The 144,179-nt window shown below is 42.8% G+C and overlaps 1 protein-coding gene, 1 long non-coding RNA gene and 1 pseudogene across 5 annotated transcripts; 1 reads left to right on the top strand and 2 right to left on the bottom strand.

Moving 5' to 3' along the window:
- Positions 1-37,650: 37,650 nt before the first annotated feature.
- Positions 37,651-136,266, top strand: UNC13B (unc-13 homolog B; the record flags this gene model as incomplete). 3 transcript variants are annotated; one of them, XM_080940369.1, is made up of 32 exons in its annotated part: positions 37,651-37,780; positions 58,849-59,160; positions 60,671-60,761; positions 103,932-103,978; positions 107,453-107,531; positions 109,533-109,607; positions 110,020-110,239; positions 111,239-111,466; positions 112,041-112,182; positions 113,632-113,801; positions 114,174-114,289; positions 114,492-114,655; positions 115,221-115,371; positions 118,996-119,064; positions 120,338-120,427; positions 121,066-121,194; positions 124,639-124,763; positions 125,399-125,484; positions 128,869-128,995; positions 129,188-129,284; positions 129,498-129,641; positions 130,122-130,199; positions 130,596-130,673; positions 131,123-131,211; positions 131,424-131,576; positions 131,687-131,810; positions 131,896-131,952; positions 132,114-132,194; positions 132,740-132,887; positions 134,942-135,034; positions 135,315-135,474; positions 135,638-136,266. In XM_080940369.1, 32 exons carry the CDS (start codon positions 37,737-37,739, stop codon positions 135,921-135,923), a joined length of 4,053 nt encoding a protein of 1,350 aa, XP_080796495.1. In that variant the 3' UTR covers positions 135,924-136,266. The 3 variants fall into 3 exon arrangements, with proteins under 3 accessions (XP_080796495.1, XP_080796494.1, XP_080796493.1); XM_080940368.1 differs by lacking the exons at positions 37,651-37,780; positions 58,849-59,160; positions 60,671-60,761 and adding exons at positions 91,653-93,888; positions 134,257-134,313 and having other exon boundaries at positions 103,909-103,978; positions 124,642-124,763; XM_080940367.1 differs by lacking the exons at positions 37,651-37,780; positions 58,849-59,160; positions 60,671-60,761 and adding exons at positions 91,653-93,888; positions 134,257-134,313 and having other exon boundaries at positions 103,909-103,978.
- On the bottom strand, positions 39,454-45,207 carry LOC308438858. The gene is made up of 2 exons (XR_013975604.1): positions 45,029-45,207; positions 39,454-40,625 (listed from the first exon to the last, which is right to left on the bottom strand). It is a non-coding gene; the product is annotated as an uncharacterized lncRNA (long non-coding RNA).
- Positions 136,267-137,398: 1,132 nt separating the features above from the next.
- Positions 137,399-139,924, bottom strand: LOC308438842 (peptidyl-prolyl cis-trans isomerase FKBP1A-like; annotated as a pseudogene). The gene is made up of 2 exons: positions 139,631-139,924; positions 137,399-137,413 (listed from the first exon to the last, which is right to left on the bottom strand). The product of its transcript is annotated as a peptidyl-prolyl cis-trans isomerase FKBP1A-like (transcript).
- Between the last annotated feature and the right edge of the window lie 4,255 nt (positions 139,925-144,179).

Raw genomic sequence — 144,179 nt, 5'->3', positions numbered from 1 at the left:
TCACTTTGGGGTGAGGTTCAGCCTTGGATTGCTGAACAGTTTTGTGGTTATCAGCTTTGCTAGTGCAGTCCTACTATGTACATTGTACCTGGCTTTTGATGTCTCCCATTGGAAGTATCAAAATAAGTATTCTTATATTTATATTATGGCCTGTGAAGTAGTTATATAAAAATTGTTTTGGATACAACTACTTGAAATATCCTTTGCCACTGACATTCTTACTTATGTACACCAAATTTTGTCTGGCTTGTTTTTGTAGATAACCCCATCCTCATTCCGTACAGTTCATCTGCAGAACAGTTGGCACAGTCTGTTTTTAATGTATGTGGACCACTTGCATGCCTGGTGCTCAGGGAGGCAAGAAGACATTCAGTCTTCTAGAACTGGAAGGTCCTAAGGTGGCATATGGGTTCTAGGAAACAAACCTGGGTCCTTTGAAAGGGCAGCTAGTGCTCTTAATCACCAAGCCATTTTCTGTTGCTGTGACCAAGGCAGTTTAGAGAAGAAAAAGTTTTATTTGAGCTTACTGTTTTAGAGGGGTCAGAGCCTATCATGCCTGCTGACAGGAATAGCTGAAACTCAGAATCTCAAACACAAGCAGAAAGGAGAGAAGAGAGAGGGAGGAAGAGAGGGGTAAAGGGAGGGAGGGAGAGAGCAGGAGAGTGGGAGAGAGAAAGGGAGGAGGAGGGGGAGAGAGAGACAGAGAGATGGTAATAACTGGGAATGATTAAATGGCTTTTGACACCCCAAAGCCTACCCCCTATGACATAGTTCTTCCGACAAGGCCACACCTCTCATTCGTATCCAAATAGTTCCACCAACTGGGCACCATGTATTCAAATGTCGGAGACTATGGGAGACAGCTCATTCAACCACCACAGCAATCAAATCCTATTCCTCCAGGCTTAAAGCTGTATGGCTCCCAATACACTAGTACAAGCTTCTGACTCCTTTCAATGACATAAACTCTATTTTCCTAACAAGCCTTTGTACATTGTGGGTGATAAGTCGGTATTTATTGGATGAATGATTCATTGGCAGTTTAACTCTGGCTCACCCAGAACCCCATAGCTTATTAATGAGTGTGTAAAATTAGTGTGTAAAGTTCAGATACCTTTGTATATTGCCCGTGGTGGTCTCTCACTCTTTATGTAGCTGAGAATTACCTTGAGTTCGTTCTAAGCATGTACCTGCCTAGCCCAGACTTACATTTGTTGGTTCAAGTTATAACTTTCCAGTTCTTCCCTGGCTCAAACCCAACTATTTTTCTGAACTACTTACATGTTACACTTTTTTGACTCCTGCCCACTCTCAAAACTTCTCCTTAATTCTGTTCTCTCTTACAGATTATTTTCTTATAGCTTTAGTACACTTGTTTTTGTTGTGGTGGTGGTGGTTGGCCCAGGAGAGACTAGTCAGGAAGGAACTACCAGATAGATCTGAAAGTCCAGCCGCCTGCTCTTAGATACGCAGTTTCTATATCCGTAGCATTTGCAAGGGTTACTCAAAGGTAAGCACACAACCTGACAGAGGTCTTCAGGTTTGTGGTTTGTGAAATCTCGATGTTGCCATGGGCATACTCAGAACCCAGGCCTGCTTGGTCAGATGGTCTTCTGCTGTCCCCGCTTTAAGCCACAGCATAACTGAAGATTTGCCCTAAGTCAGGATCCCACAGGGAGGATAGGAATGAGAAAAATTGACCGGAGTCACACACTGAATATTTTAGTAGGTAGCTGTGGTTCCCCCTCTTCTGTACTTGGAACTCTTACTATGTATTTTTTTTCTTTTCCTTTCTGCTGCTAGTATTTCAGTCAAGAAGAAAGCCAGAAGAAGCCACTGCCCGCTGCTGCCGCCCAGTGTTGTAAGTGAGAAATTTGTCTCTGAACTGGTCTTAACTGCAGCAGCCTGTCCTGCTTCCACAGATGCTCGTTTTCAGTTGAAGAGGGTGGAGCTGTGTAACGGGAAGTTGTTCCAGAGGTTCTGTCTGGACCTGTATGGCTGTGTGCTCTGAGTTTCAGAAGGGCTCCTTTGTCTTCATGGGTTGTGTATTTGCCCTGCAGAGGCTCAGTCCTGGGTGTATGATTTTTACACCATCAGCCCTTGTTTACCAGCTAGTACTTTTTATGGCTCAGTTTGGAAATCACTACCTCTGTGGAAGATGCCTGCTGTTTCCTGTTTCACGGTGAACTTCATATATTTCTCCTTTATGTTTCCGTGTACCATGTATGTTCAGTAAGCATATAACATGTCAGACATTAGTGACGGTGTCTACTTTATTGATACAATGAGGAGCTTAGAATGGATCTTAGTGTTAGAGTGTTTGCCTAGTAGGCACGAGACCCTGGTTTGATCCTCAGTACCGATGAATAAATAAACAAATAATAAATAAACAAACAAACAAATAAATAGTTGGGGAAGGGAAGGAAGGAGGGAGAGAGGGAAGGAAGGAAAAACAATGGTTATTAGAAACCCTACAAAGTTTTAAAAGACAACACTCCACTTTGTATTCTGATGTCTAGCTTAACTTTTAGTGCATAGTAAACTTAATAATGTTACATAAATAATTAAGGAAGAGAACAGGTTATTTCTTCTGAGACTAATTTGTTCAGGCCACAGAGTCTTTCTGGGAATGAATCATGAATTGTCGACTGCTGGTAACTTTCAGGTTCTTACAGAACTTGCTGAGAGATACGAATGATCACCTGGGGTTAGTTTTTCACCCTCTGATTGTGTGTCTGTCTGTTGTAATCTGCTTTACTCTCATTTTCCTAAATCAGACGCCAAATTGCATCACCTGTAGAGGAGACTTGGCTGTTGTAGCAGTTGTCACAGTAAGGACTAGTAATAGTAAGAACCGGAGGGACACAGGCGTCAGTGTCAACCAGCCGTCAAACAATAGCAGCAAAATGCATAATTAATATATGTAGTTACAATGTGCAGCTGTTCTGTTAAACTTACCTACTTTTCACAATAACCCTAAGACATAGATTCTGCTGAGGAAACTGATGCCTGAAGAGGGAGTAATTTGCTGTGACCTCTTAGAGTATAAGCGGTGAAGAATGAGACTCAAACTGAGACCGTCCTAGTCCATGGTGCCTCCTTCTTACAATCAGAGAGAAACCTCCATTTATGGACTGTCTATGCCAGGATACTGTCTTGATAAAACTAACACAAGTACAGTTTAAGATCAAATATTTAGGGCTCTAGAAGGAAAGACGGATCTGAATAGAACGATCAGGCTATAAGTTAAAAACTAGAAATCTTTTCGAAAAGTCATTGCAGTGAGTTAATTTTGACCTTTCTTTGTCTTAAACCCTTCCCCAGGATAGCTTGTCAGAACCAAATGGAACACACACACTGTTCCTGAACTCATTTGATGAAGTGCATTTGAAGTGGAGAGTAATGCACGTGGGTGGAAGGAAATAAAAAATGATAAATTATCACGTTTTTCATTATGACGATAGTTTTAGTCTCTCTTCGAAGCCCTGCTTTTGTATCCTGCATACTTCTTTATATATCTTTTCTTGAAAAAAAATGTAATCTTACAGAATGTTGCTTAAACAGTATAAGGAACAGTCTTTATTATTTTGAAATTTAATTATATAAAAGCTGAAGACCCCTGTAATAAGATGGCCTTTAAGCAGAGCCCAGTGCGTGCTCCAGTCAGAAGGCACCACAAGTTCAAAGACCTGATGAGATCCAGTGTCTGTCTAGAACGTGAATGCATCTCACCTGGATATCTTTAATTAACTGTATTCACGGTTTCAGACCTCTGGGCTTCAGGGGCTCCTCGTAATCTACATCTCTTCTGCCAAGGGTTGACCTAGAACCGTAGCAGAGGTGTGTGTGCGTACATCTCAGAGAAGCCTAGTTTGGTTACTATCTTCCACTAACCAACTGCACTGTGACCGTGCGCAGGCTGTTCTCTGAGCTCATGGTGTTCCTCTAAAGTATATTCTAGGTCCTTTTGCCCTTTTGGGGTACATCTCCTGTCATTATTTGATCACTTTTGCTAACTGCACACACGAATATTCTAGGATCATCTTCCTTTCCAGGCCTTAGGCCTTAGTCTTTCTCCAACAAAGCCTGCTTTTTTTTTTTTTTTTTTTTTTAAGGAATAGTATTTAGATTCTAGAACTAGTTCTGGGCCATTGACATGAGTGCTATTGCTTTTTGTCTCTTTGAATGGATAGAGCTAGGAAACACCACCACCACCACCATACACACACACACACACACACACACACACACACACACACACACACGTTCACCTGGTATCATCAGTTAACATCCTTGCTTAAGGGGTCTTCTGATCTTCGTTCATGTATATATCTTCTCTCTCAGTGAGAAAGAAGCCCTGTTCCTAAGAACATAAAACCATTCATTTTCTGTGTTCCGTGATGTATACAGATTTCAGGATGTGCTGCCATTAATAATAAGCTTACTCAGTAAAGTTTAAGATTATTTTTTTGGTTCTTAGGAAAGAACCCAAAAATAGGATTACAAAGTCACTGTTACACCCAGTATTTTAGAAAGTTGTTATAGTGGTATCTATCCTGTTTCAATTGCCCCATTTTCCTAAATTTTTGCCCCCTTTGTCTCACTGTATTACTGCACCAGGATGCATGGATTTCATGTTTGTTTTATTCTGTGCTGGAGATCAAGCCTGGGTCCCATGCCTGTGAGGCAAGTACGTCACCAGTGAGTCTCAGCTAGCCTAAGAGAAAGTTTAAGATGATCTTTGTGTGTGTGAGGCGATTTCTTCATTAAATTGCCTTTGTATTTTTGGTAAAAACTATTTTGGGGGCTGGAGAGATGGCTCATTAGTTAAGGGTGCTTGTTGGTCTTCTAGAGCTAGTACTAGAGTTCGGGTTCCAGCAGCCATGTTGGACAGATCACAGGCTAACTGTAGCTCCAGAGGATTCATTCAGTCCTTTAATATCTGTGGGCACCTGTGTGTGTGTGTGTGGGGGGGGGAGAACAATTAAATTCTTCTTTTATTTCTAAGCCACTTAAAAAACTTTTTATTGATTTCTGACTTTTATTGCGTAACTCAGTTCTTCCCCTACTCCTTCACTGGGGTCCCCAGGCTCAGTCCGATGGTTGTCTGTGAGTATCTGCATCTGTAGATCCTCACCAGGACTACTTTCAGATAGCCTGTTGTTGCTCTGTGTGATGCAGAGCCTGTAGCTTTGGTTCTGCAGAACCAGCGCTTATACGTGCTCCAGCAGTTCATAGATGGGTAGATGTTGGGGTGGGCTCACTCAAAGGCCTGGATCTAGGCCTGGGTGGTAGGTAGCTCAGTTGGTCAGCCCACCAGCTTTCTTGCTCTCCAGTACTGCCCTGGCTAGCTTTCCCACTCTCACGCCCTCAGGGCTGACTCAGCTGCACTCTTGCCATCAGACTCGGCTCTGCTGTGTGGCCCAGGTGAGGTGCAGAGCCTGCTCTCTCAAGTGCTGTACCCAGTGAGGGTCGGGGTCAGCTCTCCTGCTCTCACGACCTTACTGCTGTAGATGGCAAGGGGCGAGGGGTCAGATCCACTACTATGTCCTGCCCTGGTGATGTGCAGGGTCTGCTCTCCCGAGCACTGAAGCTGGTGAAAGGAAGGGACAGCTCTCCAATTAATAAATAAATACAAATTTAAGAATATATTTGGAGTCACTACTACAGTATCACACCACTTTCTTTCCTGGGCTGCTATGAGGTCAGTTTTTATATGTTTATATTAGATATTCAATATACTGTTTAAAGACATGGTTCCCATATGTGGCATCAGTTTTGAGCTGGCCGTATGCTGTTCTCTGTATACTTTAACCTCAGAACGTTGTGCTGATTTATAGAGTTTATCCACACATTAGCCTTTGCATACTAGAGTCTCTTTCGTTTCTCAAGTGGGAGATACTGAAATGGTACAGTTTGATCTGCTAATTTTGCACAAATCTGTTTGGTAACAAACAGTAAAACCGAGTACTGTAGCCACCGGGCTAAACATCAGAAGTTTATGTAGAATGGTTTCTCTTATAAATGTGCCTAAACTCCTTCCCAGTATTCAGCCTTGACTCTGGTAAAGATATTTCTGTGTATGCCTTGTCCAAGCACGCAGTAGCACACCACAGTGCCATACTTGAGAAAGCTCAGCAGTCTGCTCTATTCAGTTTTCATACATTCCTGCTTTGCCCACCCGCGTATCAGTGGCAGTATTGCCAGCTGTAATTTAGAAATGAACCAGCAGTGACCCACCATCTGGAAGGGTTTGACAAGATGAGACCTCATATGTCCTGGTACAGTGTGCCTAATCTGTAGTGAGTGTTCAAGGAAAATAGATGTGCAAGGGAAGAATGTGTAGCTTTTAAGTCAGTTTTTTTCTTTTTTTGAGATACAGATATGTTTAACTAAAAAAAAAAAGTAGGATTCTAAGTGTATTAATATGATTCTAGTTATTTAGGAAAAAATGTAAAACAACAAAAAATGAAAAATTCAATGCGGTCAAAAGTAGCTCTCACTGGGGGCTGGAGAGATGGCTCAGTGGTTAAGAGCACTGACTGCTCTTCCAGAGGTCCTGAGTTCAAATCCCAGCAACCACATGGTGGCTCACAGCCATCTGTAATGGGCTCTGATGCCCACTTCTGGTGTGTTTGCGTACAGCTACCATGTACTCATAAAATAAATATAAATATAAATAAATAAATAAATAAATAAATAAATAAATAAAAGTAGCTCTCAGTGGTAAATTGTAGTATTGTTTTATTTTTAAATATTTAAAGTACTGTACAGTACTGACTTATTTCAAATAATTTGTATTTCTAGGCTGGGCCTGTAACTCACAACGGCTTGCCTAGTATGGCCAAACCTAGGTTCCATCTCCAATACTGCAAAAATGGACAAAACCCAACTGAATAGTTTTAAAAGACCTGACAATATGAAGGCAGATTCCTGTAAACTCACTCCTTTAGTTTGGACCAGAGTTGATTAAGCTTGACAGAAGTATTTCTTCAACAATACCAGTGACTCCCTGAGGAGCTCTGATGTTGCTGTTCCTTTACTGATAATGCTCCTAAGGCTTCCCTAACTAGTTTCTTTTTAATTCTGTGTAGTTCTAGTGACAATGTGATCCCAACTATAGGTGAACATGAAAATTCTTCAAATTAAAAAAATGTTGAATATATGTAGGTGTGTGCCTGCCGTGGTGTACATGTGGAGGCCAGACGACAAGTTTTACGGGATTCTTCCTAAACTTAGGTCTTCAACCTTGGTGGCAGCCACCTTTACCTGTGGTCTTAGTTACTTTTCTGTTGGTGAGATAAAACACTATAACCATGGCAACTCATGGAAGAGTTTAACAGGGCTCATATTGCAGTGGTGGAGCAAGGACATGGAGGTAGACAGCTGGAGTAGCAGCTCAGAGCTCATATCTTGGTCTCCTAGAAGGAGGCAGACACTTTGGATGGCAAGAATCTCAAGCCTGTTCCAAGTGCCACATCTCCTCCAACAAGGCCACACTTCCTAATCCTGCCTAACAGTCCCACCGACGGGACCAAATACTCAAACATGTGAGCCCATGGGAGCCTTTCTTAGTCAAACCACCACCCCCGAAGCCATCTTCCTGACCCAGGGCGAACTTCTGTTTAAGATACAGTCTATTGTTTGTGCTCCATAGAGACCTTTCTGGTTATGTACAAAGTATTTGTTTCATTGTTTAAAAGACATTGATAGATGATATTTAAAAGATGATATATTCATATATGCATGTGTGTGTGCATATATTTATAAGTCTAAAATGTCCTAAGATTGGATCATTTTTTAAATAGGAAAAGAGGATATAATTTCACATATTAGTTTGAAGTGTTTCTTGAAGAATGGACCTGTTCAGAACGGAGAGTGTGAATTGCATCACGAATACAGCAGTCATACATTCAGAAGCACTGTGAGTCACGTACTGTGATCTGCCAAGTTGTAACACTTTAATTGCTGTCTCAGTTAGGGTTTTACTGCTGTGGACAGACACCGTGACCAACTCTTATAAGGACAACATATATTTGGGGCTGGCTTACAGGTTCAGAGTCCATTATCATCATGGAGGGAACGTGGCAGCATCCAGGCAGGCATGGTGCAGGAGGAGCTGAGAGTTCTACATCTTCATCCGAAGGCTGCTAGCAGAATACTGACCTCCAGGCAGCTAGGATGAGGGCATTAAAGCCCACACCCACAGTGACACACCTACTCCAACAAGGCCACCCCTCCTAATAATGCCACTACCTGGGCCAAGCATATACAAACCATCATAATTACCTTGTAGAAGGCTTTGTTTTATACTATTGTATCTGAAAGAGACATGTTCATGTAAAGTACTTTATACTTCTTTATTTCAGGGTGATGGATCCTGCTGGGATCTGTTCGTTCTTAGGAAGCAGGAGTTAGTTAATGCTTTCTACTGTTCAGTCTAATGTGCTGCATCTCTAGTCTGCACCACATTCAAACGTTCCTCTTAAAAACCTTCTGTTACTTATGGTTTCTGTGTAAATCTGTTCACTGCTGCTACATGGCCTGTCTAATTTCTAGTGATCACCCTAGGAGGAGAAAGAGAAACGGCCCATTCTGTATCTGTATATGTAACCAGATGCGCATTACCATGTGGATGAACAGGATACTGTCTGTTCTAGTGGATAATGGTTTAACCAAAACACAAATTTCAGTTCTTTATTGGCAGTGCTGATCTTAGTCTGTTTCTCTGCTTAACACAGGCAAGATTAGCTTTAAGCTTATGAAATATGCTGGGTAGTTCTCAGAGGGTTTTGCTTCCCCAGTGGGATGGCAGACTCCAGTAGAACAGATAAGGTTGTTCATCACTTTTTGGTCCAGAATGCTTTTCTATTCTGGACCCACCCTATTTTAGAAGGAGTGGACCCGACTTATCATTTCTGATCAAGGTTTGAATTTACAGATATGTAATTGTTATGTCAGCATTTTATGCCACAGCGCCACCTGATCAGGGTTCATCTCTGGGAGACCTTGTAATCTCACTCTCTCAAATGGTACTGGGATTTTCCCAAAAGCAAATAGGACGAGAATCCATGATTGTAACATTGTCTCTTACTGTCAGACCAGAGCTCTTGATCATAACTTTAGAAACTAAAAGTCAGTTCTCCATAACCTTTAGTGCCATGTTGATGTTCCCCAGCCCACCTCTCTCCTGTCCTCCTTCCCATATCTCCTTCCCTCTCTTTCCTTTTTCTCCTGACAGGATTTCTGATAGATTTCATTAACTATGTCCTGGATTAAGATTTGGGAGATAAATGCCATCTAAGATGTAATTACAAGTTCATGTGTCCTGCTCTAAGGGGTATAGCTAATGATAATAGAGAAGGGTCCTCGGTGTCCTCCACTGTGTACGTTAGTTCCCGAGCACAGTGATATCTACACAAATGGACACAGAAAAAGGAGAGCAAGCTAAGCATTAGCGTCTGGTTCTCTCATTTCTTGATAGACTAAGATGTGAGCAAGAGAAAAGAAAAAAAAAAACAAAAAAAAAAAAAAAACAAGTTCCTGTGTCTGTAGTTGGACTCCTAATGGCAGTCTACACTTTCAGCTGCCTCATAAAAGAAACGTCCTATTTTATAATTTCCATAAATATTTTTGGTCATGCTTTGGTTTTGTGTGTGTGTGTGTGTGTGTGTGTGTGTACATGCACGAGCCCACACCCTTGAGCTCATGCACACGGGTGTGAGCCAGGGGGCATGTATGGTGATCAGTGAACAACCTGTGGGAATTGATTTTTTTCCTTACACTTTGTGGGTCCCAGGGATTAAACTTAGGTTGCCAGGCTTGGTGGCAACAAACATCTTTACCTGCTAAAACATTCATCTTGCCCGTTAACTCATTTTGCAATTTATTTTATTTATTTATTTATTTATTTATTTTGGTATTCGGTCAGTGCAGGTATCTGGACAGGCAGGGCCCCTGTGTGTGCCTTTGTGGAAACTAGAGGTTGACATCAGATGTTTTCCTCAGACCCTCTCCATCTTACTTTTAGAGACAGAATCTCTCACTGAACTTAGAGCCCAGCACTAGGACTGCAGGAGTGTAGCCTGCCACACCCGGCTCTTTACATGGGTGACGGGGGCTGAGCTCTTGAACTCTGGTGTAGCAGATGTCATAACCTTTTAACCTTTAGGTTAAAATTATGCTTTTTGAGTTCAGGTCGCCTGGCTCAAGGTTACAGAATGTATTTGGGTCTTGTCAGTTGTGAGTTCTTGGTGGCTCCTCTGTGTGGTATTATGAAGGGCCTGTGCCTCTCCGCTTCCTCCCCCAGGCTCCCAACCATCTTCTTTATCACTTATTTCTAAGAAGTTACTGAAGTAGGATCAAAACCTCTGTTTGAACAAGGGCCCATGTTCTTTCCAGTGAACCTCCTAATATTGGTAGACATTGGGTAATATATCTATCATTTGTGCAAAACATGCTCTTCTTACTGAGCTAGAACTCAGGAAAGTTGGTAGGCTCAGCAGCAGTAGTCTCAACAGCTGCTGCCCCTTTCTCTGTTTCAAAAACACTATATTGAAAAGTATGTGCATTTAGTACAAGTTTTCCAACACTACAAGGAACCATAGTAAGAGGTCTCCCTTCTGTGTTTTTACTCCTCAGCCCCTGTGCGTCCTTGCTCCAGGCAATCATCACTGCAGCGCTTCAGGACTTTTCACACTTGTCTAAATACATGTGCAAGCATTGTTTTCCCTTATCTTTTGAATTGGGTTTAGAATACTATTTACAGTAGTGGAATGTCCGAGGCATCTTATTCTTGATACTAGACTACTTCTGATTAGCGTCTGTCCTGGCTGGTTTTGTGTCAACTTGACACAAGCTGGAGTTATCCCAGGGAAAGAAGCCTCAGGTGAGGAAATGCCTCCATGAGATCCAGCTGTAAGGCATTTTCTCAACTAGTGATCAGGGGGGAGGGCCCAGTTCATTGTGGGTGGAGCCACCCTGGCCCCGCCCATTGTGGGTGGTGCCATCCCTGGGCTGGTAGACCTGGGTTCTATAATAAAGCAGGCTGAACAAGCCAGGGGAACAAGCTAGTAAGTGACATTCCTCCATGGCCTCTGCATCAACTCCTGCTTCCTGACCTGCTTGAGTTCTAGTCCTTACTTCCTTTGGTGTTAAACAGCAATATGGAAGTGTAAGCTGAATAAACCCTTTCCTTCCCCAACTTGCTTCTTGGTCATGATGTTTGTGCAGGAATAGAAATCCTGACTAAGACAGTGTCATAGTTAGCTTCAGCTGTCAGCTTGACACAGACCTACAGTTACCTGGGAAGAGGGACCCCTCCATTGAAGAATTGCTACTATCATATTATCTCATGAGTACATTGTCTATGGGGTGTTTTCTTGACTGTTGACATGGAAGGGACTAGTCCACTGTTGGTGGTACCTTGCCTAGGCCTGGACTATATAAGAACAGTAGCCATCCACTGCCCTCCTCTGGGTCTATCAGGCAAATCCGTTTGGAATGTATTAACAGGTCACTAGCTTCCACAAACCCAAAAGCTCAAGTGATCAAACACTATCTGAAACCTGTACAGGGACTTCCCTGCTTTGCTATGATCCACCCTTTCCTCTACATTCTTTTGCTCATAATAGTTTGTCATACATAGCAGCAGTAAAGCAAACCATTAGTGCCCCTAATTCTTAGCTTATTTTAAAGAGCTTATTAAAGCCCCAGGAAATAGATTGTTTATTTGTAGTTGTCTTTCACAATTGAGATCTGTTTCTGGACTTCTGGCTCTGAAAACAGTGGCATGCTTTCCCTGTGTTCCTAGAGTGACTCTGACATATTATGAGTTGAGAATTTCTGGCAGTTTATATCCCTAGAATGTGCTAGGTCCTTCACTAGTTCTGAATGCTTGGCGGTCACTTTGCTTGGAGTTGTTTTCCCTCTCCTCAAGCATACTAATCCCTGTTTGTTTGTTTGTTTAAAATTTCCACTGGTTCTTTGTGAATTCCACTCCACGAACCCCAATCCCACCCTTCTCCCCCTACTCTGCACTGCCCTCCACCCTTGCAACCCCCCCCCCCCACACACACACAGAGAAAAAAAAAACCATGCTATGGAAGCTGCGGTGTGCCACAGTGCCTCCAGCATACTCCTTAGTCCATACCTCTCCACCTGCAGATGCCCATTGCTGTAACTTACTGGTCTAGTAGAATGTCTCTAGCTTCTGCCACTCCATGGATACTGGTACCTCACAGGAACTCCTCCTAAATACCCTGATGCTGTCCTGTGTCATGGAGATCCCACAGCTCTGGGTCTGCAGGATCAGGCCCCCTCATGCACTCTAGCAGTTCATGAAGGATGATGCTGAGGTGGGCCTGAGGGGCATCCAGTGGCCAGCCAGCCTGCCCTTCTTCCTTCATGGTGCCAGCTCATCAACCCCACCCTGCCAGGGCTCTACCTTGTTGCCCAGGTTAGGTACAGGACCTGTCGTCCCAAGTGCTTCAGTGAGCAGAGACACGGCCAGCTCTTTTACTTTCATGATCCTGAGGTCAACTCCCCTGCCTGCCATACGTGGTGAGGGATGCGGGAGGAGAGGAGTCACCAAGGCTTGTGTTTTGTTTTGTTTTGTTTTTTCCAGGGAGTGTTTTGTTGGTCAGAACACTGAACATAGACATAACCTTTTTCCTCTCTGCCACCTACTGAAGCACATGTGACAGCAGCCACACTTACAATGCTTCTATTGTCAGGGGTACCTGCTTTTTAGTCTCCCTGTCTCTTTCTGTCTCTCCCTCTCTCTATTTCAGAAGATAGCTTGCTGGAGACCGTTCTCCTCACTACATATTGAATTTCTGTCATTAGACTAAGTGGCAAGTGGCTTTACTATCTTACTAATCCAAGTTGTTGTTTTTGAAGATAATTTTTAAAAATAAAACGTGTTGAGTATAAAATCTTTAAATTACCCAGCAATATATTAATAGAGAGGAAAGAATTATCTGTAAATATCCACTCTCTACTCTCAAGATGGCAACTCTTTATGGTTTGGTATGTATTCTCCCAACTTATGTTTCACCCTTTCCCTTTGTCTTTCTGCTGGGAATATAACAGTGCTTTGTACATATCATACAAGCATTCTATCACTGTCCTAAAGAAAAGAGTACAAGTAAGATTCAGGTTACCCCAGTTAGCATTCCAACATGCATATATTTTCATGAAGCTTTAAAATTTTATGAATTTAGGTTTCGTGTGTGCCAAGTTGCACTTTGGAGACCAGAAGACAGCTTGTGGGAATCATTCTAATATGTGGGTCTTAGCCAGGTCTTCAGGTTTAACAAAAAGTGCCTTTACCAACTGAGCCATCTCTTTAGCCACCATGAAATTTTCTACTTGCAGAACAAAAGCAAGTTACAGTCATTTCAAATACATACGTTGGTGGAAATAGGAGGGTGGATCATTTGTAAAGCAGGAAAGTCTCTGTTATTTTAGTTTTGAGTTTATGAAAGCCAGTGGGCTGTTAATGCATTCCAAAAAGGATTAGCCCGAGAGTCCTGAGTATGTTAGAGGTAGGAAGCAAATGGCTACTCAGGGACTTGGCCTAGTTTCATACTGTTGCTCTGATAAAACATTAACTGAAAGCCACTTGGGGAAGGAAAAGGTTTCTCTTACCTTACACATGGAAGGAAGTAAGGACAGGAACTCAGTACTGAACCAGTAAAAGAATTCTGACTTGTGCCCGGCCAGCTTTCTTATGTATGCCAGAACTTCCTGCCTAGGGAAGTACGCCAGTTCCTCCTGTTTCAATCTGATGCCCCACAGACATGACATGCCTCAGGCCAATCTGAAGGCACCTCTTCCACTGAGGTGACTCTAGGTAGTGTCCAGTGGACTCTAAGAATTAACTAGGACAGGCCCAAGCCCAGGATTAAGTGGCCATGGATCTGTTACCTGGTAGTCTTACACAACATCAGTGTGTACATAAAGAGCCCGTTGTAGGAGGCAAGAAGGAGTTAAAGAATGCGATGGACTCCAAAGGCAAGCGTGCTAATAGATGCGAAAGGCAAGAGCGCTCAGACACAGCTGCTTGACTGGCTGTTTGTGGTGCTCCTGAGCAGCACATTAAAAACAACTCCTCTTTCTCCTTCCCACCTTCCCATTTCATGTAATGCCTTGTTTTGTTCGGAGTACTGAGGATAGACCCTGGCGCTTTGTACATGTAGAGCAAATACTGAGCTACACCCCCAGCTTAAAATGCTTTTTTTTTTTTTTAAAAGAGGATTTATGTTACCCAGACTTGCCTTTAATTCACTGCGTAGTCAAAGATGAACTTGAATTTCTGATCCTTGTGCTTCCTTCTCCCAGTGCTGGGATTATAGGAACGAAGCATCAGGCCTGGCTAGAAATGACTTGGAAGTAGAATATCTTAAATCGCTTTTGACAGTGTCCTACATATAAGGAGTTTATCTTGATCACATTCACAACCAGGTTTTTCTTTGTTTTGAACATTTGGTGTTTTGACTATTATGTGTCGGGAGGAGTTTCTTTTCTGGTCCACTCTATTTGGAGTTCTTATATGTCCATGGTCATCTCGTTCTTAAGGGTAGGGAAGTTTTCTTCTATGATTTTGTTGAAGATATTTACTTTGCCATTTAGTTGGGGTCTTCACCATCCCCAGATAGCTGGTTGGGGGTGTAGCAGGCTCCTGTGGGCCCCAGACAGCTGATTGGGGATGTAGCAGGCTCCTGTGGGCCCTGGATAGCTGGTTGGGGGTGTAGCAGGCTCCTGTGGGCTCAGGTGGGGAAAGCGCTTGTGAGGCTGTTCTGGGAGCTTAGCCATTTGTGTGCAGGTCCTGAGTCATGATGGCGGTCACCTGACACTCTCTCTGGGCTGGAAAAAGAGGATATCGATGCTTAAACTCCTGATTTTCAGATTATATATTTAATTACCTTACAAAGTCGGGGTTTCTCATATCGTGATTGTTCTGATAAACTCTACTCTTATGCCTTTTCCTTGCCCTGTGCCCCAATTCCTGCTTAAATCTTTATGTCACCGTTCTCCCCTCTGTCTTCACATAACATGTACAAATGATGTTTGAAAGAACTAATTGAAATGTGTCGATTGAAAGGAAAGGTTTTTTTTTTTTGTTTGTTTTGTTTTTTTTGTTTTTTCTAGTAAGGTGACAAGAAAAGTGTGAGAAAGAGTCAAACTCTTTCAAGACACACTGATGGAGGGGTAAGTGGTGTGGTTGTGCCTTGACTTGGCAGCACTAAGAAATTCATGGGTACCCTAGTTTGGCAGAGTCACCCTTTTGGGAGACTGTTTATCCATTATCAAGACACATAGTATTGGGTTAGAAAGATGGCTCGGCGGTTAAGAGCACTCACTGGCTGCTCTTCCAGAGGTCCCAAGTTCAAACCCCAGCAACCACATGGTGTCTCACAAGCATCTGTAATGAGATCTGATGCCCTCTTCTGGTGAGTCTGAAGGCAGACACCGTGTACTCACATACATAAAGTAAATAAATATTAAACACTTATAAAAATACTTTTAAAAGACACATAGTATCAGGCTTGGAATGTAGCTCACTTGATAGAGACCTTGCGTAGCACACAAAGCTCTGGGTGTGACTCCCCAGCAGCTGCACAAATGGTGTAATGGTGTCCACTTGAAGCAGGAGAATTGGTAGTTCAAGGTTGTCCTCAGACACACAGACTAATGCGAGACCTTGTCTAGAAGAGACCCCCCTCAAAAAGAACCCACTTGATGCCCTTTTCAGTATTACTTTTAAATCTGTTGTAGGATTCAAAGTTTTTGCCCCTTAAAGTTTTGGTGGCTAGATTATGGCTGTTGTGATGTGAGTGTTGCAGGCTGAAGAGTTAGCCTGTGTCTCTAAGATTTAACTGCCTTGGACCACACATCATTCTAGGGAACAGAATTTAGATGGCCAACTGGAGCTTGAAGATTCTCCTAACTCATCAGTTGCTCCTTCATTTTAAAACATTTTTTATACTTTTTTAACAACACGTACCTTATGTATTTTGGTTCCCTTCCCCAGCCTCTCCTTCCTACCTCTGTTAGGCATCCCTCCTCCAGTCTTCCCCCCAATTACTAGTTTAGGTTGGTTTAGTGTCCCTCCTGTCTGTGTGATGGGCGTGGTGGGCTCACCTCTGCTGTACACACCTGAACCCTGAGCCTCTCCTGCCATTTTGTACTTTTACCTGGGCCTCCTGTTTTGATTCTTTCATGAGAGCATCGGTCATCCTCGTGTTGTGTAGGCACTGGATTCTTGCTTACCAAGCACTCTGCGCCCTCCTGTTTTCTTTTCTCTCTCAGCTCTGACTGGTCTGTCAGTTGATATGTGGACCTGGTTGGCTTTAAACCCAAGGAGATCCACTCAAATCTGCCTCTGAGTGCTAGGATTAAAAGGCATCCACCACTATGCCTGGCCTCATAAAACATTTTCTTCTAAGTACTTTTTAGTATTTACACTAAGAGACAGTTATATCATTTTCCCCCTTCTCTTTCTTCTACAACACCCTTCCCAGCACCTACTCCATACTCCTTAATTCGAAGCTTCTTTTTCTTTGATTGTTCTTGAGTACATACATGTATAAACATAATCTGAGTCTGTTTAGTGATGCTTGGATGTGTATGATTTCAGGGCTGACCACTTGGAATTGAATAACTGATTAGGAGACTCATCCCTGGGGAGGACCAGTCACGTCTCTCAGCAGTCCTAGTGTCTAGTTCTTTGTTTAGAAGTGGGGTCTCCTCTGAGATAGTATGTCTGTTGGTGTTATCAGTGCTCACGTCCTGTTTAGGCAGCCATATTGTTGCGGTACTGTGGGTACGCCCTCCCTATCATTTTTAGGAGAAACGTTCTCATAGTAGATTGGCTGAGCTCTTGGCTCTTACAATCTTTTCATCAACTTTTCCGTAGTGATCCTGGAACCTTAGGAATTGTGTTGTAAATGTGTGTGATCCCATTGGGTGTGGACACGTCACAATCAGTTGTTCTCTGCATTGTGAACAGTTGTGAATTTCTGTGATGGTCTCTGTCTGCTGCAAAGAGAAGCTTCTTTGATGAGGAGTGAGAGCTACCCTGGCCTGTGAGAACAAGGATTCCACAGTTAGACACAGTTGGGACTAGTGCCGGCTTAGTAAACTATGGGAGAAAGCACTCCTTGAGGATCCGTGACCACGAGCTCTGGGAACTCGGGCAGCTTTCCAACACTCAGTAGCTTCTTCTGTCTTTAGTCCAGGATTAGGACTCCCGGAAGTGGAAGATGGAGTAGTTATGGGCTCTTTAGAAGGCACATGTGACATTGTTTTAGTGGCAGTTCAGTGCAGTCTGTCCGGAGACTTGTGTCAGTAAGAGTGGGTGACAAGTTTCACACTGTACTCATGGTAGCAGTGGGAGATTGATGCTGATTATAGTGCTGGCAAACAAGGAAAAGGGAGAAACGGTAACAATATGGTTTGGTGATAAAAATAATGTTAATTGTAGTCTTCTGACTCATTTATTTATTTCTATCCTGTCTTCTTCCAGAAAGAAATTTGAGGTGGATAATTGCAGTCATTACGTTAACTTATTATGTTCTATTACAATGCCATACAGTTATGCTTGTTAAAAATGTCAGCTTAATGTATCAGTCTGATTTAATGACAATGGGTCAGTGTCTTTTCCCGGGCTCAGTGTGTATTGTAGATACAGTAAGTGTAATTATTCTCATAAATGTTATTTGATGGGTTTATTGATTATTTTTGGTATAGAGTGATAAGTGAATTTGATAAAATGCAATTAACAGAGTAATTGTAAATATAAGCAATTAGCAGAATTGCTCGTTACAGAAGCAGTGGTTGGGTATTTCTCCTTCTGCCAAGAAGTATGGGAAGGAAGCTTAAGTATGGAGAGGGAGGAAGGTGCAAGCAGCAGTCCCATGTGATGGAGTGGTCGAGGAAAACTGCTGATCTCCAGTGAGGCCAGAGCAAGAGAATCAGTATAGTTGGGTAACGCTATCAAAGAAAGTAGTGTCTCACTTGACGTCTGCGGCTCACGGTTCGCTCTTGGTGGTATATGCTCTGTGCGTTTGATCTGTGTATAATGGCACATATTATGAATGTAGTACTATACACATGGTTTACATGTTTTAATCTGTGAAATTTTGAGTGGCTTGAGAGGAATAAGAATGGAAGAGGGTCGGCGAGGAGGCCAGGGATAAACAGAGTTTGTATTGGGAAGGCTTTGAATGCAAGGTTCATCTTTTATCTTGGAGACATCAAGGAGCCTTCAAGGACTTTGTGCAGAGAAATGAAACAATCAGATGTCACTAGTGACAGTAATATATAATCCAGAGTGCTAGGATTAAAGGAGTGCACCACAGCTGGCTAGAAAAACGTCTTCTTAATCATAGAACGTGGCACACATATGTAGATAGTGTCACAAAGCAAATGTCTCATTTAGTGAAGTCCTAGAAGGTAGAAAACAAGTGAATTTTTGTCAGCCATCCCAGAGAGCTCGCCAGTGCTCCTCCCAGAATCTCAGGCCTGTCCATGGTAATAATCACTGCCACTGTGGCTTTTATGACGACTTCCCTGTGTTCGTGATTACCCAAGTGCACAGATCTAAACATTTAGCATTTACTTCAGCCTCTTTGTTACTTTTTTCTAGTTCATTATATAATCATTAAAACATTTTTGAAGCAGAGATTTGCTACTTAGACTAGACTTAGCCTAGATTTGAGATCCTCTGCCGCTGGGGTTACAGTTGCGTGCTATTATTCTCAGCCTTTTATAATTCTTTCCCAATCTATAAGTTCTTCTTTTCACCTTTAATTTTTGGTTAAAGTTGGCTTGTTGAGACCGTCAGGCTCTTTAATGACATGATTTTGTTTGACAGAGAGAGTTTCCTCATTCTTTGCTCATTATGCTCCTGCATACTCTGTTGTCCTCTGAGTTTCTTTTAATTGGTTGTTTGTCTTAGGGTTTCGTTGCCCTGAAGGGACAACATGACCATATTTTACATTTTTTAAGACATAATTTCTCGTTTACCTTGGAGCTCAGTAATTTGGCTGGAAAAGTTTAGGGATCCTCCTATCTCTGATCTCTGACTCTCTAGTGCTTACATTACAGGCGTACCCCTACTAACCCAACTTTAAAAATGGTTCTTAAATAAAACAATTTTTGGTGTGTCTGATACGTGCATGTTTGTATGTGTGAGTACAGGCTTGTGTAAGTCACAGGACACAAGTAGAGGTCAGATGGCAACCTTGGGTGCTGGTCCTTGCCCTCCATGTAGTTTTGAGAAGTAATCTATGTTACTAGTGCATATGGCAGGCTAGCTGGCCAGCGCATTGCCTAGAATTCTTTCTGTGTATGAGTTGGGGGAGCGTGCATTGCAGATGTATGTGCAGTAGAGGGCCTGGCTTTATGTTGGTTTGATGACATGCAAACAAATACTTTGGTGTATTGAGAGCAGCCATGCTCAGTAAATACTCACTGAATGAGTGCCTTGTTAGACACAGGCTTACATTTTGTTAGGTACTGTCAGTTACATTTGTCAAACTTATTTCTGTCTCTGTTGTTTTTTCATACCTGGCCATTCATCCCCACTGGCTCCTCTACCTGACCGAACCCCTTCTTCTCAATTCTTTCCTTCTGTCTGTGTTTGTTTTGTATTACTGTGTTTTTATTTTATCTTTTGTTTTTTAGGATTGAATTTAGGCCCTAAAGATGCTAGACAGGCTTTACTGCTGAGCCACACGCCAGTTCTTTTCTCCATTTTTAAGCATTTGAGACAGTGTCTCACTCTGTTGGTCCTCCTGTCTCAGCCTCAGCAGTGCTGGGTTACAGGTGTGAGCCACCATGCCTTGTTTATGCACATTTTTTTAAGCTTACAATTTAAATTTATTGGTCAGAGGCCATCTAAACAGAAAAGTTAATCCATCCTCCCCAGCATTTTGAAAATGAGGTCAACAGAGGTAAAATTACTTGCCCCAAGATGACATACACTTGAGAATTTATTCTTATTTTTGACAGTTTCATATCTGGCCTGTTAGCCTTGAACTGTTGATTCTTCTTGCCTTTGCCTTAGCAGGAGGGCCAGGATCATAAGCATGTGTCTCCACACTCGGTTAGTTTTAGATCTACTCCAGTTCACCATGTGATGGTGTGCAAAATAGTTTTACCAAGCTTGTGGGAAGCAGGACCAGCATTCACCTGCCCTTCCTGCCCGATTCTCGAAAGTATCTGTTTTAAAATACATATGCTTGTTTGAAGCTAAGTCCTTTACTTATTATCTCTACTTTTTGTTTCTACTTTAAGCATTGCTGCAACCACTGGGTTTTTTTTTTTATCCCCTTCCTTTCCTTGTATAATTTTACAATAGGTCTTAGATCAGTAAATGGTGTTTATTTGTCAGAGACAGTATTCATAGTTGTGCTGTGACGTTTATGCATGTTTTGAGGCACATTCTAGTTCTGTCCCAGTGCTTGGGATGTATCAGGGAGCAAAGAAACACAAACTTCCTGAGTCACAGTATAGACAATGACCACAGTGATCAACAGAGTCATACAACATGTAGATAGCAACAGGCAGATAAAGGATAGGGAAAAGCGTAGTTGCTAATGTTAGGATTGGGCATGAATGGTGCCATTTAGTAATGATCAGAATATAGGTCACATTGAACAGATGACATTTGAACAGAGACTTTAAAGAAGTAAGAGAATTAGCATTGTTCTCAAGGGAAAGCACCATCCAGGAAACAGCTGGTCGAAGGTTGGTATTGATAGCACAGGGTAAGTAGAAGGAGCTCTGCTAAGTTCTGTGAATGTTCATTCTTGACTTGTGTGTTGATATATGGGTGTGCTCACAGTTTTCTCCAATTGTAAAGTTGTGATCATGGACTTTTCATGTCTTATATTTCAGTAGAATTTTTATATTTAAATTAAGAATTTGTCTTAGTTTGCTTTCTATTGCTATGGTAAAGACTACAGCCGAAATCGGCTTGGGAAAATAAAGATTTATTTTAGCTTACCCTGTAGTCCCCCAAAGGGAATTCAGGGCAGGAATGTAAAGGCAGGACCTGAAGCAGAAGTTCTGGAGAAACTGAACTGCACAGTCTGCTTTGTTTTGTACCACCAGGGTTAGCACTGCCCTCGGTGAACTTGGACCTCCTACATCAACCATTAACCAAGAAAAAGTCCTATAGACTTGCCTATAGACCATCTGATGGAGGCATTTTGTTACCTAAAGTTTCTCTTTCTAGATAACTCTAGTTTGTGTCAAGTTGTTTAAAAAAAGAAATCCAAGATAGAAGTGATATTGGATATTTCATAATGCTTTAGTACTAGCTCAGTTTTTCATCAGAATTTTCTCTGGATTTACTAGTATGATGAATACATTAATTAATTTCTATTAAAATCAATATTGCCTTCATGAAATATACCCTGCCTTTTAAGATATTTAATGCTAGAATTGATTTGCTTGTATTTCATTTTTAAGTTCTTCATATCTATATTCACAAGTAATGTTGGTCAATATTTTGGCTTTTTAAAATGTTTTTTAAAGTTTTATTTATTTTATACTCAAGATTTTATTCCCCTCCTGGTCCACCCTCCTACTGTTCCACATCTCATACCTCCCCCCACCTGTCTCGGGGAAGATATCCCCAGCCTACCAACCCTGCCGGACCTCTGAACTCCCTGGAGCTTCCAGTCTCTTGAGGTTAGGTGCATCTTCTCTGACTGAACCCAGACCTTTAGTTATTCTTTTATGCTAGATTTGAAGCACTTTTTAAAATTACAGGCTCTTTTCTATTGTTTTTCATATTGTTTCTTCCACAGAAAGAAGTTCTGTGGTACTTGTTTAATCTACTGTCTGGTAAAAGGGAAAGGAATAATTTCTACTGCTTGATTTTATGCCCTTCCTGAGCTTTCTGGTAATTACTACAATTTAGTAATTGATAGGTGAGTCCTGTCATTGCATGGCAGTGGCTTTTCACTTAGGAGTCTGGGTCTCAAATGTTCTGTGTTGCAGAGTCACAGAGCAAAGCAGCTAGCACCGGTTGCCTGGGGATGTTTTGTTAGGTAATTATAGACCTTATTTTTTAATGTGACTACTTCTGATTTTTACATTGCCACTAGAAACAAGGTAAGAAATACAGAGTCAGTGAGATGACTCAGTCCATAAAGGCATGTGCCTCCAAGCTGCCAACATGGGTTCCATCCCTGGGATCAACATGGTGGAAGGAGAGAAATGAGTTGTTCTCTGACTTCTACATGGACACTGGTGAGAGTGTGCCCACACACGTGTACATGCACCCAAAATAGATAAATTAAAATGTGATAAAAATTTAAAAGATACAGTACGCAGAATTAGAGGAATGCATGTTGTATCCCAGTTAGTCAGCTTGGGATAAATGCCAAAGGCTTACCTTTTAAAAACAAGAATCTGTGGTGAATTGGGTTCAAGAGTGGCTAGAATTTCTTATGTGACTTTGAGGGGAGGTGCAGAGAGAGGGACACACACACACACACACACACACACACACACACACACACACACACACGGGGGGGGGGGGTGGTAAGAGAAGTGTGTGTCTAGGCCCGTTCCCCCTTTAGTGCAGACACTATGCTTTGATGTGAGAGACTCTGGAGTTGTTTTTTTCATGGAAGAAATTCTGTTGCTTATTTTTCCACATGTAATTAAAAATTATTAGCATAAAAATCATCAGTGTCCATTAAAGAGAAGTACATAGCAACAACAAAATACAGATTCCTAACCCTTTTCCAGCCTTTTGCCTCAGAATCTTTGAAAGCAGGATCTAGGAATCTCCTTTTTAAAATATTTATTTTTCTCAGCCAGGCAGTGGTGGTATATAACCTGAATTCCAGCACTCAGGGAGCAGAGCAGGCAGAATTCTGAGTACAAGGCCAGAGTTCAAGAATTCTTGAGTTCTAGGTTCTACAGAGTGAGTTTCAAGACAGCCAGGACTATACAGAGAAACCGTCTCAGAATAGAATAAAATAAAATACACTTAGTTTTACTTTTGTGTTTGCATGTGTGTCTGTGTGAAAGCTTGTACATGTGTGAATGACAGCCTGTGTCCAGAATAAGGATGTCAGATGCCTTGTTTTCAGTAATCACAGTTTACAACTGTGAACCGTCCCACGTTTGTGCTGGAAGCTGGTCTTGGGACCTCTATAAAAGCAACAATGCTTAGTTGCTGAGCCATCTCTCCAGCCCCCAAATCTGTATTTTAAACAAGAACCTTGACTAATTCTTACTAAAACAAATGTTCTTGAGTTAAGGATCTACTTTATCTGTTTGATTTGTCCTTTAGTGTAGGATTTCTATGCCTTCGGGAGAAGCCCAAAGACCAAGTTATGCTTGGTTAAGCATGCCTGTCATCCCAGCACTTGGGAGACTGAGTCAGGACGATCAGGGTTAAGGTCATCCTCCAGTACACAATGAGTTTGAAGCAAGTCTGCATTGCCCAAGACTCCAGGTTAAAACATACAGGCAGACATGCAGACAAATACTTTGGTGTTCTGGGAGTTTGCAGCCTGTAGAGCAGACAGGATGGATCAGATGAAGGTCAGCAATAAGGTTTTAAGGCACACACTAAAAATAAAACTAAGTATACTGAGGTAGAGCTTACAAGACAACAGATGAACTTGTTTTAATAATGTAGTTTGATTAATTTAAGGGCATGCAGCTTAGTTGAGCACTTGCTTGGTGGGACACATGCATGATGCCTCAAATGCAGGGCAAAACATTTAACTTGTTGCTAAATTGTCTTGTTAAAAAGCTACAGTAATAAATATTCCTATTGAAAGCTACAAGAAAGCTCAGCAGTACCTGATCCTTTCCTGCATCCCCATGTCACTGTCAGTAAGGCCAGTGTCTTTAATTTGTGTTAGAATAATAATGATATCCTATTGTGGAAAAATCACAAATTGATTAGTTGACACACCACAGTGAAAATACAAAAACTTTCCATCCGCTTCTTCAGACTCTTGCCATCTGACAACATTATGGGCTTCCTGTCCCTGGAGTTTTGGGTTCCTAAATTATTTGTTGTTTTAAACTTTTTTTGAAAATAGATTCTTTGGGGGCTAGAGAGGTGGCTCAGTGGTTAAGAGCACTGACTACTCTTCCAGAAGTCCAGAGTTCAAATCCCAGCAACCACATGGTGGCTCACAACCATCTGTAATGAGATCTGATGCCCTCTTCTGGTGTGTCTGAAGACAGCCACTTATATATAATAAATAAATAAATCTTTAAAAAAATATTCTTTTTCATACCATACATCCCCACCAGTTTCTTCCTAGCTGTCCTCACCCCCAGCAACTTCTGTCCCCCTAAATACAATCCTCCTTTATTTCTCTTCAGAAAAGAGCAGGTCTCCAAGACACAACAGACAGACAGGCCAAAACAAGATATAATAAGGCAAGGCTAAAGCTCTTATATTGAGGCTGGACAAAGTAAACCAATAGGTAGGAAAAGTCCCTTTTTATTGGATATTTTATTTATTTACATTTCTTTCTTTTTTATGAGCATACAGTCTTTATTAGAGGACCTGGTAGACAGTATATTGAATAAATGCAAGTCAGAAAATCAGTGAAGTTAAATAAATTTAATGAGATGAAGCAGGGGAAAAATAACACATAAAGTACAAATCAAGCATTCTCACATATGTGAAACACACACAGTGTAGGTCATGCATTCTCACATATGTGATGTTTAATTAAAATTTGATGTTGAGTTGCCCAGGAGTCAGATTAAGCGGAGAACTTTGGTCAGCTATATACATAGTAAGCCACCTGACCTGGCCCTAGAGAAGGATATCTACTTGTAGAGTACCAGTGTAAGGACACAGGACCCCAGAGGATGAGGCAACATTACTATGGGTGTTCTTAGGAGTGTAGAAAAAGTGACAAAGACCTAAACCAAGCTGAAGAAATGAGGTTAGGAATGGCAGATAATATGTTACATGGCAGCATCATACGAGACCAGAAGTTGGCGTTCCAAGGAAGACCCAAACATTACACTATTCACCAAAACCATTGTGTCACACTGCCAAAGAGGGGACTAGCATCACCAAGAAGTTAGGTGGCGGTGGCAGCTTCTTTCCTATTCAGACTACAGCTCCAAGCAGGAGTGTGATCCCAGATCTAGGCTCTAAAGGATGAAGGGGCTTATCATGAGGACTGTTTTCAGAGGTACGACCACAGTTTCAGAGCTTACAAGTACCCAATAATAAGCAGAAATACGAGGGAAGCAACCAAGGGGGGTGTGGTCAACAGGAAATACGGAATGGTTAATAGAGCGCCATGTCTGTAGGAGCAATATGCAGCCAACAGAGGTGCTACCCAAAGGACCGGATATATGACTCAGTGATAGAATGCTCACCCTGTATCTGGCTCTGTGGGTAAAGTGGTTGCCGCACAAGCCAGAAGACCCAAGTTCAGTTCTCCAGGGCCCAAACAGTAGTCTTCCTCTGTAATCCCAGCACACCTGTAACAATATGGGAAATGGAGACAAATTCCTAGCCGCTTGGAGGCTCTGTCACTTGGGCTGGAGGGGATGGAGCATCTATAATGGTCAGTACAAGAACTCAGAATCAATGGCTATGCATTTGAAATACAATACTTTGTAGAGTAATTGGCTCTGCAGAATGCTGGCTTTTTTTCCTTTTCTCTCTATTTTCTGGTCTGGGCTTGTATACATGTATACACGTGTGGGTGTGAGTACATCTGTAGCAGCAGAAGAGGATGTTGGGTGTGCTGCCCTAACACCCTCTCCCACAACTGGTTCTCACCTTCCATTTTCTTCAAAACAGGGTCTCCTGTTTTCTGCTGGCTACATCAGGCTAGCTGGCCCCCAAGCTGCTGGGATTTCTCATCTTTGCATCCTTTCTCGCTACAGTAGCTCTGGGGTGACAGATACATAATACTGTATGGGTTCTGGGTACTGAATTCCAGTCCTCTGGTTTGTGTGGCAGTCACTTTACTTGGTCCCTAGTCTCTGTGTATTTTTTCCCCTTTAAATGGATATTTTCTTTATTTACATTTCAAATTTTATCCCCTTTTCTGGTTTCCCCTCCTGAAACTCCCTGTCCCATCCTCTCCTCCTGCTTCTATGAGGGTGCTCCCTCCCCACTCCTGCCTCCCCACTCTGGAACACTCCTACACTGGGGCATCAAGCCTTCTGAGGACCAAGGGCCTCTCCTCCCATTGATGTCTGATAAGACCGTCCTCTGCTACATATGCAGCTGGAGCCATGGGCCCATCCATGTATACTATTTGGATGATGGTTTAGTCCCTGGGAGCTCTGGTTGATTGATATTATTGTTCTTCCTATGGGGTTGCAAACTCCTTCATCTCCTTCAGTTTTTTCTCTTAACTCCTCCATTGGGGATCCTGTTCTCAGTTCAGTGGTGGCTGTGAGCATCCGCTTTTGTATTTGTCAGGCTCTGGCAGAGTCTCTCAGGAGACAGGCTCCTGTCAGCAAGCACTTCTTGGCATCTGCAGTAGTGTCTGGGTTTGTCTGTATATGGGATGGATCCCCAGTGGGGCAGTCTCTGGATGGCTGTTTCTTCAGTCTCTGCTACAGACTTTGTCTCTGTATTTCCTCCTTTGAGTATTTTGTTCCTCCTTCTAAGAAGGACTGAAGCATCCACACTTTGGTCTTCCTTCTTCTTAAGCTTCATGTGGTCTGTGGATTGTATCTTGGGTATAAGGAGCTTTGGGGCCAATACCCACTTATCAGTGAATGCATACCATTTGTGTTCTTTTATGTCCAGGTTACCTCACACAGGATGGTACTTTCTAGTTCCATCCATTTGCCTAAGAATTTCATGAAGTTATTATTTTTAATAGCTGAGTAATGTATAAATGTACCACATTTTCTGTATCTATTCCTCGTTGAAGGACATCTGGGTTTTTTCTAGCTTCTGGCTGTTATAAATAAGGCTGCTATGAACAAGGTGGAACATGTGTCCTTGTTAGATGTTGGAGCATCTTTTGGGTATATGCCCAGAAGTGGTATAGCTAGGTCCTCAGGTAGAACTATGTCCAATTTTCTGAGGAACTACCAGACTGGTTTCCAGAGTGGTTGTATTAGCTTGCAGTCCCACTAACAATGGAGAAGTGTTCCTCTTTCTCCACCTCCTTGCTAGTACCTACTATCATGTGAGTTTTTGATCTTAGCCATTTTGAATGATATGAGGTGGAATCTCAGAGTTGTTTTGATTTGCATTTCCCTGATGGCTAAGGATGTTGAACATTTCTTGAGGTGCTTCTCAGCTATTCAGTATTCCTCAGTTGAGAATTCTTTGTTTAGCTCTGTACCCCATTTTATAATAGGGTTATTTGGTTCTCTGTAGTTTTAACTTTTTGAGCTCTCTCTCTCTCTCTCTCTCTCTCTCTCTCTCTCTCTCTCTATATATATATATATATATATATATATATATATATATATATCATATATATATGATAATATCCCTCTATCGGTAAATATCTTTTCCCAATATGTTGGTTGCTGTTTTGTCCTATTGACAGTGTCCTTTGCCCTATTGGAAAAAGTCTTAGGAAAAGGCAGGAGAGTCAGAACACCAGGCTAATAGCCATAACATGAAGAGGCCTTGGTGCAGACCCACGCCGGCTCACTGCTTGCTGCTTCAGTCTCTGTGAGCCCATGTGGTGGGCCATGTTCTCTTGTCCTCCACTCCCTCGGACTTCCGCAGTCTTTCTGCCTTCTTTGGCGATTCCCTATTGCAATCTTCAGTGTGTGGCTGTGGCTCTCTGGCCCCACTCCTATCGGCCACTGGAGGAAGTCTTTCTGAAGGTGACTGGACAAGGCACTGACCTGTGAAGACAGCAGAATGTCTTTAGGAGTCATTTCACTGATTGTTTATTTTAGTTAAATTTTTATTAAAGATTTATTTTTATTTTGCATGGTGTTTATGTAATGTGTGTGCTGCACCCACAGAGGCCAGCAGGGGTATTGGATCTTCTGGAACTGGAGCTACAGGCAGTTGTAAGATACTTTTTGTGAGTTCTGTAACAACAACCAGTGCTCTTATAAATGCTGAATCATCTCTTTAGTCCTAAAATTTTTTTGAGGCAAGTTTTTCACTGTTAGTCTAGGGTGTCATCTGACTCATAGCCTTCCTACTTTAGCTGGCATTAGAAGCGTGTGCCACCACACCTGGCTACTCTAAAGTTTTATGTAAGTATAACCACACAGTGTGCATTCTTTCTGTGTCCAGCTCTCAGTGAATGTAAGGAGACAAGCTTCTCTGTGTCGCCTTGGTTGTCCTCACATTTGCTCTGTAGACCAGGCTGGCCTCAAACTCACAAAGATCCTCCTGCCTCTGCATCCCAAGTGCTCAGATTAAAGGCATGTGCCATCACTTCCCAGTGAGATCCACCCTCTCTAGTGTGGTAGTAATGTGCCTTTTCATTGCTTAGTAGTTCTCTGGTTGCACCACGCCTTTGCTTATCCATCCACCTATACATATTCAGTGTGTCCAGTTATTCATGATACTACCATCTTCACAGTCCCGCGTTAGCATTCTTTTGGTTAAAAGCCTAGAAGCAGAATGGCTGTGTCACATGTGTGGTAAATATAGATGGATGTGTGACCTGTAAAGGAATGGTCCGTTTTTAGTTTGTTAATAGAGACTTTGTACTGGAGTTACTGAGCGGTATGTGAGAATTAAATGAGTTTGAAGGTAACAATTGTTGAAGGAGTATCGGGAATGCCTGTCATTTCCATGGTAGATACATACGTGATATTGCAATATTTAGTGGCCACGAGAAGTAATATTAAGCATCACATTTAATGACTGAGAAAACACGTAGAGAGACCGTGCCAGTCTAAGGCGTCGTAGGTAGTAAGTGACTGCACTGAACCATGTTTGTCTGACTGCAAACACTTTGCTTTACGCAACCGCAGAAGTGTGCTTCAGCTTCAGAAGAGGAAGGCAGGCGATTGCCGGCCCCACCTCCAAGTACGGCAAGCGTGAGGACTGAGACAGCACCCGTCTCTGAGGAACTGAAACGTGGGAGACGAAAGTTTTGGGACACTGAATTCCGCTGGGATTTCATGTTTATTTGATTTGAAAGCAATGGAGAGAAATACTGAATAGCCTGTTATAAATTATTAACAGGGCAATATGTGGCTAGAAGTGAGACTAATTTTTCTAAATCTAGTTGTATGCTAAATAGATTGAGTGGTACAGTAATTAGAAGCCTGTAGGTCTACAAAATATCTGTAATAAATCAGGTACAAAGTTAGTTATATGGGGGACATACAAAATGGAAGGCTAATGGAAAGGATACTGTATTCAAATTTTTCAAGCTCATTGACAGATTAGGCATCACAAGAGGAGGTATAAGGGAGTTTTCAGAAGGCATCTGTGGTTTCTGGTTTTGCATTGTTGGGATTTAAGTGGCTTTAGATTTTAAAGGCACACTTGCTAATGATTTTATATCAGAGAACTTTAAATATTATAAACACAATATCATTATCAGTGAGGACTTGTAGTGTTGTGATTTATAACAAGAAAAAAATATGTATTTTTTTGTTTCTGGTTCTTGACAAAGGGTTCTTAGTCTCTCAGGATGTCCTGGTAATCAGGATTATTTTATTCTAAGGAGGTACCTTCTGTGGCTCCTGAATGGTGGATTGGTCATCAAAAAGACTAAAATATGTCAAGGAGCTAAGAAACTTTTGCCCCAGCATACTTTAGGGAACTGGAGATTGAACTTGCTGGTTATATTTTTATGGTAGAGCCTTTATAAAAAAAAATCCTCAAACTGTGTATAGATTTGGAGAAATTCACCACTGGTACAAGCATCCATATGTTGGGAGTGTGATCCAGTACTGAGGACCCCTTGAGACCTTGTCTTAAATATTACTTCATCATTTATATACCTTATAATATTATTTATTAAAACAGGTGTAATAAGTAATATCTACCTGTTGCAGTAAATAATAAAATGATGGCTTATTATTAGTAGTATTATCAGCCCCTGAAGTCTCACTCTGTGGACGCCGATCTAGTGTGGAGCCATTTCTCCATTGCCCGGCACAAACATGACTCCACAGCCTGGTAGCCTTTCAAGCAGGTTTATCTATTAAATTTTCAAACCACAAACTCTCTACACAATAAGCTTACATCCAAATGACAAAGATACAAACTACCCTTCTAAATGAGATAAAAAGATATAGAATTCGTAAAAATATTCGTATCTACCTTTCGCCAATTAAGTCCACCTGAATCTAGATCCTTTTCTCCAGCTCCATCTTGATTCCTCCCCAAATCTCCTTTCTGCCTCCTGCCTCTACTTCTGCTCCTTGACTTTTCCCTTCCTATCTCTCTACTGTCCAATCATGTATCGCCTTAACATAAATCTAAATCTGCCCTGTTTTCTGAGTCATCCTAGCAAATAATCAAAGCTAAGCCAGGAATCATGACAGTCCCAGTTTGTAGCTGATGTGTCAAAGGCACGTGCCACTGACTTGTGATTTATGTCTGAGGTAGGGCAGAAGTTTAGTGAATTGGCTTTACCTAGGGAATATGATGTGTCCAACTGGATTGTATCAAAATTGAATCAAATTCTAGGACACCAGTTGGTATCTGCTAGAGATTTGCTTGGCATATGACAAAAATACTCTTCATCTTGGCTAGAGAAATGTTAAATGTTATAACTATGCTTTCAGTTCAAGAAATGTTCAGTGTTGTAGTAAATGTGAAAGTAGCAAAAATAGTGTGATTTTTTTTTTCCCTCCCTTAGAGGGCTAGCTAGTCTACAGGACTCTTTGTACAGGGAGGGACTGACTCTGTTAAACCTGTGAGCTGAAAAGATGTTAGGCTCTCCAGGAGTGATAATGTTACCATATTAATTAAAATAGCCATTTTCATACTCACTTAGCATGTGTGAACATCCAGTTAAGAGAATGTTACGGATCCTGTTCTGCAGCACGTTTGGCTACTGTCTTTCATTGCTTGTTTTCTCTTTGGCAACAATACTTCTCAGCTCACATTAGGCATTTCACTGGATAAATTGTGGAAACTTTTCTTATTTTCTCTTTGGCATCCTGTGATAGGTAATACCTTTTCTGCTTTGCTCACATTTGGCATTTGCTGGATAAAATGTGGAAACTTTTAATGTCTCATCCTTCCATTGCATTGACGTTACTACTTACTGTTTATTTCTGCTGGCCACCGGTGTCCTGTCTATATGATTTCTTCGCAGAGTCTGGTAAACTCTCCTACTTGTTTCAAAAGACTTTGGGAGAGGGGCTTGAGACCGGGTTTCACTGTGCAGCCCTGGCTGTCCTGGGACTTGCTTTGTAGAGCAAGCTGGCCTTAAACTCAGAGATCCACTTGCTTCTGCCTTTTGAGTGCCGGGATTAAAGGTGTGCACTGCCACTCCCAGTACAAAAGGCTTGTTTGTTAATGTGTAATTTGTATACAGTAAACTTTGCCTTTTGGTATATGTTGTTAAATTTTTAGCTTGCCATAGTTTGTATTCATCATAGTAGAGATATACAGCAGTTTCCTGATCTCTCCAAATTCCTCCTACTCTGCCATGAGCCTCTTCCACACTTAGCCCATAGCAACTACTAATCTCTACATCTACAGCGTTGCTTCTTTCAGAATGGCATATAATGGAATCACATGGCACTTAGCCTTTTGAGTCTGTCATCTTTAACTTACGGTGTGCTTGAGATACACCTGTGTGGCAGTGGTGCATCCCTTGTTACTCCTGACTAATATGCTACTATGTGAGTGTGCCATTTGTTTGCCCATTTGTCAGTGGAAGGACATTGCAGCTGCAAACATTCCCGTATAGGTTTTTGTGTGAGCGTGTTTTTGTTTCTTTTGGATAAAAATCAAGTAAGGATCTGACTGGACTGTACGATGTGTGTATAACCTTACAAGAAATACCGAAAGGATTCTCTAGAATGTTCTGCCCTTTTGCATTCTTTTTAGAAATGTGTAAGAGCTTCATTGTCTCCAGGATCTCTCCCTTCTCTTCCTTGTTTAAAAGGTGATTGTTACCCTTCTTCTCTGTAGCCCCTGCCCCATGCCATCTCTGGTTTCTTGACAACAGTCTTGCTTCATATCCCAGGCTTGCCTTGAATTTGTGACCCTCCTGCTTCAGCCTTTTTAGGCAGAGATTACGGTGTACTAGCATGACTGGCAGTCCCGTTTGTTCACTCAGTCTTTCTGTCTGAAGGTTAATCACATGCAAATCAAGGTCTTCGCTTCTGAGACAACAGCCACAGCTGTCTTTTTAGTCCTAATCTGCCCCAGTGTTTCTATATAGATTTTTTTATTCATCCATTTATAAGTAATTTGTTTGAGTTTCTGCTTTTAAAAATAGTAACTATTATTAAATATTTATTATCCAATAAAATTTAATTTTATTATTTAATGAATTTAATTAAATTTAAATAAATATTAGATATTAAATAATACTAATAGCTATTATTGTGGGTGCATGTAGCTGTCAGAGGATAGCTTTTCGGGAGTTAATTATCTCCTTCGGTCTTTTTTAAGGCAGGGGATTTCCTCTGCTGTACATCCCAGCTTTGAGCAGCCGGCACATCTGACTTGTGTGAGTTCAGGGTCAACCTCAAGTCATCAGGCTAGTACGCAAGTGCTCAGGCCCTTCTCACCCGAGCTTCTGCTTTTCATTGAGTATTATTTAGACACACCATAACAGAAGAACACAATATAAAAAGCCATTTCTTGTTTGGAATTTATATCCTAAAAGCATCAACATCTCTTCTCCCCTTCTCTTTCCTGAGTGCTCTTTTCAGATACCTAACCATGTATCAAACAAAATTCAATTAATGTGTCCAATAGATAAACCAGAGTTAATATGCGTATTTTTCACTTGATCATATCCCTCATCCTGACCTTGTGTTTATGCACCTCTTCTCGGTGATTAATATTACAGTCATCTATTAGCTCAAGCTAAAAAGCTTGCTATTGAGTTACTCATTAAGCCTGATTGATTTTACCTTCAAAATGTCTCATGGATGTTTATGGACTAGAACATTGATCTCTTACAAGACACAGTAGCTCTTTTTTAAAGATAATTCCACATTCCTAACATTACTTGATTTCTAAATACTACTGAAGATGTCCTGTGATTGGATGCTTTCATAGAAAAACTATTCTTAATTCTTGCCCTATTAAGTAGTGAGCTGAATTTTTGGGGTGGGGAAGGAGACTTCCTTGACATTGCTGTTGGGCTGAGGTAGTGAGAGCAGAGGCTGGATTGTTGAGGCTCCTCAGAAGTGGGCATGCTCCATCCCCTCAGGCTTAGGATGGTGCTGATAGCTGGGATCATTACACATTCAGTTTCTTTATGTAATAGGTACATAATTTATTAGAAGAAACTGTGCTCTGTTTTGGAGTGCTCAAGAAGGAAGCTATGTCAGCAGAGAGAGCTGCCTTTGGGCTCAGTTAGTGAGAAACAGCCTTATCACTTGCCTGGAGCAATATATGATTTTTTTTCCCGATTTTCTTTTAAAAAGATAGCAGTTGCCATGGCAATGGTACTATAGCCTGGGAAAATTTTCTTTTTATCCCCTACCCATGACTAACCAATAAACTCAATTACAAAAAAAATTAAATGGCACACCAAGCCAGTGTACCATCATCTCTGAGGAGTAAACAGAGGAGACAAACATGGAAGGAAGAAGGTAGGTGGCAGGGAAGAGAGGCGCTATCAGTGATCAGCTAAATAGTCATGTTTGCTCAGCGTGGGCGTGCAGGTGAATGCAACCAGCTGAGCCAGCAGCTGATGCACCCAGAATTTTGGGTCTTGCTATAAGTTTTCAGGATAGCCACATGCTCAAAAATCTGAGTCTTCTGGACATTGGATATTCCTTGTGGACCTTACCACTGCCAGAGAGCACAGGTCAAGGAGTTGTTTCCTTTCTGCCATCCAAGTTGCTGACCAAGTTTCAGGGACCAATCACCTAATTTAGATGACTGACACAAAGGGACGCATGTTTTATTCTCAAATGAGGAAGTACCCGTGATGATGTTTCCAAGACCATATTGTTCGTAGATAATAGAGCCAGGAGAATTGAGCTTTAGCTTAAAGCTCATTTTCCTAATCAGGAAGCTAAATTATTTTTCCTGGATTAACTTCTGATCTTTATTTAGTTTTTCCTTCCAAATTCAGTTTGGGTATAGGGAAGGATTTGAATTTAACTAATATTTTGCTTTTTTACTTTTAAAGTGGATAGGAAATAACTTTTTTTCCCTGTTCTTCAAAATTTGTATTTTGATCATCTTAATTAAAATGTTATATATAATTCATAAAATGCGATTTCCCCTGAAAATCCAATATGTTAGGGAATTTTTAATATATATTAGAAAATTAGAGAATACATTTTTAAGAGATAGACATTTTTCCTCCACACGTTCAAACTCTCTTTAGAGAGTATCAGGAGTGGATCTCGGATGGATGATCGCCCTTTGACGTGTTAAGATGGCTGAGCTTCTTATGGCTGTACTGTGGCAGGCCCAAGCTTAGAGAACATGGGCACAAGGAATTGCTTTGAGGCAGGAGATCAGATCTGATTTTAACCAAGCAAAGACATATGAGCCCCTAAATGATATTCTGAGAGACCAGAAAGAGGTTTGGACAGCACCAAATCAGCAATTTTGCCCATTAGCAAACAGCAAAAATATTGTGTAGATTTGCCTCAAGTGTTTTAGAACGTAGGTAATCTGTAAAGCTTGTGGCCCACAATAGAGTAGGCAGGAGTGTGATAAGGCATATAAGGGTTGGTGGGAGGGAGAAATGATCTTTTATTTTTAATTCCTACTAAAATTATATCTGTCAAACTTCTTCTGCTTCTTCTTTGTGGTTTTCTTAGGTCACTGGACCTATTTGGGCTGGGGAGAGCATCAGAGTACGTAAGCATTTCAATTTCTTATCATTTCCTAGACCCTTGTGTGTGTGTGTGTGTGTGTGTGTGTGTGTGTGTGTGTGTACTTGCCAGACTGGGTATAGTATGCAAACATTGCGGGAGTGTGAAGGTCAGAGGAGTTGTAGGAATTGGTTCTTTCCTTCTATAGATCTCAAGGATTGAGCTCAGGTCATCAGGTGCCTGGACCCACTGAGTCATCTTGCCAGCCCAATGTTTTTTATTTTTTTCCCCTTTAATATTTCCTCTCTCAGCTATGAAGCTAGATATTCATGCTTATCAGTACATGTAATTCAGCTCTCTTTTCCTATATAAGTGGTGGCAGGGATGGGGTACGGAGCAGGAGAAAAATGAGGAGAAGAGAAAAGAGGACATTGATTTTTATTGAGAGTTAAACATCAGAGTTGAAGTAAATAGGACTACTGAGCTATTTCCAGAAAACACAGTGGTGCTATCAGCCTTTGGTGTTGGCACTGTTGGTCTCCTGACATAGGAGCTGAACTAGAGACAGGATTATTGTTGTGTATTTAGTGTGGCTGTGTGATGGTAAAGCTGGGAAAAGCTACAGCATAGGCTGATGGTTTTGGTTCATTAGTCCAGCCAAATATCATCTTAGGAAATACGAGACAGGAGCCATAGCTTGACTTTCCCTTGAAGCATCCTACCTACACTAGAATCCACCTTTGTTCTTGAGGCTGGCTCTGAACTCTCTTATGTAGACCAGGCCTCAAACTTGGGCTTGTGTCACCACCTGGCTGCTTTTATAATTTTTGTCCCTAAACTAGTGCCAGTCAAGCTTGCACTCTGCAATTGTTCTTTTTCCATAAAGCTGTTTTCTTCTCTAAGTCACATGGAACTGAGGGGTAAGTCATAGAGACTGTGCCTGGCACAATAAACAACATTTTACTCAAGGTGAAGGGTTTACCTTTTCCTCAATTTCTTTTTAAAAATTTTTTAATTAATTTTTATTTATATGAGTACATTGTAGCTGTTTTCAGACACACCAGAAGAGGGCATCAGATCTCATTACAGATAGTTATGAGCCATCATGTGGTTGATGGGATTTGAACTCAGAACCTCTGGAAGAGCAGTCAGTGCTCTAACCACTGAACGATCTCTCCAGCCCTTTCCTTTAATTTCTAATTCGCTTCAATGCTCAAACGTGTTTCATTCTTGTTCCCATTATCTGTAGACTAACACTGAGGCCCTGGAGTCCTTTCCATTGCCTGTTTTTCTTCACTTAAAAAAAATTTTTTTTTTTTTAAAACATGGTATCTTTGCTCCCAAGGATATTCCAAGGGCATCCCAAGATTAAGTTCTTCTGGCCAATACTTGACAGAGCTCACATTGCCCAGGCTGGTATTAAACTTGCTATATACATGAGGATGGCTTTGAATTCCTAATCATCTTGCCTCTACCTTGCAAGGTCTTGAGTCATAGCTGTGTGTTTCAACCATTTCTGTCTGAATTTTTGTTTATATGTTTGAGTTCATTGGGTCTTTGTCATTTCTGCTCTATGAACACAAGTCAGGATTTTCTGCCAAGTGTAAATTTGATTTTACAGTCTTTGGGAGATTTCTTCAGCTCACACTGCTACTGAGATTATCTTTCAAAATTACTGTTATGAGGCGCCCATTATGTGCTAAGAGTATTGCCATTCGGGATCGGTGAATGTTCCTTCTCTTCACTGTGAGCCAAATAGGAACTTGGCAAAAAAGGACATGTGAGACCTTGTTAATCATACACATATGGGTATAGTATCAGATATGGCTTCTCTGTAATGAGGTTTACAAAGTGTTAGGTTCAGTCCTTCCCAAACACAGTTTTTATTTGTGATGGTGGTTGTTTTAGTTATCATTTTAAAAAATCTAGCTAGTCTTGCTGGTTTTAAAAGCAAAACTAAGTTTTGATTACTATTGCATTGTCAAGTGAGAATGTGGATATGTTTTCTGCTTCTCTCAGCCCATGCTTAGGATAGTAATTCTGAGCCCAGGGTGTAGACTCTTGATAGAAATTATTAGGGAAACTTGTATTACAGCTGCTGTTCTTCCACTGCACTTGGAGCCTTTGGATTTATACAAAAGCCCTGACCACAGCTGTCCTGATTCTAGCTCCAGCTTCTGATATGCATGCTTATTTCGCTCAGTCCATGCATTTTAAAGACCATAAACTCCAGATCAACTTTAAATTAAAATTAGAATATATTTTCTTCTAAGACATGGAAAAGACATTTTTCCCCTTTGCTCATTCCCCTTTGATAATCACAGAGCCCCAGAATCTCTGGGAAATATTTCAAAGCAGAGCTTCCTTAATTAGGTCATGTTAGCTAGAAAATTGGAAGCAGAATTCCAGAGAATTTTGCATTGGGAAAATGCAATTTAGGCGTTCCTCTAAGAATCAACAGTAAAATGAAACTGTCACGTCCTTGTCTCATGATAAGGAGACAGACCTTTTGATGTCCTTGGACTTCTATGCAGCTCAATTTTTACTTTTATTTTTAATCCTCACGTGTATAGCTACCTAAGTTAGAAGCAGGAAACATTTTGAAAACTTATGTAAAACTTGAGTGGTTGGTATGCGTTTTCTCCACAGCCTTTGAAGACCCTGATAGTGCCGTTGATGACCGGGACAGTGACTACCGCAGTGAGACCAGCAATAGCGCCCCACCTCCTTACCACACAACTACCCAGCCCAATGCTTCTGTGCACCAGTTCCCTGTGTCAGTGCGATTACCACAGCAGCTGTTTCTTCAAGGCAGTTCCCGTGACTCTTGCAATGACTCTATGCAGAGTTACGACTTTGACTATCCAGAGCGTCGGGCCCTCAGGTTGGTATTGATCCAGGTTCCATTATGGCTACTGACAGGCAGGATCCTGGTGGTCTGATGGAGTTGGTAGTGGAAGTTTACCTGGTTGAGCGAAACCTGCTCCCTCTACCTCGTCTGTTCTCTGCCTCAGTAATTTTGGCGAACAATTTACTAAGATTAGAACAAAGAAATGACCAGTATAAGTGTTTGAATAGTCTTTACTGTTTATTTCCTTAGAAATTCATAAGAAAACCGATATAATCTTATTACAGCATATTTGGTACTTTTGCTGGAACTTAATTCATTTTATTAGGTTCTTCAATATGCAATATTTATATGTTTAGATACATTTTAAGGTACAATATGACGTTCAGTGAAGAATGTCTCACTACGTGCATGGTCTTTCTCTATCCCATATCTTCCTGTTCATATGCCCCTCCATAAACAGTGTCATATACTATAAGTATAGGGGAAACTGCCCATTCCCCAGTATTTTAAAAACTCTTTCAACTTAAAATTTTGGGGAAATGATACAATGAATACTCATATTCTTGTTGCTTAGACTTAGTTGCATTAACACATTTACTCGATTTCATCATCTCTAATATATTAATCTGCATGTGCTCTTCTTCCTGACATTTTGTATTAAGTTGCAGACATTATGTTACATTACTAGAAGACATGTCAGCACATAACTTCTGGAAGGGCCTTTGTCTCACACAGACCTAGTGTATGACAATACTAAGAAATTTTACACTACAGTGACATAACTGAGCACACAGCTAACTTCTCCACTTCTTTTCCAGTGGCTTTGTGCACACTTTTCCTTTTTATTTAAAAAAAACTTACTGTATTTTATTTTGAATCAGGGTCTCATGGTGAAAACCATGCTTGTATTTTCTCTTTTTAAAAATAAAAAATAGTATCTTAAAATTTTGACATATGACATCTAGTCTAGAATAAAATAGCATTATATTTGGTTTTTCTATTTTTTTAGTCTCCTTTAATTTAGATAATTTCCTTGCTGTGTTTTTCTTCTAGCTGTGTAAGATACTTTCTTTTTTTGAAGAACTGAGGCTGTTGGTTTTGAGAATGTAATTTAATTTGGTTTCATTTGTTTATTTCTTTGTGTTTAGAATCAGTTTAAACTTTTTTGGCAGAGATACCAGATAGTGTGATGTTTTCTTCATAGTTCATCCAGAAAGTACATACTTTGTCTTTTTGTTAGGGACACTTTATTTAATACCCTGATAAAGAAATATAAAATATGCTATATTGTTCCTCAGTATAAAGATACTTTTTCTCATTTATAACCAATTAATATCTGGGATTACATTAGTAGTGTATTTTCCCAACAATTTTTACCAATGATTTTTAACATCTATCAATTCTTGCTTCAATTATTTATTTTATTGGTGAAAGATTAGTTATTTTAAAAATACTTCCAATTTAACTGATAATTTTATCTTTTATAATTCACCAGATCATAGGGATGATCTTATCCCACCCACTGCCATTTCACCAAATTGTGCATTGATGAATTTTTATCTGGAACTTTAAAAGGTCATCTACATGCTAGCCAATATCATGTCCTTGTTTACTGTTGGTGTTAAAAATATTTTCCATGGTGTTTTTTCAAATAACAGACAGAGGCCTGGGGGATTGAAAAAGAAACACACAGACACACACATGGGTCACTGAATAATGGGTGAATACCAACCAGGCTTTACTCAGGACTGTTTTTTATATGGGGTGAACAACAAAGCCTGGGAAGGTCAGGTGCAGTCACAAGTGTACAAAACAGGATGTCCTCAGGGTAAAGATAGCTCAGATGGATCGTTCTAGGGCTTGGTCAAGAACCACAATGGATACAAGGAAGGAGTTCTTTAGCAAAACAAGTGGGGGAAGGAAAAATAAGGCCAGGCTCCAATGGCAGGTTACAACAGCTCCCCCTTTTATATTTTATAAAAGACAAATTTGTAGAGGGGAAGTAGAGGCTCAAATGAGTAGAAAAGAGGCATAACATCAATCTTAAGCAGTGCCTTGTCTTAGGACCAGTCTGGGGGGTCCAAGACCCTTGCCTGTCTTTGGGTACCCTGCCAGTCTTCAGAGCCCCTGTCTTAGGTGAGCCTGGTCCTAGAAGGTTGCCCGTCCTTGGCTAACTGCTTGCTGTTATGGCCACAATTTTCCTGTGGTCCAAAATGTTATATTGGCCTCGACTGGCGTTAAGAGAGCATGCTTCACAGAGGATTTAGGGCGGCTATAACAAGCCCCTCTTGCAGTCTCAGCTGCACCTCATGACCTTGTCTTATATGAAGGAGGGAAGGAGCATGTCACCCAGCTCTGGACATGCTGGATGCTTGAAATATGCTTTGGAGCACAGGCATGGTAAAGGAATATAGAGTAAAGATCAAGAGGGAAAAGGTTCTAGCATGTGGTATCGATGAAGGACGTGGTACTGTTGTCTTACCATCATCAATTGAAATGCTAAAAATTGACTTCGCAAAATACCTAGAAACCTATTTAAAAGAGCTGGTCCAAATATAAAAATATGATAAATGCTGGTCATATGAAAGTTAAGAGAAAAGTCATTATAACTTTTTCTCTATTAGATTAATTTTTTTTAAAAGTCTGTTTCTACAGACCCCATGTTCTCTGTCCTACAAGGTCTAAAAGCTTGAGGCAAAGCTGCTTGTCCAATCCGGGTTAAAGGCAAGCAAAGGTGGGTCAGGAAGAGATGTCCAATGCAGCTTCTTGGTCACCATTGTCAGGGCACTCAGGAAGCTCACAGGTCAGGATGATTCTTTGTCTCAGCATCAGCATGTCTCACCAACCACCCTGGCAGCTAGCATGCTCTTGCAGCATTCTGTGGGAAAAAACAAACACACCCCTTTCCCCATATTAATTGGTCCCCTTGATCAGGACCATACCATATGCTAGTATGTGGATTCTTTCATTTCACCTAGGCATAAGTTTGCCCAGTTGTAGGATGCCATAGACATTCCTTGACATCCAAATTTAAAAAAAAATTTTAAATAAATAAGTCTATGATTCAAGTAAATGGGGATATAACTTCCCCCTTTTAATTTATGAAAATATTGTTTTAAAGTTTTACAGTATTTGTATTACAATATTTTGTTCTTGAGAATTATAAGGAATTTTAATAATATGGGTAATATTAACTTGTCAACAAAGCATCTTAAATGCTTGACTGTAATAGCCAGTTCCATTATCTGTTATAATCTGATTTGGAGCACCAACCATAGGAAAATAACATAGGCCATGAAAAATTATACCTTTAGTTATTTTTTCTGTTAAAGCAATTGCAACTAGAAAGCGTGAAAAGGTGTTAATATTTAAATAAATATTTGCCATAATTAGTTAGAATTAAGTCCTTGAGGGTTAACATAAACTGAGGACATTTAGGACAAATTTTTATAATTTGATGTGTACATTCTCTAGAAATATCAAAATTGTTGTCTCAGGTCATTACTGTTTTGATGGTAAAAAATGAGATTATAATCTGCAAATTTGCTGTGGCATTTCCTTTACTAAGGTATCCAGGCAACCTAGTATCTCTTAAATATCTAAGTATGGGACAGTATGTTCTCTTTAATTAAGTTGTATTTGTATAAACAATTGTAAAGCTCAAGAATTAGCAGTATCTAAAAATGAAACAATTTCAAACAGTTGCAAACTATAAGCTATATATATATATTGGCTATCAGTATATAAATTTAAAGTTCAACTAATTTAACATTTAAAAACAGTGGCTACAGCACATAATCTAATAATCTCTGCAGCAGCAGGGGGAAACTCAAGAGAATGAACATGTGATCCAATTGCATATATTACTTTTCCATAGATGAACCATCTATAATTACATTACCTATAGGCTGCATGTGTAAATTTACAGGAAATAAAAAAGCATGCATAGGGAAAAGAATAAACTCATCTTTTGGATAATGATTATCAATTGTCAGTTTTGCCTGAAAAGTTTGCACATGTAATAGGCCAAATCAGTATTTAGCAATAGCCAATTTAATTGTTTGGAATAAGGAATTTTATCAGGTTAAGACATTACTCTCTCTCTCTCTCTCTCTCTCTCTCTCTCTCTCTCTCTCTCTCTCCATATATATATATATATATATATATATATATACACACACACACACACACACCTTCACTATTTTATCATGCAATTCTGTCTTAACACAGCAAAGGTTTCATAATAGGATGCTAAAACTTTACTTAACAAGGAAAAAAGATGAATTCACATTAATGGTTTCTTTTGCCAAAAGGACTGCTGTGGGTGTAAGGCAAAAATACAGATAGCCAATAATTGATTATAATATCTGCTATATAATATCTGCTGTTAATTCATTGCTTTCTCTATATTCTCTGCAAAACTTTTCATCTCTCAGTTAACTGTAGAGGAGACTAGAATTTGCATGTCTGGAGAACAACAGAGGTTTAAGATCTGTGGTGAGCTTAAAGAGAGGTTTTAGTCAGTTAACATCTGATGACTTTCGAAAATTATTTAAGGTAAATTATCTTTATGAATTTGCTATGCCATAATTTGACTAGGAAGATTGATAACCCAGTTATTTGGCTCCTTTTCTGGAGCAGTGACCACTCTAAAATTATAAAGCTCATTGTAAAAGCAAAAACTCCAGTTAACAAAACATGTGAACATTGAGGATTAAGTCCCAACTTCTTGCCACTGAGGCAGCAGCAAATCTCTGACACAACGCAAGGACTTCAGCCATTCCCTGAGGCACAAAGACACCCATCGCCTCAAGGGTTCTCAAGACCACAAGCTGACACGCCAAAAGCAAACTCTTTACAATCATGAAAATGCAAAGGAATAGTATGTAAACAATCTTTGAAATTTTATGATAATTCTTTGGAATGGCAACTGAAGCAGTAAACCAGGCTTTAAATTCCACAGCCTCAACCCTTTACAAAGCTGCAGCAATTTTTACCTGTTTGGTTTTTACTTAATTACAAATATAGCAGAATTCTAGGGGGAATGAGAAGGCTTAATGAGGCCAGCTTTCAATTGCTCCTGTACTAGCTATTGAGTGGCCAAGAAATTTTTTTTCTTCTGAAGCTGATTAACCAATATAGGGACATCACCTTTTAAATAATTTTATCTGCATGGTGTGCAGGCTTGTCAATTAAAAATACCTTAGATCTGTTTTTCCTTTTCTAGGAGTAACTGCATTGGGCTCCTATTTAGCCCTGATTTTGTTTTCTCAACCCTTGGTTAGGCAAATAACCACAATTAAACACTTGTAACATAACTTTATCGCTTGGGCTATATGGAAGGACTCCTATTAACAGGCAAATTAGAAATATAAGGCTCAAAATATCTTTGGTGATCTTCCTCATCTTCCCAGTGCAAGAGATCACTGCTTTGCTCTGAACTGTGACTTTGTATCTGGGTAACACTAACCATTTTAGGCCAAGATTTTCCATTTATTTTTAAGGCTAACTCAGGTCTTTTAGCTTTTATAGCTTGCACCCAATATAAGCATCTGAAAAGCCAAATCCTTTTCCAGTAGGAAGAGCCTGCATCCCCGTTTTTGAAGTCAATACTGTATAGGCAAAGACCAAGGCCCAATCCTGCGCTGCCAGGGGAGGCGCTGTAGAGGTAGATCCAGTCTTTCTATAAGGCCTTATGGCAACCTGACGAGCCATGTTTGCATTCTCATAAGCCAATTGTTTCACCAAAAGCATTCCAAAATTAGAAGTTCCAAACATCTTTTAGACATTTTAATCAGCCTATCAACAAACTCTTGGAAAAGTTTAGAAAGCAAAACTTAACCTCCAAACAACCTAGTCTCTCCAAAATCAACACATCTTGCATTAGAGCACATCAGCTTTATGCTACAAAGTTTGGCTGCAAATTTCCTGCACACGAACACACTACAGTGCAGCTGCCAATACCTCAGGAGATACTGTCTTAAATCCTATCTTATTACATAAAATATGACCCAATTTAGAGGTATTTTAGAAACCTGTTTCCCTGAGTTGGTTTATGCCACGTGGTGTTGTCTAGAGTGACTTTAACCAAGTTACTAGTTTAAAACAAATTTTCTGTTACCAATATTGCAATTTTTTTAATCATACCCAATTACTTATAAGCAAATAATTTACCACCAAGACATGATGAGCATATTTATACCTTTCAAAACCAGTCAAAAGCAAACATGAAGTAACCACACATCTTATATATGTAAACCAGATAAAATTCTCACTGTTTAGCTGTAATTTCAAGGAATGCGCACCTTGTCACCTTCTGAGCTCAGTAAACAGAGACTTTTCTGGGAAAAGCAGTGGAACAGCTCTAAGTGGAGAAACTGCCAGCACCCTTATCTAGGAACGGCCTAAAAATCAGCTTCCAGCAGGTCTCCAGCTAAACTATTAACTTCAGGTGTAGGGCCCCAAATGCCTGTTTTCTATCTTTAATTTTACCCTTCTAGACACGAGTTAAAACTAAATCAAGAGACAAACAACCAACACATAACATTTTAACCACCTTTTCTTTTGAACATGAAACATGAGTAACACTAAAACAAAGAAAACATGGACACAAATTGACACATGTGGACGGACAGCTTGGTGCGCCAAGAGACAAACACACACAAGAGAACTACATGTGTCCAAGGGACCCTGATATTCTTCCTAAGGGACCCAGAACCAGAACTAGACATTTCTCCAGTGAGAACCAGAGAGTGTCTCCTGACCCTTCGCTCCCACTTGAAGAACTCTGGAACAGTTTACTTTATCTTCTTCCTCTTTTTCCATACCATCCCAGAAAAGGGAGAGGACTGTTTCCCTGTTGTTTGAGCATAGGCTGGAGGGGCCAAAGGAGCGATGACCCTCTCTGGAGAAAAGCCCTTTTAATTTTCTAATTTACATTTGTCTAATTTCTTTTCTAGGCTCATAATTTCTTCTTCGAGTTTAGACTCTTCCTCACTTTCACTGTCTCCCCGACTCATCAGAAGTATCTGCCGAAGTGACAGACCCCTTTGTTCATCTTGAACAGTCTCAAAAGTTCTTTCCATTTCAGCCCCAATTTCTCTTATTTTAGCATTATCACTTAGAGTATCTTTCACCAACCTCCAAAGAGAGAAATTGGTGACTACTAACAGTACGGAGGAACGCGTCGTCCCCATTTCAGTTTCACTTTAAGAAGATTAGAAAATAATAATAACCTTTTAACTTTTTTTTTTGCCCCAATATGTCCCCCCTTTTACTTACAATTGTGGGTTCCCGGGGACGATCCCGTCAGGGTCTCCTCAGTTTCCAATCTCAGTGGAACCTCCAGATGACAACGCCCGACGCCCGTGCCGTCACTGTCACGGAGTCTCGGCCTGGGGGATTGAAAAAGAAACACACACAGACACACACATGGGTCATTCAATAATGGGTGAATGCCAACCAGGCTTTACTCAGGACTGTTTTTATATGGGGTGAACAACAGAGCCTAGGGAGGTCAGGTGCAGTCACAAGTGTACAAAACAGGATGTCCTCAGGGCAAAGATAGCTCAGACGGATCGTTCTGGGGCGTGGTTAAGAACCACAATGGATACAAGGAAGGAGTTCTTTAGCAAAGCAAGTGGGGGAAGGAAAAATAAGGCCAGGCTCCAATGGCTGGTTACACTAATGTATTTTCCCAACAGTTTTTACCAATGATTTTTAACATCTATCAATTCTTGCTTCAATTATTTATTTTATTGGTGAAATTATTTTAAAAATACTTCCAATTTAACTGATAATTTTATCTTTTATAATTCACCAGATCATAGGGATGATCTTATCCCACCCGCTGCCATTTCACCAAATTGTGCATTGATGAATTTTTATCTGGAACTTTAAAAGGCCATCTACTTGCTAGCCAATATCATGTCCTTGTTTACTGTCGGTGTTAAAAGTATTTTCCATGGTGTTTTCTCAAATAACAACCATAACATAACATAGTTGATATTCTGAATATAAAATGAAATCTATTAGGATATATTAAGGATCATATAAAAGTTTCCAACTAACTACTCAAAGGTTGACTGAATGAACGCTTATGTTTATTGTTTGTTTGGCTCTGGCAGTGCTGAGGGTTGGAGTCTGTGCCTTGCACACTCAAAGCTAGGCACCGTGCTGCCGGGTTATCTCCCAACACACTTGGCACTCTTTATTGTTTTGTGACCCGTGCATTTAGTTAAAGTTGCTCACATGAACATGGGTGAGAGGCTAGTTAGAGGGATTTTGGTTAACTTCCCAGCATTGCTTTTTATGTCATATTTATTTATTTACTTACTTATTTTAGGCTGCAGGTTCTTGATATACCACCTAGGCAAGCCTGGAATTCCTGAGCCCTTCTGATCCTCCTGCCTCAGCATCTTGAGTAGCTGTGACTGACTGACAGCTGCCACTGGCTGTGTGCATACATGTTTTACTCATCGATAGTAGTTTAAACTGCCCTATTTTAAGGAAATCAGTATCAAAATCTAGTTTACCTTTGGCCTTCCCTCTGTGTGTGCAAGCATTAGATGCATAGGCCAGCACCATACTAAATGCACACTCTTCCAAACAAATTACCTAATCATTACGTTATCTGGCTCATTTTTCTCGTTGTTACTATAGTAAATATTTAGAAGCACATTAATGATATATTTTAAGTTACAAACTAATTCTCTCAAATTTTTCGATAACTTAAATTTTACTTGTGTCAATATATAAAATGAGGTCTAAAAGTAACCGTCATTTCAAACATAGGAAAAATTAAAAGGATTTTTAAATAAATGTTTTATTTTAGGTAACTTTTTTGAGACACTCTTACTATGCTGCCTTGACTGGTCTGGTTTAGAACTTGTTATGTAGACGAGGCTAGCCTCAAACTCAGAAAGCACAGGGATTATAAAGGCATGTGCTCCCCACACCCAGCTAGTATAGACAGTTTTAAAAAATCTGATGTTTTGAAATGATTTTTCCTTTAGAAAGTTTGGAAGACTGGCTGGGGAGATGGTTTGGTGGGTGAAGCACTTGCCACAGTCTAACCACCTGAGGTGATATCCTCAGAGCTAAGTAAGAATTGGCTTCAGTAGCACAAGTATAGTAACCCCAGTGTTGAGAGGCAGAGATAGGTCAGGAACTCACAGAGCAGCACGTCTGGGATGGACAGAAGTGAAGAACAGGAGACCCCATGTTAAACTCTGACTTGCACATGTGTTCTGTGGCACCTGTGGGCCCATGTTAACTCCATGACTACATATGCACATATAACATACAAACTAAACCTAGGAGAGATAATGTTACTAGCGTCAATTATAAAGTAAAAACAGTTCATAGATGTAGTCTCAAGACATTAGGTCACACAGTTGTTTTAGTAAAAGAAATTTGAAATCCACTAAGGAGCAAATGTGTTTTACAGAAAAAATAGAAGCATAAAAATAATTTGATTTCCTGTAGCTATGGCTGTCTGTGGATGTTTGGGTTGCTTTGAGAGTGATGAAGAGAGTAAGGAAACTTCATTGGAGAGTTATCAGACTGTTTAAACAATGTATTGTTTAAGTTGGATGTCGTGGCACATGCCTTTAATCCCAGGAGTCAGAAACCAGTGGTGATCTATGGGTTCAAAGCAAGTCTGTTCTGCAGAGCAAGTTTCAGGACAGAAAGTGCTACGTAGTCAGTCCCTGACTTTAAAAGCAAATAAACAAAAGGTCTCTCTCTCTCTCTCTCTCTCTCTCTCTCTCTCTCTCTCTCTCTCTCTCTCTCTCTCTCTCTGTGTGTGTGTGTGTGTGTGTGTGTGTGTGTTGATTTCTTTACTTGGCCATTTTAGAGAATGCAGAATAATGGGGTTTTTTATATAATTTGATGTTTGACAACTGAGTCTTTCTGTTTCACTAAATTTAGTGTTGAAAGGAGTTATGACATTGTCATTGTCATTCTCAATCAGGAAAGACTTTTAGTGACTATGTGACCACTTTGCTCTGCATTTCTATTACTTTCTTTCCTTTTTGTTTGCTTGTTTAGTGGTTTGAGAAAGGTCTCACTGCATAGGGCTGACTGTCCTGGAACTCACTATGTAGACCAAGCTGGCCTCAGACTCATAGAGATCCGTCTGCCTCAGCCTCTCTTCTACTGGCATTAAAGGCAGTAGACCAGGCCTGACTGTGTTCCTATTTCTTAAGTAAGTATCTGATACCTCAGAAAACATAGCTGAAAACCTCCTTGTCTGTAGACCCCTTCTGTGTAGAAGTGGAGAAAGCAGGCAGTCTCTGATGAGTGAAGGGCTAACTGGCCTCTGTACTCACTGATTTAAGCTGGACCTGGAGGTTGCAGTGATCACCATGGGGAAGCATAGTCCTTTTATGACCTCAGTTCTTTTGGATTCACAAGCAAAAAATTACACTGCTTTAAATAATTTGCTCGTTTGGTAGTGTTACACTTCCGATGGCCCAAAATTATCTTTGGAATGCATGTTTTTTCTTTTTAAAGATACACATTTGGCTATAATCTTGTGTATATAGCCTGAAATATAACATTCAGCGAGTTAACATTTAGATTTCTTTTTAGATTCAAACACATCAATAAATATAGGTTTCTTGAAATCTTTTAATACTTTTTTTGGGTGTACTTAACTGTTCTAAACTTGGGCACTCTGAATTCAGCGTGGATATTAATAAAACATGTATAAACTTTGTTTCTCAGAAAATAAAGAAACTGAAACAATTAGCAGTGATAAGTGGCCACAAGTGAGACCAAGTTTGATATTAAAGCTGCTGTAGAAAACATCTGTGCTGACACAAGATTGATTGACACGTGGATTCACGTTTTTTCTGTTCATATCGGAAACTTTAGTATTGTAAACCCATTGAACAGGTATCGAGTCTTTATAACTCATTTCTTCCTTTTCTCTGTTTCTCCTTTTTCCATCTTCTTTGTTCCTCCAATTTTAACCTCTTACGTCAGACAAGACTGGCAGGCTAAGAATGACAAAATTAGTATTATTTCAGCCTTTTCTGATGTTCATTATGAAGAACAAGAAAATAAATATGAGATGAATGCGAGAACATCACAAGACCTTCTAGAAAATAGCAATATATATTTGAAGGAAGTAGGGGTCAAAGAAATGAGAATCTTTTCAAAAACTGATGAGAACCACAGCCAACAAAAACAGCCAGAGTACAGTGTCAGAAAGATATCTCTCAAGAGCAAGCGTGGCCATAAGTGTGAAGCGTCTGCACTTTCCAGGTATCCTCAGAAATATAATACAATAGATAGGAGGAGAAGAAAGTCCTTACACAGCCATTCTGAAGATACTGAAAGATGGTATTATAACACTAAGGGCAGTTCTAAATGTGCATTTCCTGGACCTGAGGGTTCAGCTCATTATCACATTGAAAAGAAGAAACGGAACCATCCGACTTTGTGCCCTTACAAAAATGAATTTGTGAAGAGTAACACCTGGAACACAAACTTGGAAAGCTGTGATTGTGCTCTGTCAGATTGCACCAGGAACGATGGAAATGTGCCTGGCTCTAACTGCCCGATCACTAACCGTACTCCATTAGATATTCTTGATGATTCTACCAGCAGTACTTCTGAAGAAATTTTAGGTTCCCCCATTTCTGATGAGCAGGAAAGCATGTCGCCAACATGGCGTTCATTCAGTGTCCATCATATAGGAGACTTTTCTGAAGAATATTATGTAGCAAATTCAGCATTGCCATTGCAAAGGATGAGCTGTAGTGTAAACACAGTTGGAGATTTTCCCAGATGCTCTGGGGAAGATATTACCCCATCCTTTGTTGAAGGACCCGAAGAGAACTATGTTGACACAATGGATGAGCTTCAGAGTTTGGTAGAAACAGTGTCAGAATATTTAGCAGAGAAGGAAGAGGAGATTAATAGATTTGGGTCTCTTTCAAAAACTAAGGGACCACATGAACACAATACTGCTGTTGCTAATGCAGAACAGAAAATACCCGAGAATCAAACATCCCCTTCAACTGTTACCCAGGATGCCAAGGCTATATCTTTCCCTGAGCTGAATGGAGTAAAGTGTGCTGTTGGTTCTTTATTCAGTTCACTAACAGAAAAGGTAGGTTCAGGCACAAAGCATCTTGCAACCTCTGTGGAAAAACTGGTTCATTTAGTTCCCGAGAAAATGGAAACTTGGAACCAAACAGAGACAGTTAATGTGGGACCTAGCCCCAGTGCCAACTCCATATTAGAGAAAGATCTTTCTGCACAGTCTTTATTATCCTGTCAAACAACTGATGGCAAGGATGCTGACAGACATGGCAGAACCTCTGACAATGAGCACCTAGGTGATGAGAATAAAGGGGAAACTTCTCAGGACAGCACAGAAACTATTAGAAAGGACTTTGCTCCACAAAGTCAGAGTTCAATTGTGAAGTCTGTTTTCAGCATGCTGAATCCATTAAAGATATTTTCTGAGAAAGAAGAAGCCAAAAGTGAAGAACATAGCAAGGTATGGAGAAGTGAAAGCATGGTTGAGTGTGGATCTGAGTCAAATCAAAGCCTCCTGGACAACCAGAGTAGTAGTCTTGTTGCTCTAAATAAAAAAAGAGAAACTACAGATCTTCAGATGCAAGCAAGGGAAGATTTGCTGTCCTTACAAGTAGCCAATGAGCCTTCAAACTTAGCTAGTACAGGTAAGAAAGGTGATACTGAGGATCAGTTGCAAGGAAAATCTTGTGTAGAGTTTTCTCTATTCCAAGACCAACCAAAACAACCTGGCAAAGGTGCTATGGGGGACCATGGTGTAGCTGGTGGTACCCTTGCAAGTCAGGAATCTTCTACAAAAGCACTAGAGGAAGACAAAGTTATCAGTGATGATGATTTCCTTGAGCCACTAAGAAAATCATTTAGTCAGTTCCTGTTTACTTCTCCTGAGACCTGTCAAAAGGAAACCTTGTCAGAATCTGTAAAAATCCTTAAGCTGGAGGAAGATGCACAGGAAAGAGATACTAAGAAAGATGGGCATTCATTTTCATTTAGCAGAAAACTGCATATTCCATTTTTCAATGTTCTTAGCCATTCTGAAAAGCATCAGGATGTAAAAGAGAAAGGAAGCATTTTTCCTTTGTTTAAATTTCCTTTCAGTGACAGTCATAACACTGTCAATAATCAGAGTTTTCACAGCTCAGCAGCAACCACTGATAAAGAAGTCCAACAAAATCGCCACATGGATACCAGACTTAGTTCTGTAAAATCTAGTTCATTTCCAAATACTCATAGTCATCTAGAGAAACTGGGTAGTACTGAGGAATTCAGTAAGAATGACCAAATATATTGTCCTGAAGGCGTTAAACTTAATTCACTAAAGTCGAGTTCAATTTCAATTATTCATAATGATCTAGAGAAACTTTACAGCATAGAGGCATCTAATAAGAGTGACCAGACACATTGTTCTGAAGATGTAAAACATAACACAGTGAGGTTTGACTCCACCTCAAATATTAAAACTGATTCGGGGAAATTTGGGAGTTTGGAGGAAGTGAACCCAAGCAGCCATGCAGCTGTAGAGCTCTATGAAAAAGCTGACCCTGCCGTTGTCCCTAAAGAGCAACACATACCTGTAGCACTCTCAGAAGAACGTGTGAATCTTACACAAGTGGCATTTCCCTTGATGTCAGACTCTTCATTGGAGCTTAATTCTGCCAATTCAAAATCTACATTGGTTAATGACAGTGAAGACAAAGCTGAAAATGAAACTTCTAACAAAGGAACCCAAAGAGGCTTTTTTTCTGGCCTTTTAAACAAGTTTGCTTCTCTAGAAAACATGCCTAGTCAACAGGAATTAGGTTTGAAAAGTGACAGTTTCCACCATAAGAATAATACCTCAAGCTCATTACTCTCTGGAATATTTAACTTGATATCAAACAGCAGTGTGAATGATTATAATCCAAATGAAGCAAAGCTCATGTCTTTAGATGATACAAAAAATTTGGATGGAAACAAGCATTTATCCACAGATAAAGACCCTGTTGACGCATGTGTGTCTTCTGAGAACCCAAGGAGCCAGGTTGAAAACAATGAAACCATTCCATCATCTGATGGTTGGGATAATAATCCTCTCTGCCCTCCGACATGGAAAAACCAGGAGAGTGAAAAACATTGTCCTTCTGAGAACATACTTTGTTGTACTGAACAGGGTCCCTTAGAGAAATCTTTGACTAAGAGGCTAACACCAAACCATACTTTTGAGATAAACCTACATGAGAGTTCAAACAAGTTAAGTTCACCAATACTAAATACTAACATTTTAAGGAAGTCTAACAATTATCAGGGTTTTGATGAAGACTGTTTTGAATGGGATTCTGATATAAAAGATTTCTCCAGAAACTCCAGAAGACTCCAGCCAGTTTATCATTTACTGAATCAAAATACATTTTCATCAGCAGATGCTTTCTTGTGGCCTGACTCAGAAAATCCAGTAATAAATTTGTGCCAAAAAGATCAAAATGCAAATATATTTGAGTGGGGCACAAATCCAAACAGTGTCATTTCATGTGACTTACCATATGAATCATTCGACCAGTTAGCATTTAATGAAGGTTACTTATTAAGAGGTGATATGTGGGCAGTCAACTCATGTGGAAATTCTGGTTATCTTCCAATTAATGAGACCAACAATTCTCTAGAAGAATTGCCCATTGATTTAAGTTACTCTTCAGATTATGAGAAAATTATGTGCTCTCTGCTGCAACAAGACTCATTAAGAATGGACGAAAACTTGATCTTTTCAAGTTTTGGTTATGAGTATCAGGAGTGGTTATCATATCTTGAAAATGGAGTTTGGTGGCCCTCGGAGGATGGGAATTATGGATATTATATGTTTCATGATGGTCAGTATATATATTCTCTCCTCACTGATTCTACTGGGCAATATGTATATTTATTTATACCCGATTATTATCATGAATATTTAAACTATACTTTACAAACAGATGCACTCCCAAGTATTATGTTATATAACAACACTATTTCTGCCCATAGTCTTCAAGTTCTTGACAAGGAAGATAATTTAGTAAGGTATATTGAAGAAGAACCAATTGAAGACCCTCTTGACTTATCAGTAACTTTGCCAACAAGTGAGAGGTCATTGTTCGTAAATCTAGAAACCTTTTCTCAAGTATTTGAATCAAGTTTTAACCAAATGGATAAACCATTAGATTTTTCAGGCTATAATTCTCAAAAGTTTAAAAGAGATTTTAGATCTTTCATAGGGAGACCTTATTGTTCAGAGGACCTTGAGTGTGTACTGGATCTCAGAAACAAGCCTGAAACTATGAACTATCATGCCTTAAATAGAGGCCCAATTATAGAGAGAGAGATGAACTGGTCTTTAGCTAAGAAGTCATCAGCTCACCTGTCCAGATTCCATTTACATCAACCATCTTCTGAAGAACCTTCCTCTTTAATTCATTCCGAGAGTATGAACGAATGTTTACAGAAGGAAGAAACTCCATCAGTGAACAAATTGACACCTATGTTTTCTGTTTTGGGTACCTTGATTAGAAGTAGTTTGAGTTTTGACAAGAGTGAATCTGTAGAAGGTTTGGTCAAACAGAAAATAGATCATCAATCAGAGTTATCTGAACCCATACATGATTGTCTTCAACCATTAATCTTGAGTAAGCAGTTATCATGTAACTCTGCAAACGAGGATGGAAGTCATCCTGAGGATTTGGAGAGGCAGACAGTATCCAGTGTTCAGAAACCAGAGTTTACTGACAATATAAGACAAGAATTCCCTTTACATAAAAATAATCACATGGAAAAAGGAAGTTTATTAAAATCTGGTTTTCAAGTAAGCCAAAAATCTCTTAAAGTTAAAACAGATGTAGAAGATGTTAAAATGATCACAGCAAAGTCCATTATAGATCCTCTTGCATCACAGCTTAGTAAGGATGGGCATCAGAACTGTAAACAAGACCAGTCTTCCAAAGAGTCTGAGAAAACTTTGCTTACAAGTGCACTGAAACTCTTTGGTTGGGAAGAAGGACCCTCAGGAACTACAGTAACAAGCGAGAAACCAGCATCTGGAATTTTGAACCTCTTTAAAACCCGAGTGAATAAGGAAGAGTCACCAGACTTAGAAAAGATTGGTGATAAAGGTGGAAAGATTTCATCTCAGGAAAAGAAGGAATCTTCTGGTGTTGCAAATTTTTTTGGTACCCTTGGGGATTTCTTTAAAACCAATGTGTCTCCCGTACAGACAACTGAAAATAAGTCTCTTTCTTTATTGACTGATGAGGATGAAGGAAGGTCAAGTCCTAACCCTTCACATCTAGTACATCAAGATACAGGAAATTTTCCTCCATTACATGTTCCCTCGAAAAAGGTTAGAATTAGAAGTCTGACCAAACAGACCACTATTGATGACAGTGGGCCAAGAGAACCATCAAACAGGGAGATGCAGAGTAATGGTTTGAGTGAAAAAGAGGTATCTGTCAGAGATCACCAGATGCAGCAATCAGTGAGTCCACCTGTCTTAACAGACAGTCCCAAAGAGTCTCCCAGGGACTCTTCAAAAGGAACTGGTGCTACATCTACAGAAACGGAAGTTCCAAAGAATAATAAGTCTTCTGGTGCTCCGAATAGAAGGAATACTAATGAACAGGATAATTTTCCTAACCAAGAACGGAAATTTTCAACTGCTACACCCGCATCCCAACAAGAGTTGCCACCCAAAAGGAATTTATTTTCTTTTTTAACTGGATCTGAAAAATCTGAGAACAAAGCCTCTGTAACCATCCCAAGCACCAGATCTCAAGCAGAAGGGCTGTTCACCCTTCCTTCCCTTTTCTCCACAGCTAGCTTAAGCACCAAGAAGGATGCCTCTCGCAGCAGCTCTGCTTTCAGTTTGTTTAACTTGTCTTTTTTGGAGGAAAAGCCGAAGCCCTCTGAAGAGAAGCAAAGCCTTTCAGCTATTGCTCCAGTGACTGCCCAGCCTTGTAGGAAGCCAGTTGTTTCTGTTGATACTGGAGACACTACAACAAAGGAAGATTCTACCGGTTGTAAAGAAGGCATAATCCAGGAAGTAGTTCATGAAGAGCAAATGGCTCCTTGTTTATCCACTGACAGCACCACTAAACTTCCTACCTCTCTTGCAGACAGGCTCCATGTTGAGAAAACCCAGGGGAAAATGAGTACCAGTAAAGGAGGAGCAGAAGGAGCAACTGCTTTTGATTTTCATGTGAATCGGTTGCCAGCCAACATTGTTCCTCTTTTACCAGAATTTCAGGTACAAGCCGTGGGGGTAGCTCCTCAGGAAGAAGAGGCTTTGCATCAGGAAACCTTCCCAAGGGACTCAGCTGCTGAGTCTTTTCCTCATCACAACAGTTTGAATGAGAAGCTCAATGATTTAGATGTTTGTACTGAACATCAAAATGAAAGATTAACCGCTGACTTATTGAACTTGCCTTTGGAAAATGGCTTTGATGGTCTCTCAACACAGATCCTGGATTTACCTTCTACTTCCCCAGACCAAGGGCACACACAGCTTCTTCAGAACCAAGATGCAGATAAATTAGAAGACAGATCTGTACTAGGCTCCAAAGTAGAAATGATTTCAGGGTTTGTGACCAAAGTAAAATCTTTTTCTGGGTCCTTAATTGAACAGCCTAAGACTTTCTCTGGATTTTTTTCTACTCCTAAATCTCCAAAGAAAAATTCCTTTTTTCCTTTTTCCTCTGCTGCATCATCTCAGCCACTCAACAGTGAGTTGTTTGGAATTTTCAGAAGTCCCAAACCAGATAAACAAGAACCATATGTAAGTAATTCATGCCTTCAGAGTGGTTCTTCCAGAGACTCTGAAGGATCAGTTCCTCCAAAAGGCTTGCATGGACAAGCTGCCTGTGCAGGCCTCAATTCAGAGTCTGCTCTCGGTGCCTGTAGCATTACTGTGGCTGGTGCAAAGTCAGAATCAGATCAGGTGACAGATGGCCCTGAACTAACACCTGAAATAGAGAAAAATGACATTCCTGAAAATATTTCAGAACCCCAATGTTTTGAAATACTTGCTACATCTTCTGTGTCAGAGGATGATATAGGACAAGGAATATTATCTTTGAGTGATGAAGGAGACATGGGGCTGTTGCAGGGCACAGACACAGAGGCTTCATTGGAAGCAGAACACATTCTTCCTCCAACACAGCTACAGTCAGATACTGCCTGTATTGCTGAAGAGCTTCCCCCTTCGAGCCAACCATTTCTTGAACCAGAACCAGAGCCAGAGTCAGAGATTCTGACAACCCAAACAAATCAGGAGTTCTTGAGGCTTACAACTACTTCTCTAGAAACTAGTACTTTATTGTTTGATGAGGCAGGAATTAGTAAGAATACCACACTGGAAACACAAAGAGAACATTCTTGTCCTTTGCAAGAAGAGCCTGTGCTTTATTCCAAAGAAAGTTCTAGTATACATCATGCCCCAAATGATAGGCCTGTAGCCCCCCAGGAAAGAGAACAGACAAGACCTCGTTTTGAGATTCCAAATATGACTGGTTGGCCAAAGCTTCATTTCTCATCCACTCCTGACCATGGGAAGACACTGAGTTCAATCTTTAACCCCTCTTGCTCGTCTGGTAACACGGCAGCAGAAACTGGCTTAATGTCAGGTTTTAAGAAGTTGTCTACTCTGTTTGAAGGAGCTAGTGAGGGGAAAGGGGGTATCCTAGGAAATGATCCAAAACTGGTGTTTGGAAAGAAACTAGATCTTTCATTTCCATGGTCAAAAGAGAATAAAGGAGACCCAGAGCAAATACCTGCAAAATCACCTCCAGTTTTGGTTGTTAGTGGTGATCAGGACCTTATCATCAGCAAGACTAACCAGGGTTTGGAGTCTTCTCAAATACCTAGTGGTAGTCCTGAGTCAGCTGACATCAATACTCAGCCCTCTGGAACCACAGAACAGTTGGTGGCCAAGCCAAGTGACTATGCTCATGAGCTTTCAAAGTCTGCTGAAGTGGAAAATTCAGCATCTGAAGAACACTGGGGTGAAGGCAGCACCCTGCCTGGATCTGCCTGTCCTTCAGAGAAACACAAGGAAGAGCACTGTGCTCAGCCAGCAAAGCAAGAAGATATGTCTGCTAGCACTGGCTCTGTTTTGAATGTGGAGCCGCTTGTCATTCTGGAGGATGCCAAGGAAACCGTCACCAACAAAAGGCTGGTTCTCCACTTGGGCATCATAAATGGTTGTAAAGAGTTGACCATTTATGATGCAAATGATTAGTGGTAGATCGTCATAGCTTGCTTCAGTCCATCCCGTGCCTTTCCTAGCACCCGAGCTTCATGTTAATTAGGGGCTTAGTGCCCAAACCCGTAAGTGTGGGTATTTTCACTCTCTCCCTTCTCTGGTGTCAAGTAGAATTCATTTAGTGGACAAGGAGTGTCTAGCATAAAGGGAAGAATATTTACACAGGCTGGTTTGTTTGGAGAAGGGAGGACAAGAAGAGGCGGCAAGTATTTAAGTGCTATCTATTAATCCTAAAAATATAATCAGATAGGATGCTTTTTTGGGTCTTAGACATTGATAGTATAGGAGATGGGAATAGTTGTAGTTGGCTGTGGTTTTCCAGTCTTCTAAGATGTCTCCCCAGTGGCTGTGAGGCTGTAAAGTACAAATTGTAAAAAATGACTTAGGATCGTCTGTATTCCACACCCTATTCCACGTGGATTTGTGAGACATCTTCTAGTCTCTGATGCAGACTCTCAGTGCTCTGGACTGAACAGCCGTAACACAGGGTAAGCTGGATTGCCATGATCCTTTACTCAGAGTTCTTTTGCTGCTTTTCTGTCATCTGGAGCACTGAGCAAGGTCTGTCTGTAGAGGTCGCTATTATTGTCCCTGATCATAGGCTCTACACAGGATAGCTTAAGAATGCTACTTGACCTGATGTATGCTCTGCTAATATGTACTGAAGAATCAGAAATCAGCCTGAAAATAGCACGTAATTTGTAATGATCTCTTTGGATAACAGCAACGTTCTCTCTTAATCTGTCCAAGGGTAAACATAAGACTTTAAAGACTAGACTGGCAAAAACAAAACAAAACCAACTCACTTTGCATAAAAGCTTTCCAGGATACCTGCTAGTAAAACCACGAAAGGAGGATTCACACACCAAGTTCCTCCGTGTTCATAAAATGGAACCACTTAGAAGATTCACTTAGAGCTTCAGGATTCCAGGGCTATCCTGATACTGGTAGTAGTCCTGCCTTCCCCGCCCTTATCACAGTTTCTCTCTGCTACAACTGCTAGCTCTCATGGAGGGGACATCTCTTTCTGTGCATGGGATGCAGGTGACTGAGAGGACTGAGCTGGCCTCAGATCATGTACAGAAATAACTTTAGCATAGTTCTGATGCAGGGGAGTTGGACTTAATCCACTTTATCCGTAACTGACCTGAGAGAAACTCAGCTGCAGTTGGGGGAACATATCTTGGGGATATTTCTCAGGCCACTAAGGGTGTTACTATTGTGTTTCTGTTGCTGAAACCTGTGGAATTCCTCCGCAGAACTTCTTAATCCTGGTCTTCCTCTAGTGACTTCCATACTTTACCCTGTAGACTGAAGGAACATTTTTTGCTAAGGCACAGGTACACACATTTGTAACTGTAGAGGAAGCAATAAGGACTTCTCTTTATAAAATAATAGAAGGGGTGGGGCTCATTTTCTTCTTCACTATGTCGAATTTGGAAAACTTTGATCACAGCCACTGGAAACGTTTCTTTAGAAGGCTGAGTAAAGAATTTTATAAATATGCCAAAGGCATCTCTTTATTGTATTGGCAGGGAGCAATAGGTAAAATAGTCTTTACGTCAGGGTTGAGGTTCAGTGGTGACAGAGGCTTAGCATGTTGTCTTTTTTCCTTTTGTGGTTAACTAGACTAAGTTTTCTAGATTGAGATGTTTGTCCTCGCTTCCTAGAAACCTCCTGTGTGTGGTTATTCCTGCCCCGTGCAATTATTAGTGCCCGGGTATGTCTGCATTTGTGGTCTGGTCCTTGGTCTGCATTTACTTACTAATCCTTTTTTTTCCCACTCTCACAGCCCTACTAGCAGTAGCAGGTGTGGCTCCTCCTGTAATGTGAGTCAAGGAAGCTCTCTGCTGAGTGAACTGGACCCGTACCAGGAGCAAGACGGTGATGGTCGGGAGAGGGACTCCATTCATTCCAGCCATAGCTATGGCAGCCTCTCCAAAGATGGCCAGGCTGGCTTGGGAGAGCAAGAGAAAGCCTTGGAAGTGACGTGTGAATCAGAGAAGGAGAAAACAGGGGAACCCAAGGCGAGAGGTGATACCACAGTCCACCCTCCGTCAGAGCTGGTGATTCACGAGGACCGCATCCTGGGAGCCCAGGAGAGGTAGGTGACAGCTAGTGCACATGCAGCTGTTGTCTCTCACTGGAGACAAACGCTCCACTTACTTTCTTGCAGCTGGGGGGCAGGTGCAGCAATGGTCAAGTTGGTATGAGCTCCAAGATGTTTGAGGGACTTGTGTTACCGAGGTGCAGGTGCACCAGGAGTTCTTGAGAATGTCTGAGTCTGAAACTGGGCCTGAGCCCAGGTTTGTTTCAATAGTTCTCTTTGCTTAGGGATCCTTGGCTGTGTCCTATTCTATTCATATTTTAATTTCTTTGTGAACATTGATGTTTGGTTCTAGTTTACCCTGAGGGAAATCAGAACAGAATTAGCCCGATTTAATACATCTGCTGTAAAGTACATGGCTTGGCAGCGTGTTTGGCATTTTCTTATCCATAAGAAGAAAATTTTGTAATGTATCTTTTGGCCAAGTGTGGTGTACACCTGTATGTAGCTCAGTACTCTGGAAGCTAAAGCAGGAGCTTAAGACCAGCCTGAACTACACTGTGAGATCTTCTCTAAGTACAGTGTCAGAAAGAACTCAGAGTGGTCATGTAACACGGTTTAGTATAGAATTTGAGTGTTCTCTCTGTACCGCTGAGCTAACCTTGTTAGAATAGCTAAGAGGTTTGGGCATAGAAGCTCACTTAGCTGTTGTTGACAGAATTTAGGACAAATAATCATTATGGAAAAATACTGTTCATTTTAGGGCACTTGTTAGATTCTCTGGCCTATACAGTAGATGCTAATAGTCATGACCAGGGTGACAACCAGAACTCCCCAGACATTGTCAGATATTCTTCCAAGTACGGAATCCTGCCCTGTGCCCTGCCCACTAGGGTGGAAGATAGACGGATGGCTGAGATTCCTAACATCTAGGTCTCATCACAACCCTCAGGCCAGGACCATGCGTGCCCATGGCTGGATGAACCATACAGCTTCCTGAAGAGCATTATAAAGTTACTCTCTCTCTTCCTTTCTTTTCTTCTTTTTATAATGGTCTTACATTGTACCAGGCTGGCTCAAGACTTGTAACTTAACCCCCTGATTGCTAAACTCATAGGCATGTGCTACAGTGCCTATCTCTATTTCTTTTCAGTCTGTTGTAGTTCAGTTAATAGTCGAGAGGCCCAGGAGACGAGGTCCAGGCCAGGCCTCTTACTGGGTTGTGGTCCACCAAAGGTCCACCACTGCACCTGATGTGTGACTTCGGCACTTGCTGTTGGCTCAGCCTGGGTGCTGCTGCTCCTCTCACCTCTCAGTGTCTGAGCTATCTCATGTGGGGACACGAGCAAAGGAGAAGGAAGGGGGAGCAGAAAGATGAAGGGACTTGTTATTTTAGACAGGAATTGTTTTCAAAATAGTTGTTCAGAACTCCAGTTTTGTGGCCTGAATCACTAGCCAAGTGTAGGCATGAGCACAGGCTGTTTTATTTTAGACATGGCAGTCCTGCCTGGGCATTGTTACTACGTTGCCTCTGCTGTTTACAAGAAATGCTCTTCTCTGTTACTAGTCTTCCTGAGGAGAATGCACCATCGCCTTTTACCCAGGCCAGAGCACACTGGTTCCGAGCGGTTACCAAGGTCCGACTCCAGCTGCAGGAGGTAGGAAATTTGTTCCAATAATGGTTGGGACAGTTTTATTCTCGGAAAAGTTTGGGAGACATATGGTGCTGGAGAAGCTGTCGGTAATTAGTCATCTTACAGTGTGCTTCTGGGAATGCATGGCAGTTAAGCGAGGGCCTTAAGAGATGGGAAGTGGCCTTAGCTCTTTGATGCTAACCAAATAGGCCTAGTAGGTGGGAGCTTGCAGGTAGGGTTAAATGCCTATTTTCTCTACTGCCATTTCTTTGGCACAGTGTTAAGGTAGGGAACAAGGTAATTTGTTGTATTCTTTATTGGTCAGTTCAAGTACTCATTTACACAGGGCTGGGAATTGAGTACAGACATTTTCATGGGAAAATTTAGCCCCCAATTTAAGGCCCCAAACATGGACATATTAAGATCTACAAAGAGGGTACCAGACAGATGGCTGAGTGGGCAAAGGTACTTCTGTACAAGTGTGAAGATCTGGGTTTGGTTCTCAGCAGCCATGTGAAAAGCTGGGTGTGGCTGCATGTACCTGGAACCCCAGCACTGTGAATGGAGGTAGAGACAGGGAAACTTACTGGTCACCATCCCATTTTCAGGCCCTGTGACAAACCCTTTCTTAGAATTAGGCAGTGATAGAGCAGGGTGCCCGGCTTCCTTTGCCCTCCGTAGGCCTGCACAAGTATGATGCACACACAGAAACACACATGTGGGTGCTGAGGGGGCAAGGGGAAGGAGATAGGAGGAGAGGGAAGAAGAGATTGGGGGCGGTAAGAATAGATGATGTAGTTCCACAAGCAACTTGGGAAGAACAGGTTTTTTTTTTTTTTTTTAACCATACAGTTGATAGTATTTCATAAGAATGGGGCAGGAACCTAAGGCAGGACCCAAAGCAGGAGCGGTGGAGGAGTGCTGCTGACTGGCCTGCTCCCCATGCCTTGTTCAGCTACCTTTTCGTGCAGCCCAGGACCACCTGCCTATGGGTAGCACTGCTCTAGTGAGCTAGGCTTCCAATAGCTGTCCTTAGCCAAGAAAACACCCTGCAGACAGCATCATAGAAGCATTTCCCTAGTTGAGGTTTCTCCTCTCAGATAAATTTGTTTCGGTCAAATTGACATAAAACTCACCAGGACAAAAATAGTTTGTTTTCCCTTTTAGTGTTGAAAGTTTCCTCCTAGCAAACCATGTCCTTATCTGTGTCTCAGAAGCCAGCCTTTAGTAGAAGGGTTGTCTTTTAGCGATGGCAGTAGCGGTCACTAGTGTAAATTTGGCACATGTGAACACACACCCTTTAAAGACTAGTTTCTGTATAGTCCTGTGACTCTGTCCCTTCACACTTGTCTTGCTGTCTCCCTCTATTGGGACCACTCTCGGGATCAGTTGTAGACAAGAGTCTGCCGTTCCTACACATCCATATTCTCCCCTGAGAATAAGGCCACTCCTCTAAATAACCACAATCGCACTATAGCTCAAGCATCAGCAAATCATGCAGATCTACCAGCTGCTTCCCACAAGGCTCTCAGGCATCGTCACCCTCAGTTTTAAATGATGAGAGCCTTCCTTTTGTAGCATGGACCCACTCTGTGTCCTCATGTCAGGCTGCAGACACGCTTACTTGACAGGAATTACAGAAGTACTTACCGTGAGCCTGTCCCGCCATAGTTGACATTGGCCTTCATGTTGGTGAAGTCGTATCAGTCAGGCCCCTTGGCTGCCGGAACCACCCTTTGCGGTGAGAGCTCCCGAGACTGTTGGCACTTGTTTCTCTTCAGATCTGAACTGGTGGTGACACTGTGTCTGCCTTACTAGTGCTACTTAGTTGCAGATGCTAACTTGCTGTCACCATTACTGCAATCCAGTAAGACTCAGGGCTCTTCAGTGCACCAGTTCTAATATATTATTATTTAGCTCGATAAATTATTCTGATCAACCTACACACACACACACACACACACACACACACACACACACACACACACGGCCTAGTAGATTGTTTTTAAGTCAGCGTCTCACTATTGTAGCCTTTGCTAGCTTGGAGTTCCCTATATATTCTATGCTAGTTTCAAACTAAACCTTTTAGTGTAAACCTCTGGAGAATACTGGGATTATGTAATGTGCTGTTACAGTCAGCCTTCAAAACATAAATTTAGACTTTAAAAAAATTTAATCTGATGGTTTTAGTTCCTGGAATCAAGTTCTTATTCCAGGGGCCAGACTAGCCACAAACTTAGCCTCTCCCTCCATCACCCTTCCGTGTGTTGGGATTACGAGTCTGTAGTTAAAAATGTCTGTCTTAAGAAATGTTTTTTAACCATTAGTATTTTTAGATGTCAGTTGTTGATCTGTTTTGCTTTTCACATTTTCATTTACATGCAGAAATATGTTAATATAATTGTATGCATATATAATCTTAAGTCAATAATGTGTCCAGGAAACCCAACACCGGGGTCTGCCGACCTGGACTGTCTGAGGAGGACAAACCTTTAAACCATCATCTGTAGAGAAGGTGTCACTGTGCTGACTTTTTATTTGAGTGTTTTTAATGAAAGTCTTGAAATTCCTACTATAAAGTACATTCATCTCAGTGTGAAGTGAAAACTCAGGATGAGAATAAGAAGAATGTGTTGATCCAAGTACAGTTGGTTATGACTTTAAAGAAATTATTGATCAAAATATAACTCCACCCCAATAAAACCAATTAAAAAAATCATGTAAAAAGTGACAGTGGATGGTTTATCCTGAATTAAGGGCAATCACCATTTAATTGAACAGGAAAACCAGTGTGGATGTCCTTAACGCAGATAGAAGGAAGATGAACCAGAGCGTCAAAGGCGTCCGTTTATGCTTAGGATGAGCTTTGTTGACAGAGCAGCCGAGACTGTAAGACAAAGTGAAGGCAGCACCAAGAACTTTCCCCTAAATATCAAAGTTCAGCCTTTGTCACCTCTTCAACCTCTGCTGAAGACACTTTTTGCCAGTTTGTTATTGATCATGGTTGTCTCTTTATGTGGCATAAGATCAAATACAGATGCACATTCTACTTCCCCTTTCATATGACGGTGGCGGAGTGTTTGCGCTCTAACGGCAGTGTGAACCCTGTATGCGGGTGGAAGGCGGTGCTCGAAAGTCTGATGTATAGCCAGCTCTGTTCAGGGCGTCAGGCAACTCATGCTCTGAGGCTTAAAAAGAATCACATGAGTAAAGTTCTCAGGAGTTCAAGATGTATCACAGGGACAAGCCACACATGGCAAAACCATGTTTTTCCACAGAGGCATATGAATGATAACTGCTGAAGGTAAACATTCTCCTACCCCCTACCCGGGAGGGTCACAAAAGCACATTAAGAACAGCTCCATGTTTTTGAAGAAACTGAGCTGATAAGACTCTTGTCTTGTTTTCTTGGATTTTTCTCACAAGCACTCAGATTTTCTCTTGCACTACTCTATTCTTGGACTGTGTTCCAACAGTATAGTATACACACAAGACCACCCTTTGCTTCTCTACTCGAAATCCTTTTATTTATTAACTCTAAGAGATATTTCTTTTGTTACAGGTGCATAATATTCCACTGTGTTCTGGTACTGCATGTTAGTGCTCTTGCCGTTCCCTTTGAGTAAGAAGCCATGCTAGAAATGAGAAGTTTTTTATGTTGGTCATCTCACACACACACACATCTGTAATTTCAATATACATTACCACATTGTTACTCTTCAGTGACTTACATGGATGACAAAGGTCTGCTTTAAGTTGTCTTCGGTAATCTGGGCTGATAGAGCAGCCGTCAGTAGGAACATTGCCGGTTTCAGTGGTAAGCAGAAAGCACAGATGACTGCAGGTCTGCCTCCGCTCACACAAGCCACTCCTCACACTTGCTGTCCTGGAAGCACCTCCACCCTCCTCCCTGACTCAGAGAGCAGGATAAGCACCACCCAAAAGGGTGTGTGCCTTCCATTGGCATGCTGGCAACTTTGTCCCCACTAGTGATGCTGGGAGGTGCCTTTCTTTCCTAACCCACCAACAGTGTGCCTTTGTAAGAGTTTTGGGATTTTGATATTTGTGTTTCTTGCTAGTAAAATTGAACCGTTTCTTAAGTAGGAAATCTAATTAGAAATTACTTCGTGTGACTGATTTCTATTGAGTATTTTTTTTCTTAACTATCTGATTTTTTTAAATGTTTTAGGGAAATTAACTCTTTGTTACTGGTCAATCTCAATTGTATCATTCTCAGTGTATTGTTGAGGGAATACAAATATTTTAAGGAACTTTGTTTTTCTAGTCCGGAAAATAAAGAGAACAATAATATCTTTCTCTTAGCATTGTGAATTATCCAGGAAAGCCATGACTTTAGAAAGGAGTATCAGGAAAGGAAAAAGCACATACTTCAGTGGCTCACGTTGTCTCCATGATACAATAAATTCCTTCTGGTCTGGCTCTGCACAGTTTCAAGTGTGAGTCATGGACCAGCACGGCCTGGAAACTGTTTGTTTTTAGTCTTGGATGAAATAAGTACTAAAATTGAAAGCAAGCCTTCAGAGGCTTTCACTTGCCAGGACGCCGGTCACACCGAGGCTCCGTCTCATTGAACAGGATGCAAACCAAATCTACCAGACCCTGACACTGGGAATAAAGACCCAGCTCCTTAATAGAAGCAAGTCTGGGAAGCATTAGTTGATACTTGTAAAACATGAAATAGTTTGTTTTCTCAAAATTCTCAGAGACTTTGCACTTGCTGTTTTTTGTTCCTGGAATTTTCTCTTAATTCTTCTAGCTAGCTTTTTATCTGTGGGTTTTAAGACACAGCCAGGTGTGAGGTGTCTGGAGAAAGTCTCCAGACTGTGTGTGAGAACCTGTTTAGAATTGGCACTCACCATGAGATTACAGGTTATTATTTACTGTTATGCCTTCTTTAAAAAAGAAAAAAACAACCCACCTTGGGTCAGTTCCTGGACCATCAGGGCTATGTTATGTGTGATTTTGCCCGCCATAGAATGTCTAGCAAATAATTTTTTTACCAGCTAGAAATGCCCTTTATTTCCACAAACGCCTTCATCTATAAATTACATTTCTGTTGTGATAAAATATTATAACCAAAGTCAATTTAAGGAAGAGTTTATTTTGACTATGGTTTGGTGCCAAAGGGCTAGGTAGCGGTTGAGGAAGGCCAGGTGGAATCAGGAACTGAGGCTTATGTCTCGGTGGCACATAGGAAAGAGAGAGGGCGCAGGAAGAGAGGAAAGGCTATAAACTCACAAAGCCCACCACCAGTGATGCACTTCTTCCAGAAGTCCTATAGTGTCCGCCAAACAGCACCACCCATTGGGGGCTTAGTGTTTAAACATGAACCTATGAGTGTGGGTAATTCTCATCCAAACCATCACTTCTAATTTCTCCTATTTCCCAAAATATTAACCATTCAAATCTACCAAGCTTTCTCTCGTGATACACATTTATAAGCATAAGTTTACTGACTTATTACAGTATTATATATAGGATTATTATATGAGCTTTTTGTAAGCTTTGCTCTGGGTTAGTAAATTAGACTATTCCTTATCTACTTAGTCATGAATAAGGCTTTAGGGATGTTGTCATAGGAATCTAGTTTGCTGTTACTGTTTTTTTTTTTTTTTTTTTTTTGTCCTTTTGTCTTTTGAGGCAGGGTTTCTCTGTGTAGCCCTGGCTATCCTGGATATCATTATGTGGATCAGGCTTGCCTTCAACTCTGCCTCTGCTTCCTGAGTGCTGGGATCCAAGGTCTGTGCCAATACCACCCTACCCAAACTTTTTTTTTTCAAGTTGAGGGAGGATCTATTTTTATTTCTGTTTATTTTCTAAACTTACCTTTAAATATCCAAAGAAATGGCTGAACTAGGAGTATTTTCTTTATTGAAGAATTTGTGCTTTGAGTGTCTGAATGTGCTGGACTGACTTTGAATATCAACATTTGTATCAATTTAACCAAAGAATGGTATCTGACTTTTAAAATTTCTCTTTTGTTTGTGATTTGAGTATTCCTTATGTGTTTAGAGTAATTAATACTGAGCTGTTATGGCATTAAACAAACTTTGGGGTACTACCATAGAAAACCAGCTTTACTATGCCATTCCTATAAAATTGTCAGAGACTTAAGGGCTTGATTATTCAGGGTCATTCTTGTGTCCTCTGAGTACCTGGACATCTGAGCTTAATAAGTGATGACATTGCTGATGCTGATGAAGCAGTAATGCTGGTCGTGTGGGTGGGAATGGGTAAGAGTCTGTACCTTATTTGGTTTAGTTGCAGAAGAATCTGGGGGAGGAGGTGAGACTTTTAGCTCTAGAAACAGAGACTGCGGTGGCAGCAGGTGGGTGGGTGTTCCAGGTGGAAGGGACAGTAAAGGAGAAGACATGGAGACAGGCCATAAGGAAGGCTTGACAGGAGCTCTTAGACTGTTGAAAGCTGAGGAATGCAAGCCTTGGTAATCAGGGACAGGAGTGAACAGATACACAGAAGGCCCACACAGCGGAGCTGTGGGAGACAAGACTGTAGCAGGCCAGCCCAGGAGGTGGACACTTTCTCAGGGAAGTCACTAAAACAAGAGAACCAGTTGGTTGTCTCCTGCAAAGCTCTCTTTCCACTGTGACTTCCTTTCCAAAGAAGAAGCTTCCTTCTTATCTCATAATTCAAATTCTAAAAAGGTTGTTCTATGAGGAGACAGCGATGAGCCTCAAAGAGAAACGGGCCCCTGGGACCCTATCTCTTAGGCTTAATAGGAAAACAAACTGTAAAATCTGATACCCCAGGACTCTCTCTGATTATGGCTGCCCATCTTAACTTCCATTATCTCAATATTTGCCCTTTGATGAAAATCAATAGTTTCTTTTCTGTTTCGGGTCACTGAAAGATCACAGTGATTAAGCCTTCCTCTGACCAATACTGTTATCATTTAAAAATCGTTAACGAGGGCTGGAGAGATGGCTCAGTGGTGAGGACTCTGACTGCTCTTCCAGAGGACCTGAATTGATTCCTAACATCCACATGTCAGCTCAAATTGTCTGTAATTTTAGTCCACGGGGATCTGATGCCCTCTCTGGCCTTCTGGGGCACTGCATATACATACTGTGTGTGTGCATGTATGTATTATATGTGTGTGTACTACATACACACACACACACACATAGGCAAAACACCTATACACATAAAATTAAAAATTGCTAACAATTGTTTTAAATAACTAATGAATATGACAGGATATAAGGCCAAAGATATGGCTCAGGTTCAGAGCACTGACTGTTTCGTTCTTCGAAGGACCCAAAGTCAACTCCTAACATCCACATGGTGACCACAACTGTCTCTAACTCCAGTTTCAAAGTACCAGACACAATGCATTAATATACATGCATGCAAAACAGCCACACCCATAATCTAATAAAAAGTATTAAAAATTAAACTAAAAATGAAAGAATAAAAATAAATAAAAGGGAAGTATATAATGTAAAGATGCCACGTCTCCCATGCCTTCCCATCCCACTGTGACTCTTATGAGTCTCCAGGGATAAGATGAACCTTTACAAGCTGAACCTGCACACTCAGTGCCCTTTGCCTTGCTTCAGTTACTACTGTGTCTCTTTGTTTTTCTTATTAGTATCCATAAAGCTACCGTTAAATTAAGGCTGCTAAGATTTTTCTACTAGACGAAGTTACTGCTGCTTAAAATAGCTATGTAGTGTTTCTTTTGTGAACTTACTATAATTTGCACACTTTGTGGCCTATGGTTGGATCTTTGAGTTGTCTCTAATGCTACCGTGCAAGTTCTGCTAGTGGGACCAAATATTTGGAGACTTCTTTTAGCCACAACTTTGAATTTCTGTTTCTCATAAGCCTTTATCCAGAACAGGTCCGACTACTTCTTCAACAACCAGAGAAGCCTCCCCTGGACAAGGGCCTTGCTGCTTCTCTCAACACTGAGTCTTCCCTTGCTTCTCACAGCCCCCCTGCCCTGTGATAAACCTGATATGAGAGACCAGGCCTAACACAGTTTTTAGCTTCTAACTTTGACTAAAATCTGGCTGTTCACTCAAATTCACTTTAATGAAGACCACGCCTTCTTATCTGTCCATGTAGTGAAGACCACGCCTTCTTGTCTGTCCATGTAGTGAAGACCACGCCTTCTTGTCTGTCCATGTAGTGAAGACCATGTCTGCTTGTTTGTTCCATGTAATGAAGACCATGCCTGCTTGTCTGTTCCATGTAACTAGATCAGGAGTAAAGCTTGTGGGGTTTTTGTTTTGTTTGTTTTTTGGCTTCCTCTGACACCTCCAAACCATTCACCTGCCCTACTCTTACCATCCTAGTAATGATCACTTTGTGATAGCTTGTAATTTACTTAAGGCTTACATTATTAGTTCCATTGAATAGAATAAGTAACTGAATTTTTAACTGACCTTGTGTAAATGTGTGTGTGTGTGAGATATTTATGTGCATGTACACATGGAATCAGAGGTTGACATTAGATATCTTTATCTTTGTCTACCTTATTATTTATTTACTTTGAAACAGGGTCTTACTATATATAGCTTTGGCAGGCCTATAACTTGCTATGTAGACCAGGTTGGCCTTGAACTCATAGAGTTCCACCTGCCTTTGCCTCCCAAGTGCTTCGATTAAAGGCACCCTCCAGTGTGCATGTGCTCCATCTTATTTAAAACAAAGTGTGTGTGTGTGTGTGTGTGTACATGGACAGTATGTGGCATGTGTGTAGAGCTAAGAGAACATAGTGGGAGTCAATTCTTTCCTTCCACCATATGGGTTTTGGAGATTAAGCTCAGATCTGATAGCACCTTTACCTGCTGATCTATTGTATAGGCTCCTTCCTCTTTAGATTTTGAATCACTGTTGCCCACTGAATCTAGAGTTCATTGGTTTTGTTAGCCTGTGTGCCTCCTGAATCCTAAAAGATGCACTTATCTCTTCCCCACAACACTACAGTTACTGGTGTGCATATCCACATTTGGCTTTTATGTATATACTGGGGATCAGAACCCCTTTCTTTATGTTTGTGTATATACTGGGTATCAGAACCCCTTTCTTTATGTTTGTGTATATACTGGGGATCAGAACCCCTTTCTTTATGTTTGTGTATATACTGGGGATCAGAACTCCTTTCTTTATGCTTATGCAACAAGTACTTTGTCCACTGAGTCATGTGTCCAGCCCAACTACTCACTGTTTGATCAGGCAGTGATCAGAGCCACCCAACTAGTAACTGTATAACTGAGATTTTAGTTCATATCTGCTTTAACATGGAAGCCTGCCTGGTTTTAAAACCATTTTCCAAAGTAGTCTGGAGTTGTTAATAGGTGTCAGGTGACAAAGATTCTGTGGTCAAAGAAAACTTGGGAAACTCTGAGTTCATTAGAATGTGACACCAACAGATTGCTCTTGGCTGGGCAGTGTTGTACCCAAACTTTGTAGAGTTTGGGTTCACTTGGTCCTATGATCCTTTAAAAGGAGAATCTTCCAATGTACACCAATTTTGCTCACATGCTTGGTAATGGAGCCTTGTTTTTTTTCAGAAACATTGAATTGGACTTGTTTTTCAAGGAGATTTCATTAAAATTTCATTTGTCAAGGTTATCAGTGAGCTTCTCAATACAAACTCTGGGAAACCGCTTTCCTGTCTTTCTGGTTTGACACGCTCTGCCTTTTGACTTCTCTGTTCTCACTCAGCCCACCTCCTCTGCTTTGTCTTCCCACATTGTGAATGCTGGGAGTCTTTCCTCAAGGTTTTTTTTTTTTTTAATGTGTGTGTGTGTGTGTGTGTGTGTGTGTGTGTGTGTGTGTGTGTGTGTGTGTACATAATGGTATGCATTTTTCCTAGGAAGCTCATTGATTAGGACAACAACCATACTTCTATATATCAGTAGCACAGTTCTCTCTCCTGCACAGGTCATATTTCCACATATTTCTTAGTCACTTGTCCTAGAGTCAGGACCTCCTAACAGAAGATGTCACCTCTTTCCCAACAACACGGTTCTTGGTTTTTCTCGATTCTCACCCACATCAGTTCTGAACACATGACGTGAGATGAGGCTGAGTCTTGAGAAGTGAGGGATGTATAAGCTTTGTGCAGCGACATCATAGCCAGGGTTTTTGTCTGAGGTGTGACTATTGCTAATTGAAAATTTTCCCCAGTAGGAAGTTAGGATAGACAGCCACGGATGGAGAAAATCCTGGAGTATCAGAGTATAAAATGTCTTTTCCCAGCCAGACATGGTGGTTCTCACCTGTAGTCTCAGTTCTCAGGAGGCAGAGGCTAGCCTGGTCTACAAAGTGAGCTCCCGGAAAGCCAGGGCTATACAGAGAAATCTTGTCTTGGGGGAAAAAAAAAGTGTTTTCCTCCTGCTACTTAGTGTGAGTGACAGGGATGCTGCCCTCTTCTGTTCTCTGTGGGAACTGCATACATGTGCATACACATGCATTTAGGAAAAGCACCCATACAAATAAAATTTTTAAAAACTGTTTAAAGAGAAGAAATACAGGCTAGGGTGTAGCTCAGCAATAGAGCACTTGCCTAGTATATGCAACGCCATGAGTTCAATTCCCAGCACCACATAGAGATGCTGAATAAAGATAAACCTATAAAAGAGAAGGAAAATAAGAAAAATATCCCACAGATTGATTTTTGAAGTAGTTTCCATTAAACGAAGAGTAGAAGTATTTTATGACATCTGTATCATGATTAGTCTGGGGAGAGAATTGGCAGTAATAGGTGTGAGCACAAGAAACCTTTGGGATTTTGTGCATACGATTTCTTAATTGGAATCCTGTTATGCTGAGGTGGCTTACATATTTCCTGTAAGTATGTTACAGGTTAATAAAACTCTTTAGGAAGCTAAGTGAAGCATGGCATTGAGACAGAAAGTAGAGACTGTGTCCACTTTATATTCTATATGTCTATGTCTATATCCTTTATTTATATGTCTAGTGCCCACAAAACTAAAATAGCAGTAGATCATTGGGTAAAATTGTTCCTCAAAAATCTGTTTTCTACGCATCAGGAGTCATGTTTCAGTCTCAGCTTCATAGCCTAGCACTTATGACCGCTGTGACTTGGCTCATCCTTTCTTTAGCCATGTGAATGGAATAGCTGAGGCCTTAGGAGCAGCCGTCACTTCTTGGCCATTCACCTTTTCAGTGACTTGGGCAGGTCACTCATAGCCTTGTAGACGCTTAGTTTTCTTTCCCACGACTGAGTACCATTCCCACCAATTATATGTGAAATAGAACCTAGACTATGTTTAAAAACTTTTTTTGGGGGGAGGGGTGAGACAGTGTTTCCTTGTGTAGCCCTGGGTATCCTCGAACTCACTGTGTAGACCAGGCTGGTTTCAAACTCGGAGATCTGCCTTTCTCTGCCTCCCTGGTGCTGGGGTTAAAGGTATGTACCACCACATCCAGCAGAACCTAGCATATTATTAACACCAAATAAATGTTAGTTTAATGTTTTAACATCATAATTTTTTCTTCTATTAATCCCATTTTTCTGTTTTTAATGCCAATTTTTCTTAGTTCCCATATTCAAATAATGCCTATACTTAAAAACCCCTCTCACATAGCACCTCCTTCCTGAAGCCTTCCCTGATTTCCATCTCACATAAGCAATTATAAGAAATATTTCCCCCTTAAATTTACTTACATTTTAACTGCCTCTTACAATACATTTTATTCGTACACTATAATGTTTTGGAATTGCTGAAGGCTGCTCCTTCACTGACTATCCTAAGAGTATCCACATTCTAAGCAGGCCATTGGGAGGAGCAGAGCCATTCAGTTCAATAAACTAGTGCATGAAAAGGGCTGAAAACCTGCTCTGAGCCACTGGCATCCAGTTTTGTACTTCTTTTGCACTGAGAAAAGTTCCGATGTCTAGACAAGCACGTGGACCGAGGGTGTCAGGTTGTAGACTGTTTGACCCTTCTTTTGAGTTCGTCTTCTGTTAAAAGGCCTATTTCAAAAATGCCTCTTTTTTGAAGTTCACAGAGTGACGTTGTATGGAATGAATACAGTGAGTGCAGTGGTCACCGTGTGGAGCAGAGCTTCACATGTTATATGTGTTTAGTAAACACCTGTGACATGCCCTTTCTGTAACAGGAAAAGCAAAAAAGAAAAAAAGTCTCTACTAACATACTTTCCTTTAACATAGTCTTTATTTGTACATTAAATCTAGACCTGTTCACCTTATATGTGTGTGATTTTTATCTTATTTTTATTACATTTTAAATGTTTATTTAACATGTGTGTGCGCTCATATGCCTGTGTGCAGGTCAGAACAACTTGCATAGGTTCTGTCCTATCTTGTAGATCCTAAGGCTCAAATTCATGGCATTAGGCTTGACAGCAAGTGTCTTCTCTCTGAGTGGTCTCACCAGACATATCTGCTATTTTATATTCTTTGACCAACATCTCTTCATTTTCTTTACCCCATTGCCATTTCCCCCAGTTTCTATTTTTGTATGTTGCTGTATGTTTCTTTTAGCGGTCTCTTTTGTTTTCTTTATGTTCAGGTATATTTTGATATTTTTGGAGATAATAATATAATTGTATTATTTCCCCTTCCTTTCTTCCCTCCGGATCCTTTAATATATCCTAGTCTTGCTTTCTTTTAAATCATGATCTCTTTTCTCATAAATTAGTGTGTGTGTGTGTGTGTGTGTGTGTGTGTGTGTGTGTTCCGAAATACATAGACGTAACCTATGTTATGTAACATAAGTCTACGTACTGTTACTTGTGTGTGTCAGGCCTGACCACTTGGTATTAGATAACCAATTGGGGTGCTGTTCCCCAAGGAGGTGTTTCTCCTGTTCGCAGCACTCCGTACTTTCCCATAGTTTTTGTGTAGGGTTGAGACCTCCTGAATTCCCCCAGGCCCTTAAAGGTACTATGTATGTTGCTGTCCTTGTCCAGTCCATTGAGGTGGTTGTATTGGTGACAGCTGTAGCTTCTGACATTATAGAAGACAGTCTCACAGCAAACTCTTTGTCCCTCTGGTCTTACCATCTTTCTGCCCCTTCTGCTATGGTCACTTGTTTTTAGATGTTGGTACTGGCTTCTACAACTCTGCATTTTGATTGGTTGTGGTTTTTTTGTACTGGTTTCTGTTTCGAAAGAGATGTGTGTTCAAGTCTTAGAATTCTTTTATCTCATTATGTATGTTTGTATTTGTGCTTATATATGTATACAAAACTATAATTTTCTTTGTTCATCCAGTAATAGACATGAGTCCCCTAGCTTATCTACATAAGAAGTTAGTCAGGACCATAGGTAACAAAAGTAACACTTGTAGTAGAAAACAGTTGCCCTTGGGCTATAAAGTAGAGAATAAACCTGTTGAGTTAGATGGTCAGAAAAGTCTCCAGAGGAATTCCTAAAGAATACTAAGTTAGCAGTTATTTCTAGGTATCAGAAAATAAAAATAAAATAAGGTGAGCTAGAAAGATGAAATCAAGGGTTAATTGATATGCATCCCATTTGTACATTTATCATCGAAGAGAGCATAGCTCCTTACATGTGGCACACTGTCTTAGGCTTTCCATTGCTGTGAAGAGACATCCTGACCAAGGCAACTTTTAAAAAGGACAACATTGAATTGGGGCTGGCTTACAGGCTTACAGGTTCAGTCCATTATCATTCAAGTGGGAACATGGCAGCATCCAGGCAGGCATGGTGCAGGAGGAGCTGAGAGTTCCACATCTTCATCTGAAGGCTGCTAGCAGAATACTGACCTCCAGGCAGCTAGGATGAGGATCTTATAGCCCACACCCACAGTGACACACCTACTTCAACAAGGCCACACCTTCTAATAGTGCCACTCCCTGGGCCAAGCATGTATAAACAACCATAGGCACTAACCATCAGTTTATAAAAATGGATATATCCTGAAGTCCAGCTATGGTATGCACAATTAGGTGACTGTTACTAATAGTTCTGTTGCTGCTGCTAATACTTTTGGTAGTAACGGGCATTAAATCTAGGACCTCTTAAGCAAAGTAAATACTCTTATCACTGAGCTATATCCCCAGCCTATTCTGACTCTTTCCTTTTTTCTTCTCATCTTCCTGCCCATTCTCCTCCTCCTCATCCCAGCCCCTCTTTTTCTCATTCTGTTCTTCAATTTCAAACAGGTTCTCATTCTATAGCCCAGATTGTTTGGGAACTCACTGAGTATCCTGGACCAACCTCAAACTTGCAACAACCCATCTCCTGAGTGCTGGGATCATAGCTGTGAGCCACCACATGCCTCAAGCACATAGAGAGGTGGATCCATGATTAAGAGCACTTGTGCTGTTGCAGAGGACCCTCGTTTAGTTCCCAGCACCCACATGATGGCTTGAACCATCCATAACTCTAGTCCCAGGGGCTCAAACCCCTTCTGGCCTCTGTGGGCTCCACGAAAGCATGTTGTGCATGAGTGTGCCACACACACACACACACACACACACACACACACACACACACCTCAGGTAAAATACTCTTAATTTTTTTTTTTATCTGAAACAAAAAAAAGCATGTCTTAAAGTCAAGGGGAAAAGAAATGTTGTTGCCTAGCTTCTTCAGATTCCATATCTGTAGCCAGTCTTTGGCTACTTTCTTGGTTCTTTCTTTCACCTTTCTTCACCCTTCCAACCCCCTAAAACTAGATAGGAAAGAAAAAAAGGGTAGAAGGGCAAGGGGGCAACATTATTGTTAGACTGCTTCCTGTTGACTAAGGGTGTTGAGTTCCTTGGGGCAAGTTTGATATTTGCTGGCAGGATATCTAATTTCTTTTTTGTGCATGACTACTTGACAAACCCGGACCAACAGCAATAACTACAACCAACCTTGCCTTTCAGGTCCTAGCGTTCTATATGCCCTTCTTTATAGAGAGTATATAAAATATCCCCAGAATTCCCAGCATCATGCAGTTGCAGAAATGATTTGCCACTAGCAAAGGCATGCCCCAGCTGGAGCATGAGGCAAATCATAGTCAGCTGCTGTGGACAATCTGAAGCAGCCCTATATTCCACACCTGAGATTTAACCAAAACCATTATCTTATCATATTCCTGGGGTTTCCAAAGAAACCAGAATTCTCAGTACACACTTCAAGTATGATAAGAAAATGTATTTATTCAGTATACGCCTAAGGACCTTTGGGCATAAATAGGTAAAGATGACAAGATGGGAGGGCATTCCAGATGAGAACCAAGATCCTGATCTTGACAGGTGAGATAGAAACTGTATTGATCTCTCCCAGAGACATTCTTCTCCTTCCTGCCATCTGTGCTGTTTTCCTTCATGATGTTTCTTATTTTTGACAGTCTCCTCTTTGTTTCCTTCACGCTACTTGCTGTCTTCTGCTTGTCTCTTAAAACTCAATGATTCCCAGACTCTGTCTCTCCATCTATGGATACTGTCACCTGTATGTTCAGACACCTAATACACATTTTATCTGTGCTCAAGTCTTTCTCCATCACCTTCTCTTTTGTAATTGTTTTCTCAATAACTGATAATACCAGTCTCCCAAGCACAGAACATCCCTTCTCCCTAAGAATAAGATACACTATAACAATCAGCCTGTTGCAACTTCTCATTCGGTGAATTGCCTAAGCACTCGATTGGTATCCATCTATTATATATTTTGTTCTAGTTTCATGTCTGTTACTGTGATAAAAACTCTAGTAAAATTCAACCTGGGGGGAGATGTTTGTTACCTCACAGTTCCACACAGTCCATTATTGAGGGGCTGCAGCAGCTTGGCACAGCTAGTCACACATTTGTAGTCAAGAGCAGAAAGAACTGAGGAGAAATGACTACATCCACGCTCACTTGCTTGTTCTCAGCTGGATCGATCTTCTCTTTTACAGGTCAGTATCCTCTGCATTGGTAATGGTGCTGCCAATTAAAGTGATAAATAGTCTCTTACAGACATGTTCACAGGTCAACCCAGTTTCTTATTGAGATTCTATTTCTAGGTGATTTTAGATTGTGTCAGGTAACAAAGTTAACCATCACACCTTGTGTATGTGTGTGTGTGTGTGTGTCTGTATAAGAGAGAGTGTGTGTGTGAAATCAATATTTCTGAAAGATTCTGCTTTGTTTGCTAAATCTGTCATAGCAGTAAGACATTTTACCAACTGAGCCTCGATGTCCATTCTTATAAGAATATGGTCAAATTAGATTAGCGCCAACTAAAGTTAGAAAACCCACCAAATTAAAAAAAAAAAAAAAAAAAAAAGAATTCCAATAGATCTCCAGATAGCTCATCTCTTGAAGACCAAAACCCAGTCTTTTATTGACATATCAATTCAGTCATTTGCCCTAGGTCCCTCTTTGATTATCCCAGGAATCAGCATTTTGTGACCTTAGCCCCTTTATTCTTAGAAAAAGACAGCAGGTACTTTTTATTGATTTAACATAGAAGAAGAATCAGAGATTTGTCTGCCTTTGTAAGTGGTGAGCCAGCTGGGTGTGATTCTGTCATAAGATCACTACTCTCACCACAGCTAGACCTAAACTCGCTCTGTCCCGGGCTGACATTGAATTCATAAATCTGCCTGCCATTGTGAGCACAAACAATAAACTTAGCTGGGTAGGATCTTGCTCTGAGATCACCACTCCCTAAATCTCCTTAGTATCTTTCTGACAGCTGGCTCATTAGTGTAGCTGCCCCTGCTTTTTTATGTCCACGATCCACCCCCCATGTAACTCGTATTGCATTCTTATATTTTGCATGGTTGGGAATTCTTGTAAAGGACAGTTCATAGCACTGATGTATGCTTTTTTTTAAACACTTAATTTTATTTTTTTAAGATTTATTTATTTATTTTATGTATGTGAGTACACTATTGCTCTCTTAGACACACCAGAAGGAGTCGGATTCCATTCCAGATGGTTGTGAGCCACCATGTGGTTGCTGGAATTGAACTCAGGACCTCTGGAAGAGCAGTCAGTACTCCTAACCACTGAGCCATCTCTTCAGCCTGATTTATATATTCTTGAACTCGTGTTTTTAGAGTTTTTTTCTCACAGCCTTAAGGACTGTCCTAAAGGTCACAGCATCACAAAGACATAATCTAGCTTCTCAGAATTGTGCTGTTTCTGATTATTATGAAGTCATTAACCTTGGCAAAGAGGACATTCCCCCAAAGGAGGAACATAAAGTAAAATTTATATATTATTATACAAACAAGCCTTATGCCTGCATTCATGGAGGCCCATGCCCTGCTGCCCCTGCTCCAGGGGTGGGAATGGTGTCATGCCATCCCTCCCATAGCCATGTAGGACTCACCAAATGGCACTCTCCTCCTGCTGCTTGCTGAGCTAAATATAGAGTTCTTAGATACCTGTTTAGCACTGTGTCTGCCCTCTTCCCACTATGACAATAATGGACTAAACCTCTGAACTGTAAGCCAGCCCCCAGCTAAATGTTTTCTTTTATAAGCATTGCCATGGTCATGGTGTCTCTTCACATCAATAAAACCCTAAGACAGAAGCTGGTACCAGGAGTAGGACAGTACTGTGATGGGTCTGACCCTGCTTTTGTCTGGAGGAATGTGGAAAAGCAGTTTAAAGCTTTAAGTGAGGTTTAATGGGCATCCTACTAGGATTGTGGAAGACAGTGGTGCTGAGGTGATTTGTACTATGGTGGCCTGGCCCAAGCTGTTTCAGAAGAGAAGAATTTTAGTATGTAGCCTAGAGATGGTTCTTGTGATATTTTGAAGAATGTGCTGTTTTTTGCCCTGGTCCAAAACCTTTGCCTGAGGCTAAATTGAATAGTTAGAGATTAACAGCTTTTTTAGGGGAGATTTCAAAACCGACTAGTGTTGATTATATTGTACAATTATTAGTGGCCAATGTTATGTATATTTATAATAAAAAAGGACCAAGCTCTGCAAGGAAAAACAAAGAATGTATATTTTAAGAATAAAAGAGGCACTAGGAACTGTTAACAGATAAGGAAAAGCCCTGTGCTAATTGGAATAAAGGGAGTGGTGACCTCAAAGTAAGACCCCACCCTGCTAATCTTCTAACTAGTGATAAGGAAATTTTTGAAAAGAGAAAAGAAATTAATGAAAAATAGGGCTGGGCATTGTGACACATACCTTTTATTCAAGCATTTCAGAGTTGGAGTCAGGAGGATCTCTGAGTTTGAGGCCACTCTGGTTTACAGATAGAGTTCCAGGAAAGCCAAGCCTAGACAATAAAGGAAACCTTCAAAATAGAAAGCAGGTGAAGATGTTTTTTAATGAGGGGGACACATTCCAGTTCCAGCAAGCAGCAGAACCTGGCTAGCAGTTTCAGCCATGAAACTGGCTTTAGAATACCAGCTTCAAGGGTCCGAGAACCCGGTTATGGAATCTCCCCATGTGACTGAGGAAAGCTACCAAGGCCCAGCATGCGTCAGGGGTGCCCTTGCATAAAGGTCCAGAGAGGTCATTTCATGAAGACGTGAAGGCGATGCCTGGATTGTTTTGAAGACCCCAGGATGTTAGAGATGCCCGAGTCATGAGTCATGGGGTACCCGCCAAGGAGAGCTGCTAACAGGGAGTGAGATTAGCATAACAGTCCTTAAGGATGAAAGGAGCTGGAGATCTGAAGAGGGCTTTGACTACACACATGGGGATGCAGAGGTTGCTCAGCTGGTTTTCACTCTTGTTTGGTTCAGCATTTCCTCACTGTGCTCCCTTTCTTCGATTTTGGAACAATAATATATGTCCTGTGCCATTGTATGTTGGAAGTATGTAATCTGGTTTTTGATTTTATACGGGGTTACAATTAAGATTTCCGTGAGTCTCGGACTGGACTTTTTTTTTTTTTTTAAATTGGATATTTTCTTTACTTACATTTCAAATGTTATCCCCTTTCCCGGTTTCCCCTCTGAAATCCCCCTATCCCACCCATCCTGCCTCCCCCTGCCTCTATGAGAGTGTTCCCTTACTCACCTACTCTCCCCAATCTCCCCGCCCTGGCATTCCCCTACACTGGGGCACTGAGCCTTCACAGGGCCAAGGACCCTGATAAAGCCATCCTCTGCTACATATGCTGTTGGAGCTATGGGTCCCTCCTTGTGTACTCTTTGGTTGGTAGTTTAGTCTCTGGGAGCTCTGGGGGGTCTGGTTGGTTGATGTTGTTCTACCCGTGGAGTTGCAAACCCCTTTCAGCTCCTTCATTCCTTTTTCTAACTCCTCCACTGGGACTCCATTCTCTATCCAATGGTTGGTTGAGAACATCCAACTCTGTATTTCTCAGGATCTAGCAGAGTCTCTCAGGAGACAGCTATATCAGGCACCTGTCAGCATGCACTTCTTGGCATCCACAATATTGTCTGGGTTTGGAGACAGTAATATGGGATGGATCCCCGAGTGGGACTGTGGACTTTTCACATGGTTGAGACATGTAGACATGGGGATTTTTGAGGTAGGGCTGAATGATTTTTGCATTATACTATGGCTACTAGCCTGTGGGGACCAGGAATAGAATGTGGTGGTTGGAATGAAAATGTCCCCCACAGTCTCATAGAGAGCGGTACTATTGGGAGGTGTGGCCTTGTTGGGACAGTTTGACTTTCATGGAAGAAGGATCACTGGGGGTACAAGCCGGGCTTAGTGGCACTCTTTTCCTGCCGCCTGCTGATTCAGATGTAGGAGTCTCAGCTCTGCTTCCCATCATGATGATAATGGATTAAACTGCTCAACAGTATGCTAGCTTTCATTAAATGCTTTTTTTCAAATAAGTTCCTGTGCTCATGGTGTCTCTTCACAGAAATAAAATGCCGAGAGAACTCTGGATGTTGTGACTTTGATCAGAGTTGGGTGAAGAGATTATGAGCATACATACCCCTTTAAGAGTTTTAAACAAAGGTAAAGAACTGTTCAAAACCCATTTAACCATTTGGCTCTTAAATAGACAGAGCCTTAATAGACATAGACTGCCAAAGGGTAGTATAGGCTGAAAACTGTACCACCTGGGCATTTTGTTTATTGCCTCTTTATGTTCAAGGTGCTAATCAGGCATGGTGGCTGACCTGATTGTAGAATGGAAGTTTGTCAGCAGTTTGTGATTTCTTAGACCTGCTCTGAAGCTTGTCAGGTCTGATTTAGGTTGTGTGGCAGCTCTGTCTTAGCAGATCAGTGAGCTCAGCACATCTCTGCCAGGTTCATCATTCCCTTAGGGTGGCATATTCCTGGGGTAAGAAAGAGGAACACCTCCCATTGCCCATCATTCTCTGCTTGTATATAGTTTCTGAATAGTTGGGGGAAAGCATAATTCTATAAGGAGGGAAAATGAATTTTCTCAGCCATCAGAACAAGCCACTTTCCCCACGCATAAAAGAAATCCCAGCTGTGTGGCCACATGTCAGCCTCTTCGTGATGCTTCTGGGTTTTCTTAGTGGTAAAGAGGGAAAATAGTCACAAGCTGACTCCTCTGTAAAGTAGAACTGAGTTTTTCCATCCTCTGTACCCATATTTATGACTTCCATTATGGGAAGACAAGATAGACACCTTCTCGTCCTGACCCAGCCTGGCAGTGTCACCTGAAAACAGAGGCCAGGTTCCCATCCTCCCCCCACTCCCCACCCCACCCCTGTGTGTGTGTGTGTGTGTGTGTGTGTGTGTGAGAGAGAGAGAGGGGGGGGGAGGGAGGGAGGGAGGGAGGGAGGGAGGGAGGGAGAACACATTGATTGGTTATTTGAGGGAGAATTTGGTTTGGTGAGGCCCTTCTCAATAACCCTGTGGATCTGTGCAGTCAGTTAGGGTTTTGTGCACCATGTGGTCTTCTGACTAAGCCATCCATTCAGATCCTCTTTAGAGCTCCTGCCACTGTGAACCTTCCTTCAACTCTTCGTGAGTGTCAGTGTCTCATTTTAATTTCCGTCTCTACTCATCTGTCTCTAGGTGAAAATCCTACAAAGATTTAAATTGGGAACCAGACCTTGAGAATGTCTGTTGAAAGCATCTCAGAGTTTCTAGAAAAAATGCCTTTCCCTTCTTAACCCAAATCTGTTTTTCCAGCTCTGTCCAGCTAACTCCTGAGCAGGGTAGCTTTGAGTTATTTCTTACACAAAGGACCTCATTTTCTTAGCCTGCCTAAGATTGTTGAGGGTCAGTGAGGTCCACTGTGACAAAGGGAGCTTTACTATTGCTATACAGCCGAGGAGACAGCGGTGTCCTGCCCCATCCAGAGGAGATGCGATTGTTCTGTGGTCATGTGATGTCTGAAACTGAAGGAGCCTCCCCTCTGCCTCCAGAGCTTATACTGATTGCTCTTTACATTTTATCCTCTGTATTCGATAGCTATTCCATTGCTGTGGCAAAATACTTAACCAAACAGTCAGCTCCTAGATAATTGATGTATTTTGGCTCAGTCTGAGGATAGTCTAACATGATGTCAAAGGCATGGTGGCAGGGGGGTCAGTCACATGTAGTCAGCAGGCAGAGGGAGAACACTGGGCTCTGGGGCTGCAGCCCATGGGACAGTGCCCCTGTCTTCACAGCAGACCCAAAGGTAATGTCATCCAGATGATTCTAAATCCTATCTAGTGGACAAGATTAGCTATCACATCCTCCTTGCTCTTGCTTAAGCATGGGCAGGCAGTGGTCAGGATAAGAATAGTTTGTAGTCAGAGATATGATCTCTTAAGTGAAATTTGAAGGCTCTAATGGGAGGTAACAAACTTTGTTGTGCTTCCTGAAGTCTTAAACATAATCTCCCATTATCTGAGACATTGTTAGGAGATGGGCTGCGTGCATTTGGACAGATGGACAAGACGGGGTCCATTAGCCTTTGTAACACTGAGGCCTCAGCCAGGCCCTGGAGCCCCATCAGCGAATGGGGCATGAAGAGGATAATTGTGATAACGTGAGCTTTCCCTCAATTTAGGGTGCCTGGACCTCGTAAGGACAGTTACCATGCTTTATGCTTGTCTGCAGAGCTGTGGAAGGAATTCTGATTTAATCAGTCTTCCCTCTATTTGTGTTAAACCCTGCACCTCTTCTGGCTTAAGCCTGGGAAACTCCACAGTAAATTGGCTGTGATTTCACTGAAATTTGACAGTTTTCAGGTTATTTTCTTCCTCCGTATTTAGATGTGGCTCTAGTCGTGCTGACAGCCCTTATCTCCCCTGTCGTCGAGCCAGCTTCCAACTGGGTTAGGAGGAATCCACACTGCTGTCAGCACTGGCTGCACGGTGAGGTGGAGGGGTAACAAATGGCTTGTTTAGCATCTTTTAGAATCTAATTTTCCTGCCTTGACTGAGGGGGAAGCGATGTTATTGGAAGAAGGCAGCAAGGAGGTAAATGTTGGCCCCAGAGCCAACCTTGTCTCCTTGGGATCTTGGATAAGATATGGAAATCGTGACTGGTTTAAAATCTTGTTTGGAGCCAGACATGATGGCTCAGTAACATGTAACCCTAGCACTAGGAGGCTGAAGCAGGAGGATCACAAGTTCAAGGCTAGCCTGCCTACAAACTGAGACACTGCCTCAAAAAGCCAAAATTAAATAAAGCTTTGACAGTAACAGATCTTAGGATAGTCTCTACTGACATATCCCATCTGGTTTTCTGGACGAGGTGGGCCAGACTCTTGTCACAGGAATGTAATGCTGAGTAAATGAAGTTTGCCGCCTCAAATCTGCTCTGAGGCCTGAGGAAGAGGAAGACCTTTTCTCATTGTGTCACGCTCAGAGAAGGCAGAAAAGATGCAGGGTGCCTAGGTTGTCACTGTAGTTCAGGGCTGGGCACAGCAAACAGCATTTTTCTATCTTTGGCTGCAGAATGGACAAAGGTAATGTTTCATGTACCTGGTGCTCTGTGTCCCAGAGCTTCAGTGATATGTAGGTTAAACTAGGTTAAATTATGTTACAGCAAGTGATTTGAGTGTTTTTGACAATAGAGACACTTGATTTGCTAGTACATCCAACCTAGACTTGTGGAACCGTTGGGATTAGAACAGCGTGGGAACCACCGAACTGGAACTCTTCGTTGAGATGGGGCTGCTATTGGTGCAGGCAGCCGGGACTCTGCACCTCAGACAGCTTTTGATGATGTTAAATGCATTTGGATTGCTAAGTTCAAAATTCTGGATTCTAAAGTAGAGTTTGGTCTTGACTGCTGTAATTGAGAGCTCATGGTTTACTCAGTTTCCCCTCCTCCCTAATCACGTATTGGCATAGCCTAAAGGCATTATTATCTTTTTTACTGATTTCATTGGATATATTTTATTTACATTTCAGATGTTATCCCCTTTTCTAGATTCCCCTCCATAAACCTCCTATCCCATCCCTCCTCCTGCTTCTGTGAGAGTGCTCACCCAACCACCTCCTCCCTCCTCCCCGCCCTGACATTCCCTTTCACTGGTAGGACCAAGGGCTTCTCTTCCCATTGGTGCCCAACAAGGCCATCCTCTGCTACATGTGCAGCTGGAGCCATGGGTCCATCCATGTGTGCTCTTTGGATACTGGTTTAATCCCTGGGAGCTCTGGTTGGTTGGTATTGTTTAAAGGAATTCTTTTATAGTAGCTGTTCAAAGAAACTGTGGGTGTGAACTGGGAGAAAATGGCACCGTTTGGTATGAACTGCACTTGGACATTGTCGCTGTCCTTCAGCTTCTCTTCTCTACAGGCTGATGGCAGATGTGGTGAACCAACACAGAGCTTATTTTAGTGGAAGAGAAAACTGCCTTTGCATTGTGCTCTAGCAGTTCCTTCCCATATTCTGGGTTCCCCCTGAGATTTAGAGCTCCTCAAAGTATAGGGCTCTGTGCCACATCTTTCTTAAATCTACAGCTTAGACATGAGGGAGCTATATAGATGGGAGAGAAGGAAGAAAGAGGGAGGAAAGAAGGAAGAAAATGGGGGAGGGGAGAGAGTAAGATTTATATTTAGCAAGAGAGAGAGAGACACTCACCAAGGGTGTGTGAGTGAGCTTGCTGGCAGGATTGTGTGTGCGTGAGTGTGCTGGGAAGGGGGTGTGAGGAGGGCTGGTGCCCTATGGGAGGGTGCAGGCAAGCAGGAAGCAGCTGGAGAGGAGGAGGAGCAGACGCGGAGCCGGAGCTGCCCTGCTTTCCTCTCAGTCAGAGCGAGAGGATTGAGTTAGAATTCCACATCCAGTTGAAGTTTGGCTGTTGTTGCCTTCAGCAGCCTGGTCTTCAGAGTCTCCCCTCAGCAGAGAGGTGCGGACCAGACTCCTGCCTGCCTTCTCCGAGGGGATTTCTGTGCTAGGCATTGTTCCTATCATCAACTTTGCACGGAGGAGCCAGCTGGGTGCCACTGAGAATAATAGCTCCTCGGCTCTGCCGCTTAGGCAGGCGGCTGTGCAGTGGCTCAGAAAGTTCATCCTGTGGCTTCTCTATCAGTCTAAGGCGTGCTTCTGAAAGGATTACTTACAGGCAGCACTTGCATTCTAAAACTTGAGAATTTGTGGCTTTAATGGTTTTTTTCCCCCCTTTTTATTTCCTTAATCTTATTTTGGTTTCAGCAACAAGGTAAGTGATATTGAATATAATATTGACTGTGAACGACAAGCAGGGACAAAAGCAAAGCTTGTGGGTGGAATGTGGAACAGCTACATTAATTATGTAACTGCTTGAGCCAAGTTGCTGGTGGGGGTCATTATAATGAGTGAATAACAGCATACTCAGCACTGGGGGTAGGATCTTCACGTGCACGCTGTGTGCTGGTGATCTGGTCCTCCATTCCTCCTGGGTACTCTGCTGTGTGTCTACAGCTAACCTGTCCACCCATTGGATGTGTGCACAGTTTCTGTCTTGATATGTCTGTGTGTGTTTATAACTTACCTACCTGTACGTGTCTTCTCGTATGTATACATTGCATATAGCCTTTTTATTCCTCTTATATGACTAAGCCGTCTCTTCCTCTGCACATTCATATACAGAGATCATCTGTCCCTCCATGCATTTATACATGTACTCAGGTAACCTTCCTCTTCTTAGGTATATTTAGAAACCTTTTCATCTTTCTTCTGTACATGTGGGGGCTATACTGCCCTGTCTGATATGTAGGTGCTTCTCATGTGTGCAAATACCATATAAACATAAATGTCCATCCTGAGTTTCTCAGTCTTGAGTGTATATACACATGCATATAATTTGTCTATTTATGTGTGTAGTAAAAGAGTCCTAACTTTGTAAATTGAAAACTTACTTAATACTACCTTTTCTGAGTGATCTTGGTCAAGTCTAAATCATCCTCTCTGAGTTCTGCTTCTGTCTTCTATGAAATCCAAATAATTCTTCTTGACTTATAGAGTTGTAATAATAAGTGAAAATCATGTAAACTGAAAATTCAAAATAAATTAATCTTTTGCCATCATTATTTGTCCCTTTAGTGGACATGGCATCTAGCTGCATCGAGATTAACTCTTACTCATGCACGGTCTCCAAACCTCCCGTGTGAATGGGGAGCTTCTGTTGAAGTAACCATGTTTGTCTTGTAGTTTTGCCCAGAATGTTGGAAAGAAGCTACCCAGAGCTGCAGGATATTGAGAAATGGTTGGATTGAGAAGGAAAAAGGATCTCATCTTCTGCAGTTAGGAGTTGGTCTTTGGTTCTTTGCAGCCTTAAAGAGGATTGAACCGTCCACAAACCGAAATGAGCTCCTTCTGATTAGGATCAAAGTAAGCAGGTAAACAGATGAGCAAAATGACAGAGCAGTTTCTGTCGCCGAGGTGACATTGCTCTCTGCACAGAGCACAGAGCCCCTGTTGTCGGGCTGAAGGTTATTTAGAATATTCCTATGCCAGGTTTCTAGATCCACGTTGTCCAGATGGTAGCTACTGGCCACATGTGACTGTTGTGTTGTTCTTCTTGGCCTGTTTTTAACAGTCTCCTTAGCTCAGGTTGGCCTTGACCAACTGGGAGTGGGCCAGTGAGTTGACTCTGTGGGGAGAGGCACTTGCATTAATGTCTAATGGCCTGATGGTCCCCAGATCCCACAAAATGAGAACCAAATCCCACATAAACCATGGCACATGTACAGTACACACACACACACACACACACACACACACACACTTGGATTACAAGCAGGTGCTACTATGCCAAGCTAGTCTATGTTGAGATGTGCTGGATACAGTATATGTGTACATTTAGTACAAAAAGAATATAAATATACAATTAATGATTTTATATTGATTACATGCTGCAATAATATTTTGGATTTGGGCTTAATAACACATATTAAGATTAGTTTTGCATGCTTCTTTTTACTTTTTTTATATGTCTGCTAGGGAACTTAAAATATATAACGTGGTTCACTATATTCTGTTGGGAAAGTGCTGCTCTAGCTCATCATAAGGATCAGGGTAGCTTTTCTTGATGGAAGGACAAGGTGAAACACATCAAGTGGGAGCACCCTCCACCACAGTGCCCTCCACCACAGACCCATCACCACAGACCCATCACCACAGACCCATCACCAAAGACCCACCACCACAGACCTATCACCACAGACCCACCACCACAGACCTATCACCACAGAGTCATCACCACAGACCCACCACCACAGACCTATCACCACAGACCCACCACCACAGACCCATCACCACAGAGTCATCACCACAGACCCACCACCACAGACCTATCACCACAGACCCATCACCACAGTGCCCACCACCACAGAGTCATCACCACAGACCCACCACCACAGACCCATCACCACAGTGCCCTCCACCACAGAAGCCTCCACCACAGACCCATCGCCACAGAGCCACCACCACAGACCCACCACCACAGACCCATCACCACAGACCCATCACCAAAGACCTACCACCACAGTGCCCATCACCACAGAGTCATCACCACAGTGCCCATCACCACAGAGTCATCACCACCGACCCATCACCACAGAGTCATCACCACAGACCCACCACCACAGTGCCCATCACCACAGAGCCATCACCACAGACCCACCACCACAGTGCCCATCACCACAGAGTCATCACCACAGACCCATCACCACAGACCCATCACCAAAGGCCCATCACCACAGACCCATCACAGCAGCATTGGGACTTCTCTTCACCAGCCTCATATGCAGGACAGATACTAGCTAACTGGCAGCCTGGTAATTTTTGTTTTAAATAAATTTTAGAAAATTATGAATAAATATTATTAAGAAGAAATTTTCAACTTAGTTTGGCAGCCTGGTAATTTTTGTTTTAAATAAATTTCAGAAAATTATGAGTAAATGTTATTAAGAAGAAATTTCCAACTTAGTTTTACAATGGAAACAGGTTGTTGGTCATCAGTCTACAAGGAAACCTGGACCTTGAAGTTTTCATATTGTCATGGAAACACTGGTAGATCAGAAAAAGTAGGAGGCTGGGATTTTAATCCAGCTATACCATCAGTTTCTCAATTCTTCCCATGGTACCGAAGTCTCACGTGTGCCAGCCTCTGTGCTTTCAATGGTGAGACCCTTGCACCATTAAGAATTTGGGGATAAATAAAGAAATTTTCTTGGTAATATGGTTCATATCCATTGTGGGCCCTTAAACAAGAATCTCCCCCCTCAGTAAGAATAAGGATGTCCTTCTATCTCAAGGGTCATGATCTTGTAAGTGGGCTTTTGAGGAGCTAGAGTACTTGTTCCACCTAGTACTTTGAAATAAAAAATTTAGAAAAAAAAATGTTGCAAGAGCCAAACAGAACCAGTTCATAGGCATAGATAGAGCACCGGAATGTTGAGAGACGGCACATCCTCAGAGCCAGGGCCAGACTAAACTCCTTGTCTAGGACATTCTCATTTCTTTGCACGAATCTTGCTTCTTATACCGTGGGCCTTGATCTTTTTATTCTGACAGATACTCTAGGAATTGACTCTTTCCCACAAATTTACATCCTAAGAGTATCCCACCTGCTGTGGGCCGTGACTGGCTCTAGAAATCTCTCACCAACATGACCTCACAGTGTAATTGGTAAATGACCTAGGGAGCACATATCCTTGATTTTAGGGGAGGAGGGGTCCTCAGCACTTTTGGCCTCTGCCCTTCGGGTCCTTTCACAGAAGTGAGAGGCTGTTTGACCTATGTGTTTATAGAAGCTGCCTGTTTCCCAGAGGTCTGTGGTGGTTTCCTTCAAGTCAAAATTTGGATCAGGGGCATCTTTTACAAGAGATAGTTACATTTTTAATCATGTTTCTCTGACAAGTCAGAGAGAGAAGTAAATGAATCAGCCATTTAAGAATACTGAGACATCTTTTTCTTGACGTGGTTGTAGTAGGTTGTTGCTGATGAAATGTAGTTTAAATATCTACTCCCAGCCCTAATTCTTAGTTTTCCATCATTAAATCTTTAGCTTTCTGGTTACTTCATTTTCCTTTCTCATGTCTCCTTTTCAAATACAGTAAGCTCTTGAAGGGCAGCATCATTGTTTCCAGCATCAAGGATTCCTTAGGGGGAAAAAGCCACAGATATTCTGCCTGTTTCAGAATATGTGCATGAAGTTGAGAGAGCTGACTGTGGTGGATAGGCCAGCAGACAGGCAGAGTGACATCACAGACATGTCAGTGTCAGTTAGGGGCCTTGGTCTAAGCAGAGGATACACCAAAGCCTCCTACAAGAAAGTAGACTCTGTGGCCTTGCCTGCCCTGGTTTTTGTGTATCATTTCCTACTTATTCTTACTCCTGTGGGAAATGCTTACTTTTAAATTACACTGTGTCACTAACATGTCACTTCGCCTTGTCACTCAATCTCACCCATTCACCATCCCCCTCACTATAATATATTAAAGAGTACAGACTGTCTCGTTTGACTTGGAAATCAGATGGTCCTTCCGCATGAGCCCTGCCATTTCATTCATAGACTGAGGAAGAAGGCTGGTGTGAGTCTCCTGGCCCCGCAGGCTGCTCATTTCCTGATAGTCCATTGAGCTCAGAGCAGAGTGGCTAAGTTACCCTCAGGTAACACAATTATCTTCTGTCTTAGAGCCTAAAAACCAGGATGACCAAGTGATGTTGGTATCATTGTGGAACATGTATGCCCAGCAGGTAATTCTTAAGTTCAGTTCATAGAGAGACAGTGGCTACCAAAGAAGGTGGGGTTTTGCTTGTTTGTTTAAAATAGAAGCAAGCCTCTGTTGGAGCTGGGAGAAGCTGCTATGAGGAGCCTCGTTTCTTGAGATCCAACATAAAGCAGTAACGAGGCGACTAGACTTGTTTGTGGCCTCTCAAAGTATGTAATTGACTTAGATGAGGACTATCTTGTTAAAGTTCTTATAGGAGCGGGAGAGAAGGCAGGGAGATAAGAAATGGGAATTCATCTAGTTTCTGCCTTTTGGTTCTTGACCTAGTTATCTCCTGTAAAAACACTAGCTCATCTTTCCCCAAGTCCTGTGGTTCATCTTGCTTCTCTATCCAGGGAGACACGGCGCTTTTAAAATTCAGGCCCATAGACTAATTGTAGATTAGGTGAGTTTTCTTTAAAATGAGTTGTTATTAGGTCAACTTTTGTTCCTCAAGGCAGTTTCTCTTTTAGTAAGGATTTAGAAGACTTATAAATCATGAGAAAAATCTTTAAAAAAAAAAAAAAAAAGCCAGGGAAACAATCCCATGTCAAATAGCTTAATGGAAGTGTGTCCCCCATTAGTTCATCTTGTCTCTTGCAGGATAGCCTCTCAGGACCATAGAGTATTGGTAGGCCCATGCATTTCCTGGATCTCTGTCTCCCTCTTGTACTTCCCACTCGTTTCTCCCACAGTTTGCATCTTCCTGATAAACAGGAAATGTGTGCACTCACTGCAGAAGATACTAATCCACGTTTGTCCTACCAGTAACTTAAAGTAGGAGGAGCAAGAATGGCGGCTGCACAACTGTTTTGGAGAACAGCAAAGTACCCTGTGTACTACAACCAACTCTGCTTCTGCCTTACATTGCTATACCCTGACAGTCGGAGGGTTAGCCTCCCTCTGTTACTTGATCAATACAGTCACGTTAGGTAGAGTGCCTTGGAGGACCCATTGACCCTGTAGTGAGTCTGTATTTGCAAGCCTTTAGCTATCTGCCCAATTGGACTTAAATATGTTGAGTACTGTCTGAGTTCTGGGCATTGCCGAACCTGTACTCCATGGCCTTATTCTGGAATTAGCTGTAGTAGTAACTTTTCTTCCCTCAAAAACTTTCTGTAGTCTCTTTTCCAAGTGAATGTTTGCTATCACCAAACAGTGCTGAACTGTAGGAGATCTGAATTCTCACCAGAAGAACAAAATGGATAAGAAAGAAATAATCTCATGTTTGTCTTTTCATTTCGTGCATGGATGTTAAACATGTACTTTCATCCCTGAGTCAGATCCCAGTGCTGATTTTGTGAAGGTCTAAGTAAGAAGTCACTAACTGACCTTACTTTCCTGTGCTTAAATCTCAGCAGCTTGTCTCAGCACTGCCTTTGTCCTTGTTAAGAACATAAAAGACTTGATTTGGTTTTTGAATCAGTATTTTAAAAGAAGCAAGGAAAAGAGCAGTGATGCCTGTGGCTTAAAGGTTTGAGGGCTGCTCAGGATGAGTTCTCACTGTCTTTGAAGGCATTGTTCTTATCCCTGCTTGACAGCTTGGTCATATTTAAATTTCTGTTTTTGTTTTTATTTTTTTTAATCTGAGTCTACTGTTCTTTTTTCATGAGCTACAGGATAAAAGCCAAGCCAGGATCCAGAGACATGTGTCAGGTTTGAGGCCTATTCATGAGGTCATTCCAGGCAGTCCTGTGGCTAAGCCTAAGGCTTCAACTAGCAATAGTTGCTAAAAATCAATCCAGAAAAAGAAAGGAAGGAAAGGGGAAAGAAAAGAAAGAAAAAGAAGGACTAGGCTCTTCTATTTAGCATCCCAACTAGAAAGGAGGAAAGAGAAAGAAGCAAAGAGCCATCACCTCTCCTGAGGAGAAAATGAAGCGACTGTTGCGAGAGTCTGAGGAAGAAATCATGTTGACGTTGGGACCTTCATCCAGCCTCTCACCAGATAAGGTTAGGGCAGAGACTATATGTACTATCAAGGGCAAGTCCACAGGTCCAACTGGGTCCTTGCCAGAGGACAACTTCTCACCCCCTTGCTGTGAGTCAGTAGACTCCACCACGAGTGGAGAGAGAGATGGGGACCTTGCTCAACTTTGTAGCTTTGAGCAGCAAGCCAACAGCCAACCTTCTCTGGCCTGTGCTTCAGGGTCTGATTCTCAAGAACTCTCACCTGTCAGCATAACAAGCTGTTCAGAGCCTTCAGAGAGAAACCAAGCCAGGCCCATTTTGCCCAGAGGTCCTGGCCAAAGATGTAGGCATGAAGAGCAAGAGCCTCTGGGAGATGTAGTAGACTATATCATCAGAGAGCTGCAAGGTATCAGTCGGCTTCAGTCTGAGATTGCTGAGCTGCAACAGCACTTGAACCAAGTCCGGGGTTCTGTGGACGAAGTGTCTAGCTGTGTAGATTCAGTACTGAATGAAATAGAAGGCTTGCATGTGGGTAGCAGCTCCCTGGGCAAAGTGTGTGATAGGGAAAAGGCCCAGGAACTTCATGTAGAAAGATCCAGAGAGGAAGCCATTCTTTATCTGTATGGACTTCCTGAACATGATGGGGAAAACACTATGGAACTGGTGGACAGCTTTCTAGCTAAGCACCTCTGTGTTAATGGCATGCAGTGCAACAGGTATATCAGAGAGGCATACAGGGCAGGCACAGCTCCTGCCCCACGGCCCACTGTGGTGAAACTTGTTCATCCAGAACACAGAGACCTCATCTTGCAGAAATCCATCCTCTTGCAGAGTGTGGGAGTCAGAGTTGCCACCAGAGAGGAACCAGTCTGGCCAGAAAGGTGCAAGAATTCCCCAAAGGAGTCTCTATCATGCCTTCAACAACTTCAAGACCACAGTTGGAGCTCTTTAAATCAGGGTAAGCCAGCTCTTCGGCTAGAAACAGGGGACAGAAGACAGATGACAGAACCACAGCAGATGAGGACTCAGAATCAACGTAGAGAACCCCAGACTTCTGAGCATCAAGGCCTTAGTTCCCTACCAAAGGATGGCTTAGCAAAACAGAGTGATGTGTCTAAGCTGCAGGATGAAGTAAAAGGAACATCTGGAGCATCCCGGGTAATTGGTGATCCTTGTGGAGAACTTTCTCTCCTCCATCAACCTGAGGGGTCTTCCTCAGTGTTAATCTCAAAAGAGGAAGATCGTGGTAAATTACAGCTTTGCAAACAGGACAGCCAAGAACATGAGGCTTGTAATGTGACAAAGCTACAGAGTGACTGCAGCAACACAATTAACAGTTGCCTTCCACTGTCTGGACCACTGAAAGCAGAGGCGGTCAATGCAGAGGAAAAGATGCAAGGCTGTGGAGGTGGACTTGACAGTCTGAGCACAGAGCAGCTGGAGGACCTTTTGGCAGCTCTGAGTCCTGACAGCACAGCTGAGGAAGTGATCATAGCACCCGAGACTTTGAGTAGCATGGTTCATATTGACCTGAATGAAGAAGAGAACGGTACTGCCCAGGTCCTTAAGAATGTCTTTGATAAGTCCTCATGTGTTCTGGGTGGTTCCCAGGAGGATGAAGATGTAGAAATTAAATTTCATACAACTAAGCTGAGTCGAGCAATCCACCACTTCCGTTTGGCTCTGCAGGGGGTTTTTCAGAAGTTGGAGAACAACGGGTCTATCAGTCCTGAGGACATGGAAAGCAATGAGAGCGGTTCCCAGTCAGAAAACAGTGATAGACTTCTTTGGACAGTAAGTTCAGGAGGTGCCCACGATTGTTCATTGGAGAGTCCAGCAAGTCAGGGGAGTGAGAGCTTCCTCAGTGTGGTTTCTGGTGGAGTAGGCATCTCTGCACAGGGTGATCAGACACCTCAAGCACCAAGTAACTTCTCTCTTGCTTCCAACAACTCACCTCTTGCAAACTCATTGCTCAGTTTCCCTTTATCCCCATGTCTGGGAATTGAGACTTGTTCCAGGCCGGACTCTCCTAATCAAGGCAAACTGAGTTTAGAGCAAGTATGCGCAGAGACCATTTACCTTAACAAATGCATCAACAATTTTAAAAACGTTCTAAGAGAGAAAAGACTGAGGCAGAAAAAACTTTTGCAAGAGCTAGTACAGACGGCAAATCATCTTTCGGTAGAAGACATCCCTTCAGGTATTCTGAGTGTCTGTGTAATGGTGTCACAGCTGGCTCAGTATGGGATTCATCTGCCTTGTGGTGGGTTTAACAAAGTGTTGGGGTTGGTCCGTAGCTTGAATCAGTGTAGATTATTTTAATACAGACTTTAAACAAATCTTTAGGAAATAGATGTAAAGAGGGTGCTAAGGTTCGAAGGGAGGTTCTACTTCCTGTCTTTAGGCCATTTCTAGTCTTGTGGGGGGACCTGGGAAGTAGAGAGAGAGAGAGGTCACAATAGGCTGCAGTTTAGATGTGCATTTTAAAATGCCTTTCATGGTCTTCTTTGGAAGACTCCCATCTCCCTAGTAGTTGATGGTACTTCTCCATGGTCACTGAAATTTCCTTACCTCTGCCTGTACCTGTCTCCATCCTAGCTCTGGCCTTTCTCACGCTGACCCTTACTTCTGAGTCGGAGCAGCTAAGAGCTGTCTACTTAGTAGTGCTGACCCAGTCGGAGGGCCCAGTGGCCCTCCGTGGCAATTACTCCCTTTTTGCCTTCCCCAGCTACCTGAGAACTAAAACAAAATGTTATTTTTAACTGCAGGAAATAAAAAAAATTGTTTCTAGGCAGCATGGGAATCTGTAGTTTTACATTTTCTTCTCCCAATCAAAATTACGTTTATCCAAAGAGCATATGCTATATTTATCCAATTTTAATTGTAAATGGGGTTATCCTTTTTTGCATATAACCTGATTAGGTTTCCCAAGACAAAATTAAAATGAAGAAACGTATCTTACTGGCAGAAGTGTAAGGGACCAGGTATCTGTACGGTGTCGATGGGATGGGAGGAGGAAAGTGTTGGGGAAATGTATCGGCGTTATAAGTATATGCACCTTTAGAGCCACAGCCCTGCTACCAAGAATGTGTCTTGCAGACATATTTCTACATGTGGAAGTGGCATATGTACAAGGTTATTTTTAAAGTCTTGTTTTTAATAGTAAGCATTGAAAAAACAACCTAAATGTCCTTTAAATATATGATGAGATAAAACTTTGGCACATACAAACAGTGGGATGTAGTACCATATAGCTGTAAAAAAGTGGGGTGGCTCTTTATTCAAATGGAAAGCTACCTAAGGAAAAAAAGAAAGAAAGAAAGCATAGTGCAGAATGGTGTGTGAGAGAGAAAGGAAAACACCCCTTTAGGGCCTGCTGTAGTATATAATATTGAGGAACTGGTATAGTCATGTATTGCTTGACAAAAATACAGCCTGAGAAGTGCACTGTTGGTAACCTCATTGCGTGAGCATTGAAGTATATACACACGAACCTAGATGGCGTATAGTCTGTATAGACCGAGGCCACGGGACATACTACATTGTCCTGTGTATGCTGTCGTTCACTCAGATGTCCTGCAGCCCATGGCCATGTGTGGCTCTCCATGGGAAATGGGATGGAGGCGTTTTAACAATTTTTTAAAATACTATATACCTCTTCAATATTTAAGAACCTAAATGGTAATATCAAGTCATAAAATCCAATTTAGAAAATAAAAAATGGAAATCATGTCACTTTCTTTTCAAATATCCCTGGAGCTTAACTATGTATAAAACTTGTCTTTCAAAGCTACTTCAGCTGCTCTGGTTTGTAACTTTATGTTCATCTTCTCTTGTTCCACTGAGCCCCTCCCCAGAGGAAACTGTTGTCTTACAGTTGGCCTTGATTTTTCTGTTTTCAGCACATTAGTGATCCTATGCTTCCTTCTAGTCCCAGGCCCTGCGTTTACTCATTAACAGCCCAAGGCACCTCTTCCTTCTGTAGTTCACCTTCTGTAAGGGATTTCTTTTCCTCTTTACTCCAAGGCCAGTTTTTAACCCTCCTTGAACATCCAGAAATTATTTCTTTGCAGCAGCAAGAGAAATATTGTGTGGCTAAGCAGTCCATCCTCACAAAGCTCTTAAGTTTGAAGGAGAACTGCTGGGTCAAAAGCCCTGAGAGGGGGGCCACACTTTTACCTGTCTTTAACCCTCCTAATGGCTCACTCAGCACCCTGGCACAACTGGTAGTCATGTTCTTATTTTTATTTGGAAGCTTTGATGTTGTAATTATATAACATAAAATTGCCCTTACATCCATTAAAAGTTAGCCTTGGATTTTATTGTGTGTTTATGTACTCACATAACTATAAGACCATCATTTATCTAATATAAGAACATTTCCAACACCTTAAGAATCTCCACTAGCAGTCACTCTCCCAACCTCTGCCTCCAGCCTCTGACGAACACAGTGTGTGCTGTGTTCCAGTGGTGATGCACATGGCTGTGCTTCATCTCTTTTCTGGACTGAATAGTATTTCCTGGGGACATTCTGTTGGTGGTCATTTGGAGGATTGTTACCGCTTCTTCCTCTAAAGGATGCTGCTGCTGTGTATCAGTTTGTCTGAGTATTTGCGTTGTTGCTTTTCCGAGTCAGGACCCAGGCTGCCAGGGCTGTAGGCCCACATTGGATGTGTTTTCTATCTCTTGGATATTTAAGTAGAATTGCTGTTTCCTGTGATAATTCAAACCGTTTCCTAATGTGCTTAGACTATTATATATCTCCAGCAGGAACATAGAGTTTTAATTTCAGACTAGCACTGGATAGAATATTTGTTCTTTTGGCCACTCTAGTGGTTGTAAAGTGGTTTCTCAATGAAGTTCTGATTTGCATCTTTTTTTTTAAATTGGATATTTTCTTTACTTACATTTCATATGTTATCCCCCTTTCTCAGTTTCCCCTCTGGAATCCCCCTATCTCTCCTTCCCTCCCCCTGCATCTATGAGAGTGTTCCCCTACCCACCAACTCCCTCCCATCTCATCGCATGCGTTTGTTGGTCCTTTTTATATTTATCACTAGAGTAATGTGCATTTAAATTTTTGACACATTTAAAAAATGTTTGTTTCTTTGTTAGTAAGTTGTATATAAGCTGTTTGTATGTTCTGGATTATAAGTGCATATATTACTTGTAAATATTTGTCTGGTTTTATTATTGTTCATTTTCCCAATGTTGTCTAAGGAGCATAATTTTTTATAAAAATATTGCAACTTTTTTATTAAAAAGTTTTACTATGGTAAAATATTTAACCATTTTAAATATTAAATTCTGTGTATTCAAGTTATGTAACTGTCACTACATCTGTGTGCCCTTTCCAACTCTGAAACCTTTAAATACTAATTGCCCGTTCTGCTTCCCTTAGTCTATAACTTTGCTTCTGTGAACCAACTGCTTTAGTGAGTGAAATAGTGAATGTATGAAGTAGAATCAGTGATGTTTATCCTTTGAGGGTGGCTTACTTTGTTTGGCCTCGTGTCCTCTAGGTTCATCCATGTGTCAGCATTTTCTGCAAAGCAGCATGCTAGCGCACGTATGTACACCTTACCTTTTTGCCATCTGTTTGCCTGTGGTGCACAGTGCTGTCCTGAGCATGGGTAGATGGCGTGCGCTGAGTCCCTGCTCTCATTTCAGTTCAAGTCAGACATCATCTTCCACTGTGACTCTCTATCTTAGTTTTTGAGACAGGGTTTCTTCTGGAGCCCAAGCTTAAACATACAGTAAGGAGTCATAGTGAAAAATGTCCAGCAGAGCTTTGACAAAAGTCCTAACGCCATCTTTAAGGAGAGAAGAGTAAAATAAATCATGACAGACAACTTGACGTGCACAATGTCAAAACAAGGGTTGAGGCTGAATCGGGACCAGCACAAAGCAACTCCAAGGCTACATTTTAACTGAACTTAAAAGAACAACTTCAAATGGGTCACTGACCTAAGTATATAAACCCAAACCTATAATGTTCCTTGAAAAGTACCTCGCAGACTAGGGATTGTAGAGATGGCTCAGTTGGCAAAATGCAAATTTTTATATTACTACCGACAGTTCACAGGAATTCCAGTTTCTTCATAGGATCTCTGTTTTTTATTCAACAAAAACCATTGTAATTGATGTGAAGTAGTACACAAAAGTCTTGATTTTGATAAAATTCAGTTTATCTCCTTTTTCTTGTCTCAATCAGGATTTTGTTAATAGCTAAGAAAGCAGAGTTTCAAACAAAATCATGGAGATGTAATACTTGGTGTGTAATAGAGGACAGTGAGCTCAGGCCCTCATGCTTACACAAGCAGACACTCAATTGAGCCATTGCCATAGCCCCCAAGTCTTTTTGAGGACTTTATAGTTTCAGTAGGTATATTTAGGTTCGTGATCCATTTATGTGTGCATGGTACAAGGTGTAAGGTTCAACCTCACTCTTAGGCATTATATATGGCTAGTTGTCTGGTATAATTTATTAAACTATTTGCTTCTTCTAAAACAGCCATAGCACTTTCTCAGACATGCACCCAGCATGAGAGTAGGGTTGTTCCTGGCTCTCTGTCCTTCCCTTTGACCGTATGCCTTTAGACCCTGATTCTTTTTGAGACATCCTCTTCACTTGGCTCCCATAAAAGCTGTCTGGGCTTTCTCACCGTAATCTTTGTGTGTCGTTGCTTTCAGGCTGTGTTTCTATATCTCCTCAACCTGATAGCATCCCGAGGCTCAACCATGCCACTTTCTGTCTGCTCATACCCACTGCTGAAGTGATATTCTTCTAGACTTATGGGTCTGTAATCATTCTGAGACGAACATGTTCCACAAATACCACTCTGCATATACTCAGTATCGTCATTGGGAGGTAAACAGATGTCGTAGACAGAACATATCCTAAACCAAACTCCAGATCTTTCTCTTCAATTCCCCATAACTCTGCTTTTTATCTAGTATTTTATTACCAGTAAATAGCAGTCATTCTATCATAACTAACATCCAATCTATTAGTAAATTCTGCCTCCTCTACCTTTAATTTTATTCACTCTTTTCCTCTGTCTGTCTCTGCTGTCTCTCTGTCTCTGTCTCTCTTTATGTGTGTACACATGTGTGTATGTCAGAGGACAGGAGTCAGTTCTTTCTTTCTAGCACATGATTTCCAGGGGTTGAACTCAGAACCTTAACTCTGCTGGGTCATCCTGCTAACCCGTCTCTTTCGTCTTAAGCAATGACCTCCACCTCCATTGTACTCACCCCTGTTTGAGCCATTGTTTTCTTCCATCTGGATCACTGCAGCCGTCTCACTGGTCTTGTTCAAATCCCTGTCCCTCAACAGTCTGTTCTGTCACAGCAATCAGAGTAATTGTTATCAAAGATCATGTCACTTCTTGTTTACAATCTCCAGTGAGTCTGTGTCTCACCGAGAATGGAAGTCAGAATTCTTCTGAGGACTTGAACTGTCTCTTACTGAAAACTAGCTGTTCTTCCACACCAATTATGTTCCCACCTTAGGCTTCACACTTGGGTATGTTAGACTGAAAATACTTCTCTTCTAGGACTCTGAATGTTCTTTTTATTCCTTTCCTTCAGGTCTCTGCTTAAAAATCTTATTGATGAAGCCTCTCTGACAACTTTTAATTTTAAAAAAAAGGGGGGGGGGTGTTTTGAGCCAGAGCCTAATGCATATCCCATTGAGATTCAGTTCCCTATGTAGCTAAGGATAGAAAACATTGAACTTCTGATTCTTCTACCTCCACCTCTGACAATGCCATAGGCTTCTGACACATTTTCTTTGGTCCTGGACAAAAGAGATTTTTCTTAGAAAAGTTCTAACTCCTAAAATGTATAGATTCCCTTTGCTGAATACAAGTGTGGGATCTGCTAAGCTTTCTGACTACAGAGGTGAGATCAAATATATAGTGCTTATTCTCAATAAGTTCATCTGCATTTCGAGTAGGTTGTGAAGTATGAATTGGAGGGGACCACATCCAGTGCCAAGGATGCGAGCAGAGCTTCTCCTAGTACAGATGAGAGGCAACGAGACTATGGGCTAGGTCAGTGGTCATCTAGAATACAACTCAGGAAAACGTGTCACAGAGGATTGAATGATCAACCCACACTTACTGGGTGGAAAGGGGGAGGAATCCAGTTGTTTGTCTGTGGGAGGATTTTCTCAGGCCTTGGATATAGAAGAGGTAGGTGGCAGTGGCGGTGGCGGTATATGCTGAATTTGAAGTAAGCATGAGATATGAAGGTACTATGTGGTAGGCCACTAGCAATGTGATCTGAAGGTCAGCTAGAACCACTGTTACGGAAGCACCAGGAAGGGAGGGGACTAGTGTAATGATTGACTTATGTCATTAGTATCCAGTTGAGACTCAGAATCTGTATCTTCTGTCATAAGTTTTGTGTGTGCTGATGGAATTTGTCAAGGCACAATATGGTAAGTACTAAAATGAAGACAAAGCAAAAGAACTTAGGACTTGCTCCTATCTCAGTGGGTCTCAGGAAAAGCTGTGTCAGGCTGGCAGGGCAGAATATGTGGGTTTCCGACCGTGTGGGGAATGAGAGTGTGCAAAGTCCAGGGAAGTTAGTGGGAGAGGAAAACCTGGAAATGGGAATCAAATCTTTAAGAGCCTTGATGGGCTTGTGGTCTTATTTTATGTTTAAATTTTTTATGTGTGTACATATACATATACGCTTGGGCCTAAGGCTACGTCAGGAGTCTTGGTTGCTCTCCATCTTGTTGGTTGAGTCAAGATTTCAGTTGAACCCAGAAGTTGACAATACAGCTAGTCTAGCAAGCTAGGTTGCTCCAAGGACGCCCACTTCCTCCTTCCAAGTGCTAAAATTAAAGGTGGGCTGCTGTGCCCATCTAGCATCTGTTTGTGTTCTGGGGGGTGTGGTGGACTCCAGTCCTCAGGTGTGTGCAGCAACATTCTATCCATTGGACTGTTTCCTCAGCCATATATATATTTTGGAGAATGGAATTTTGCAGACATCAAGGACAATGAGGGAGGGTGACCAGACTATGGTATGATTTTTGAGACTATATTTAAGAAGTGGAGAAGTAAAGAAACATTTCCAATTTGAGTCTTAGAGTCAAAGTTTTTTTTTGCCCAATTTTCTTATTCAGAGAGAAATAAGGAGGTTATCCTCAGGAGGGTGGGACGTGGATATGAAAGACCTATGTTCCTGTCCCAGGAAGATATCTGTTTTTAATCCTCACTCACTTTTCTGGTGCCAAACGGTTTTGGGGGATTCCACTTGCTGAGCCCATTCTTTTGTCTGGACAAGTAATCCTCTCGGCCATCAGAAGTCGCTTAGAGAATTGACGTATGAATTAGTTTCTTCTGTTTGCGAAGTGAAGGGCTTTTCAGATGGAGAGAAAAGGAAGTGGAAAGGCCCAGTTGGATGGATTTCATAGAGAAGGGAGCTGGTGGCCCTGACCACATGTGTTTCTGAAAGTAGTGTAGTCTTTGGTGAAGAGAAAAGGAGACTTTCACTTGTTGTTACTTGATTGACCCATCTGAACGCATCCATTTTCTTTGTCGTATTGCTCGGATTAGTACGTAAGAATTAAACCTGAGATGGGAGTCATGGTTTTCACTCACTGTGGTCTCCGTCAGAGCAATTGATAACATACCCAAAAGTCTTCACATGTTCCACATCTTGATCCTGGTATGCCCTACTTTGGCCCAGCTTAATTTAGTTTGGAGAAACAAGGCCAGATTCACTGAGCAAATGAATGGCCAGATCTGCTCTGCGAAATGGGAAGGGCTCAGCCACCAAGCTTAGAGCTTAAGACATTCTATACAGACAAATTCAACTCATATAGCTTTTGAAGAAAGAAGGTACTGTGTGCTCAGTACTTGTGCTGCCTGCAGGGAGAGTCTAATGACAGTTCTGTGGCATTGGCAGCCCTGATTCTGAACACAGACCACTTTGGAAAGAGGAAAAGAACAAGTGGAATTCCCAGGCAGACCTTGTCCTTTGTAGTATGTACCCCTAGATGTTTTTACTAAAAATCAGATTGGCCAATACAGGAAGAAAAGGAGCTAGTGAGGTGTCCTCCATGGCCTCCTCCGTGTTCAGTCAGGCCCTCCCCTTCATGTTCCTTACGAATAGCTGCCATTTTGGGGGGGCTCTGCAACAGAACATAATCTGCTAACCTTTCTACTGTTTTTTTGTTTTTGTTTTTTTTTTCCTACTCTTTCTCTTCGTGCAGAAGGAAATCGAGAAGCTCTTCAGGTTGTGCCTCTGGTCATTTGGGCCTATTTTGTTGTTTATTTTCTACTGTTCTCTGAGTACCGTGTGTATGTCTATGTGTGCATGATCTGTCCCTCTGAGCTGTGGTTCATGTAAATACTCCATTTTTTCAGAAAGAAGTTTGTGTGCATGCTTATGTTGTGTGAGAGGATGTGTGTGTGTTGGCATGCGTGTGCTCCCACTGTTCAGCCTCACCCTGCCACACTGAGCTGCCCCTGTGCTCCCAGTTTGCACAGTCATCCCCTACTTGTTGCTGACTCCAGCGTATGTTGTAAACAACCTGTGGCTGAGCACAGCATGTCCACATACTTTATATTTGTCTCTAGTCTGGGACCCTCAGTGTGAAAGTGCATTCATGCTTTTGAGCTGGCTCCCTGGCCTCTGTCTGGACATGAGCTTCTGCTGTATGGCCACTTCAAGCTTTGTGAAGCACTAATGCACTCTGCCTGTTAGCAGTTGCTCTTGAATTTGGTGAGGCTTTACTTTGCTATTGACTTGGGCCCTAGAGAACACTGAATCCTGTTCAGAAGAGTTTGTACATAGTTTCTGAACCTATAAACACGATTCATGTTCACCTTGTCTTTCCTTCAGATACACCTTCTATCTACGGGCATACCTTCTAAAAGGGTTTGGCTAGACTTCTTCCTGCTCCCCTCCCTCCTTCAGTGTGCTGTGTATGCATGTCCTGTGCTTCTGCAAACTGTTGCCCTCTCTGAGCACAGGAAGTGTGCATGATCTGGGCTTAGCTCCCAAAGACTTTTTTGTCTGTCTTCTGAAGCCAAGTCATTTCTGGCAAATGTCTAATTCCAAGAACCTAAAAAAAGAGAGATGAGAATCAACTCAGTACAGTAGCTGCTTCCAGAGGGAAGATACATTCTTGGTGGGATCTAGGAATGCACAGATGCTTAGCCTTTGCCTCTGCCCCCAGCATCCCTGGGGGACATGCTTCCCCTTTACTCTCACCTGCTGTTGTTTCTTCTGTTAGCACACCGAGCTTGTTCCAGCCACTCCTTGCTGCCTTCGGTTCTGTCCCTCTTTTATTTGTCATCCCCTCCAGGACTAGGACAGGAGGCAGATGAGGTGGCATAGGGTTGGAATAGACAAATAAGTTAACATTTAGGCAACATGACAGGCGTTCACTGAGACTTTAACCCAAGTTCCCCTGTGTGGTTGCTCTCCTTCCCATCACCGGTGGCCCTATCTCGGCTCCCATACTGTTCTGCCCATTGCTCCTGTTCAGAATCAGCCACATTAGTTTTGCCCCAGGCTAGTTAAGGGGGCAGAATAGTTGGGCTAGAAAGGAACAGAGCAAGCTAGGAAGCCCTGGATGTACTAATGCTAGGTTTCTTGTTACTTAAAAGCATGCACAATGGGTTTCTTGGAACCTCCTGTTAGCTTTAGAACTCTCACTTCTCTATGGGGTTTTTTGTTGTTGTTTTGTTTTGGTATTTTGCTTTTGTTTATGCAGAGCCCTTTAAAAAGTAAGGTTCGTCTTATTTTGTTTGTGGTTGTCCTTTCCCTGACTATTTGATCCCTCAGTTTTCAACTTTTCATAAAATTCACCAGAATTATAACCCAAGTAATCTGCCCTATGATCTCTTACTAGATAGTTTATAAAATGTAGAGACTGGACTCATACACATTTCGTACTCAGCGAGCTAGAGGTTGGAGGACCCCAAGCCACCCCAGATTGTCCTTTTACTTCAGTAAGACCTGGGATCCCGAGAGTTCCCACCCGCCTTAGAACAGGCCCTCTGAGCTTGGCCTTATATTCTTTCTGTGGATGGTGGAGAAGGAAGTCAGGCAATGCCCACTGTTGCAGCCTGCAGGCTGCCCAAGGTAATAAGGTATTGGCTTCAACTTCAGATGGACACTGTCACAGCATGGATTGTGGGACCTACTTTGCTCACAGTCCAACCTATAGGCTCTCTCCCATCTTTCTCATGAGCTAACTTTCTTCTCTTTTTAAAGATTTCAGATGATGGTGACCCCTCCTTGCCTCAGTGGCTCCCAGAAGGGTAAGTGATTCTCTACAAGCTTTCTGTGATGCCCTCTGTCTACGTTTAGCTTTTCTCTGACAATGTGTAAGATGTCTCCACATGCTGGACTGTGGCAGAGCAAGAGGTCCTACCATGGGTTCACTGGCTGTCTGGGGTAGAGGAGAGAGCTGCTGATTGACCCTCTAGAGGCTGAAGCAAGAGCTTTGCACGGCATTTCCTGGGCCAGGAGAGATCACTTTAGCAGTCTGTCTTTGCCGGTGTAATTTCTTATTTATCATGTTATATATCACATCACCACTTTTTATATAGGAAATAACGGTATTTGAGTAAGTGTCATTATTTATTTGAATTCGTCCTATCATTGTTGGTGTGGCCGATTATTACTCCTGGGCTCAGACCCGCTTCAGCTGTTGTGAGTCACTTATTACACTCCGCTCCAGTCAGGACGTAAGGGCATCCCCTCTGAGCTCAGTGTGTCCTCAGCTTTACTCCTAGGGGTTTCTGATCCATGTGATTGTACCAGAGCAATTTTAAAGCTTGGCTGCCGCCCATAACTGACTGTTGTTCTTGAGAGTGTCCTCAAGGCATCGCTCTCCCATACGCTGCCCATTGAGCTCCCCAGCTTTCCTTTTTTCTGTTGCCCTATAAAGGCTTCTGACGTCACACTTCTCAGTTGCCTCCTTATGCTCTAGCCAGGAAAGAATACCAGACCATAGAGTTATCTACATTTTTCAAATACCTTTGTCTTCTTTGGTCAAGGCAAATTGTTTGAAAAACCCAGTCCTTTCCATCTCTTTCAAAAAATAATTTGTTGCAAAACCTCTTGACTTAACCAGAGCATATTGTAGTTGTTAGAATTCACTGTGAGTCCCTGTCACCAGTTGATCCTTTGGTGAACTTTAGGTTCCTTTTTCAAACAATTAGAAAATGTATACATGCCAGTAGAACATTTCCAAATTTGTTTTAAAATAAGACGCAAGGCTTTTCAAAAGACTCTCCTCTTGTTTTCCTTTCTGTGCTTCCTAAGTGTAGCAATGTCTCTAAAACGAAGTGCACTGCCTGTGTGCAGGTAGTTTACTAGACGTCTTGTATGTTGACTCGATTGCGCCAGCTCCTGGTCTTAACCCATTAGTGCCTTCCTTCCTTTCCTCTATCATGGGCACAATTACTTATTCTTCTGGGCTTCTTTTTTTTCTTTAAATGTCCCCAGGAAGAATTATAAATTTTTTAAAATTTTAAAAAAATTTTTTAATTGAACAACTTTATTTTATAAAACAAAGATAAATGTACAGATTTTAAGCATTTTTGCATAAAAGTATACAAATACATTTTTGTCAGTACTTGGTTTTTTTAAAGGTTTGATAGTGTGCATTAAGATCTTACTAGTTACAATGAGCATAAAGTACATGTAAAACAAGATGTAACCTGGAATTAGTCAAAGTTTTCTTGGTGTGTAAAGATTAAACATAATGGTTTTTCATTTTCTTTTTCTTTTTTTTTCTTTTTTATTTTTTGGCCTTTGTTTTTTCTTGAACTTCATATAGTCTGTTTGTTGTTTCTGGGGTGTTCTGAGCTTTCTGGGGTTAGTATCCAATTATCAGTGACTGCATATTATATCTGTTCTTTTGTGACTGGGTATCTCACTTAGGATGATATTCTCTAGATGTATCCATTTTCTTAAGAATTTCATAAAACCATTGCTTCTGATAGCTGAGTAGTACTCCATTGTGTAAATATACCACAGTTTTTGTATCCATTCATCTACTGAAGGACATCTGGGTTCTTTCCAGCTCCTGGCTATTATAAATAGGGCTGCTATGAACATTGTGGTGCATGTGTCTTTGTTGTATGTTGGAGCGTCTCTGGGGTATATGCCCAGAAGTAGAATAACTGGGTCTTCAGGTAGTACTATGTCCAATTTTCTGAGGAATCACCAGACTGATTTCCAGAGTGGTAGTACCAGTTTACAACCCCATCAACAGTGGAGAACTGTTCCTCTTTCTCTGCATCCTCGCCAGCATCTGCTGTCATCTGAATTTTTGATCTTAGCCATTCTGACTGGTGTGAGGTGGAATCTCAGGGTTGTTTTGATTTGCATTTCCTTAATGGCTACTGATGGCACTTCCTTAGATGCTTCTCAGCCATTTGATATTCCTCAATTGAGAACTTTTTGTTTAGCTCTGTACCCCATTTTTTAATAGAGTTGTTTGATTCTCTGGTGTCTAGCTTCTTGAGTTCTTTGTATACCTTGGATATTAGACCTCTATCTGATATGGGGGGGGGGGCTTCTATCTTTAGACCAGTTATTATGTGCAATCTGGTTACTCAATATCTCTAGCCCATTGTTCTTACTAAAAGTAAGTAAGTAATTACTTGAGTATGCTGGTATGCATCTGAAGGCTCAACACTTTGAAGCAGGAAGGCTGTTAGTTTATGGCCACCCTGAGCCAGCTAAATAGTGAATTCAAGGCCAGCCTGGATAAAGTAGTGAGACCCTGTCCCAAAACAAAGCCAAGTACATAAAGTTTGTTTTGGGGATGATTTATTTGTCTTCATTAAAGTTAATAATTCAGCCGTCAAGAGTAGAAACTCCCTTTCCCATTTTAACTCAACCTCATTTTGTGGAAGTGACACAGACAAACGGAGACTCGGAGAGGATAGAATATTGTCGGAGGACTAGGGAGCTGGCAGAACTGCAGCCAGAGTCCTGGCTATACCACAGAAGCCTGATACTCCTTTGGAAGCATGCTCTGTCTTGTTTGCTTGTTCTTTTTAAAGGTGTATGCTGTTAATAAAATTAGGCAACAACAAAGATCTTCAGTTGCTTTTGCTGTCATTCTTCTCTGGTCTCTATTGATAGGTATCTAGGACTGATCTAGACTCTTAGAATCCCTTTGCTGTTTCTTCTTACCCCCACCCCTGAGGCTTCCTAAGTCTCCTGATTTACCCCTCAGCCTCTGCTGAGTTATGGGGCTTATCTAGCCCCGGGGATCTTTTGTGTCAGAAGACTCAAGTAGGCAGACCAATGATTCTCTCGTGGTTAGATGAACGCCTCCTTCAACACGTCATTTCTTAGTAGTCTTGCTTACCTAGGCAGCTGGCAAGCTGGTAGAGCCACCTTATGGGCTCTGTTGTAGCCTAGACTGTTCAAGACTACTTATGTGGAGAGAAAGCTCTCGTGGTCACCAGTTCCCACCTTGCCTTCTGGAGTATAACCATCTTCAAATCAACAAAAATGCCTTGAACCATTTTAGTGAGTTAAAAGAACTCTCAGGCCTTTCCTAAGATGGCAGGAATCACTGAGAGACAAGAAGAAGATTCCAGATGGATCCCTTGCCTTTCCTTTTTTCACTTACCGCCTTCCCTTTCCTGTCAAAGGTACATGGAGGTTAGTTCACCATCCTCTGAGCAGAGGAGAGTAAGGATAGGCAAACACAGAACCTGCCAGTGGCTCGAGGCCAGACGAGATTCTAATGTTCGCTTCTCTCCTAGGCCAGCCGGAGGGCTCTACGGCATCGACAGCATGCCAGATCTACGAAGAAAGAAGCCACTGCCACTTGTCAGTGACCTGGTGAGTCAGGATAGTGGCATTAGCTGAGGCAGTAGTCTTTGGGTGTGCACCCCACTAGGTCTTGGCAAGCTCTCAGGCTCAGAGTCAGTCGTTTCAGAGCCACTGTTACTTAATGACAGTTTCAGTGGGTCATAGCTCTAACTTACTCCCAAGTCAGAGTCCTGGGTTCTTCAGTGTGCCAAGTTCCTAGCATTTTGGTGGCGTATACCCTCAACACTGAACTCAGATGTCTTAAACCAGGCATCTTAACTTCTCTAGTAGCTTGGCAACCTTCTTTGATAACTTAAAATGGAACCTGACTCTAGCCTGTAGCCCTTAGAGTACCGAGTACTCTTAGAGTACTGAGCTTGGTGTGTAATATGCTTAACTGGAGCTTGATCCTTCCTAGAGGCCAAATTAAAGCCTCTTCCAAAAGTATAAGTTCTATAGACTGTGTCTGTTAACCTAAGACACTGAGAAGCAATGATAAAATATTTGTGCAACTGAATTGCATCAGGCTTAGGAGTTCAAGGTGCTCTTGGGACTTCCAGGATGACCAAAATCTCCTATTGGCTGTGCTTTCTAAAGTAGGAGCAGTGTGAAAAAGTGTTCATAGCCTGCAAGTGGGAAGGAATAGAATGGGACCAAGCTTTCCTAGGGCCTCTGAGCTCTTAGAGCCAGATATAAGGTATGACGGTTCAACAAGACCTGGATCCTCATTTCTTTCCCATTTTCTGCTCCTGTTACTCTCATTTCTCCCTGTTCTGTGCATTCTGGTTTTCCTGTCCACCCCTTTACTTTCCCGTGTTCTCGTTTCCTCCCAGCAACCTCTGTCACTTCCCTCCCCTTGTCATTTCTTTCTTTTCATTTCTTGTTCTGTGTCTGCACCTTCTTTCTCTTATTCTTTCCTCAGCTTTCACCTTACTCTTTTCTCTGTAGGCCCTCCTTCTCCACAAGTAAGTCTGGATCATGTCTTGCTTCCCTCCTCTGTCATTTACCCCTGCCCGCTTTCACTTTGAGACATATTTGTCCTTAGAGCAGGCACTCAGCCTGGGTCTTGGGCAGTTCTCTGGGTTGGACACAGTTTTTAATAGATAGAGGCAGAGTGATTAGAGCATGTTCCCTGTGATAAGCTAGAAGAGAGAACCACTCAGATGCCTCTGAAAGCTTTTGTGCCCTTAGTGGACTTTAACACCATGTTGTTCCTTTCTTTGCTCTCCTCTACACAGGCTATGGTGAGTGCATTCAGAGCCCTTCCCCATCCTCTTAAAAGTTCTCATCCATGAATTATTTGGGCCCCTCCCAGCTGATGTTTTTGCTTAGACTCAAATAAGATCTGCCTGTCCAATGTTTGCTGCCTTAATGAAACCATGTGTCTAATAGGGGCCACCTTTAAAACTTGGACTTGGCAGAAACATGGGGTTCCTCTGCACTTGCTAACAGGACAGCCCCAGTTCTTGCACTTTACTCTCTATCCTGTCTAGCCTCCACTGTCCCCCTTTTACTGTCAAATGCCATTTATTTGGGCTTTTGGCCTTTGGACTATGTGTGGGGTGGTACCTGGGCATAGGGGTCAAGATGAGCAGTTTTTATATATAAATGACTCTGATAATGTGTGTGTGTGTGTGTGTGTGTGTGTGTGTGTGTGTGTGTGTATGAGAGAGAGAGAGAGAGAGAGAGAGACAGAGAATATTAATCTTGTGACCTATTTCTTACTATAATTCCATTTTTCCTTTGATGTCTATGGAATAAGACAACCTAAGGATAAGAGGAAAGCCCTTTGGGTGGTGGTTATTCTAGAGGAAGTACTATTCTAACATTGGTAGAACAGTCCCTTGAGGACCTAGACTTTTACATCTTTATCTGACACTATATTACCTGTTACCCAAGAGTGGTGTCTAGTGACAGCAAAAATAGAATGGTGTCAGTTATAGTCAAGTGGCTTTGGGAACTGAATCTGCCTTCCCGGGACCTTGTGGTCTTTTGTGGTATCCAGGGTTGACAGGCAACTCTTTCTCACAGTCACTGGTCCAGTCACGGAAAGCAGGGATTACATCTGCTATGGCCACACGTACCTCTCTCAAGGATGAAGAACTGGTAAGTGACTCGTGGACATTTGTGACTCTGCTAGCCTCAGGATTGGTCATCTCTGTAGGCATACTATGAATTCTGGTATATAGTTGCCAAGATAGTGTCTGGTCTCAGTTTTCTACAATATGAAGAAATAAGAGTCCATATTGGGGCATCTTGGGTTTTATAGTGAGCCCATTACCCTTTGTTTCCCTAGAGTGAATGAAATGAATGCTCAGACTCAACAATGGGTACACATGAATGACTAGAAGCACATTCTAGTGTAGCCTTTTCTGTGCCAGGCAAGCTCTAGGTTGCTCCAGGCTAGGATGTGTTATCCACCACCAGAGAAGAAACCATGGACCTGACTGTCCCATGGGGTCTCAGTGCTTTCTAATACAGTCTCTGGTTGGTCTGTGATGGGGCATGTGTCTTTCAGAAATCCCATGTGTATAAGAAAACTCTGCAGGCCTTAATCTACCCCATCTCGTGTACCACACCCCACAACTTTGAGGTCTGGTCTGCCACTACACCTACCTATTGCTACGAGTGTGAAGGCTTGCTCTGGGGCCTTGCTCGGCAAGGCATGCGCTGCAGCGAGTGTGGAGTCAAGTGCCATGAGAAGTGCCAGGACCTGCTGAATGCTGATTGCCTACAACGTGAGTGCCCATGGGAGGAGGGCTGGGGCAGGGGCGACAGGACCTTTGTAACAAAGCGTGAGCAAAGAGCAGTGGTGCTGGGTTTTCTCTTTTGCTCTCTTCTGAGCATCTCTACTCCTCAGAAAATAAGGTGCCTTTCCAAACAGTGCATCTTACAGCAGTCTCTGAAGCTCTTTTAGGGAAGATCCTTAGAACTTTCTATAGCATTCTATGGAACTAGAGTCTCTTGCGGGATTCATTTGCTTCCAGAACATCAGCTATACATCAGGAATAGTAGACATCATTGTTTATGTTGAAAAAATGTCTGTTATAATCCTGCCAGGTGTGGTGGCACCTTAAATTCAGCACTTGGGAGACAGAGGCAGGCAGACCTCTGTGGATTCAAGGTCATCCTGGTCTAAGACAATTAAGGCTACATAGAGACACAGAGGGACCCTGTTCCCCCGCCCCTGAAAAAAAAAAAAGGAAAACAAAAATTCTAAGAGATAAAAATCTGTGTTTCTTCATAGAGAAAAAGTGGTTCACAAAGCTAGGAGTGGTAGAGATACGACCTAAACCCATGTCTGGTAGCAAAGATTATATATATATATTTTTAAATCATACTACACTGTTTGCTGACATTAAAAGCACTAGGACCATAAAGCAGAACCCAGCTGAGTTCTGTGGCACTTCTAGGATTTGTATCATGCGTGACAGATGAGATTGGAAGCATTGTCATGGTCACCTACCATTGCTCCATGGTGTCTGAGACACCCTTTGGTGATATTTTGACTTTGGGGACTCAATGGAACCTCTTCCAACATTTCTCTAAACAGAATAATATAATGAACTCCACCATCACTATCAAGAGTTTGCTGCCCTTGAAATTGCACTCTCAATTCCTCTGGCCTGGTCGCAGCCCCACCGACAGCCTTTCATAGAGAACTCACAGTACCCTTAAGCTTCTCACTCCTCCTGACCTTACTGTTGCTTAGCTCTGCTTTCCGGGCCATCCTTCAGGGGCTGCTGAAAAGAGCTCTAAGCATGGAGCTGAGGACCGGACTCAGAACATCATCATGGCCATGAAGGACCGTATGAAGATCAGAGAACGGAATAAACCAGAGATCTTTGAGGTTATCCGGGATGTGTTCACCGTGAGCAAAGTTGCCCATGTGCAGCAGATGAAAACAGTGAAGCAGAGTGTCCTGGACGGCACCTCCAAGTGGTCAGCCAAAATCACCATCACCGGTAAACAAGCCAAGTGAGGGCCTAGGGAGACCTCTAAAAGGTGGGGAAAGCCTGAGAGGAGGCTCATCTCAAGAGGGAACAAGGGGTTGAGAAAGAAGCTATAACTGAGGGGAAGAGAGAATCTCCTGTCATTCTTCACCCCGCCCCATTAGACTAGGTCCCAGAAGAGGCAAGTACTGGCAAACAATAGGAACCATAGTGCAAGGACAGCCTAACTGCCTGACAGCACACACTCGATTAAAAGCTGTGGGGGGAGGAGACCAGGGAATGGTCACCAGTGACTTGTTGGTAAGATGTGTGGGGCTGAAGCATGTTCACATTAGAGGGTTAAGGACCAGTGGAGCAGTCATTGGCAAGAAAAGACTCAAGTGGAGGAGATGGGATTCTTGGTTTAAGCTTGAGGAAGAGGCTGGTAGCCTGGGGCTAAGGGTAGATATGGACAAGTGAGGTTAGGTTTGCTGCGCACACATAGGAAGGCTTCTCTAAGTTGCAGAGACTGTGATTAGCCCTATGGGGGCTTCTGAGTTAACCTTGAAATGTACTCTAAACCTTTCGATTTGTTCGTGGGCTGCAGTGGTTTGTGCCCAGGGTCTACAAGCCAAAGACAAGACAGGATCCAGTGACCCTTATGTGACTGTGCAAGTTGGGAAAACCAAGAAGCGCACCAAGACCATTTTTGGAAATTTGAATCCTGTTTGGGAGGAGAAGTTTCATTTGTAAGTCACAGCGGGGTGGGTACATAGGACTGACCTTTCTGGAAATATGCATATTTTATAAGTGGTATTAAAACCCACTTTTCTGGCTTGGGCTCTAAGACTGGAGATTCTGGCGTGCTTCACTGGGCAACAGCCATACTTTCTTTGGGTTTCTTCTTATAGATTTGGTTGTTTACCCAGATGCTGTATTAATGAGGTCAGTTTATGGCCAGTACTTTTTCTAGCACTGGAAAGATCTTCCTACCCTGAAACTTCTTCCTAGCCTGCCTAGCAAGTGTTAAGATTTCTCGGGGTTGAGGCGAGAATGCCCTTGGGCCTGTAAGTGGATAATTAGGACTGGAAGATGGAAATCTTGGGTCTGGAGGAGTTTTTCTTTTTTTTGCTGTCCCAGCATATTCCTCCATTTCCTTTTCCTTGCCTCTCTTTCGACTATTTCACTGAAGCCTAGAACGTGGATGAAAGTCTGGAGTTGCCAGATGGCCTTGTCTCACATCCCTACTCCCAAGGTGTAAGATGAGGACTTTGGCTCTGAACCTGCTGAGCATCAGGATAGCTGTAATAGAGAGCAGGCTCTGTGACTCCCCAAGCCCTCACATTCACACGGAAAAGGACCACAGCTACTGGGGGAAGCACCCATTTGTCTGACAGTCTGAATAGTTCCTGCTGACTACTCTCATGTGGCTACTTTTAAAGAACTGGCGTATGATCATCATCTGTCACTAGTTATAGGCAAATAATTCGTCCTGTCCTATGGAAGATGCTTTACTTTATATGATACTGTGTGTCCAAGAATGAGTGACAGACCGTGTCTGTTCTCCAGAAGCTCATTGTTGATTTACCCATTGTTTTTCAAGAAGAGTAGTTATGTATAGTATTTTAATGGAAGTATCTTAGATGTGGAAATATATAAAAATAGATGGAAACAAGCAACACTTTCTGCTTAGTTCTGGTTTGAGGTGAGGGACCTATGGGGAGGAGAGAAAGATGGGAGACCTTATCTTCTCCAAAGCAAAAACACCACAGAAGAGAGAGCCATTGAGCAAAGAGTGATAGAAGTTCATAAGCCCAGAGTTAGGTGCATGGGGGAATTAGAAAGCTAAGCAGATATGACCTGATGACCCTGCGAGTCATGTAGCACCTTGTGGCTTTATGTTGTGGACTCTGAAGAAGGAACCAGCAGCTCTTCCTGGAGCCCTGTGGTATAATGGCTGACATAGTTAGCTGTATATAAGAAGCCAGAATTGACCATCACTACTCATTCCCTTCCCATCCAAGGACTGAAAGCCTTTTGCTTGGATAGGCTAATTCATTTGGAACTTGAGTGCCACAGTCTGCTGAATTTCTCTTTCTCTTTCAAGTGTAGTTAGTGGCCTTTTAGGGGTGGACACTCGAGGTGGTAGTGATGCTGCTAGGTCTGCCCAACCTAATCTCCACCCGCTCCTTGCACAGTGAGTGCCACAACTCTTCAGATCGAATTAAGGTACGTGTATGGGATGAGGATGATGACATCAAATCCAGAGTAAAGCAGCGGCTAAAGCGAGAGTCGGATGATTTCCTTGGCCAAACTATCATTGAAGTTCGAACACTGAGTGGAGAGATGGATGTCTGGTACAATCTGGGTAAGGAAACTGAACCATAAAATGTTACTGTGGAGACCGTTCAGAGAGCTCTAGGAAATCTACCAAATCACCAAGCTCCAGATCATACCGCTGTACAGACCTATCTGTCCTACTTTTAGTGCTGACATTGATGGGTGGAAAACAGAATGTCAGTGGCTAAAACTCATTCTAGCTTGGATAGCCCTCATGTTTCAGATCTTTCAGTCTTCATCCTAATCCCTAATCCCTATAAGTCTCTGACCACTCCTGCCCTTCCTCTTAGTTATTTGTAGTCTATGTGGCCACTTGGCTTTGTGCTATCTTCCCCCCTTGGGTTAGCCAGCTATAGATAATTGCATTGCTGTGAAATCCCAAGTCTCTTTTCCTTTGTAGAGAAGAGAACAGACAAGTCAGCCGTATCGGGGGCTATCCGACTGCAAATCAACGTGGAGATCAAGGGAGAGGAGAAGGTAGCCCCATACCATGTGCAATATACATGTCTCCATGAGGTGAGCAACACTTTGAGAGTGGAGGGCTGGAAAGCAGGGATGGGCTTTTAACCATAAGTGAGGTTGGCAGGTGTGTGAGGGACCAGACTGTTCTTTTCTTTCACTGGAAGAACTGAGCAGTGACATGACAGAAAATTTTCTACGAAATTTTTAGTTGTGATGTGCTCGTAACCCACCTTTCTCTCTGCTCTGTGTTCTGCAGAATCTTTTCCACTACCTCACAGACGTTCAGGGCAGTGGAGGAGTCTGGATCCCAGAGGCTCGGGGGGATGATGCATGGAAGGTGTACTTCGACGAGACAGCCCAAGAAATTGTGGATGAATTTGCCATGCGCTACGGCATCGAGTCCATATATCAGGCCATGACGTGAGGCTCCCTGGGGTCCTGGGAACCAGCTACTAATACTTCGGGTAGCTAATGAAGCACAGGACATAGCAGACAGGCGTTTAGTAGGCATAAAGCGCAATGATTTCATACTTCTTTTTGAGCTGGGTGGAGTGTGTCTGTGCCCCAAGGCAAAAAAACATACATTGGAAAGGGAATATGTTTGCCAGCATCTCAGGAATGCCTCTTTACCCATCAAGATGATGGTTAGGAAAGGAAAGAGGTATGAGTGGGTATACAAAGACACAGGACCAGATAACTAACAAGCTGACCTAGATTACCCCGAGAGTCAGCAAAGAGCACACTAAACTGTAGGGAAAACATTTCTCTGTGGAATCTACCAGCACTCCTATAAAAGAAATTCTTGCCTACTGGGAGAAATGTCAACTGGTGATGTTGCCATAGCAACGCACACAAGAATCTATTCCACGTAAGCAGAGGGAGCTGACTGACCTGGCTGCACCTCCACAAACTTTTAATTGGGTTCATACTTGGCTACTGCTGCAGTCTGTGAAGAGCCTTTGAGAACGACGATTCTGTTTTTTAGGCACTTTGCGTGTTTGTCATCCAAGTACATGTGTCCTGGCGTGCCAGCCGTGATGAGCACCTTGCTGGCCAATATCAATGCCTATTATGCTCACACAACTGCCTCCACTAACGTCTCTGCATCTGATCGTTTTGCGGCCTCCAACTTTGGTGTGAGTACAATGAAATGCCCGTATCCAAATGCTATCAGTTGATAGCTTGCTGTTTTCTGGTCAGTTGTGTGGAGTTGACTGATGTGATGTGCTTAATACTCAGATAGTTGCTACTTGAAAGACAGCCTCTTTTCTTCTTCAAGATAAGATGACTAAGAGACTATCCTCAGACTGTAGGAAAGGATGACACTACTGTGCTTTAGAAGACATTGCTCTGTGGGCCACCGTAATTGAATCACAGTGTCGCTTAGTCTTACATCCCTTACTCACAGTGTGACCTGACATAAATTCAGGATAAACAGGCTGAAATGACCTCTCATGAAAGCATAAAGTTACATCAGTAATCTTACGTAATCCTCACAGTCTACTGCATCTGTGATCCCTGATTTTTAGAACTCAAAATGTTTTTGTTGCTAATAGAGTTTTTCTGTAGATGAGCTAATATAATTGATTAAGCCATCGAGTCCTATTATGTATTCATTTAATCAACATCTATTGATATATCCAAAATAATGAATTCTGGAAATGTGCTAACAGCCTACAGGCATGTGATTCCATATTTAATGATACTTTTCCTATGAGAACTGTTAAATTGGTATATATTTATATTTTTAATATTAAAATATACACTAAGGAAAAGTACAGGGAACTTGGTTAAAAGAGAGACTTCTTGTGTCTTTCTGTCCACTTTTCAAACACATCACTATCTTTTCTCCCTCCACCACTGTTAGACTCTGGCTATAAAGCTGTTAGGAATGTCCCAGAAGAGCAGGATAGTAGTGGTACACAGCTTTGATCCCAGTACTTCGAGGTCTATAAGAGTGATTTCCAGGGCAGCCAGGGCTACAAAAAGAAACCCTGTCTTGCAGCAGATGCTGGCGAGGATGCAGAGAAAGAGGAGCACTCCTCCACTGTTGGTGGGGTTATAAGCTGGTACAACCACTCTGGAAATCAGTGTGGCGGTTCCTCAGAAAATTGGACATAGTCCTACCTGAGGACACAGCTATTCCACTCCTGGGCATATGCCCAAGAGATACTCCAACATACAATAAGAACACATGCTCCACCATGTTCATAGCAGCCTTATTTATAATAGCCAGAAGCTGGAAAGAACCCAGATGTCCTTCAGTAGATGAATGGATACAAAAAATGGTGGCATATTTACACAATGGAGGAACCCTCCATTTGAGGGTCAGAGGATTCCCGACCTGAGGGTCTGGTCCTTCAGGAGTACCACTCAGCTACTAAAAACAATGACTTTATGAAATTTCTAGGAAAATGGATGTATCTAGAGAATATCATCCTGAGTGAAATAACCCAATGACAAAAGAACAGACATAATATGCAGTCACTGATAATTGGATACTAGCCCCAGAAAGCTCTGAATACCCAAGAAAGAACTCACAGATAATATGAAGCTCAAAGGGGGGGGCACTAAAAAGTGGAAGCCTCAGTCCTTCTTAGGTAAAAAAGAAGTGTATAGCACCCACGCAGAGTGAGGTACACCTAGACCTTAAATCATTAATAACTCAAGAACTAAGAAGATAGCCTTGTGACAATTTTTGGTATTTAAAAATCATGTTTAATCTTTACACGCCAAGAAAAATTTGACTATTTCCATGTTACATTTTGTTTTACATGTACTTTATGGTTATGGTAACTAGTAAGATTTCAATGCATACTATCAAACCTTTAAAAAAATCAAGTACTGACAAAAATATATTCATATAGTTTTATGCCAAAATGCTTTTAAAAATCTGTACATGTATGTCTCTGTCTCTGCCTCTCTCTCTCTCTCTCTCTCTCCCTCCCTCCCTCCCTCCCTCCCTCCCTCCCTCTCTCTCTCTCTCTCTCTCTCTCTCTTTAAATAAGTGTAAGGGGAAATTAAAAAAAAAGAAGAAGAAGAAGAAACCCTGTCTTGAAACCTACCCCACAAAGAATTCCCAAGAGGCTCCTTGGCACCAAAGTAGCAAGGAAGAGGTGGAGGCCCATTCTTTAATCTGTCCCCCCTGACCAAGACCAGCTTGGTCAATCAACAGGTTCTCCAGGGCAGGAGCAAGGATTAAAATAAAAAAGAGACAATTAGACAAAATTATAACATGACTCCAGCCAGTTCTGAGACTGAAGTGGAACTTTTTTATTTTTTCAGTCTGCTTTTAAACCACTTTAATTACATGCAGAAAGATAAGATCAGTTCTGAGTCAAGGAACAAGCAAGGTAATAATCAAAAATCCTGTAAACATCTTTCTGGAGGCCAGGAGACAAAAGGGACTCCAAGAGACAAAGGGACTGTCACACATACATCCAGTGAGCCTGTCCGAACGTCAAATGTGAATGTTTTTAATCTAGGCCAGTTTCCTGAGCCCAGGGCCAGAGTCAGATTCCAGCCTTGAGTTTACTTCTTTTGTCCACTGCTGCTGCCAACTGTGACTGTCCATTGGCACAAAAAAGCTCTCTACACCCCTCCCCACAGGCCCCCAGGCTAGAGAGACTTCAGTTGGACATTGGACACAGACTCACTTTGCTGAATGCAGATGTGAGAGAGTGGGGCTTGGGGGTAGGCAAAGGGGCCTGTGATGGAATGAGAAAGATTCAGAATGTTTTAGTATATTCAGGGAAGGTGTCCTGAGGGGACAGAGCTTGGGAGCTTGGAAGTGTCTGATTGGGGCCATGATGTAGGTAGCTGGAAGCAGGTGTTAAGAGTCCACTGCTCCTGTCCATGTATGTGCCTGGCTCCCCCAGCCTCACTTTGGGCTAACAGCTGCTCATTTAAGGGTTTGGTTGTCTGCTCTGTCCCCAGCCCTTCCAAGGTACTTACTACCTGTAAGGAAGCTAGAAGGACCCTTGAGGGACATTGAAGACTATGGCTCTGAGAAACTGTTGAAGACCATCTGCAGCCTCTGAGTCCCACATCACCTAACCCTGACAATTCCCCAGACCATTTTGGGCTTGTCAGACCAAGGATAACTCAGCTAGATGACCCTCACCTTAGGCCTTCCCCAGACTCTGCTGCTAGGGTTGGGAAGAGCAAAGCTGAAACTGCCGTTACAAGGCTCCCAGGATGAGGTCTCTCCTAGCCCTGCATTCTCTGTTCATTGGCCGTGCTCTATAGGTAGGATCTCAGACCCACAGGGCAGTTAGTGCTCAGGGGCTCTCTAGTGCCTGGGGGGTTTCGATCATCCTTCTGGGTATGGTATGAAGAATCTGTGTATCAATAAATGTTTTATTTAAAGCTCAAAAAAAAAAATGCCCAAAGAGAAGGCCAGAGATCTCAGACTCAGGAACAAGTTGGAGAAAGTGTTGTTTGGATTTCCTTTGCTGACTGAGATGGATTAAGGTCTCAAACAGAGATTGCAATCAGTGGTCACATCATGTATTCAGAAAGATTGTTTTTCTCCAGGACATGTGAGTGTGAAGGGGTTCCTAGTTCAAGACTGTGCTGCTAAAGGATTACCTATTTCCCTTTCTGTTGATTTTCCCATTGACAGAGCTCAGAAAAGATGTGTTGCCAACCACATGCTTCCCCCAACTCTCTCTCCTTGTCCATTGTAGTTCTGTTTCTACTGTAGTCAAGGGGGCTCATAAACAGACTGCTTCTCTTTCCTATTCCTTTCTTACCTTCAGAAAGAAAGATTTGTAAAACTGCTGGACCAGCTACACAACTCACTGAGGATAGACCTCTCTACATACAGGGTGAGTGAGGACATAACATGGGGAGAGGAATGAGTGATATAACAGTCTGGAAGGTGTAGGCACGCCTCAGCCATAAGGATGTGTCATTATACCCGCTTGGATGGGCAATGCCATTAACACCCATGGTTCTTCTGATGGCATTGTAGTGAACAAGTGGCCAGTACAGCTGCTTTTAGTGGACACGTGGCTTTCCAACCCTATTCTTCTCATCCTATCCAGCTTTGTAATAGCAATCTTTGCTGGAACTTCCCTTAAAATATTAGATACTTAGCTATATTCTCCCCCTTACCCTCCCCCTCCTTCCTTCCCTCCTTCCTTCCTTTTCTCTCTCTTTCTCCCCCTCCCTTCTCAATTCCTGAGAGAGGTATGAGTCTTTGGCTAGTGGAAGAAAGAGTAACCTGTCTTACACAAGTAAAGTGTGGTAGGTGTTATATCTTTTTCCAGTACAGGAGGAAATAGATGTAGGGGAATGGGTACCTGAGATGGCTCAGGATGAAAAAGTTGACAGCTTCTCAGCTCCTTCTGAGTTAGGCCTTCTTAAATGTGCTTTGTCACTTAAAGTGTCACACCGCTCCACAGCAGGCACTCCCCAGCCTCCAACTTAACGAAGTGAGGACTTTGGCTGTCTCCCCTTTCCTTACATGGAGGAATAACTCCATGTCCTCTGCAGGCTGAAAGCTGATGGAGTGGAGGATAGCCCAGTCTTTCCTTCATCTCTCCATGGCAGCTTCCTCCTAAAATTTATGTCAGAGAGTAATTAATGACATGCGGGAAAGTCTTAAGGAATTCACTTCAAAGATTTTGTTCAGAACTCTGCCATCTGCTGGCTCCAGAACACTAGAGGAGCAGCGTTGACTGAAAGTACAGTTCTGGATCTGCGTGGTCTCTGGTGTGGCTTCATTTGTATCCATGATGTGCAGTTGGGTTATAGCTTCTGAAGTACTTACTGGGTGTAAGAAGCTTCATTTAAGGAGGGAGGGAGGGAGAGGGAGAGGGTGCATGGCAGGGACCGACTGTATCTGTGTTCATTGGAATAAATGCCCACACATTCATGGGAAGAAGTGTGGCTGCTGGGATGTGAAGTACTCGTCTTGGCACTAGGTAAGGACCTGCCTGCTTCAGTAGGGAGGACAAAGGAACCAGTAATGTAGGTGGTTCAGCCACAGAAAATCCTAGTGGGCAGCAGCTAGGAAAAATTTGGTTCCATTACTTTTGGTGGTGAAGGTTCTGTGTTCCTCTGTTCCTTTCTTCACATTTGCTTGGTTTGTAACAGAATAACTTTCCTGCTGGGAGCCCTGAGCGGCTTCAGGATTTAAAATCTACAGTGGATTTGCTGACCAGCATTACTTTCTTCAGGATGAAGGTAAAGGTAGACAGAGCTGGTAGTGCTGGGCTGAGGACTTGGTCATAGAAACCTGGAGGGTAAGAGTCATTGGAGAGTCTGAGGCTAGTTTCCATTTCCAAATATAGCCATTCCCTGGGTTATTTCTAGGAATGTGTAATCCATAGATCAGTGAGGAAGGAAGTTCTCCTCATGAGCTACCCTGCTTGTAGCTGGTGTTTGTGACTTTTCTCATCACTATGACAGGACACCTGACAACCACAACTAAAAGGGCAGGAGGTTTTGTTTAAATCCCAGTTCTTGGGATACAGTCCATTGCGGCAGGAAGGGAATGAACAGCACAGGGGCTTAGTCCAGGACAAGGAGGACTCGCTGCTTCTGCTTCTCATGTCTTGGTGGATCAGGGAGCAGGGCCACACTAACCTTCAAAGACCTGCTCCTGTTGACCTATGTCTGATAGCTAGACACCATGTCCCAGATGCTCCACCACCTCCCCAAACAGTACCTGTAAATGCTCAAAACATGAGCCTATAGGGGACATTTTTCATCAAACCATAACACTGGGCAACGTTATGACGGGTGGGTGGCGTGGGTGACGGTTGGGAAGCTCCCCTGGGTACACAGAACCCCAGGCCTGTATTTCTTCTGTTAACTGGCAGGTGCAAGAACTTCAGAGTCCCCCAAGAGCCAGCCAGGTGGTAAAGGACTGTGTGAAAGCCTGCTTGAACTCTACATATGAATATATCTTCAACAACTGCCATGACCTCTACAGTCACCAGTACCAGCTGGTAAGAGCTTTGGAATTAGTGAGGCCAGCTGACAGCAGGCCTTGGGAACCTCAGTTTTCCTTTACTAGAAAGTCATGGTGGAAAGCAGCTCAAAACACAGTCTTTGTTCTCAAGGACCAGCAAGTTGTTGACTTTGGACCATTTGTCTCATAGCCTAGATGTCTCTGAATTGACAAAGGGCCTTTATAAAAAAAAAATACAGCACACAAGTACCTGAGCTGAGCAGAAGTGTCTGTGATCAACTTTGTTTGGAGCAGTTTGGTGACTCAGTTTGTGTGGAATTCTCAGGGCATCCCAGGATCTTTCTTTCCCCTTTACTGTCTCAAGGTTAATTTCAGACGTGTTCAGATTCATGTAAGTTCTGTGCTGCCTTCCTCCGAGACTACACCTGTCTCTGAGCTCCTAGCATGAAAATTAACTTTTCTCTGTGGTGACTCATTCTTCAGTTCACGGTAATCTGAGATTATATTCGATTGACTCTCAAGGCTGAGCCTAACCTTCTGTGAGGCTGAGCCACTTTATCTGTTCTAGGCTAGATTCTAACTCAGTGCTCAGAAACTTAGTTCGTTTTTCTTTAAACAAATTATCACATTTTTATTTGATTGTTTTGTGTATGTGTATGCACACACAAACATGGGAGTGAGAAGAATGCCTGTAAGAATCGGTTCTCCTTCTACCATGGTAGTTCCAGGGACTGAACTCAGCTCAGCAGACTTGGTGAAAGGTACCTTTACCGGCTGAGCCATCTTTCTGGATCCTTCCAATTATATAACTCCTCTGCCAGGACTTTTTTTAGCTCCAATAACTCAATTACAGTTATGTCTTGCTAACTATGCTTCTGAAGATTCCTTCAGTGCAATAAACACACACAGTCCAACACGTTTACATATGTGTATGTATGTATGAATGGATGTATATGTATATGAAATGTACCAGGCCAGGTCTGAGAAGCCTCAAGTGCTCCCTAAAGAACTCCCCAGTCTCGCATGCATGCATGTGTATTCACCCAGTGTGGTCTTTTAGAAGTGTTTTTAGAAAGGCGTAAGATTGAAGAGATTCCAAGGAGGAAAAAATTCAGTCTTGATTCAACAATGGGAAAAATTACATAAGGGAAGAGAGATTTTGAAAAGCAGTAGGGCCGAATGGTGGAAGTTTATCTGAACGCCCATCTTTCCTTGGTGAACGTCCATGACAGTGATTCTCAACCTGTGGGTAGTTGTTTATGGGTAAACAGCCTTTTCACAGCAGTCACCTAAGATCACTGGAAAACAGAAATATTTACACTGTAATTGATAACAGTAGCACAATTATTAAGTAGCAATGACAGTAATTTTATGGTTGGGGTCACCACACCTGAGATGTGGCTGAGAGCCACTGCTCTAAAATCTTTCTTTCTCTGCCTTCTTTCATTCTAAATGCTCTCTTCATGCCAGCCGTGTATTTGAGGCTTTCCCATTTAAAGGTTTTATAAACCCTTCCACTGGTTTTGATCTCCGTGGGAGGTTTTTCTGGGGCCTTTGTTTAGATCGTGGTACATTTTGGGTTCCTCTGTCATTCATCTATGGATTCTCTCTGGCCAGGGAAAGATACTGTTCTCAGCTTTAATCTTTCACCCATACAGATGTTTTAATATTTGATCTCCTTGCCCCAGCATAATAATGGACAAAACTCTGAAGAGGGCCTGCAAATGCTCCAGGGCTTTGGCTTTAGTCTTTTTATTTTGCTGTCTACTTAGTACTTTCTGTGATCCCATTTTCCTGAGGCAATGTATGCACTCAAGCAGAGTCTTGGAGTTTCCATTCATTTGCATATCAATCTTCCACTAGTCCATATTTCCTGTACCAGTCCTGAGTCAGAGCTCATTCACCCACCCATTCACTTAACACAGGAAGCCTTAGAACACAGTTCTGCCTTGGGGGAGATTATTGTTTGGTAGAAATGAAGGCAAATCACTGCATTTCTTTTTTGTTTTGTATTATTACGTATATTATAGCATTGCATATCTGGTATGCTAATACCAGAAATTCATAGATTGTTCTGGGAGCCCAGGGGAGAGTCATCTAACCGAGCCAGGAGTGCCAGGACAACTTTGCGGAAGTAAAGGTCTGGCTGGATTTTGAGGAAGGCACAGTAGAAGTGATACCAGAACTGGAGCTGAGAGAGAAAGGGGGAGACAGAATACTTGGAGGCACATGTTAATTTAAGGAGTCCCGAGCAGTTTTATTCAGGTGTTTGTAATCAGACTCTGGAGCCCATCTATTGTGAGGTCAAATCTTAGCTCTGGGACGGTGGGCAGTCATAAAACCTCACATGAGAAACTGGTAACGTGTGCTCAAGACGGGATGAGATAGTGTGTGCAAAGCCTTTAACACCTCCAGGCACCACAGTGAGCATGGTGCAGTGCCACAGCAGAACCGGGAGGACATGGAGTGGAGAGAAAAGGGATCATCCTAAAGGCCGCTGTGTCACATGAGGACCATGAAGAGCTCTGAGATTCCATAGAGAGAAATCACTGGAGGATGTAGTGGACGAGCTCAAAGGCCAAGGGTGTGTCTTTTGAGTGAGGCTTTGCTGGGATAGTGGCAGAAAAACTAAAAGATACGTATCAGTGATACTGAGGTCCGTTCAATAATGTAAGGATTCAGTCCTGGTCTCTGCTGACCTGTTGTTGATACAGGCTCATTAGGGAAATTCGGACACTGCAGTAACGTAGTGTTCAAAGTTCCATGTTTGCCTCTGTTCCCTTGAAAAAGAATGTCTATTTCAGTCCCAGTGGTGATCATAACTTGTTTTTGTCTGGGGTCTGAATGTGAGTGACTGTTTTTTTCCTGAGACTCATTGTTGTATTCCTTTGCCTCCTTCTAAGCCAGTCCTCTTCTCCAGATAGGCAAATAGCTTTCTAGCTAATGATAGCCTTCAAGGGATCCAAGGAGACGGGCCCAAATGAAAGTTAGGTCAGACTATGCAGTTTGTCCTGCTCAGCTTGAAGGGCTTCTTAGAGTTGGAGTGTCTGTGTGTTTGGAATGTCTGTGCTGTGTGAAGTGTGGATCTGAAGAGGGACATCTGAAAAAGGAAGGTTGCCAGGGGGTAGACGGATCTTACAGGCCTGTTAGTGAGGCCAGAGGATGCTCATTCGAGCCAGAGTCATGTGTAAGTGAGGGGGGGAGCATGAGTGAGTGCTTTTATATCTCTCAGCTTGTCCAAGCTTACCAGCGAGAGCCCCGGAGCCGAGGACAGCAGTTCTCAATGGGCGAAGGGTCTCCCAGTAGTCACCCCTCTTATGGAACAGAGGCAGACATTTGGAAAACATGTGCCAGAAGAGGAAGTATCCCTGACCTTAAGCTGGCAGGCATAGAGCAGGAAAAAGAGAGGGGAAGAGTCTTTGCAGTACTGATGTGACCAGCTCCCTTTCTCCATGCCCCACCCCAACCCCTGAACACGAAGCAGGAACAACCACTGGAGGAACCAGGGCCCAGCATCCGGAACTTGGATTTTTGGCCCAAACTCATCACGCTCATTGTGTCGATCATAGAGGAGGATAAGAATTCCTACACACCTGTTCTGAACCAGTGAGTACCGCCCTACTCAGCTCTGTCTGCTCGGTCATTGGTCTGTCCATCTAACAGCCTCTCTTTCCTATCTCTGTATGTTCGCAGCGCCACCTCTTCCAACTGTCCGTCCATCTGTCCCTCTGTCCCTTGTATCTGTCTGGGTAACTGTTTCTGGAGACAGGTGTGGAAATAAAAAGGGGGGCCCTGTGCAGAATGGAATGGCCTCCCCAGAGAGAAAGGCTTCTGGGACTGGGACTGTTAGGGGAACCCCAGGGGATCCAGAGATTGTGTGTGCATGTGCCTGTCCAAAATGAAAAAAAGCTGGCCTCTTAAGGCCTGCCCTCTGCTCTTTCTCCTGCAGCTTATCTGTGCAGAGCCACCCTCCAGCCTCTACCTTCCCTGGGGATTCAATGCCTTGTCTGTTCCTTCTGGGCATTCTGTCCTTTGGATTCATCTTAGCCAGTATGGTCCCCGTGTCCATTATTTATTCTCCTGCTGATCCCTGGGCCCTTTTTATTCTAGACTCAGCCTAGTCCTGTTCCCTAGGGCTGTTCTTCTCTTCGTTATATCCTTTGAGAACTAGGTACCTTGGGATAAAAAAAAACCAAGTAGCTGTTGCCTTGATGTTTACCATGCTTTTTCCCATCTCTCAGGTTTCCTCAGGAGCTGAATGTAGGGAAAGTCAGTGCTGAAGTGATGTGGCACCTGTTTGCTCAAGACATGAAATACGCACTGGAGGGTAAGGGTCTGCTAGATTCCACCTATCACAAGCTCTCTCTCCTTTCCCACACAACTTCAGGTTCTTTAGAGGGCTTCTAGCCACCGTGGCAGGTAAGCCATGGGAAACACAGGGTGGACAAAGCTGTAGCCAAAAGAGCCAAATAAAGACAATGTGTGTGAGGTGTGGGCTTCTCCTTCCAGCTTTATAACACGTACCCATGCAGGACCTGTCCAGCCCCGAGCACAGCTTCACCCATGGTGAAGGTTTTCAGAATAGTGCCTTGCTTCCTAGAGTTATCTTTATGGTTTTGAAGAACAAGAGAAGCTTAAATATCCAGAGATGTCATTCTTTTCTTATCCTTTCGGCCTGGCTTTCTTTGAAACCTGCTCAGAGAGCTACTTCCCTCAGCCCTCGGAGCCGGAGCAGATAAGTCTCTCCACTCTGTTCATTCGGCTTCTCACCCTCCCAAAGATAGCACCTTCCGGCTCTGCCAGACTCTCATCTGCACCCATCTGTGCACCAGTGTAGCCGCCGCTCCTGCATTGTATATGTTAGTCTAGCTCCTCAGTCTGGGGACATGGATCTAGAAGGAAAAGCCGTCTGGGACAAGCGCAAGGCAGAGTTTGTGCTCCACTTGGGTGAAGGGAAGACGTGGGTCATCACTCTCAGACGTTTAAGCCTGTGAGGTTTAGAATCAGCGATTCTTGAGGTTGGAACACACTTTGAAGATCTGAACTAAGTTGTTACAATCAGACTACATGTGTGATTTACATTGTGTAAGTCAGCCCCCAAGCAGTGGCTGTCTTGCTTACTTTGGGCAATGTAATCCACACATTGGTTGAAAGATTATGCAGGTTTTACCTGACGTCACTGCCTTAGTGAAACAGCACTTACCAAACCTGATGGGAAATTCGGTGTCAATTCTTGATGAACATCTTTGGTGGGCTTAACAGAAAAAGTAAATACCTCTGAAAACTGAATCAACGCACTTGAGTTAAGGGGAAACCCACTTGCTAGGCTTCGGGCCTTTTCCCTGGTATGAGTAAAGTCAGCTTGCTTTTTCAGCCATTTAATTTTGTGAGTCCCCATTTTCTCATCTATACACTAGGAATAGCAGTGGGCTCTGTTTCTTGAGCTGATGCAGTAACTGAAGTATAGAAAGCACGGCTAGCAAACCTCAGCTCCGAGGAAAGCTCAACTATTAGGAACAGAAGGAGCCATTGACCTGCTGTGTGACACACATGTGGATATTTAAGTTGTTACTTCTTTAAAAGATAGGGGCATCAAAGAGAAGGGGCACACACAATGAAAGGCTGTGCTGATGCAAGAATGAGGGAGAGGCTGACCACAGCAGGGGATGGAGATGGAAGAGTAGGCTGTGACAGATGCTTGGTGAGCCATTAGAACAAGAACTGCTGGTTCTCAGAGTGACAGCTGAAGAGAAAGGCCAGCTGAAGAGAAAGGCCGGGGACTTGGGTGAGAAGAAGATAGAACTGACCCTGATGGTAGAAGGAAAGTTGGGATGGCAGAGGGCGTGAGAGTGGTTGAGTTCCCCGCCATTTCTGTGTAATTTGTTGATTGACAAATGCAGCTATGTAATTACCCTCCCACTTGAAATGGGAAGGAGAAAGTTCTCTCGCTTCTTTGCAGTAAATCCCATCCCCATTCACCATTTATCGAGTATTTCCTTTCCGCCAGGCACTGTGCTGCTTGTTGAATACTTACTAAGGTGAATAAGGCAGAGCTTTGACTCTTGAGAAGCCCACAGGCCAATCTAGAAACAGATTTATAAATTGGTGTTTATCATACAAAGTTCTAAATGCCACAAACAGAATGAATATAGGGTGCTGAGAACATTAAAGAGAACCATGTAAGAGGTGGACAAGACCTAAGATCGACAAAGCAAAAGCATTGGAGGACATTGTTACTGCAGAAAGACAGCAAAGGGAACAGAACACCGGGTGTTTCTGGCCCAGCATTTTACCAACTGAGCTATCTCTGCAGTGCCCTCACGTAGCCTTGCTAGAGCATTAACTCTGGATCTTGTTAGAAAAATGCACATCCAATGTTTAAACACTCATCTACTTAGTGTTTATGTACTGAAGTTACTGCTTGATATAGAAATTGGTGCCTGGTACCAGAGGACACATAATGGATTATCAGAGAATGTAAGAAAATGTTCAGGTGTCACCGGGAAGCCCTGCCCCCATTTCCAGTGCATTGTTGATCAAGTATAAAGGAGACAGTCAGCACACCCTGCGCCATCATTCTGTCTCAGGGTCAGGGACTGGGTCAAGAGCTCCAGAGAATGGAATAGAAAAGAGAGTCTCTGGTATCCCCAATTTTCCCACTTGTTGTTGCTCATTGGTATCTCTGCTTTGTCACAAGCCACTACTATCATTCGTATTCGAAAAGTCTTGTTTGCTGTTGGTAAGAACTTTTGGTTGTCCCTTTGCCTCTAGTCTTCTACCCTTCCTTCTCTTGCTCACTGCTTCCTAGAAGAGATGGCAAATGTAGATTCGGGTTCCAGTGGTCCTACATTTCCAAAAGATGGAAGTCTGGGGACCTCAAGCCTTTCCAGGCTGTGGCCCAGGCTTCTCCTTCCCTGACGAGTGTCTGCTGCAGTAGTCACTAGAACTCGCAAGCATCCCTAGACTAGATGTTCTGCTTTGACTTGGAGAAGCAATTAATACGTCATCTATAAAGACAGTGTGTGGATGTGGTCAGTGTTCTAGACTCTGAGCGAGTTTCATCCTAGATTTCGGTTCAGCTAGCCATCCCATCCGAACCATAGCAATACTTCTATTTTCTACAGCATGGTGGCCTGTTTTCCAGTTTCCGCAGTGATGATACTCATTTGCATATTTCCCTGAGGGCTCATTCTCTATGTATCAGCTCTTCTTGGGAGCCCTTCACTTTACCTTGAGATTCTGTCATAACATGGCTGTTCCCTGTCATTCTGTTTGGTTTTTCTCTAGTGTTTCCTATTATCATATTCATGCCATGTGTAACTTAATATCTCTTCATTTAATCCTACTTGATAAGATAGTTCAGTTACTAAGATCGAACACAAACAAACTGAAGGAAACCATTGTCTTTCCTTCAGGCCTGCCCCCTAGTCCCTGGTAGACCCCACTAATTATCATAAGCACCATTTCCTTTCCTTACCAGAGACGTCACTTTGCACTTCTAGAAGTCAGAGTGAAACCATAGACTTTACTTGGCTTAGCCCTGTAAAGGAAGCTCTTAGAGGATGGGTTTGGGGGGTGGATGTTAGAAGTCCTCGTGAGTCACCTGTCCTCTAGGCTCTCTGGCAGAGCCACCTATGTAGACTACTGCCTTCGGGAACACAGGAGCCACGGCTCCTGTTAAAACTGGATCCATTTTCCCTCTCTTCATTAGAGCATGAGAAAGACCGGCTGTGTAAGAGTGCTGACTACATGAACCTGCACTTCAAGGTGAAGTGGCTGCACAATGAATATGTGCGGGATCTGCCTGCTCTCCAGGGGCAGGTGCCTGAGTACCCAGCGTGAGTGTGTGGGCAGCGAACAGGAGGGAGGGGTTCCGACTGGGTAAAGATGGTACCCTACACTGAGTTTACTAGGCTACGTTCAGACTGCATTGTAGACACTGCTTTAGAAAGTGTTAATGCCCTGCCTCCCAGAGAGTCCATCTGGAGGAGCTGTCAGGTCTAGGCTCAGTTCTCCTGTCCTAACTACAGGTGGTTTGAGCAGTTTGTGCTACAGTGGCTAGATGAAAATGAAGCTGTGTCTCTGGAGTTCCTTCATGGGGCCTTGGAACGAGATAAGAAGGATGGGGTAAGTTGGGGACTTTAGCTACACAGTGGTCAGTTGGGTCTCGGCATTCAGCTATTGGCCAGAAGTTTTGGGATTCTGCTAGGCTGATCTGCCCCACCCTACACAATCTGTAGGAAAACTGTGGAGAACATGGAGCCACTCATGCTAGGCAGACCTCTTTCAAACCCTAAAGCTACGTATGGATGGTTATTTCATGTGTGTGGTCTTCCTTAGTTCCAGCAGACCTCAGAGCATGCCTTGTTTTCCTGTTCTGTGGTGGACGTCTTTACACAACTCAACCAGAGCTTTGAGATCATCCGGAAGTTGGAATGTCCAGACCCCAGCATCCTTGCCCACTACATGAGAAGGTTTGCTAAGGTAACAGCGGATCTCCTGGGCCCTTGCCCCCTTGCGCCACTCACATTAGTCATAGGCCGGCCTTCTACCCTCTTCAGTGGAGGCCTTCTGGAAGGCCTTACGTTACCTACTTCCCCTATGCTGTGTCTTAACCAGACTGATAGCCTGTCTCAGTTCTGCTCTGCAGTTGAGAGGGAACTTTGCTCCTTCCTACAAGTCCTTCTTTTCTTTCTTGATTGGAGGGGGGGTTGTTTCACATATTTGAGACCTGATCTTGCTATATAGCCCTGGCTGGTTTAGAACCCACTGTGTAGCCCAGACTGGCATTGAACCTACAACAGTCCTCCTAGCCTCTGTCTCCCGAGTGCTGGGACTATATGTGCACATCACTGCAGCCGGCTCCCTGCTGTTATTGTGCTGGGATGAGAAATGGAACTTCAGGCAACAAGGACCCTGTGAGACGTTAAGGGTTCTTTCTTTCCTTTTCTTCTCTTTCCTCAGACCATCGGGAAAGTGCTGATGCAATATGCAGACATCTTATCAAAGAGCTTCCCAGATTACTGCACCAAGGAGAGACTGGTAGGGCCTGGCTCTGGGCACTGACAGGAAGGGAGTGGAGGATATTTGAATGGCCTCAGCTGTTTGTGACTTCTCGTACCCTTCGTGCTCTGCTTGAAGATAATGAGATGTTCGCTAAGAGTGCCTCTGAGCCTCCGATTGCTTCTTTTTCCTCTAAGCATTTACCTGTGTTCAGTTAAAAATGTTAAGACATTTACAGTTAGAGAATAATACCATGAGTTCCTGTGTAAGTACCACCTAGCCTGAATTTAGGCAAACATGCTTACTATCTTTGTTCAAAGAGAATTCTCTGAATTGGCTTTTCGCCTTGGTATAACTTGATAGAGTGAGGGACCCTACAGTAGGGGCACTGTGCTAAAAGGAGCTAAGACTGAAGGGGTCTGTTTGTCCCCAAAGCCCTGTATCCTGATGAACAACATGCAGCAACTGAGGGTCCAGCTGGAGAAAATGTTTGAGGCCATGGGAGGCAAAGAGGTAAGTTTAGGGGATGTGCTTACCGCACTTTGCCTGGGCTGAATTGCCTGGCCACAGAGCTCTACCTCCTCTCAATTAAGTGTAGGTGAGGTGTGCTTAGCGTCTGACTTAGGATGGCTTCATTTGAGAAAGGCATTGTGGTAAAATCCTAGAAGGGGAAAGTAGCCTCTGGGTTACTAACCCAGAGAAACAAGCATAGAGGTGGGGCCCTAGGAGGGAGAGCCAGGCATTTGGGGTAGAGAATTAGCCATTGGGGTATGTTTCTATGAATTAGGCTTGGGCCCTAGGACGGAGGGGCGGACACTGAGGTTTAGTCCTAGGAAGGAGGAAACAGCATTGAGATATGGTCCTAGGAGGGAAGAATGGATGTTGGGGTATGGCCCTGAAGGGAAATGGTGACATATGAAAACGTGTCAACAGTCTAACCTGCTCTACCCCTATGGCCATAGCTGGACTCTGAAGCTGCAGACAGTCTGAAGGAGCTGCAGGTGAAACTGAATACAGTTCTGGATGAGCTTAGCATGGTGTTTGGAAACAGGTCAGTGGCCCCCAAAATATGCAGCCTTTAGAGCCAGATGTAGTTTCCAGACATTTTCTAGAGCTGCTGTCCATATCCATCCAGTCTAGGCAGTCCTATATCCCCGTGTGTTGTCCCTGTGGAGACACAGCGTAAGGAAATGAGTCTAAATTGCTGTTGCTCCACTGTTGGTGTGAGAGACACGGAGGGCTGCACTGTGGGCATATGTGTAGCTTCCAGGTGCGGATTGATGAATGTGTTCGACAAATGGCTGACATCCTGGGCCAAGTTCGGGGCACAGGGAACGCATCCCCTAACGCCAGAGCCTCGGTGGCTCAGGATGCAGATAGTGTGCTGCGACCTCTCATGGACTTCCTGGATGGCAAGTGAGTAGCGCTCTGAGAGGAGACGTAAAGCTGAGGCCTTCAGATGGGGAGCCTCGGGGGAGCGGCCACTCCAGACCTTCCCCAGCCTCACGTGTTGTCTGAACCTGTAGCCTCACGCTGTTTGCCACTGTGTGTGAGAAGACGGTTCTGAAGCGAGTCCTGAAGGAGCTCTGGCGAGTGGTGATGAACACCGTGGAGCGGGTCATCGTCCTGCCCCCACTCATGGACCAGACAGTAAGACCGCCACCCTCCCAATGGCTACTGTCTCCTTTCCCTCACTCCTCACCACCTCATACAGTTCAGCTCTTTCTCTGCCCAGGGCACCCAGCTGATCCTAACTGCTGCCAAGGAGCTGAGCCAGCTTTCCAAACTCAAGGTTCTTGGGATGTGGGATCCATGAGGCTGCAGGGAGGGCGCCTGGGGCCTGATGATGGGCAGAGAACTACTATGTGAAGGCTGTTTTTAAATTGGCTGCTGAGGGCACTGCACTTATGACTGCTCTGGGCTTTCCTGATAATGTTTTCTCTGGGGTTCCAGGACCACATGGTACGAGAGGAAACACGGAATCTCACTCCAAAGCAGTGTGCTGTCCTCGACTTGGCCTTGGACACCATCAAGGTGGACACCCCCCTTTTCCTTCTCCAGGCAGTCCCCCACGCACACTTGGCCTTGGTACCCAACTCTGCAGACTCTTAGTACTCTGTATCCAGAGAGCATGGCCTGGGCAGTGTTGGGGTACAGGGAGGGGGGGAGAGAGAGAGGCAGACAATTCCAAGCCCAAGACACAAGGCTGCTAAGGTGATGAGTCAGGTGCATGTAAACTACAACTGAGGCATCTGGGGAAGCACATTTGAAGTGTCATTTCCCCCAGGTTCAGAGAGGTAAAGGACCACTTTTGGCTTTTTACCTACCTAAAATGCTTCCATCTTATACCTGCCCAAGTTGATAGTCCCTTTCTTCAAACACCGCTTCCAGAAATATGCCCTTCCCCTACTGTTCCTGCCAAATACCTGAATGGTGCTGAGGGATTCTGGCTGGCTCCTTGGGTGTCCCTGATCAAAGTTTATCAAAGAGTCTGTTCTTATAGTCCTCTTCTGGCTTCTCTGAGGGCAGCTGGGGAGCTGCCTCTGTGAGGATGAAGCAGGTGATCGTTTGTCTTTCAGCAATACTTCCATGCAGGAGGCAATGGTCTGAAGAAAACCTTCCTGGAAAAGAGCCCAGACCTGCAGTCTCTACGTTATGCCCTCTCTCTGTATACACAGACTACAGACACTCTCATCAAGACATTTGTGCGCTCACAGACTGCCCAGGGTAAGGGTCTAAGGACTGTGTTCCCACCCCTTCCCACATACAGCACCTGTAGGGAACTTTTGTTGTTCAGCCCTTGGAGCGGAGCCAATTTCTCCTCGAAGCTTGGCTGACAACATTCAGTACTTAACCAGGCACATACCCACACAAGACATGGGAATGAGGGTCACGGGCTTTGCAAATGTGTCTGGGATTTCCTTATTCCTTTTCCTGGACATTTCCTGCCCAGTGCACATTTACTTGGCTCAGCTTTGTACAGATGAAGTAATGTAGTGAGGAAGCTTTGACGGAATATTTGGATACATGTGCAGCCTTTCTGCTTTACTTGGTGCTGTTCTGGAGGGAAAACCGAGCAAAGGGATCCCCAGACAGACAGCATGGGTAAAAAGAAGACCAAGGCAGCTCACAGGCAGCTGAAGAGAGTATTGTAAGGCTGAGGGCTCAAGAGTGATGTTTATGCACTGGGGACCAGACAGCTCAGTTGGTCTGTTTTGGAGGCAGGGACAGATTTTTTTTTTTTTTTTGTCTTGGGAATTTTCAGTTCCCCATACTACTTCCTGCCACCAGCTATGCCTGTCCAAACTAAAGCACATCTTCAGAGAGAGGTTCATTCTGGAATTCTGACCCGATCCTGAAGCTGGATCCTTGCAGGAGGCACCTATAGGCATACTTACATGGGTTCCTCCAAGAGAATGTGTGGAGCAGGCTGCCAGGGTTAAGACCCTGATGGCACAACAAGAGTGGGAGGCTTGAGTCTTACTGTGGATGTGAGCTACAAAGCTGACCCAGAAGGAAGAAATCTAAGAAGTTAAGACCGGAAGTGGCTGGAGATGAGAAAATGGAGGGATTGTGCATCTGTGCTCCATTTCCTAAGCTGCTCTCAGTTGAGAGTCTGGGAAAAAAAAAAAAAAAAAAACAAGAAGGGATGGAAGTAGCTGAAGGGAGCAGGGAGAACTTCTGCAGAGCTGAGGACATACACAGCCTGTAATATGAGGGAGGGTCTGAGTTAACCCAGGAGGCTTTTGAAAGCATCGAGCTACAGCTAGGTGACTGAAGACGGGCAAAAAGTGCTAGTGGGGCACCATAGGGATTTTTGTGTGTCACTTAAGGGGCTAGGAAGTCAGAAGCTGACATCTTTGCCTTTCCCTGCTGACCTTAGATATGTTCTATCTATACTTTCTACTGTTCTGCCATGGTTTACTTGGTCTCTACTCAGGCATTGACTTTGGCTCTTTGACTCTTGCATCCTGCCCCATCTGAGTTCCTCAGAATGTCTGTGAACTCTCTCAAATGGCTGTAACTCTTGGACCTCTAACCGCTCTTCTTTCTCTGTCCTCCTGCTGCTCACCTTGACTTGCCTGTCCTCGCTCAGTACATGATGGGAAAGGTGTTAGGTTTACTGCTAACGAGGACATTCGGCCAGAAAAGGGTATGTTCTTTTACGTTGTGCAACTCTGAATCAAACAGACTCACTGTGGACTACAGCAAGCCTTATGCTGGGAATGGCTGGACCAGCCATTAAAAGTTCAGGAGTTCTGTGCCAAATCTTAGCTTTTGGCAGTGGATGCCTGACTTCTTCAGAGATCGTGACTAGAGAGTTGGTCTATGGATTGAAGTAGGACGGAGAAGGGAGACCCAGAAATCCCAAGGACAGGCGCAAGATTGCTTCCCTTACCTTAAGAACATTAATAAATGTTGTTAAGTCAGGGCACAGTCGCACACGCCTATAATCTGATAAGTCAAGAGGCCCAAGCAGGAGGCTCTCAAGTTCCTATCCACCCTGCACTACGCAGGGAATAAGAATGAGCAGAAAGCAAAGAGGAGGGAAGGCGGGAGGGAGAGTTCGAAGTGTATTTTTAAAGTAAGTCTCTTCTAAGATACAGCCAGCTTATTTTGCGTTACAATGCACAGCCTCATTCTTTTTCTCCTTTTGTTTCCTCTCCCATTTGATACTTCCCCATGACTACTGTGGGTGATTTCTTCTGGCTTCAGGGTGGGTGTGAGGTAGGGCATTCTCACCTCGTCTGAGCTGCACTCCTGTATCTCTCTGTGCCCAGGGGCTGGTGTGGATGATCCCGTGGGAGAAGTCTCTATCCAGGTGGACTTGTTTACACATCCTGGCACTGGGGAGCATAAGGTCACAGTGAAAGGTAAGTTCTGTTCGCTTGGACATCGGACCCTTATCCCCTTTACATTCTCCTCCCAGTGCCCCTCCCACAGGGGTGCTGAATCTGTTTCCTGTCTGGATCCTGTTCCCTTAATGTCTTGTCCAGGATGTGCCTAGTCCTGCAGAGTTTGACCCTGTCTTAACCATGGCCTCACTCGTCTCTTGAAAGCAGGGGCTGCTCCATCCTTTCCAAGGGGAATATGACCCAGGGCTTAAACTAGAAATACTGTGGGATCCCTCACAGATCTCCCTTGTTTGAACAGTGGTAGCTGCCAATGACCTCAAGTGGCAGACAGCAGGTATGTTCCGACCCTTTGTGGAAGTGACCATGGTTGGCCCACACCAAAGTGATAAGAAGAGGAAGTTCACAACCAAGTCTAAAAGTAACAGCTGGACTCCCAAGTACAACGAGACATTTCACTTGTAAGTCAGAGATTAGGAAACCTACAGAGCTCTGGATTTGGGGAGTGCTGGGTGGTAAGGCTGAAGCGACTGGGAGTAGACCAGCTGGTTAGATGTCAACCTTGGGTAAATTCAGCAGCAAATGTTCAGTTCTGGTTTTTTATCCTCTACCCTGTGCTCATAGCCTCCTGGGAAATGAAGAGGGTCCAGAGGCCTATGAATTGCAGATATGTGTGAAGGATTACTGCTTTGCCCGGGAGGATCGTGTGATAGGACTGGCAGTGATGCCCCTCAGGGATGTGGCAGCTAAGGGCAGCTGTGCCTGCTGGTGCCCGTTGGGCCGGAAGATCCATATGGACGAGACAGGCATGACCATTCTTCGGATTCTGTCTCAGAGGAGTAATGATGAGGTAGCCCGAGAGTTCGTGAAGCTCAAATCAGAGTCTCGATCCACAGAGGAAGGGAGCTGACCATCTCTGCCGTCTCTGCCTAGTGTGCTATCCAGTCAGCACCCACTGCACAGATTCGCCGGGAGAGTCACCGTGTAGCTACAGCCCCTGTAGTCAGAAGGCCGACTCTCCCAGTTAAGGATGTCTAAGGAGAGCCGTGGGGTAGTAAGACAGTGGCTTTCAGAGAAAAGTCCCGAATCCCCAACCAGTAGGTCTGTGGTGCTAGGAGCTGGGCTGTGGAAGCTACTTCATGGAGAGACTTTTCCATAAATAGAGAAGGACGGACACTTCCAAAAATGTCAGCTATTCTTGGTAGACAACTGTCTACTCCACTTTCCACTTTGACCCCTCCCTAAGCCGCACTTTGTCCAGGTAGGCACTTACGTGTTCCTTAGAACATGCTCAGAAGGCCTGGAGTTTGTCCCTGGCTGAGATGTGCACAGTGGAGATTGGCCAGAGCAGGAGCACACAATGGATTTCACTGTCACTTGAGCAGCAGGACTGGTCTGTGTGGCTTCAGTGAGAACAAGGCTTGGAAACTGTTGAACAAGATACCTTCTGCAGAGGCGCTGAGCTAATTCCCTTGCTCAGAATAGCTGTCATAAGTCAAAGCAGGTTCACATGGTGCTTTGGAGTCCTGAGCAGAATATTTCTTTGGAATCCAGGCACCAGGGGTCTCATCTGCCCAGAGTACTCCCAGCCCCCTACTCCTGTAAGCAGGGAGTGATGCTTAGAACACACACACACACACACACACACACACACACACATACACAGTATCTTATATGTATAAACTTGAAGGCTAATTAAGGATCCAAGGATATTTTCTTGAGTAGTCCCTGAACAAAGCCAAAAATAATGGAAAATAGTCTAGAAAGAACTGTTCTCACCTATGGCCACAACCTTCTGGCTGTCCTTACAGAAAACATCTAGTTTTGGCCTTCTTTTTTTCTCTGGGATCAGCTGCTGTTCCCCACAGGTTGGTCAAGCATAAAGAAGGAGTTTGGACCCCTGTTCTTCTGTATGAGCTGGATGGAGGGGCCTTAGGGCTTCCTGGAAGGTCAGATGGGCTTCCTGGACCCTTGCTCAGAAATATGACTTGATCCTTGGATTTCCTGATAGTAGCCTCCTGAACTTGCTAAGGACTCAATGTTGTCCACAATTCGCCAGTCAATACAAGAAACAAACCAAGCATCTTTGCTGTTTTTAACTATTATATGTGCCATTATTATGGGAAATTGTAGGGTAGACTTTAATAAATTATCTTATAGGAGTTTTTGGAGTCTGGAATTCTTTGAATATGTGGGAAACTATAAAAATGGCTGTCATGTTTCATCATAACTTTTGGACTACTAGCCCCTGGTTACACACTCCCACTCCACTTACAGCCAATGGTGGAACCTAAGTGTTCTGAATGACCACTAATTCCACAGTCATTAGGCCGAATCATTTTTGGTTTTGTCTGAGACAACCAGTCTGATAAACAGTCTTGTTACCTAGGGATCAGCTTCCTACAAAAGGTGCAGAAGAGAAGGAGCCGACATGTGCCACAGAAAAGTAGTCCATGCTTCCTCCTCCCTTTCTAGGATCACTAAGGGCAGATCAGCCTGGGCTGTGAGGCAAGGCATCTGCAGAGGACTGAGGCAGCTGTGACAGTCTGAACAGCTCGAGACTGAGGCTGCTGTGACAGTCCAAACAGCACAGGACTGAGGCTGCTATGACAGTCCCTACAGCACGGGACTGAGGCAGCTGTGACAGTCCCTACAGCACGGGACTGAGGCTGCTATGACAGTCCAAACAGCACGGGACTGAGGCTGCTGTGACAGTCCCTACAGCATGGGACTGAGGCTGCTGTGACAGTCCCTACAGCACGGGACTGAGGCTGCTGTGACGGTCCAGGTTAGGCTCTTCGTCCCAGCTCTTTTCAAGGCAGATAAGCTGTGGTAGCAAACTTGGAAGGCAGAAGAAGGAGGGTTAAAATGAGGCCTCATGGAATCAGAAAGGATGACAGAAAATACAGACCTCACCCTCCTTCCTACCATAGCCAGCACAGCAACAGGAAACTGGATCCATTTTCATTGCTCGATAGATTCTTCACTAGTCAGTTACCAAGTCATTTTAAAGCTTCTTCCTTCTCCCCTTCTCCTAATGCAGCCACTTTCTTTCACCTCTGCATCAAAATTGTCCCCAGGGGCTGAGCAGGGCTGCTCACACTTCAAGACCAACAGTTGGGAGATAGGCATTTGGATCTCTGTGAATCTGAGGCCAGATTGGGCCATAGCAGTTCCAGGCTACAGTTATACCATGTTGAAAAATGGAATGTCCCCGTGAACCTACTATGTTCCCTAGTCCCACTACTGCTAGTTGTTTAGGGGCTTGATCAGGTTCATTTTCTCTGCCACCTAAAGAACTACAAGGCAGGGAGAAATCTCAACCATGACAGGCAGCTGTAGAGAAATTGCAAAAGGGCAGATTCAGCAGTTGGAAGAAAGCTTTTTAATAAAACTGAGAAAACATTCCCATTCAGCAGGGACATAAAAACTCTTCTACAAAGCAGAAGCCCAGCTTCTGCTTTGTTTTTTTGGATTTTTTTGTTTTTGTTTTTGTTTTTTGTTTTCTTGGAAAAGCCAGCATAAAGCACTTTTATTGCAGTAATAAAACGTGACCCTCATATGTAGTGAAGAGGGTAGGGGACAAAAGCATTCTCTCACCAAATCACTACATAGGACAGCAGAGGGTGAGAAGGAACTGAAGGAGGAAAAGCCTGGAAGCCGAGGTCAGCAGAGAGAGTGAGCCAAGCACCAAACCCCAGGAGCTGCTAAGCTATGCTGACCAGCATCATTTCTTAAGAGAACACTCAAGGATTTGTCGTGGTAGCTGAGCATCCATTGGGTGGTGAGTCTACAAACAGCACCTTCAGCTTAAACTTTCCACTGAACTTCTTAAAATTTAGGAAGTGGGACTTAGATAGTTACAAGATTACAAAAGCCCAGAAAATCCATTAGAAAAACTAGAGGATGAAAAACAAATTAAGCCAGGTCACAGAGAAGGCTTCAGAGGTCCCTGCCGCCCCAGGGACAGATGTAGTGTCCACACTGCAGTGAAAGAACCTGCTTCAAAAGGCAGCCATCTTATAAGATGGGAGGACTGTCGGAAGCGAAGGCTCTCTCCCTCCCTTTCCACTTCGGTTTGGGCAGGGCTTTCAGTGTAACAGGGCCCCTCACTGGAGAAAGACCCAGCCGTCAACAGCATCTCGAATCTGCCATGGCTCTGCAGCACAGCAGCAGACTGTCTTAATCATCGAAAAATAAAAATAAAATAAAAATTCTTGCAAATCCCACCCCCAGCACCAATTCCTGTTCTAAAGTTAACCCATTGCTTGTGCTGTTCACACTTGACAGTATACTTCATTGGGAACTTAGATCTGAAAGACAGAAACTGAGTCTTTACCCCAAAACAAAGTAACTTGGGATTTATGGCGTATAGTTTAGGCAGAAGAGGGAAGAGGACATGGAGGTGTCCGAAGCAAAGCCAAGTGTCGGAACACATTGAGTTGGGTAGGTGTCTATACAAAGAGTGGTGGACATCTGGAAAAGCTCCCCGTGGATTCGCGAGCACCCATCGGGAGGTACCCGATTCCTCCGCAGCAGATCCATGTGCAGAGATAAGGGAGGACACTTCTGTCATTTCCAGTTTTGGAAGCTCCACATCAAAAAAAAAAAAAAAACAAGAGTAGCATGTGGTGGGGTGATGCCTGGGTGCCCGTGGCTCCATAGGCATAGTCTGTGGGGATTATCAGTTTGGCTCTCTGACCCACATTTATCCGGGCTACCCCTTCTTCCCAACCTCGGATCACCTCCTGCTTGCCTGGTGTAAACTTAAAAGGCTTTTTTCTGTCCCGAGAGGAGTCCATTTTTTTTCCACCTTCAAGCATCCCCGTGTAAGTGCACCACGCAGGTCTGGCCGCGCTTCGGGAAGGTGCGCCCATCTCCAGGACAGATGGTCTCCACCTGCACTCCCATGGCCGTGGCCGTGTTGGCCAAGGAGAAGGACGTGGGTGGAGCTGCGACTAGCGTCAAGTCTGAGAGGACCTGGCCAAAGGTTCGGCTTCGTTGGAAGCCCAGCTTCTTGATGGCTAGCAACTTGTAAAGTGTGAAGTCTTCCTCCCCTAATTTAGGGTTGGTGAGTTTGAGGAAAGACAGGACAGTTGGTTGGCCCACAACTGTTGTGTAAACATGTCCTGATCTGGCCTTGAACTCGCTGACCCATTCCATCAGCAGGGGCCACACTGGCAGGAGGGGTTTTTAGAAAGCCCACAAGACAACTAATCATCATCGTCATTTTTTTTAAAGCTCCCAGGCCCTTGTCTCAGGTCAAAAGGGCGAAGAAGAAGCCAGGCATCTTAGAAGTTGACAGTCATATTACTTAGTTATGGCCCCTCTCATGTTTGCCTATCAGGGACTCTGTCTCGTGGTATTTTTTATTTTCCCTTTCTGGATTGCTGATAAACCCCACCCTTTGTTCCTGCCCCCCCCTTTAAAAAGTACTTTAAAGTTTTATTTATTTTTGTGTGTATGAGTGTTGCCTGGATGTCTGGTACCCAGAGGTCAAAGGAAGGCATCTGACCCTGGGACTGGAGTTATGGATAGTTGTGAGAACCATATGCATGTTCTCTACAAGAACAAGTGCTTTTAACCACTAAGCCATCTCTCTGGGTCCCTCCTCTTTTCAGTGGTCACCGTGGCTTCTAAGCTGGAACTTAACCCTCTCCAGGAATGCACACCCACCACATACCCACACACACAATCCTGCAGCTGGCCGAATTATTGCCCTTATAAGTTCCCTACATAATTGTGCATCCTGCCCCTCGGTGCGAGTTGACATTCTTGTGTCCTTGTTAATGTCCAACCACCCTTTCCAATACCTTTTATTTTAGTCTGTCACCTCTGGGAAGCCATTGGGACTCAACCAGCTCTGGGCAGCACTGTCCATTATTATTCTCCCTCATTAGCCTGAAGTTACCCCAGGGAGGATCTGAGCATTTCGACAGGACTCAGCCATCTCAAGGATTTAGGACTCAACGACTTCAAAGCTAGACTTTTCATCTGCAGTAACCCCGGTCAGGGGGGAGGGGGGACAGCAGAAAGGGGCGTGGCTGGCGACTGGCTCGCAGCAGCTCGTGGGTGGGTGGGTCCAGCTCTGGGCGGAAGTTGTGGCTCTGGCACCTGCGCAGAAAGGTGCAGTTAAGATGGAGGTTGCTGGAGTAGAAGGCCGTGAGGAGATGGTAAGTAGGGGGCGCCCGAGAAAAAGTTACAGTTTTCTTTCAGACAACTTTTCTTGGAATTCCGGGTTACTCATCCTCCTACTTCTCTGAGAACTATTGTAATACTCACCGAGAGAGCTGTCAATATTCCTAAAATATACTGGTTTCCCTGGTACTCCCAGAGGTGTCTTGGTCCAAACAAAGTCTTTATCCTCCCCCAGATAGCTCCCAAAGGGCACACAGTTGCCCATTTATTCCATAAAGCTGGTTAACCCCAAGTCTCCCAGTTGTGTGATATCCCTGGTAACTAAGGAGTTTGCTCATTTCCCCAAGACTGTTAAGATTCTTGGGAATTTACTATGATTTTCTTCCTTTTAATGCCTACTTGGCAGGAAAAATTAATCTACCAAGAACAGACTTTCTAATGTGAATAAGTAGGTGTTTATCTATTCGAGTAACTGCCAAAGAAAACATTGTTTGTTTTCTGTTTTTTTTCTCCCGCTTTGAGATAGGGTCTTGCAGTATACCAGCAACTGGCTTAAAACTCACTGTGTAGACTAGACTACCTTAGAACTTGTATTGATCTTCTGCCTCTGCCTCCTGGCTGCTAGAATCACAAGTATAAATTGTGCCTGGGGTCCTTGGAGGCCAGAAGACAGCATCAGATCTCCTGGAACTGTTAGAGACATAGGAGCTACCAGGTAGGTGCTGGGAGCCCAGCACCACTGAAGAGCAGCGTCTCTCCAGCCCCTTGATACAGTTCTAAACAAAAGAAAAGTAGGAAAGACTTCCAGTTAGAAGGTCTGAACTCGTGGATTGTAAAAGGACAGAATCACTTCCTTTAGCCTAGGTTTATGACATGCCTGTTCACAGCAAATGTTTGGCCTGACCTCTGCATGATCTGCCCAGACCCAGGGGCAGAAAGGCAAAGCTGAAAAAGCAACATAAAATGGCAAAGATGGTACTGAAGCTGGAATAAGAAGAAATAAATGTGGCTTTCAGCTCTGACACTAACTGTTCAGGAGTCTGGCCTTTAGTGTAACCGTTTCCTGCAGTTGTTATTTGGAGTGATAATTCCTTCCATCTCTAATTCAGAGGAGCTGAAATGAGCTCATATACATGGAAGGGCATTAAAAGCTATACATTTTTTCTATGTGAATAAATAAGTATTATGTAAGAGCCTCTGTTCTGATAAAGTCACTTCTAAAGAATTTGTCTTGCTTAGTCCCAAGTTCAAGAAAAAATATATTTGTTGAGTAATTACTATATGTATTCATCTAGTTCCAGGCCCTAGCATTTGATAGGAGACAAATAAGTTGTAAATTTAGGGATGGTCATTAGCATACTTATTACTTATCTAGTGCAGACTCAACAGCATATTGAAGTAGTGGGAAGAATCTAAATTTTAGACTTAACTCTGCTGCTGGATCACTATGAAAAAGACTCTTGTAACTAACCTGAATATCATGTGCATAACCTGCATATTCGAAATACAGAATTAAGGTGACCTCAAATGATCTTTCTGGTTGAACTTACCTAACATAGTAATGAATTTATTGCCTTCCAAGAATGCCCAGAACTGGAAAGACAAGTATTAAAGTCACACTAGGTTTAGCACAGCAGTAGTGAACAACAGAGTTGCCCTGTTTGATAGTCAAATGCTCTGAGACTTTATGGAAGACTAGGCAGACTGGGAAGGATGGGGACAGAGACACTGGAGTAGAAAGAAGGAGGGTGTTACAGGTATTGGAACCTGAATGGAACTTCAAAGGAGTAAAGCAGTCAGCTCTTATCCCCTTTAAAAAGGTCTTTACATTTTAATTATGTATATTGGTCTGTGTTTGGGTGTGTGCACTTGAGTGCCCCTGCCTACTGAAGCCAGCATTGTCAGATACCCCTGGAGCTGGACTAACAGGCTGTTGGGAATGGCCTGATGCAGGTGCTGGGATTCAGACTACGGTCCTCTGCAAGAGCAGTACAAACTCTAACCACTGAGCCTTCTCTTCAGCCTCCATGTATTGTTTATGTAATGTAGTAGTCAGAGTCTTGGCAGAAAGACCGTTGATACAGTCATAAAGATTTGACTTAAGGGCCTGGTCATTGATAAAAGAACTATGAGGGCGTAAGACAAGGGAGAGCAACAGCAGTTAGGAGCTCTCCTAAGACTGAAGGGGCAAAGGCAAATCCATACTACAGTCAAGCCAGAGCTACGGCTCAGGGAGGAGGGGCTTCCAGACAAGAGCTGCGGTCTTCAGTGTGAGAACCACTGCAGGGACTTGTACAAGGTGCAGAGGAATCATTGCCCTAATGTTTCCCATGCACTTCGGTTGCCAGCTAGTACTTCTCATGGGTAAGACTTATCAAGCAGTCTAGAGTCAAGAGAGTGTGGGGGCTGTGACCTATAGAAGTCAGCTTCCTAGACCAGGACAGAGTTAGGGGATAGGAGCAGGAACAGTAAACATCTCCTCGGGGAACAAATCACCATTAAGGATGCTTTAAAAATATCGTAGTGTTCCCTGTGTTGAGATACTAAAAGGTTCAGTTTCAGCGGTATGAGGAGGAGTGTGAGGAGTCTGTGCGGTGGGCTATGGAAGAGTGAGTGTGAGGAGTCTGTGCGGTTGGCTATGGAAGAGTGAGTGTGAGGAGTCTGTGTGCTGGGATATGGAAGAGTGAGTGTGAGGAGTCTGTGTGGTGGAATATGGAAGGCACAGCATGCAGCTCGGTCTGCCCTGGGTGCCCACTTTATATTAGGTCCTTTCTCACATGCCAAAATTGCTCCTTGGCTAAAATATCTTCTCTAGCCAAGGTCTCAAAGTATAGATGGACTGAATGAAAGAAGGGAAAGATAACCTGAACTCTCAGGGACCTGTTGCCCGTTATAATGATTTTGGCTTTTAATGGAAGAAAGCTAAGAAGTCATTGAAAAGTTCTACAGGATCCTCAACTTCTAACATCAGGGTTTTTAAATCATAAACTAGGGGAATCACCTGGATTTGTTTTTTGTTCAGTAAACT

Source organism: Micromys minutus (genome assembly GCF_963924665.1).
Source record: "Micromys minutus genome assembly, chromosome: 28".
NCBI classification, from domain to species: Eukaryota; Metazoa; Chordata; class Mammalia; order Rodentia; family Muridae; genus Micromys; species Micromys minutus.
This window is presented reverse-complemented; position numbering and strand designations above follow the sequence as displayed.